Source organism: Carassius carassius, chromosome 9 (assembly GCF_963082965.1).
Source record: "Carassius carassius chromosome 9, fCarCar2.1, whole genome shotgun sequence".
Taxonomy (NCBI): domain Eukaryota; kingdom Metazoa; phylum Chordata; class Actinopteri; order Cypriniformes; family Cyprinidae; genus Carassius; species Carassius carassius.
Window position 1 is genome coordinate 7,904,171 of NC_081763.1, and position 144,179 is coordinate 8,048,349.

The 144,179-nt window shown below is 40.4% G+C and overlaps 2 protein-coding genes across 2 annotated transcripts in view; both read right to left on the bottom strand.

The window, feature by feature from the left end:
- Nucleotides 1-1,679, bottom strand: part of LOC132148844 (retinoic acid-induced protein 1-like) — a 48,774-nt gene extending 47,095 nt beyond the window's left edge. Inside the window, exon 1 of the mRNA XM_059557586.1 lies at nt 1,516-1,679. The gene's annotated coding sequence lies outside the window, so the exon portion shown is untranslated. The remainder of the gene's footprint in view (nt 1-1,515) is intronic.
- Nucleotides 1,680-11,336: 9,657 nt separating this feature from the next.
- On the bottom strand, nt 11,337-88,025 carry LOC132148845 (extracellular serine/threonine protein kinase FAM20C-like). Its single transcript, XM_059557588.1, has 11 exons — nt 87,384-88,025; nt 84,756-84,758; nt 84,529-84,700; nt 78,110-78,188; nt 27,813-27,905; nt 20,500-20,615; nt 18,555-18,735; nt 18,182-18,291; nt 16,129-16,210; nt 12,932-12,991; nt 11,337-12,088 (listed from the first exon to the last, which is right to left on the bottom strand). Exons 1-11 carry the CDS (start codon nt 87,939-87,941, stop codon nt 11,824-11,826), a joined length of 1,719 nt encoding a protein of 572 aa, XP_059413571.1. The 5' UTR covers nt 87,942-88,025; the 3' UTR covers nt 11,337-11,823.
- Nucleotides 88,026-144,179: the final 56,154 nt, after the last annotated feature.

Genomic DNA, 144,179 nt, shown 5'->3' on the forward strand with positions numbered 1-144,179 from the left:
TAAGTATACACTTGTGAAATTTTATGTAATTTCCTATATTATCAAAAAGTAGACAGTGATTATTCTATATTTATCTGTATTATCATGAATTATGACAAATACTAATAATATATTACGAAAAAATTAATTTATAATTACATGAAATGCAAAATGACTCATAGCGTGATTGTGATAAGATTGTGATCATACCGCCCACCCCCTTGCATGTGTGTGTGTGTGTGTGTGTTTGGCACATGATCTTGTCTGCTGATGTCTTGGGTTGTTTTACATGCAGAGTGATGCTCTTAACCTTGGGAATACAGTTGCCACCTTTTTTTTCCTCCATCTAGTATGCTATTACAGATGTTGGTATCAATTTTTCCGCCTTCTCTCTAATTCACTCACATATTCATGTCATCCCTCCATTTTTCTCCCCCTCCTTCATACACCTCTGCGTTCTCTCTCCACTCCGTATCTGTCCGTCTCACACATACCAACACACACACACACACACACACACACACACACGTCTCTAAATGGATTCTTGCGGAGGGGGGCTGTCCAGAGCATCAATATCAGTCAGCTGTGACACTGCAGTCTCAGTGCAGCGTTTAATAGGTTAGAGCTGTCTTACCCCTGAGCTTTCTTGATCAAGGGCATGGTGCATGCAAAATAACACACACAGTATGAATTCCCTTGAATGCATGTTAACAGACCTTTATGCTTTACCGAATGTCTCAAACACAAAACTGTCCTCATAGTATCCCATAAACACAGGCTATCATATGCATATGCATGAAGTGTCGTCAACATAAACACAGGAGCATGCCGAGTATGGCACAAACGCACAAGTTTTTTTGTTCCTCTTGATTTCGACTCAACATGCAGCCCCTGTTTAGCACATTCTAGAACGTCTCAATCGCAAAATCATCCTCATAGTATCACATAAACACAGGTCTTTATATAAGGCACATACTGAATATGCATAATGCGTCTAAATATAGCTCTGCTCTATTGCAGCTGCATATCCATACATAAATACAGAGCATGATTCACATCTAGACTGAATGCCTTTCTTATTGGTAAAACACTCATAAAGATTCTTTTTTGTTTCACGAAGAACCATTAACATCAATGGAACCTTTCCATTCCACAAAATGAAAAAAAAAGGTTCTTTAGAATATTAAAATGAGCTGTGTATGAGCTGTGTATAAGAGTGTATGAGCTTGTACTACATAGTAAGTACAGTGTTGACATGAACACAATGTGTAAAGAATATAACCCTCTCATATATTATCTGTTGCTAGCGCTGTAGTTTTTGGAATGGGTTTCGCACGGGAGCAAACTGATCTCAGATCAGGCTCGGAGGACAACGGCAAACACATGGGCATCCTGTTCTCCAACACGCCCCCCTGTCCCCATGCATGCAGCTGTGGAGACGCACAGCAGCGCTCCACTCCCCCAGCACTCATCCATCCATCCATCCGCTCGCACTGACATTAAGCCCCTCAAATGTGGAGTAACATGGGTCTCTACCTGCGGCGGTGCCTGTGCCTGGATCCCGGTCCTCTGGATCAGGGCTGCAGCCTCCTGCAACGAGGAAAATGGCAGATATTCCCTGTCAGTGGCAGACTCGTCTCTCTCTCTCGCTCGCTCTCTCTCCTGCGTGTGTAGTCGCACTCGGTCTATTTCACTTTCTACCTTCCCTTTGCTGCCATGTTCGGAGCGGAGCAGGGCGGGGGCTGGGGGTGGGCCGTACGGGGTTGGGGGTGCTGTTTGGAGGAGAGGAAAGGAGCGTAAAGGAGAGAAAGGGGGCTCAGGGGGATAAGAAAGCAATTAGAGGGCAGTCCTCTCTTACTTCCAGATGGAATGTATAATGGAATTAGCTCAGGGGGGCTCGCAGCCCATCCGCAAGCCAGTGAGAGATGGATGGAGAGAATGCATGTGTGAATGCTGATTTGTGAGGGGGGTCGATTGAAGACCACCTGCTCTAGCTGGAAGAGAGAGAGAGAGGACAGAGATGGAGGGGAAAGATGTCAGCTTCAAAGGGTGTCTCACAGGTTAGCGATCTCTCATCAGATCCGCTGCTGAAGCATGTGTGTGTGTGTGTGTGTGTGTGTGTGTGTGTGTGTGTGTCAACAGAAAGAGTGCGGTGTGGATGAGGCAGGAGTTGAAAGAGTTCACTCAGATGAGGAGACACCCACAGGAAAGAAAAATCACAAATGGACACCCGGTGAAATTGAAATGGGAGTTTTGTGGTCATTTATATGCTACATGGACCTAATTAACCTTTAGCATTTTTTTAAATCTACAACCAGGCTGGTGACTCATCCTGCACTCACAGGCATGTGCAAATTTTCGTCCAATCAGATGGTCTCTATCTCCCCCAAGTCACCTGCAACCGATTAGCAATAATAAGTAGCAAATAGATACATAAAAGATACATAAGTGAGATTTCCTGAGCTATTTTCCTCCGGGGAAAAACACAGAGGTTGTGGGGGGAGATTTTTATGATGCAGAGGCTCATGCCTGGGACTATGACTATGAAAGTGTGTGTGTCTGTGTCCTCACTGACAAGATAAGAAGTGTGTGCACGTGTGTGGTCACAGATTGTGCCATGAATAAAAATAAGCCGAGCATACTAAAACCTTTCTGCCTATAATAGCAAGTCCCCCTCTTTACGCTCTCCTTAGCGCCATCAAATCAGAATCCAGAATGCAGTCTTCAGTATCACTGCACAACAACCTTCATTTCTTATTCCTCTCTGTCGTGAGTGCATCATTCACATTAAACAACCGCTCTATATTAAACGACTATACTGCTTCATTTCTGGTCGTGCTCTGAGGCTTCCTGACAGTATTTCTCTCTTGAAGTTTACCGTCAGAGCCCAGCAGAGTATCCGATTGATTTGGGATTTAATTTCTCTCCAGACGTGCGCCACTGTGCGACCTTGAACGACGCAAGACCAGACTGATATTTTACAAGCGGATTTTGTATCTAGACTGAAATGTCATTGAAAGAATCTTATATTATAATTTTTCCCCAAGTGAAATTCAATGTATGTAAAACAACCTCCTAAAATACATAAAATAAACGAACTAATGAATAAGTAAATCATCATACACGTATAATAAATGCAATCCATATATTATATGCATACTAATTCTTCTTAATCGTTTTTTTTTTGGTGTTTGTTTTTTTACTTGAAGTCTTCCATACGTTGCTATATGATTTGTAAAGGTGCATCGCATCATACACAGACAGACAGACACAGATTCATTAATGGCTCACTGAGGGGGAGATTTTGTCACATGTTCGTCTCTTTGGGACATACTAATGAGGCCACTGCACAGCAATTAATGAATGTCTGTTTCTTTCTTCTTCTTCATTACTTGCTCTTTTAGCGATGAATGGATGCCTGACACAGAGGAATCATGTTAATGAGCGCTGGATTAGGAGAGAAAGGGATCTTTGGGTCAGACGCTCTCATGAGCACATGAGCCTCGTGATCAATGGAGAGGAAAGATGTGTGTGTGTGTGCGTGTGTGTAAGGGGAGAGGGTGTCTCACTGTTACCATAGAGACGAGAGGACAGTGGTCTTGAACATCACTGCTGGGCAGGAGGGATGCTCAAACAAGCTGTGGGAAAGGTTATAAACGCTGGTGTGCATGAAAATAAGGGATGGATGAAAATAAAGCTGAAGTATCACTAATGTTCTATGTAAACAATCTAGACGTGATTTAGAATGTCTGAGTTTTACTTGCCTTTGCACTGCAATGATGTGAAAAGGCTCAATGTCAGAACATCTGTGTCGCCGACTACTACACAGTCTATGACTGCCAGAGGAAGTAAACACAGCTCCATGACACACGCGCTGCCATTTAGCGGCGACACAGTGATACACGTCTTCCTCTTGAAACGCGTGTGTTGATGATCTGACCAGAGCTGTACACTAAACTCTCGAGCCGTCCGTGTAGTGGCCGACATGTAGAACAACACATCGAAAAGACTGACTTGGATTTGGGTTATTTACAAAAAATAAAGACACAAATAAAATTGTGTGTGTTGTTAACGAGTCTGTTGCCATTTATTGATTTATGTCTCCATCCAGTGGACATACATGGAAAGTGCTACAGCTCACAAGACTTACAAAAAAAAAAACGACAACAAAAAACTAAGAGATATTACACTTATATTACAGTAGGAATACTGTCTTTTTTTATCTAAGCAGTTTATCTAAAAAAAAAAAATTGGAGTAAGAGCGACAAGTTTGCACTTGCTGTATTTGTCATTTTATGTGGGTGTGGCTCATCTCTGTGGGCAGTGTTATTTTAATATGATTTATATGCACATAGTTTTTATTACATTTTTAATTAGCTTTCATTTTAAATTTTATTGCTCATTTTAATTGTAGTTTAGGTTTTAGTCATTTTATTATGTGCTTTTGACAATTTGTATTTGCTTTTTTTATATAAATAATATTTAGCTTGAATTTATTTCGGTTTAGTTATTTTATGCAATATTTGAATGCAGTTTATTTGTTTATATTCATTACCATACAGTATGTTTATAAAGCACATATGATATAAAATAAATACAATACCCAAACATCATCAGAATAGCCAGAAAGCGTTACACCGTTTATCCTGTTATTTGAATATAGTTTATTCTTGAATGTCACTGAGGATCTGGAAATCTCTGACCCAGTGAGTGTTGTATTCATCTTGTGTCACAGCATTATATCTCTCTAGGTGGTCAGATTAACACGTTTATTTACAAGATGAACGTCACTCATCTTCTGAAGCTCTCACATCAGACCAGACCTGCTGTCACTAGACAAGACTAGACTAGACAAAATGTTGTATCTGTAAAACCTCTTTGAACCAAACCAACTAACTCAACACTATGAACTGTGATTCAAAACATAAACATATTTAAAAATCAAGAAAAAAGACAAAGGTAAAAGACTGTGTACTTAATGTATCTATGAAGGTAAAGGAACTAATCCCACGAGGCATGGAGAATCAAATTGTTGGGTGATAAACAGCACAATATAAAAATGCTGCCGTGTATTCTTTGACTAGTATAAAACATGCTATTCAAATGGTTTACAGATATGTAAGTAGTTTTGAGAGTATAGGGAGACTGACTCGATTGCATCATAATATTTGGGAGATTCCATAGTAATGGCATTGTTTCACTTTAGGATTATGGGAGCTGTAGTTCTTCACAGAAAATTTTGCTATTAAACACCTTTTTGGTCATTACAAGTTTATACATATAGGGCCTATCCCTAAAAATGCTGCTCTGTGTGTCTGACAAGATAATCTCAAAATACAAGCTAACAATCATTAGATCTGAGCTGTACATTGAAATCCCAAAAAAAATTATATTATGTTCTTGTTAAAAAAAGTCTAATTAGTGTACAATAAATAGCATTTAAGCATTAACTAAATGACCAATTAGTCACGATTAAAGGTGAAGTATGCCGTTTCTGTGCTACTAGTGCCACCTAGTGGAAGTAACAAAAGTAAAGCATTATTTTCAAACAACCTTTGCAAACGGCTCTTACACTCTTCTTCACACCTATTAATCTTATCTTCACAATATCTTACTATGTTATCTGGGGCTTGACATTAAAGAGTTAACATACATTGCAAACACCTACATTTTTAGCTTACCTGATGAAAAGAAACGCTGCAAGTTTGGTGTCTCAACTGAAGCCAAACATTCACTCAGATTCCTAAATCTTGTAACAACTACATCAGTATGTACCATTGCTTTACCCCGTCGTCTTTCTCTGCGTATTATGGCAAGGTTTCGATTTTTGGCTTCCACTTCTGTAACAAAATCTGAATTTGTTTTGCTACCCCAGCTCAACACCCTTCGGCTCAGCCTGCTACAGTAGCCACGCCCCAAACTCTCGCTATTGGTTGATCTGGAAAGAGATTGACAGATCTGAGCGAACGCTATAAATATTTCTAAAAGTGCCTTGGAGGCTCAATGAATACACTTTTTGGGGAGAAAAACCCATGAATGGCACTCCTATAGAAGTCAGCGATCAGTAAACTGGGTTAAGAGAATGTATTTTGACATAAAAATAGAAATAAAAATAAAATAATAACAAAAAAAAAATATCTTAGAAATTTCACCGTTGACTTCCATTTGGATTTCAGGATTGACAGTCTTAAACATATCAGTTATCAGCCACAAATGATTTTGAATAATTTGAATGTGTTTCTATAGTATCTGCCATAATAAACTGGTAGTTTGGATAATTTTAATGACCTTAATAGTAAGTATAAACACTGGTTAATATCGGGCTAGCAAATGCACATGATAAATTTATGAATTTTAAATTCTTATATTTAAAGACCTGACTCAAAATGTGAAAAAAAAGAAAACCAATATTGCATCTCTTGAATTTGAATAAATACAGCTATAATTTGGCAATTAGTTGAAAACTTCACCTTGATTTGCACCCTCAGGGCTGATGATGACATGTAAATGTAGCTCGTGAGTAATCAAAGACTACACAATCAAGCCACCTGTCTGTCTGATGGTTATGCATGACCTGTTTAAATGATTTGTATATTAATTTACCACTGTCACAGTATGAGCGCTCCAAATCAGAACACTCAAACCTCTTTAATATTAAATGTGTTGTTTGTTTTTCAAGTGTAGGCCTGTGTAATATTTCACTTCACTTAACTTAAAAAAAAGACCCTCCCATGCAGGTTAATCTGTAGTAGACAGGAAAATTCACTGCCTTGCAAAAGTGATTTTGACATTGTGTTGGAATATGCAGTTAGGGGAGAGCAGGGCCACATATTGGTAATGAGCTTTATGCATGACATGTAGATAGAGACACTTACATTTCAATCCTAAATGGCTAAGTCAAAAGCACTAAAGCAAGAATCTTTCAGTGTGAAATATCATCTTTGAGAGTTTGGATATAGCAGGTGGTGCTTTTTAATTTCAGGAAAGGTGAAAAGGGCTTTTTCCCTTTTGAAATGCAACCTGCTGTTTAGCAATTGGGGATGAATACGACATCAGCATCTCAGTTTTGTTTACATGTGAGAAATTGCCTCACAGTGTGCCACAAGCTGTTGCCTGGAGACAGCAGTTGGCCCTTCCGTCATCTTGCCGTCTAATCCGTCCGGCAGGGCGCCGGTTTAGAGGGGTCCATATCAGGACATGAAACACCTCCTACTGTACTCCTCACATGAAAGCCTCAGGATGATTTGGCTTTGTGAAGGAATAGCTACGCCCAAACAACAGCATCTGCAGGTGCTTTGAGAATTTAAAGCAGTGAGAACAAGGCATCCTATAGCATTTTGCTGATCTGTGATGATACAGCGTATTTAAATAATAATAATAATAAAAATATTAAAACGTTGTACCGCCATCCAGTGGCAAAGTAATAAATTGCACGTCCTGCTGTCTCTGACACACACAAAATAATAAGGCCTAAATTTAAGATTTATGTATTTGGATATAAAAATTACATGCATTTGGATTACACAGTTTAAAAGATGACAAAACTGATAACCTTAATGTTTATGTGCATATTCGTTTTTTATACATGAATGAAAGATTTATGCAATGCTACAAATAAACGGAATGTTTGAATTTCTTTTATGTTGATTCTAAGCAATTTGAATGCAGTTTGAAAATGTGATAAATTATTTAAATAAAACTTGTTTTTATTTTTACTTTCAATACAGAAATCTTACCTGTTTCTTACCTTGTACCGGTTTCATTTATATGACTGACACATATGCAGAACAGTAAGTTTATTAGTTTTTGTTAAAACTATGTAATTCAAATGGGCCAAAAATGCATATGCAGTTCAAACACATAATTCTTAAAATACAGAACTAATAATTGTTATTTTTTAAAGTATATTTCAGATGTTTTTTTTTTTTTTTTAATTTGTAAAAACCTTATGAATAGAAAAATAAGTCTGTTTTTCTGTTTATCGATGGTGACAGACACCAACAGATGTAACAGACCTTTGTGTTCATGGTGCCAACAGGAAGGTTTTGACTTTAAGGTCATGGTGACTATAGCAGGATATGGGTGTGAGAGTTAGAGGGTTTACGGATTAGAGGGGTATTATGGATCGCCTCTAAATGTATGTTTGTATGTGACGTGGCAGCCTCACATATCTGGAGAAGCACAGAGCTGATAAATCTGTAAATAAAATAAATCTGTCTGCTTTTGAGGTACAATTCAAATGCAGCCACAGTATTTTCCTTGTAGACTTCATTTGAGATGTATCGTATGAAATGTTACAGGCTTAATACAGGTTGAGCTCTAGAAAATAACGTCAACGCTAGGTCCATCAGTTTGTAAAAACAGAAACATGCATTTACAACAGAAGTCTACTGAGCAATTAGCCCAGACCAGACAAAAATCACATTCTGGCATTATCTCTTTAAAGTTTTTATCTAATATTTAAAAACTGGTAAGTCTGGTAACTTTATATGCACACGGATATTAGAAAGCGACTGTTCAAACAGAGAAAAGTCCAAACGTAATATGTAGTAACTGTACGTCATAACCGTTTGCGAAATAAAAGTGCATTGAAGCATTTTTCTAAAAATAGTATTGTTATAATATATATTATAATAATATGCTAAACCGAGTGTAATGTTTTTGTACATATTTTTTTTATTTGCAATTAAATTAAAATGTATTATAGTTTAAATTTATATTAAATGCTGTTAGTTAAGCTTTAAAATGTGGTGCACAACCCACTTACATACATCTTTATTTGTGATTTCATAAATACTTCTATTGATTTTGAAATATGGTTAAAGTAAACTGCTAAACGTACTGAGAAGTATTTATATTAAAGTGATATGTGTTTAAAAATATATATACGTTTACACATTTATAATGCTGAAGTTGCAATTTAGTACTATATTAAGTAATTAATATTTAATAATATACTTTAGTTCCAATTACCACGACCATTGCAGCGTCTGAAGAAATGTTACATGCTTAATGTGACCATGGCTTAACTTGAAACTGGAACATTCAGTTTTAGATCCTTTTTTTCGCACATAACAGATTTCAGCAACATAGCTTCATTTATTGCACACCTTTATCATTTTGCAAACAGATCTTCACATTAACAATGCCTAGAGGAAAAGAAAACTGAAGAATTATTATAATTTTTTGCTCCAAAAAAAGCCTCTTGGATCAACGTATCATATTTACAGATATGTACAGAAACACTGAGAGCATTGGGAAAATGTTTGAGTCTGTTTGGCTAATTACTTACTGCCCCGAAAAAAGTCCAGGCCATGGGCTACTAAAAGGTCAGTTTGTGACTAATCCCAAAACATTCAAGTTTCTTGAGCATTGCACAGGCACTGGGGTTAAACAAAACACACACATGTGGCCCCACACTTTACACAGAGCAGTCAGACTATCAAATCACCGTGGAACCAGGATTTCATTTAAAATCAAAAATGCAAAACAAGACCTAATCCCCCAAGATTTAAAAAACAGCAATGTGAGCTTTTATCATACAACACATGACTGTCTACGTCAAAAGGTCCATTTAGCAACCAACTAAAGCTTCTTTAAAGAGTGATGGCATGAATATGAGTGAATGAATGAGACTGGAAAGTGGCAATCACCACTGCTAGAAAGATAAAAGGCACTCTATTACCTTTTTGGCCATGGTTTACAAAATACAAAAGAAGCTGAAAACATGTTTAATAGAGAGCAGTGAAATGAAGACTTTTGTTGAAAGGTTTGTAGAAGTGACTAATGCTGAAAAACTAAACAAAACAGTGAAAAGGAAAAGATGTCATATTATAAAACAATCAATCACCATTACACCATGTCCTAACCACTTTCCACCGACAAGTACTTTGCTAATCAGTGCTGGATTCACAAATTATTCTTAAGACTAATGTGTTTCTTAACTGTAACCTAAGCAAAAAGTAAAATCATATTATATTTAAAAACAGAAGGCTGTCGTTGTTTTCTTCAAGATTTTTTACAGACAAAACTTGAAGAAGATTTGATTTCCTGGGTTGTTTCAAATATTAAGCCTTCAACAAAACACTATAGCTACATGAAATAACTAATTAATATCCATAAAAGACAGCACTGATTGATAAACAATGTTCGGTCATGGTTATGTGTGCATGACTTTTTACTGAATTCAAAATACAGTAACAACACATTTTTTATTAGTGACTAATTATGACATTTCTTCTTAAGATTATTTTCATGAATCCGGCCCCAGAACACACATTCATTCTATTCAACTTGGAAAGTCTAAATTTCTAAATTTGAAACATGCAATGGGATGCCACTTCCAACTTAAAAGGATAGTTCACCCAATAAATAAAATCCTGTCATTGAATAATGTTGTTCCAACTCGTAAGACCTTCATTTATCTTTGGAACACAAATGAAAGCATTTTTGATGAAATCCGAGAGCTTTCTGACCCTCCAAAGACAGCAAGGGTACTACCAAGGTCTTACGAGTTTGGAACGACATGAGGGTGAGTAATTAACAACAGAATGCTTGCACTGGTTACCATCATGTAACCATGGAACACCTGTAAAGCTAACAAGAGCATTTGGTTTTCTATGTCATTTTCTGAACACCATCCTACCTCTGACTGAATGCATAATACACAATTATAGAAATCAGGATTTCAGACCAGTGAAAGTTCACTGTTGGCAAAGCTAAAATAATAAATTAATAAAATAGATTCCGAAGAAACAGAAAACAACAAAATGTCTTGTCTAGTGGTCAAATTCGGTTTCTGAAACAGTATTTGACTCCTCTGGTCTCGTTGGTTAGGACAAAAACTCTTTTTAACATGAAAGAACTTTGCTTGTTATTTCCTCTCAGTTCCCCTACACATCCTATTGGTTTGTTTCATTCCCTTGAGCCTTTGGCCTACTCTATAATCAAGCACTGAAATCACTCCACCAGATGAGACAAGAGAAACCTGCAGCGTGAAGTACGACTAACATCATTATGAACTTATGCTAGCATAGCATCGGCCCGTCCTTAAGGATCTCATTAAGAGTAAGCAGGTGCATTCAGCATGAGGCCTGAGATGGGAAACACTGACCGCGGACACAGGACGCATGAAGAACCAATCAGCGTGATTGTCTCGTTCTCCACGGAGATGTTTAAACACGTGCTTCACCACTGAATAACCTCAAATGAAGCGCACACTTCACCTCTGAATTTCCCTAAGTGAAATAACAAACGTGTCGAATCTGACAGGATGACTGAATTCTTGACGGCACGATATGCAATTTAAACTTAGTTCAGATGGTAGGAGATGATGTTGAATTGTGAACCACAGGGAAGGATGTGTTTAAGTGTCCTCGCACAGTAGTACTGCACTGCAGTACTATCATTAAAGCTTGTTTACGTGGCCTTATGTCAAAGACCTTCATGAGCACAGTTAATAACAGTTGTGTATTTGAATATTTAGATCTGAGTACCGAACCCACAAACATATCTGTTCCAACTTTCGGTTCCAACTCTTCTGTACACTTGCCAACTCGAAATATGCAAATGTAATAAATTATATCAGCAGACTTGTCAAACAAATCAGGTTGCAACAGAAAAGTATGTACTGCAGCTCCGAGCACAGCTCAAACACAAGCCATCCAGAAACAACTTCTTCATCCCAGAGTTCCTCTGATAGCTGTGTCTCTGTACATCCGCATCTACACATATGATAGGGTGGCTCCTCAGAGGCATTGATGGTGTGGAATTCATTGAATTCAGAGTGTGACTCGAGCACAAGCCTCAGTGGGGCTCATGGTGGGGAACTGACTGGAGGCCTCACTACCTCCCTCCATGCGCCTGGTGGTGGTGCGAGGAGTGCTGTCCCTCCAGGTCGTTCTCCACCACTGATAAGAAGCCTTCTTTCTCTACGCAGTCAGCCAGCACCTTGAGCACCAGGCGCAGGCGGCGGTCCATGGCCTCCAAGTGGGGCCAGATGAGTATGGGTGCCAACTGGTCCTGCAGTAGCGATTCCTCCATTAGAGAGCTCAGCTTGAACTCCTCTTTAGCCAACAGCTGTAGCCGCAGGTACGTCGACCTCTTCACTCTGAGAGAGAGAGAACGGTATAACTCAGCATCAGCTAATCTGTTTAGCATACAGAGTTCTATTTAAATACAGATGGGATTGTAAAATCCATTTATAAAAATGGAATTTAAAGAATAACATGGAATGTCACGAAAAAACGTGTCCAGAAAATTACAAATTATAAACACAGTTTTTGGGAAAATCATCCTTCAAATTGGATTTCTGTTAAACTTTATTGGTAAAATAAAGTTTTTGATTTACATTTATTAGACATACTTTATATTAACATTTATTCTCAACATGAATAATAAACATTTGGAATATTCTGTAAAAAAAAAACAATTCCACACAGAACTGTTCACACAGAACAAAATTTTGCATCAAACTACATGAGAGGCGAGCACTGGAATGAAAAACAAACTCTTCTGCGAAACACACAAGGCGCAAGTGCAACGGACAACTGTCTAGCGAATGTTTACATAGAAAAACAATGTGAAAGTAGTGAAGTGGAATGCAAAACATGTTTTGTGTGAATGGCCCCCTAGAATAGTAAAATTAACCACATTCAGAATGTTAGCAACAAGTGGTGTGTACTATGACCAGCTTGCAGAATTATGCAAAATGGGAGAAAGTCAGTGTTTTTTGCAACCATTCATATAGATTGTTCTAGCAAGAAAACATCAGCCACAGGAAATAAATGTAAATGTGCAATAAAGGACACAGCTAGAATAACGGAGCACAGCAGACAGCAGGATGTGGTTGTGTTGGTGCTATACTGAATTACTGCACTGCAGTCACTCTCTCAGTTGGGAGGCTATTTCCTCAATTTAAGAGATGTCTGAAAGTGGAGAAAAACAATCTTACCTGCAGCACTGAGTCAAAGGGACCAAGATGGACATTTCATCATGTGAATGCTTTCCAAATCTGAGGGGTTAGAGAGAAAAAGAAGTCAAATATCTGATATTTTTAAATGGTTCTCTTGAAAAAGTGTGCTTAATTGTATTGAATGTGCACTTTTAGTGTGTTTCAAATCTTAGAAGCATTTTTTTAAACTGTACTTGTAAAGAATATAGTATTAATGAAATAAAAGATCATTTAAGCACACTTAAAGAGAGACACTTTCAGGTCTCCGAGCGCTCCTCCCACAATGATAAAATATTGGGAAGTTACACAAGGTGGTGACTTGTTCAGTGGCCAGATTAAAGCTGGATTGGCTACAGGAGCAAGAGCATTTGGACCCCCAAATGGTCCAAACTAGATGACAGTTTTTTGTCAGGTTTAATTGGTGTTCTCCATGCTGAGATAACTAGGTCATGGAGTAAAGGCTGATTTATACTTCTGTGTCGAACCTACGCTGTGGCCTACGCATAGACGAACCTATGCCGTAGCCTGACATGCACCTCTCAAAGGCAAGGGGCTGCATGATGATGCCCAAGGAGGAAGAGATGCAAGGAGGCTATCTCCCCCCTGCAGTTGCGTCATCACTCAAAAAGCCAATGCTCCCTACCAAGTTGTGTAGAGCAACATCTATGGGGATGCGTTTCAGGCAGAGGGTAAGGCTGGTGCTGCCCTGCACACCATGGCGGTTCTGCAGGAATTCCAGCTGACCTGCTAAAGGATCTGAATGTGAGCAGTGATATTGAGGAGGAAGCACTTTTATAACTGCAATGAGCCACAAGGTTTATCTCCTGGGCGACTAACCAGACGGCTTGCTCCTATGGCCATTCTATGGCTGCTATGGTTGCCACAGAGTAGTACCTGTGGGTCAACCTCATGGGCATCAAGGACAGGGACAAGGTGTTCGTACTTGATGTACCTGTGTCGCCTTTCGGCCTATTTGGCAACTCTGTCAAAGCAGTGTCAGTAGGTTCCGTAATGCAAAGAGGCACGAGGAAGCTTTCAATAAGTTTCTTAATGAGTCAACTGCATGGTCTCCACTATTGTGAATCCAGAACAAGCACTCTTTGCATTCAGGAATTGCAAGCTGTGCTAGACAAAGGAGTCATAGAATATCTTCCCCTCCCAGGTAGAATGTAGGTAGTTACTGAGGTTCGCTTTCAGGGGCAAAGCTTACTAGTATCGGGTTCTTCCATTCGGCCTAGCCTTGTCACATACATAAAATGCATGGATGCAACAATGGCACTGACAACTGCCAGATTTGGCCCAGTTTTAAGAGATTGTGCTTTGACTTCAGGATGCTGCCATCACTCATCTTATGTCTCTAGGGTTGAGACTCAAAGCCAAGGAAAGCGTTTTTTTTGTCTTGCCCAGGGGATAATGTATTTAGGGGTTGTATGGGATTCGATTGCAATGCGGGCACAGCTGACAGTCCATGCTCTTCAGATTTAAGTCCACCGAACCAGCCAGTGGCATAAGTCGGGGCAACTTTTCAAATGCAATGGGAGCCACAATCAGGGGGCAGTTGTCACATTGCCCTACCCTATGAGGCACGTGGTCAAGCTTTGCCTCTAGGAGTTCATTCAACCAGGGGAAACTGCATCCTCTAAGGCACTAGCAAGAGTTGTCCCCCTGCAGCAAGTGTGTGTTTTGGCAGGCAAGTCCTCCCCACACACGGTCATCAGATTCTATAGTTTGGATGTCCATGCTACTCCGGGCCCGCATGTCTTTGAGCCACTTCCCAAAGTCATTTCTGAGACCTCTTCAATGTTTGTACGCACACCTTACACAAGGTGTGTCCATTTCATGTCTATTTATAACCTCACAGGTGCACGCATTCCAATGATGTCACCGACCAAGGTTATTTAAGCTCCACAACCGGTATGACAAAGAATGTTCTCATAAGCATTAATGAAACGCAGCATCTTGTTCTCACTTTTTCAGGGAACAGGGACAAAAGAAGTAATTATGAAATTACATATAAAGATGTGCATGTACTTCTGTCCTACTTAGCTCAAAAAAAAGCACTAAGTTAAGCTAATTTCATTTAATATATAAAGATACTAAAACTCTCAATAACCATTACCAGCATACTAGTAGTGTGATATGAAATCTCTATAAACTTTACCAGACATAAAAGTTAGAACATGAAGAACTCACCAAATTGTACATTCTGGTCTTTATTTAAGATGAAATAATACCCAGATTTGTTTTTGTTATACATTCATCTTGCACTATTACGTTCATATTGGTATGTCAGTTGTACAGCACATTACTGCTGTGGTTCAGTGGGTCTGAAATATGTTTTTGAAGGCCATATCTTGCAATTTACTGTTATGTTTTATTTATAAGTTATAATAAAATATATTATTTTGGTGACACTTTAAAATAGGGAACACATATTCACTATTGACTAAGCGTTTTCCCTGAACAAACTCCATATTTGCTGCTTATTAATAGTTAGTAACGTAGATGGGGTGGATTAAGGGGTTTAAAATATGATCAAGCAGAATAAGGCATTAATATGTGCTTTATAAGTACTAATAAATGGCCAATATGCTAGTATTATGCATGCTAATAAGCAACTTTTTTAATAGCGAGAATTGTTAGCGTTGTTTTATCCTGCAGAACTGCATATGTAACACAAGTCATGACAAAACAAAAACGTCAACAAGAGTACTGACAAATAAAGAGTAGTCCTTTATATAATAATTTCATGACAATATCTTGCAACATATTGGTAACAGTAAAACCCCATCAGAGATTCAGTTCAGTATAAACTTAACACAAATAGAAGAAAATAAATGTACATTTTAGTCTGGCCTTAGATTAATCTGGCATTGAGAGACCTATGATGTTACACAGTGGCCAATGTCGAAAAAGAAAAAGCAGCCACTTCAGTCGAACAGAATGTAGATTTAATCAAAATGCTTTATCTGTGTGAGCACCTGTGTGATTTTTACCCACTGTGGGCCCTTCAACAGAACACATATTACACCCTGACACAGGACGCCATATGAATCTGACCTTACACTCAACATCTACATATTCACATCTCTTAAGATAGAAACACTCTGTTTCCATGGTTTCAGTAGCTGTGGAGTCATGTGGAGGAGCTTTGAGGAGTGAGGTGTGAAGGACAGAGTATCCTTAAATTGGCTTACCCTCTGCCATTGTCCAAATGAATAATGAAAGTCTCATTTCCAAACTTCTCAAAAGTCTCGTAATGGTGGCGATCCATGTTGCCTGTTCGGTGTGAAAATGGAGAGAGGGAGAGTGAAATACAGGAGGATTGATGTTGGATGTTGAACTATTTTATTCTTTAGTAGGTAGTCTATCGCTCCTTTAAGTTAAGTTATATTCAACAGGTTCCAAATCTGCAGTTGATAATTTTAGTCGTCTTCATGACTAATCAGTTAACACTTGAATCAGAATCTATATTTATCCACACACAACCAGGGCTGGAGGAGTTGGGCGTTCATGGTGTTCTTACAGAAAAGCACCATGAACTGAACAGGGGGAATTCCTCCAGATCAGCCTGAGGTTAACAGCCTCGCTCAAGAGCACACGGCTCATGAACGGATCAACACACTCTCAACCTTGGAGACCAATCCAGAGACCACCCACAGTCTCACAACTGAGACTTTATCTATTGCCATTGTGACTTCATTGAAATTGAGACTTTAAACTTTAAATAATTGTGACTTTATATCTCTGTATTTCTCTGTCACATTTATCCCACAATGTGACTTTGTAACTCCCTATTGAGACTTTACATCTCAAAATTGTAACTTTATTTCTCAAAATTGAGACTTATACTTTAAGTTAGTGACTTTCTTTCTTGCAGAGACATTTTTATCTCACAATGTGACTTTATATAGTTTTTTATTCCACAATGTGGCATATATAACTTTACATTTACATTACATTTATGCATTTAGCAGACGCTTTTATCCAAAACGACTTACAGTGCATTCAGGCGACACCTTTTTATGTTATTTTTACCAGTATGTGTGTTCCCTGTTTATCTCACAACTAACAGGGAACACTTTATCTCACAATGTCATTGTGTAACTCTTGTAATTGTGATTTTATATAAAGTACTGTATTACTTGAAACATAGACTTTATATCTCCCCATTGTGACTACATCTCAGTGTGACTTTCTTACCTCACAATGTGACTTTATATCTCAGTTACTTTTTTCTAATCTTGCAGTATCTTTATTTCTTGTGATTTTACTGTATATCTCCCAACAGAAACCTCTGTGCAATTTGACCTTTTTTATTTCACAATGTGACTTTTGAATCTAACATTGTGACTGTTTCTTGTAATAGTGATTTTGTGTTCCCCATCTGTCTTTTACTTTGTAATGTGACTTTATATATAGCACAGTGATTTTTTTTATTTCTTGTAATGTGATTGTATATTTCTCAAATGACTTTCTCACAATACAACTTTTGTTTCTTTATTTTTTCCTCAGTGTGACTTTACATCTTCCTTTTGTGACTTATATCTCAAAATTGTGACTTTATTTCTCGAAATTAAAACTTTATATATGCCAGTGTGATACATCTTACAATGTGACTTTATATCTGCCAGATGTGTTTATCTATATTTCACATTGAAAAACAAAACAAAACCTTGAAATGCAACTTTATTTGCTTGCAATGCGACTGTAAATCTCCCAACTGTGACTTTTTTTACATGCACAAAATAAAAAAACACCTTGCAATGCAACTTTATCTCACATTGTGCCTGTACATCTCCTACATTTGACAGTTTTTAATCTCAAAATGTGATTTATTTTTTTACATTTTTTTTAACTTCACATTGTGAATTTATATCTAACGGTGTGTCTATTTCTTATTTTAACTTGTATATCACAATTAATTAACTATAAATTTTTTATACTAAGGCAAAAATGGGCTCATAGTTCATTGGCCATATTAAGAAATGTGACTGGCTGGCTAATGCACAGAATGCATAGGTTTTTATCAGTTGCCACTATTGGGGCATGTTTTCACAAAAGTTGTGTATAGTGAACTGTCTCTCTTTCCTGGGCAATAATGTAAGACTTCACGAGTCTACAGTACACAAATATTTAATTCAAAAATGTAAAAATACTTATTGGAGTAAAAAATCATTTTCTCCCCAGTTTTCCCCTACTTCTAAGCAAAATTATATAAACACGTTTTTAAACACGTTCAACACTTACCCATTAGAAAGTCAAAGATAGTCATGTCCATGATGTCCAGAAGTCGTGTGCCTCGGTCATATGGAGGAGTCTGTTTGACTTCATCACAATAATCCGGATCCACTTCCCACCTTACAACAAGAGAAAACAACTAAGAAATGCTCTTCACCTTTAAATTTGAGCTGCATTTTGCCCCTTCTCAAATATAACCCTACTAGCGTACAACAGCAATCTCAAACAAGATGCCCCATTGTCTTACTGCACAGATATGATTTCTCTGAAAGCAAGTGAGAAGCGCAGTAGTCTTATTTTGCTGATAAAGTCAGACTGCAGTTTAATGAAGATATGGGGTGGTGCATGGAGACCTGAGATAAAGTGGAGAAAAAGAGCTTACCCAGCTTTCTTGCGTTTGTGGTAGGAGCGGCGCCAGGGGTTCCTCCAGGTCTTGCGCTTCGCTAGTGCCATGTCAGGAAGAAATGCAGCCAGGGAGCCCTCGATCTGGTCGGGCTTCCCACATAGGGCATGCTCTGTGGAGCAGTAGTAGGAGCACTCACCGTAGAAACAGATGTTGTTGGCTGCAGGGCAAGAAGAAAGGGTCTCAGAGAAGAGAAAACTGATCTTGGGGGTTTTAAAATAGACCACCAGTGAGACAAAGAGAAAGGAAAAGTCCCTCCGGAGTAACATGGGGTTAAGTATCTTCAAGTACACAATGGTAATAGCCTATTGATTGCCTATTACAGGGTTTAACCTACAACCTTTCAGACTCCCCAGATGTTTAACCCAAGTTTTATTAAAGGTGAAGCAGCTGTTTTCCACTGATGCATCAATTTGTAATGAATAAATAATCATATTTTTTTGTATGCGTCCAAGTTTCAAATAAATACTAATAAATGCTTTCAGATAATTTAATACTAATGAAATAAAAGGGCACTTAAATGTACTTTTATTACTTACAATAACATACAGTTTTTAATATACTCACAATACTTTTAAATAGTACACTTTGTAAAATGTCAAATTGCAAGTTTTACTTTAAAGTACATTTTAAATCATTATGTTTCGCTACGCTTATTTTGATGTTGACTGACATACTAAAGCACATGTAAAGTACTTGGTTATAAATTATTTAAACACATGACATACAAGGTTTAATATAAATAAAATTAAAGTATATTTTAGTTTATGATAAGTGCTTGTCACTACATTCAGGAGTACACATTAACCATATTTCAATGCACGATTGGAGTGATTATGAAAATACAAACAAAGATGTACTTAAGTTCTACTTAAAAGCACTCTAAAATGCAGCTAATTGCATTTAACATAAATTTAATACATAATATAATAAATATTCAGTTAAGTGTAAATAGCATGCAGTTAAATGTCCGAAAGCAGTCTTTTTTTCAGTAATAGCTGCGCAAATGTATCTGTGTGGCAGGAAAAACAGTTGACACATATACCGTTATACCGGCAAGCCCTGGCCGTCCACCACCATGATGGTAAACACATTTCAAAGCAACAACATGCTAACTATGACAATCTTTTGTGCAGCAGTCTTGTTTATAGAGTAAATACAGATTGTAGAATATGTTTTTGAAATAGGTGACTTCTCCAGATGTGTCTTTATGTGATGAAGGATGTCAGTGATCTAAAATGCTCGGATTCACCAAGGGCTCATTAAACGCTGCTGTTTAGCCAATGATGAATCATTGTGTATAACGCCTTTTTCAAATGTTTCCTGACACTGCTCCCAGGGGGAAGCGGCGCCCTTTCACTCGTCTCCACAAAAACACATTTGTCATGAATAGTGGAGGCAGAATGCTAATGATAGTCCTGCAGGGAAAGAACATGGCCAATCTGTGTGCCTCATCTGAACACTTACATCATTTAAATGTTGGGAATTTAGTAGCCAAACTTGTGTGTTATTGCATGCTTGTTACTCCCCAATTACAAGCTGTAATTAGCCTAGCATCTTGGCTGGGTGTCGTAAGCCGGTCTATATTGCACAGTTTTTGTGCTAATATTTGTCGCAGGCATAAGTTGGTTAGTTTGACAGTACTTTATGGAATTTTAAAGCTGTTAGAAAAGGAATAAGCAGTCAAAAATGCATATAGCAAGATGCTAACATACTGTATGTAAACCACCCAATAAATGCTAACACTTTTCAGTAAGTTTGTAAGTTTGAAGTAAGTTTGTCATGAAACTAAATGATTGTCTTCATTCACAGAAATGTGGATTTCCCATTATTCGAACTCTATATGCGTGAGAAGCCAACAATCAGGAGGGGGAAACATGGCCTGATGGGATAGAAGAAAAGGCCGTGTGGAAGCCGCTCATACCTGGGGATACGAAGAATGTCCGCCAGAGCTTTTTGTCACGGGTCACGTCTCGTATCTCCCGTGTCATGTTCACCAGCCTGCCGGCCACCGGGGGAACTCTCCGGAAATCCAGGATTCTGTGTGCCACAAACAAGCCACATTGTCAAATGATTTATTTGAAATGCATTATCAGATACAACACCTGTGGTGTTTCTTCATGCAGACGATGCACAGTTCACAGACTGCTTTATGAGAACTGTGACACCGGACATTCAATCTCCTGCTGCATTCAATAATGAAGAAGCAAAGAAAAAGAATACAGAAAATCCAAAGAATAAAGCCATTTTTAAATTGGCCTGGTAATGATTTTTTCTTCAAGGTGCTACTGCTAAGCAATGGCTTTGTGACACCTCCGTGATTGCTCTTTATTAAACTTTTATTGGCATTCTAGCATCTGGCCACACACCACAGGATATAAATGGCCTTTCTTGTGTACTTGTGTTGGGCAAAATCTGAATTTGTCTCCTTTTCAATTATGAGTGATTTCTATGAGCGATTTTTTTATTGAACTGGCTACACACCTCACAAGAAGTTTAAATTCAAAACATGAATGCCAGTAAAACCCACAAACTTGCATTATAAATATATATATATATATGGTTTTTTATCCCTTAACATGTAAATTTTTTTTCTCAATTACTAGACCTACTTATAAATTATATAAATTAAATATAAATAAATTAAATATAAATGTAGAATATTTCTTATCCTCTCACTATGTTCAACATATGGGGCCCTATTTTAACAATCTAAGCACATGGTCTAAAGCGCACGGCACAGGTGCATTCAAGGCGTGTCTGAATCCACTTTTGCTAGTTTAACAACGGGAAAATGATCGGTGTGCCTGGGCGCATGGTCAAAATGGGTTGTCCCTATTCTCTTAGTGAGTAATGGGTGGTTTTTTTTGGTGTAACGTGCAATAAACCAATCAGAGTCTCATCTTCCATTTCCTTTAAGAGCCAGTTTCGCTCGTGCCATGACGGATTTGCTACTTATACGGCAGAATTTGGCAAGCGCAAAGATAGAACGCGTCTCTGAGATGAAACGGAGCTGCTCGTGTGCGAACAAATAGGTAGCCTTAATTTGATACATGCAATGGCTATCCACTACGACGTAGGCATTTTTATATTCATGTAGCCTTCACAATAATAATCTTTTACATTTTAATCTTTTATTGTGTCATATTTAAAGATTTTGTGTGCTGCTGCGTGTCCCTCTGTAGTAAGCAAAGTGAACGTGGCATTGTGGACCGGCCCAGAGGTGCATTTTCTATTAACGTCCTCTTTAACAAAAAAAAATATTACGCCATTGACTTTAGACTTTAGACCAGGTTTGAGTTGGTCTATGGCGCAGTCTATTTTTGGTTCCAAAAAATAGCAATGCCCCAACAATTCACCTGAACACACCTCATTTTTAGACCGACATGCCCATGAGCACACAAATGGGCACAAATGCATTTACTTTTTAAACAACCTAGCACAGGAAAGGGAAATGGGAACTGCGTCGGGCTGAAACTAGCAAAAACACTCGCGCCAGGTGAATGATAAGGACCATGGTATTTACACTGTATTTTATGAAATTAGATTTGAATTAAAAATATACATCCTGTTTTTCCTCAACTGATTATAGAGATATATGTTTGACACACATCCACACAGAATTTGTCATACAGCACCACAAGTGAGATGGCGCCGCACATGGCTGCTTCAGTGCTTGGCTCTCCAGTGTTTGTACTGTTTTTGTTCGTTTTTCCTGTTTTTTGTTTAACAAACACGATCAGTTTCACCAGGGATGAACTGCTGAACATTCGGCAGAACACACCACATGATATTTTTCCGGATTTCTATTATACAGACGTTTTACTGAACATTGTTATCGGAGGAGCAGCGGCGCTGATCAAGCGCTTCAGGACGCGCAGACGGGGAAAGCGAGCGGGAGCGCTCGTCAGACTCAGGAAGCGCGGATTTCGAACGCCGTTGCCTAGCATCCATCTCGCAAATCTCCGCTCTCTACCCAACAAAACGGACGAACTCCTTTTGCTCTCTCGGACAAATAAGGATTTCTCTCACTCTGCTGCTCTGTGTTTCACGGAAACCTGGCTGAATGACGCCATACCGGACAGCGCACTCCATCTGCCGGACTTTCAGCTGTTTAGAGCGGATCGCGACGCAGAATCAACGGGGAAATCGCGCGGCGGCGGGACATGCTTTTACATCAATGAACGGTGGTGTACAGATGTAACTGTGTTAAAGAAGATGTGCTGTCCTGATCTAGAAACGCAGTTTATCAACTGCAAGCCGTTCTATTCGCCGCGGGAGTTTCACTCGCTCATTCTGGTCAGTGTTTACATTCCACCTCAAGCACATGTGAGCTCAGCTTTACAGAAACTCGCTGATCAGATCACAGACACAGAACAACAACACCCGGACTCTGTTTTAATCATTCTTGGGGACTTTAATAAAGCCAATCTCTCCCGTGAACTGCCAAAATACAGACAGCATGTTACCTGTCCCACCAGAGACAGTAATATACTGGATCACTGTTACACCACAATAAAGGATGCATATCACTCTGTTCCACGAGCAGCTTTGGGACGTTCTGATCACTGTCTGGTTCATCTTATACCGACCTACAAGCAGAAACTTAAATCTGCTAAACCTGTAGTAAAGACTGTGAAGAGATGGACCAGCGAAACAGAGCAGGATTTACAATCTTGTTTTGACATCACAGACTGGAGCGTTTTTGAAGCTGCTACCACCGATCTGGACGAACTCACAGAGACTGTAACATCCTATATTAGTTTCTGTGAGGATATATGCATTCCTACCAGGACTTATTTAACATTCAACAATGATAAGCCATGGTTTACAGTAAAACTCAGACACCTTCGTCAGGCCAAAGAGGATGCCTACAGAAATGGGGACAGGGTCTTGTACAATCAGGCCAGGAACACACTGAACAAAGAGATTAGAGCGGCTAAAAAGACCTATGCTAAAAAGTTGGAAGACCAGTTTACTTCCAACGACTCTACTTCAGTTTGGAGAGGACTGAGAGCCATCACAAACTACAAGACACCATCCCCTTGCACTGAGGCTAATCAACGACTTGCTAACGACCTGAATGAGTTTTATTGTAGATTTGAAACCCCCAACACCCACTCTGACCATCTCCCTGCACAACCATTAACACCTCCTGCAATCCCCCTCTCCATACCTCCTGCTCTTCAAATCTGTGAAGATGATGTGCGCCAGGTCTTCAAGAAAAACAAAAGAAGAAAAGCACCAGGCCCAGATGGCGTTACACCAGCCTGTCTGAAAATCTGTGCTGACCAGCTGGCCCCCATCTTTTCACAGATCTTCAACAGATCTCTGGAGTTGTGTGAAGTGCCTTCCTGCTTCAAACGCTCCACCATAATCCCCATTCCAAAGAAACCCAAGATAACAGGACTTAACGACTACAGACCTGTGGCTCTAACGTCTGTCGTCATGAAGTCGTTTGAAAAGCTGGTTCTGGCTTATCTGAAGGACATCACTGGACCCTTACTGGACCCCCTGCAGTTTGCGTACCGAGCAAACAGGTCCGTGGATGATGCAATCAACATGGCATTGCACTTCATCCTGCAACATCTGGACAAAACAGGGACTTATGTGAGGATCCTGTTTGTGGACTTTAGTTCGGCTTTCAACACCATCATCCCAACAACCCTCCAGACCAAACTGACCCAGCTCTCTGTTCCTAGCTCTATCTGTCAGTGGATCACCAGCTTTCTGACAGATAGGCAACAGTTAGTGAGACTGGGGAAATTCATGTCAAACAGCTGCTCCACCAACACTGGTGCCCCTCAGGGATGTGTTCTCTCCCCTCTGCTCTTCTCCCTGTACACCAACGACTGCACCTCTAAAGACCCCTCTGTCAAGCTCCTGAAGTTTGCAGACGACACTACAGTCATCGGCCTCATCCAGGACGGTGACGAGTCTGCTTACAGACAGGAGGTTGAGCAGCTGGCTGTCTGGTGCAGTCTTAACAACCTGGAGCTGAACACGCTCAAAACAGTGGAGATGACTGTGGACTTTAGGAGAAACCCCCCTGCACTTTCCCCACTCACCATCATGAACAGCACTGTGGCTGCAGTGGAGTCATTCAGATTCCTGGGAACCACCATCTCTCAGGACCTGAAGTGGGACAATCACATTGGCTCCATTGTGAAAAAAGCCCAACAAAGGTTGTACTTCCTTCGCCAGCTGAGGAAGTTTAACCTGCCACAGGAGCTGCTGAAACAGTTCTACTCAGCCGTCATTGAGTCAGTCCTGTGTACTTCAATTACTGTCTGGTTTGGTTCAGCTACAAAATCAGATATCAGAAGACTACAGAGAACTGTTCGGACTGCTGAAAGGATTATTGGTGCTCCCCTGCCCACCCTCCAAGAACTGTACACATCCAGAGTGAGGAAAAGGACTCAGAAAATCACTCTGGATCCCTCACATCCAAGTCACCCCATCTTTGAACTTTTGCCATCTGGCCGGCGCCTCAGAGCCGCAAATACAAGAACAGCAAGGCACAAGAATAGTTTCTTCCCCCAGGCAATCTACCTCATGAACAGTTAAATGTTTTCCACTTAAACTTATGCTTATGCAAAAATGTGCAATATCCTTATATTTATTTGTTACCCCTCCATCCTAGAACATTCCTGCATCTCACTCGATCCTATTCCATTATCATTTATAGCACAATTGTTTATACACTTATTTATTTGACAATTTGTAATTCTCCCGTAATTGTGTTTTTTTTTTTTTTTTTTTTTTTTTTTTCTGTGTGTTGTTGTGTGTCTGTTTACTGGAAGCTTATGTCACTAAAACAAATTCCTTGTATGCGCAAGCATACTTGGCAATAAAGCTCTTTCTGATTCTGATTCTGATTCTGAAATGAAAAGTTTACTTATGAAATATAAACATATAATATTTATTATTATCTTATCATGTTCAATTTACTGAAATTAATTTAATTAATAATACACATAAATGTCTGCAGGCATGTCAACCAATGATTATTAATAAAGTACTCCATATGTTGTGTGTATAATAATATATTATTAGGTAACTGATACTGAAAAATGTAACATATTATTAAAAACTACACTGAGAACAGTTTGCATATTTCCCATATTTTCCATCATTCCATTTCAGTTTAACTTCCATAAATTGAATCCGGAATTAAAATGAAAATCTGCATCCTGTTTGTAATTTCAATTCAAACAGAGAAATTTAATTTGAACTTAAAGGGCTTTCTGAATTTAAATCAGATTGATGCACACAGCCATGCTGGAGGGTTCGTAAATCTCTCCGTCTCTGTCTGTGTTTGCAGTGGGCCGTCACGGAGAAAATCCCACATCGTGTGGTGCGAGCGCTTTCAACATTAAACCTCAATAGACTCATAGGTTCCTGGGCCCTGAGAGACAGAAACCCAAACCTTGGAGATGAAATCACTCGAGGGTCGCAAGTTGCCGAGTCACTCTGGATGCAGGTGACAAAGAGTCCAGTGTGGATACACCGCATTCCAGGAACATCCTGTCGGACGTTTGTGGAAATAAAGTACAACACATTCACGAGGAAGCTAGCAGTGGAAGAGGTTTCCATAAAGAGGAGCATACTGTAGCAACACAACGTTTCTTGTAAAATTCAGTATTTTTCACATGCTCTCACACTAATAGAATATCAATATACCATTTCACTAGCAAACATCCTCTCAGCGTTATCACTCAGCTAACAATAAATTGGCATATCATACCATGCTTTTTTCTCCCCTGAATAAAACACATCATGGATATGACAGGCACCTCAAATGAGAGCAACAACATTCAGGAGGAAATTGAGTGGATCTCACAAGCTCAATTAGCTCTCTGACTCCACAAAGCCTTTCTCTGTGGGGCTTCTTGTTAAAGTCAGCAGGGAGCTTCTTCTGACTGCACTCACATGCACCTTGTTACTTTCTGAGTAACTTTAAGGTTTATCGACTCTATCGCACTAAGTGCTTTTCAGGCCGTTGTCCAAAAGTCTTGAGTGACATGCGCAGAGCGGCGATAATATAATAAGAGTTGGTTTGGCTTTCTGACATCACAATGGCGTGAATGCTCTCGTGCGTAAATGTGAAATGTGGAGATGTGTGTATGTGTGGTTATGGTTTCTTTTTCCCAGCCAACGTCCATTCCAGAGCAGTATCAGAGCACCACAGGTGTTTTCAGTGAAAGAACTAGGAGGAATCCAAGCTGAAGGTCTCTGTAAGGGGAATTTCCTCTTAAAGACTACTGGGGTGGTTGAATGCGGTTTGGATGAGCTTCATGCAGGCTACCAGACTTGTTCAATTTACACCAAAAAACTGTATTTCATAATAATGGACCTTTCTTAGAAACTTTTCTATCTGTTGTTGGTGCATTAAAATAAAATAAAATAAAATATTAATATTAAATAAAATAGAAACAGACTAGAAATTAGAAAATAAATAATAGTAACAGTTTACAACAAGGTTCCATTTGTTCCAGCATCTCTTGCTTTAAAGTGTTACCATTGTTATTATTATTACATTTAACATAAGATCATTTCCTTTAATAGTAACTAAAAAACATAATTAATTTAAATTAAATTTATGCATTTAGCGGACGCTTTTATCCAAAGCGACTTACAGTGCATTCAAGCTAACATTTCTTTACCTAACGTGTTCCCTGGGAATCGAACCCACAACCTTGCGCTGTTAACGCAATGCTCTACCACAGGAACATTTATTAGGTTATTTTCAATCCATAACCAGGAGCCTGTCTTTGCTGACAAGTAACCACAATTCTTAGAGTAATGGGGAAATAAATAATAGAAAATACTATTTAAAGTTCATACAATAATGATGACATTCTCAAACACACTACCACTCTAATATTGTCTCTTCCAACCTTATCATTACTGTCAGACACCTTAAAACCAAATCCCATACCTGTCAAATCTAAACACCTCCAAACATTTCTGTCAAATGAAGATAAAGGCAGAGTAAACACAAAGTAATCACAGTGGGATGCTAAGCATAAACTCTTGGCAATGCTTAAGGTCACATGATCTCATTGCTATTCAGATGGTACCAGTCTATCTCTGAAATAGTCAAACATCAAGAAAATAAGGAATACAACCAACAAAAACTGGAAAAATCTTGCCCGAAACTCTCACACTGGCCACTGGGCTGCCCTACAAAGCCCTGAAGATAACTCTTTCGTTCTCTCTACGTTTCACTCTTACCTGTCCAGATGAAATGCAGAGATCTCTGCGTTGTGTCGCTCAAAGTCAGAGAAGTAGAAGAAGTCTGGCGGTGTCTCCTGTTCCCTGGTTTGTCTAGAGGACGCAGTAGAAAAAACAAAAACAAGATAGATGTTAGCTAGTGCTTGTTAGACAGTGAACTGCAGGCAGAAACAGAGGTACAGTTAGCACACAAAGTACAGCAGAAATGTTTGTTTGACACCTAATATTGTCAGAATGCAATAAAAGAGTATTGCTTATGCTTTAGTATAACTGTATGCTTCATAATAGATGGTATGTGAAACGCTATTCAACATTACAGATTTCAAAGAGTAGTATGCAACATTGCCATCATATAACTTTACTGTACATATTCAACAGGAATTAAATGCACACTGTTTGCTTTTATAATAATGTTTTGTTTTTTTAACTAATCCAACTTTAAGCAGTCTAGTCAAATCAGAAGTATGAAATATGTATGTATGTATAAAATATGTTTAAAATCATAGTTGGCATTGCTTCTACGTCATTAACCACCTTGCCTACATGTATATTTAGAATAACATAACACCATACAACGCTTGCTACAGTATTTATGCATTATACAGTAATGCTATATATATCTACATATATTCTGTATGAATAAAACAGCTGGGTGACCTAGTACTGTACATTTCCCATAATATGCAATATACTGCGGATACTGTATCCCACCGTGCAGCTTTTTCTTGACTAATTATTTGGTCAGAAAATATGAACATTTATACACAAAACCTGAGTTTATTGCATTCATATTTCATCTTTTGTCATTTCAATCATACTTTATTACATATTACAAATGCAAATGCTTTTTTTGTCTTGACAAGAAAGACAGCTTAGTCTGCAACAAAAGATAAAAGGCCTCCAGCAGTCTTTTATGTCAGGTAGTGCTATGCTAGCTTCAGTTAGCTGTATTTACAAGCAGTCATCCTGACACTAGCAGACAGACAAATAGACAACATGGACGTCTGCCGAGTGGGCCGTTTGGCTGGTTCAGCAACTAAAGGAATGTGTGTGTGTGTACAGAACAGATTTTGGCAGGAAACAAACTGCAGGTGCATGTTCTCTCCATGTACCTATGCTTTCAGCTGGAGAGATCACAAGACTCAGACAGACAGGCGCAGGACAAAAAGCCATAGAATCCAGACAGACATGCACTAAACCACTGACCTTAACTCTCAACCTGCTACAATGATATCAGTCTCAAACAGCTCATGGTATCTTTTACACGGTGCTTTCCTGAAACAACTGTAAGATCCGTCCTGGAAGTGTTACGGAATGAGGTCAAAAAAATGGCAAATGAGCTATGCTAGGCTAATCTTAGCTCAAAACAAACACAGAGGGAAATTTTATTGCTCAACGGTTGCTCATAACTGAATGGGGCTTCATTTAAGTATCAACTTTGTGTCTGCCAGCACTGATGTTTCTCCTCTGGAGAAGTTAAAATTAATCGACACAAATTAATTGTTGACAGAGAACAACACTATTAAATGAATGTGGATATCACAACTCAGAACATTTGGTCTTTAAAGAATCTGATGAAAAATGTTTGAGCCATCATTGAGATCTCTTGTATCTTGAATGCTTACTGGAGACACGAACCGTTTAAAACGATTCAGTTCGATTTGGTGAACTGGTTCAAAAAGATCCGGTTACATCGAATGATTCGTTCGCGAACCGGATATCACAAACTGCTTTGTTTTGAACTTAACAGACCCGGAAGAGAAGACAATGATGAATGAAAGTCGTAGTTTTTGCTATTTTTGGACCAAAATGTATTTTCGATGCTTCAAAAAATTCTAACTTACCCTCTGATGTCACATGGACTACATTGATGATGTTTTTCTTACCATTCTGGACATGGACACAGTATACCGTACACACAGCTTCAATGGAGGGACTGAGAGCTCTCGGACTAAATCTAAAATATCTTTAACTGTGTCCTGAAGATGAACGGAGGTCTCACGGGTTTGGAACGATATGAGGGTGAGTTAATAACAAGATAATTATGATTTTTCGATGAACTAACCCTTTAACTCTAAGTGCTGCTTATATCCTCTTCCCTTGCCACTGTCAACACACCAATGGAAAACACTTTTTATGACTTCACATATTTTCATTTGAGGGACAAAGCAAGCTTTTTGCATTGAAATCCTCTTCCACCATTACGATCCACTCAATTTCCTGGATCAAAAGGGAACAAATGGATTTTTATTTGCCAGATGAGGCCTAAAATGTACTGCTGATTCAGGCGACCTCTTTGGAGAGTGAATGGGGGGGTAAAGCTTTTGGCCCAGAATGAAATGAGTCACTCAGCAAGTGACTGAAGTGTCGTGTACAACCACCTGGACCAAAGAGTGGGGTTTTATTCAGCCAGCAGGTGTCCATAAGAATTATTGACTACTTAAAGTATGACTACTTAATGAGAGTAATCAAATGAGCAATTCTTCTGCAAAGCAATAAACTGTAGTTCTCTTACGAGAGTTCTCTCGTACTGCGTCTTAGCTAAGACGCTACGGGAAAAGTCTCTTTTCACGAAATACTGAAGCAAAAAATTATCCTTAATTTTGAATTTTTGTAAAGCGCATTTGCAGCAGTACACAGCAATAGGTGAGACGGCTCGCTTGCTCATTGGCTGCTCTGCAGCAAGTGCACAGCCTATCGAGCACAGGCTGATGCAATATCAGACCAATTAGGACGCTTCGCGCCCATCACGGCACTTCCCGCCGAAACGGGTGTGGCCCAACCCTATAAAAGGACCTCGAAAAGGCTGACTCACCTGATTTTTCATCTCTTCAGTGAAGCTCACGCATCGCTGGATCACGGAGGAAGCAAGCTCCGTCTGAGAGGTATATCAGCGGGACGAGCTATTCGGAAGTTGCTGGCCTCGCCGCCTTCTACTGCCGTTCCTGCTGCGCTGTCCGGCGCCTATATCCTTTATATCCTTATATCCTTGTGTGAGTTCGCTCTGTGACGTACACTCTAAAAGAGCTGCGTCTTTTTAAAGATGTCCTTGTGCGGCTCTTGCAGAGCCCCGCTCAGCGAAGGAGATCGTCACGTCATCTGCGTCTCCTGTCTGGGTGAGGACCATGCAGCGCTCGCGCTCGCTGACGGCGGATGCCCTCATTGCGATTTAATGCCTATGGTGACTCTGAGGACTCGCCGGGCGTTCTTCTCGATGCCTGCATCATCCGCTGCGCCGCAGCGTCGTAAAAAGTGCCGCTCCCAGCGAATACCGGAACCGCCTCCAGCTCTGCCGAGCTCGCCGGTTCCCTCCGCTTCACTAGCCTCCCCTGCATCGCTTCCCGATGGTCAGCGTCCGCTGTCAGCCGCCGCGTCATCGGAGGAAGTGGATCTCAGAGCCGCGTCAGAGGAAGAGGACACATGCTCTCTGCTTGCTTCGGGCAGTGAGGGTTGGGCGAGCTCCGTGGATCTCGCGCCTTCTGCTCAGAGGCCCAGCAGACGGGCGGATATCGATAAGGAGCTGATGCGAGTGCTCACGTTGGCCGCGGCGAGCCTCGGCCTCGAGTGGTCTGCTCCAGCGCCCCCTTCTCGTTCCCGGCTGGATGGTAGCTTTCTCCCGGACGAGCGTTTTTCTCCCAGCTCAAAGCACGCCCCCTTTCTTCCTGAGCTTCACGAAGAAGTGGCGAAAGCTTGGAACGCTCCTTTCTCGGCGAGAGTTTGTTCATCTGTTTCGCCAGCATTCTCCACACTGGACGAAGCTAAGAACAGAGGCTACCTGTCACTTCCGCCGGTGGAACAGCCTATTGCAGCGCACCTTTGCCCGCCCTCTGCTGGACGGCGGACTAAGGCGGCGTTGCCATCCAAAGCCTGCCGCATGACGTCATCGCTGCTCGCACGGATCTTCTCTGCTGCTGGGCAGGCTGCGTCTGCGCTGCACACCATGGCCACTCTGCAGATCTTCCAGGGCGATCTCCTCCGCAAGCTGGATGAGATGGGGCCTGAAGCGATCTGTCTCGCGGATCTGAGGAGTGCTTCGGATCTCTCCCTCCGCTCTACTAAGTCCGCTGCACAGGCCATGGGACGGGTTATGGCTTCCGCTACGGTGGCTGAGAGGCATTTGTGGCTGACGCTCTCTGACATCAAGGAGTCTGAGCGCGCTGCGTTCCTCGACGCGCCGCTGACTCCTGCTGGCCTCTTCAGATCATCTGTTAGCGAGTTTGTGGAGAGATTCGTCGAGGACCAGAAAGCATCGCAGGCGTTCAAGCACTTCTTGGTTACTTCTCACTACTACTTGGTTCTGCAGCTGGCCGCGATAGACCGGCCCCACAGAGCTCTCAGTCACGCCCACCGCCAACTGCGTCATCGCGACAGTGTCAGCAACGCAGCACGGGACCCCGTTCTTGCTCTTCCAGCCGTCGCCCCGCACCGCGGGAGCCGCGGCAGAGGATTGCGGTGAAGCCAGAAGCCCCGAAAGCATCCTAGCACTGCTAGGAAAGCGCCGGTGTATGGGTTCCGCTGCGGCCGAGCTCTCACCCAAGCGCGCCGCTGTTGCAGTTCCAAGAATTGTGACTGTCTCAGCGTCTTCTGCAATGCGCAAGCCTGCACGAGTGCCCGCTTGCCTGCACACAAAAGCCGTTATCACGGCTACCCAGATATTTCCCGAAAAGAGTGTTATTTCTGGTGTTCCGGCCACGGCCGATGGTGCTATAAATGTAGTGATGATGCCCACTCCTCAGTGCCCATCTCCGCATATAAGCACAGCCCTGCACACAGGGCTCGCGCCTATAAGATCGACTCAGATCGGTCACGCGCACCACATAGTAAACGTGCCCACTTCTCAGTGCCCACAAACACTATGACACACGGCGCGTGGTTTCTGTAAAAACGAAGTCCGTGCTCGTACGATCTGCCCAGGCAGACAGTGAGTCAAAAGCTGTAAATGTGCACATTTGCAGCCCACAGTTACTCGCAGACATCCTGAGTCCCATGGGACCCGCTCAGCCCTCCCTCGAACGGTTAAGCACCGAGACGGGGTCGAGGAGGAGCGATCTGCCCGCTGTGATCAGCGCGCTCCCCGCCTAAAATGCCACAGGCGCGACGCCCATGTTGCAGCACACCGAAGCGCCGCCGTTGCCCAGGCAACAGAGCGCGCTTCGCATCCAGCCCTTAGCAATTCATGCGGATTCATGGTCAGCGCTTACAGGGGTTTCGGATTGGGTGCTAGGCATTATAAAGAGAGGCTACTCGCTACAGTTTTCTCGACGCCCTCCGCGCTTTTTAGCGCGCGTCGAAACCACGGTAAAAACAGAAGTAGCACACCTACTTCGGGCCGAAATATCAAAACTGTTGAGCAAAGGGGCTATAGAGCCTGTGTCTCAAGCTCAAAGCGAAGGGGGGCTGTACAGCAGATATTTTCTGGTGCCCAAGAGAGACGGGGGTCTCAGGCCCATACTGGATCTAAGACAGCTGAACAGGGCATTGATGAAACGCAGTTTCAGGATGCTTACGACCAGGAAGCTCCTCGCGCATATTCGCAGAGGAGACTGGTTCATGTCAATAGATCTGAAGGACGCGTATTTTCAAATACAGATAGCGTCAAATCACAGGCGATATTTAAGATTCGCCTTCGAGGGCCAGGCATACCAGTTTACAGTCCTGCCGTTCGGCTTGTCCGTAGCTCCTCGTACGTTTACGAGGTGCATGGACGCAGCGCTCGCTCCTCTCAGACTCAGAGGCATGCGAGTGCTGAACTATTTGGACGACTGGCTAATTCTGGCTCGTGGAGCACAGGGCCGTTCTACTTGATCACCTCGAGAGACTCGGTCTCAGTGTCAACTGGGCGAAGAGTACGCTGAACCCCAGTCAGACGATACTGTTCTTGGGTTTAGCTCTGGACTCACGTTCCATGACGGCGCGGCTGACACCATAGCGCGCGTTGAGCATGCAGCGTGCGGCGAGTTCTCTCCGCTGTGGCGCGACTGTTTCGCTCAGAGAATGTCAGAGGATGCTGGGTCTCATGGCCTCAGCATCTCCGGTTCTGCAGCTGGGCCTGCTCCGCATGCGCCCCCTGCAGTTCTGGCTGAAAGCGCGGGTACCGCGCGGAGCGTGGATATCTGGTCGACTGCGTCTCAAGGTCAATCAAGGCTGCATTACAGCCCTGAAACCCTGGACAGAGATCGACTGGTACCAATCAGGTGTAAGCCTGGGGACTTCCTCGACAGTGAAGATGGTGTCGACGGATGCCTCCACGTCGGGATGGGGAGCGCTGCTCGAGGGCAGACCGTCCTTTGGCCTGTGGTCAGAACGGGAAAAGCTCCAACATATCAACTGTCTGGAAATGCTGGCAGTGGAGAAAGCGCTGACGCGTTTTTGTCCCCAAATCAAAGGCCACCACGTCTTAGTCCGTTCGGACAACATGTCTGTGGTGTCCTACATAAATCACCAGGGCGGTCTCGGGTCCCGAAACCTGTACAGGCTGACGGAACGCCTCCTGGTTTGGGCTCAGTGCAACTTGCGCTCGCTGAGGGCAGTGCACGTGCCTGGGCTACAGAATCTGGGTCCAGACACGCTGTCCAGAAACAACATTCCCACGGGCGAATGGTCTCTACACCCGCAAACAGTCCGGCTGTTGTGGGAGAGATTTGGCAGGGCGGAGGTGGACCTCTTCGCGTTCCACGAAAACGCTCACTGCCCCGCGTTCTTTTCCAAGAACGAAAGCGCGCTGTCACGGAGATGGCCGTGCTGCCCGCTTTATGCTTTCCCTCCCGTCTCCCTCCTTCCGCAGGTGATAGAAGCACCTTTTTGGAAGATCCAACCATGGTTCCCAGATTTGATGCGGTTAGCAGATATCGCCCCGTGGCCAGTACCTTGGAGGAGGGACCTCCTATCGCAGGCCAGGGGCTCGATTTGGCACCCTCAACTGGAGTTGTGGTCCCTCCATGTGTGGGCGCTCAACGGTTACCCGCTGATCTCTCAGTGGGAGTGCTAAATACCATCACTCAGGCTAGGGCTCTGCCCTGTCGGTGTCAGGTGAGGATGGAGACTCGAGTCTTCTTTGCCCTGTTAGGGTTTTAAGAGCTTATGTGTCTCGCTCCGCTGTTTTTCGACAGACTGAGCAGCTGTTTGTCTCGTTCAGTGGACGTTCCAAGGGGATGGCTGTTTCGAGACAGACTTTATCCAGATGGGTAGTCGACGCCATAGCGTTAGCTTACGCTTCCAAGGGCCTTTAGTGCCCACTGGGCGTCAGAGCATACTCCACAAGAGGCGTCGCCTCGTCGTGGGCGTGGTCTACTGGGATCTCCTTGCAGGATATTTGTATGGCGGCAGGTTGGGCCTTGTCGTCTACATTTATCAGGTTTTATAACCTGGAGGTTCCCGCCTGGCAAGCAAGGCTGCTGTCAGGTGTAGCCGAATCAGGGCCCTGATGGGAATTTTGAGTTCGTGAGCGTTATGCTCTAACGACTGTTATATGGGCTGTATTACGTAAGACCCGTATTGCCACATTGGTCAGGCCTTGCCTCGACTGTGTGATGATTGTATTGCCGCATCTACGGGTGCCGCTAGATATGGGACGGAAGGCTTTCCCCCCTCTCCTGTCCTGGGCTCTCTGTGAGTCCCTCGGGTGACTGTGCACTGTAAATCCTGGGCGTTGCTTCAGGTTTATTGGTGTGTGATCCCTGCGCGCACAGCGTTTTACATGGGGTTCCCGTAACGTCTTAGCTAAGACCCAGTACGAGAGAACTCTCGTAAGAGAACGTACTCGGTTACTTACGTAACCTTGGTTCTCTCTAGAAGAGGGAACGAGTACTGCGTTCTCTGCCGTGCGTACGATTCACTCTGGTTCGCTTCGGCGATGAAATAAATCACGTGAGTCAGCCTTTTCGAGCTCCTTTTATAGGGTTGGGCCACACCCGTTTCAGCGGGAAGTGGATTGATGGGCGCGAAGCGTCCTAATTGGTCTGATATTGCATCAGCCTGTGCTCGATAGGCTGTGCACTTGCTGCAGAGCAGTCAATGAGCGAGCGAGCCGTCTCGCCTATGGCCGTGTACTGCTGCAAATGTGCTTTACAAAAATTAAAAATTAAGGATAATTTTTTGCTTCAGTATTTCGTGAAAAGATACTTTTCCCGTAGCGTCTTAGCTAAGACGCAGTACTCGTTCCCTCTTCTAGAGAGAACCGAGGTTACGTAAGTAACCGAGTACGTTCATTATCCCAGTTTACTCAAAAATGAAAATTATGTACACATACTTTGATGTTGACTAACATACTTCAGTGCATGTAAATACTATAATTACATACTATAAAATGACAATGTAAAATATATACGTTACTATAATTTTAATACTATACTAAATATAATTAAATATTTTAATAATTAATATTGTATTATTACTGTGGTGTATCGTGTGGAAGACAATAACCAGACTGAGCAGAAACTACCGAACATGTCTTTACTCTGTTGTTTCAGTGAACAGACTCTCAACTACAGATGCCCCATTGGCTCAAATATCGTTTGCCAAACAATACTTAACACAATCACTGCCATTTCAATAATGACCCACAAGGTGGCAGCCTTAACCTGTAAATACACAAGTCTATAACATTCCTCCCCTTTTAGTTTTAAACAAAAACCCTTTTAAATTTTGAAATAATTAGCAACAACTAACTTTGCATTTAAATCTCACAACCAAAATAAATTTACTGCCTTAATTAAATCTGAATCTCCGGCAAAAAATGTACTTCCTATTTTCAACAAAAAAATGTCTCTTGGCAGCTTACATTCACTGTGCAGATTTACATTTACCTACAAAATACTGCTGGTTATAGGTTCAGTCTTTTAGGTGGTAACGGGCCCTCTCTGGGTACCGCCGTTTCTCAGGTGAGTTTTTGTTTGCTGTGTGAGATGACACCTCGACAACCTGTTCAGTTGGTTTAGTGAGAACAGTAGGTGGTATTTGCGTCACTGGTGCACTAGGCAACACAGCTGGAACAACACAGTCCATAGTTACTGGCGGCTCATTTTCAATCTCTGGTGAGGGCAAGCTTTTTTGAAGTGTCTCAACATTTCCTCGCCATGGCAACATGTGGTCGACATGCACTGTGCGCTGCCTCTGACCTTCTTGCACCATGTATGTAACAGCTCCCAGTCTTTTCAGTACCTCTGCCTGACTCCATTTCTCCACTCCTCCCCTGAAATTTCGGACGCGGACCGCTTCCCCTTCCTGAAAGAAATGAAGAGATGAGCCATCACGGTCATGATGACGTTTCTGCGTGGCTTGTTTCTCTTCAATCTGTCTGGCAAGCGTGGGCTTAAGCAAACAGAAACGAGTTCGGATCTGGCGTTTCAGAAATAACTCAGCCGGTGTCCGTCCAGTCACGGTGTGGGGTGTACTGCGGTACATGAGCAGGAAATTTGCAAGTCTATGACTGAGTGGCAAGGGAGCCTTTCCCTCCGCTTCCAACACATTCTTCGTCAGTGCACGTTTCAAGATCTGCACTGACCTCTCTGCAGCTCCATTTGATGCAGGATGGTATGCAGGTACAGCAGTGTGTTTGATACCGTTTCTCTCCAGAAACTGTGTAAATTCCTTCGACACCAGCTGTGGACCATTATCTGATACCAGCTCTTCTGGCAGTCCATAAGCAGAGAACAAGCTTTGCAGCACTACAATTGTGTTGTGAGAGGTGGTGGAAGACATGGGAAAAACTTCTAACCACTTTGAATGGCTATCAATGACCACCAGAAAATACTGCTTGTCCTTCTCAGCAAAATCAATGTGAATCCTCTGCCACACTCTTTCCGGCCATCTCCAGTGGTGCAGCGGTGCGACTGCTGGCATTTTCTGAACAGCTTGGCAGATTGAGCAACCTTTCACCAGTTCTTCTATTTCCCCATCACAGCCAGGCCACCACATGTAGCTGCGAGCGAGAGCTTTCATGCGGCAGATACCTGGGTGCACATGATGAAGGTCTTCCAGTAAACGCTGTCGATAACCTGGGGGTATGATGACTCGCTGGCCCCAAAGAACGCAGCCTTGTTCTGCTGACAACTCCTGCCTGCGTATGAAATAAGGCCGCAGTGCTTCCTCCTGAACATGACTTGGCCATCCATTCATTGTGTAACTCCACACTTTGTTCAGTATAGGATCTTTTAAAGTAGCTCTCTCAATGTCTTTCGCACCCACTGGTAGTTCCTCCACGTGTGAGAAGTAAAAAATACCTCCCTCTTCTCCTGTGTTGTCGAATGAGGCTCTGGGTAGACGGGACAAAGCATCAGCGTTTGCATGATCAGCTGATCTTCTGTACTCAATATCATAGCTGTATGCCATGAGGATGAGAGCCCAGCGTTGCATCCTTAATGCTGCTAAAGTTGGGACCGCTGACTTTGGTCCCAGGATAGTTAACAGTGGTTTGTGATCTGTTATGAGTGTGAATTTCCTCCCATAGAGATATTTATGGAATTTCTTAACTCCAAAGATGATGGCAAGTGCCTCCTTTTCGATTTGGGCATATTTTCTTTCAGCCTCAGTTAATGTCCTTGATGCAAAAGCCACAGGCCGTTCCTCTCCATTTTCCATGACATGAGAAATCACCGCCCCTACTCCATAGGGTGACGCATCACATGCAATCCGGAGTGGCAAACGGGTGTCGTAATGCACCAACACTTTATTTTTCTGTAATAGCTGCTTTGCATCTTCAAATGCCTTAGCACACTCAGAAGTCCAAACCCACTTAGCCTCTTTTCTCAGCAGGTTGTGTAGAGGGTGGAGGATGGTGGAGGAGTTTGGCAGGAAACGGCTGTAGTAGTTTAGAAGACCTAAGAAGGACTTCAGCTCAGTGACATTTTTTGGCTCCGGCGCTTTGTTTATGGCTACAATCTTTTCATCAGTGGGGTGGAGGCCATCCTGGTCAATGCGATGTCCCAGATACTCCACACTGCTCTGAAAAAACTGACATTTAGACAGTTTCACTCGGACTCCATGTTTTTCCAGACGTGTGAGCACTTCATCCAGTCTTTTTAAATGCTTCTCCTCAGATGAAGCAGTGATGAGAATATCATCCAAAAAACATGTCACATGATCCAGCCCTTGTAAGATCTGGTCCATAACAGACTGAAAAATTGCAGGCGCGCTGGAAACACCATAGCTGAGGCGATGAAATTTGTACAGGCCCTTATGAGTGTTGACTGTCAAATACTTCTCTGACTCTTCGTCTAACATCAGCTGCTGGTAGGCATGAGAGAGGTCAAGCTTACTGAATGATGTTCCTCCTGCTAAAGTAGCAAACAGATCTTCAGTGTTAGGTAGTGGGTATGTCTGCTCTTCCATACACCGATTAATACTGACCTTGTAGTCACCACAAATCCTAATTGTTTTATCTGCCTTTGGCACGGTGACTATCGGAGAGGCCCACTCACTTTTCTCAATCTTTGAAATCACTTCCATTTTCTCCAACCTGTCCAGCTCCTTTTCTACTGCTTCCTTTAATGCGTAAGGAACTGGGCGAGCTTTGCAAAAGATTGGTGTGGTGCCTGGTTTTACGCGGATTTTGGCTTTAAAACCCTCTATGCAGCCTTGGTTCTCAGAGAACACTGCCTGGTGGCGCTGTAACACCTCGTTGACTCCTGGGGTCCCCTCTACCTGTGTAAGCACCCTGTGTACAGTGAAAATCTGTTTCCAGTTCAGGTGTAGTTCCTTTAGCCAGTTCCTACCAATCAGAGCTGGTCTACTTCCCTTTACAATGACCAGAGGTAAGGTGACTTGCTGTGTTTCATACTTCACTGGTATCCTGATGTATCCTCGAACAGCGATACTTTGGCCTGAATATGATTTTAGCTTTAACGCGGGGGCTGGTTTTAAACTGAATTTGTTCAGATTCGTCTGGTAGAAATCCTCAGATACCACTGACACAGCTGACCCTGTATCCAGTAGCATTGTTGTACTCTTATCACCCAGTGCGACATCCACTGTGTACCCCTTTTCACAGCTTGAGGTGGAGTATACTGTATACACTCCAAAAAGTTCAGCCTCTTCATCCTCTCTGCATGCATTTCCTTCAGCTTCCACATACTGAGTTTGAGAAATGGCTTTTCCCTTTCTACATGCACGGGCTATATGTCCAATTTTGGAGCAGGTATGACACTTTTCATTTTTAAATCTGCAGTCACGTGCTGAGTGTTTTCCCCCACATCGGTAGCATGTCTGTTGTTGTGTCCCAAAGTAATTTTTTACTCCTTTTTGGCCTTTGCTTTGTGCTTTATTATCATTTTGTCGTCTAAACTGTCCTTTCCTCCCCTTCTCATAAAAGCTTGCACTTGACAGGGCATTTACCTGATGAGGCTCGCTGTGTCCAGAAAATTCCATTGATTTCTTTGACGCCAGTTCCATTGCGACTGCAATCTCACAAGCCTTTGGGAAAGTCAGATCCTTTTCAGAAAGCAATCTGCACTGCACGGCATCCGAGCGTAATCCACTCACAAAACGATCTCTCAGCGCATCATCCAGGTACTGTCCAAAAACACAGGTAGCTGATAGCTGCCTCAAAGCCACCACATAATCAGAGACAGTTTCACTCTCTTTCTGATTACGCTTCTGGAACCGAAACCGTTCCGCGATTACAATCGGCGCCGGCTTGTAATGTGTGCTCAGTGCTCTCACCAGATCAGCGTACTCCATAGCACTCGGTACTGTTGGCGACACCAGATTCTTCAGCAGCTTATAAGCATCAGCCCCAATCACCGAAAGAAACACACACACCTTCTTTTCATCCTTGATTTCATTCGCCAACATCCACTGTTCCAGACGTTCCAGATATGACTCAAAATCCTCCTTTGCGTCATTGTATTCATCCACACGACCGATTGGCACAGCCATGGCTGATTTTTTCCGATGCTAACTACTAATCCAACACGTGCCTGGTTCCTCCGAAAAAAAAATAAACTCACTTTTTTTTTTTTTTACTACGACCAGTGTACGTGACTCTTACAGTCCATTTATGCCGTGGTATTCATTTAATATCCTCGTCGCCATTTGTGGTGTATCGTGTGGAAGACAATAACCAGACTGAGCAGAAACTACCGAACATGTCTTTACTCTGTTGTTTCAGTGAACAGACTCTCAACTACAGATGCCCCATTGGCTCAAATATCGTTTGCCAAACAATACTTAACACAATCACTGCCATTTCAATAATGACCCACAAGGTGGCAGCCTTAACCTGTAAATACACAAGTCTATAACAATTACAAATATATTTAAGTACATAACATACAAGTTTAGCTAAAAACATGATTAAAGTATATTTAAGTTTTAGTATTGAAAATGCTTGTTAGTACATTCAGAAGTACACTTTAACCAATTATAAATGACATATAAAAATGTATTTAAATCCTTTCTAAGCCTGTTTATATAAGCACTCCTAAGTTCAGCTAATTACATTTAATATACATTTGAACTATAAACTAATTTTCATTAAATTGTAAAAAAACAAACAATTAAGTGTCTTAAAACATTATATTTATGTCACACTAAAGCATATATATTTTAAAATGTTTCCGCAATAAGTACTTTTATTTAATAGTGTATTTCTTTTTCAAAATGGTCAGTGGGCTCCAATGTTGCTATGCATCAAAACATTTTTCAGAGATCTTATTTGTCATTTTTAGTCTTAATAGTATAATTTTAACCATATTCATTAGCATTAACAATCAAGAGAGAACAAGAAATGACTGAATAGAAATGACTTTGAAATGTATATTAATGTATATTTATGCATATCATGCAAATGCCGCAGATGATAATATAATAGACAGTGACTTAATTTCCTAATTAAAGTGCAAAATAGTAGAAAAGCAATGTTTTTTGTTTTTCATTATTTCTTCGCATCCCCCATAACAAAACACAAGCGACATTTCTCCAAATGCTCTTGACACAGTACATCTCCGTCACCTTACGCTGTAGCTAAAAAACGCTCAGAGCACTTTAATGGATGCACCGTTGCCTTTCACTGGACTGTGATTGGCAGGATGGTTGCCACGGTCACCCTGACCCTGTGTGTTGCCTCCAGTCTGGGAAGAAGTTCTGGTAGTTTGACATGTGACAGCCCATGGCTCTAGGGGCTGGTGGGTGTATCGCTCAGCAGTTGAGCCATATTAATGTGCTTTTTCTGCTGAAGAACGGGCAGATCAATTATGTTGATATAAATCTCATTGCCAATGAAAGCAGAAGGCAGCCTGCGTATTTGTTGTTTGCCAAGCGGCAGCAATATACGTGTCACTCAAAACGAATACACGAGTCTCCATCCAGACAGGTAAATATCTAAAAGGCAGTAAATGTTTTAGGACACCCGACCAACAGGGACTTTAATGGGATAGCATTCTTTGCAGCTATAACAGCTTACACTCTTCTGAAAAGGCTCTTCATAGGATTTTGGAATGTTTCCAAAATGTTTCCCACAAAGTTGGAAGCATAGCATTGTCTTGATAAACTGAAGCATTACGATTTTCCCTCACTGAAAGTAAGGATCCTATCCCAACCCCTGAAAAACAGCTCCATGTCATTATCCCTCTTCCACCAAACTTTACAGTTGGCAAATACAGTTGGTTTATACACCTGTGGCAATGGGTCTGACTAAAACGTTTGAATTTAGTAATGAAGAGGTGTTTCCCAATACATCCACATAGTGTATATTTTCGTGCACAAAATCCAGTACTTTCAGTAGGAATCCATGCAATCGAGAATTTGTCAAAGAGCGAAAGATTCCTCCCTTCCAGATTTCTCAACGGGTTCAAGTTAGTCATGCAAATTGACTGACCAACAGAAAGCTGACTGGTTTACACTGACTTCTGTGTGAGTTCTGCTTTGTACATCACTACACAATTGACAATAGACAATGGAAATTTTGTGTCATCAAAATCTCACACCTTAACCCACCATCAAGTTGTTTTGTCTAATTTACTATAAGGGTGTACATTTTGGAGTTTGACAGCGTGGCTGTTAAGTGTCTATTTTTATTGTGTGGAAAAAATTGTACTGAGCATTCTTCAAAATATCTTATTTTATGGTCTACAGAAGACAGCAAGTCAGATACAACTTGTTTGTATAATGCATTAGTAAATTATTAATAAGATTAATTAACACAGACATATTTTTCATGGTTAGTTCTTGTTAACAAATGAAGCTAACTAATGCTAACAAATGGAAGATTATTGTAAAGTGGTATCGGATTTTTACTTTTGGGTGAACTAAACCTTTAAGAAGAAGGAAAAAAAACACATTGAGCAATTAATCCTCTTTAGAAGTCCTTTTAGTTTTGATGGGCCGATCTCTTGATGTGGGAGAGATGGACAGAATGGAGGGCAGGTCATTTGGACAAACAAAAACCATTCAAACAGAATATGCTGAACTGGTTATATGCATAATTGCTTTTGCGATGTAAACTAAATACTAATAAAATCTTTGGTCTGGAAACAAGCCTTCTAAGAAATCAATAAGGAATATGGCATGGAAGTCAAAAACAATATTGACTTAAACTAAATTATATTTTTACTGTGCCACTAAGGTGACTGAGACAGCCAAACTGTAATTTAAGAAAATGCAGTAAATGCATGCACCTTTTGAGTTTTTGGACAGTATTGCATGCGAGATCTGAATATCACAACATCAGCAAACAGAGATGCTAACTTATCAACATGCAGAGTGACATTTTCTCATCTCCTACTCAAAAACTTTTTTTCTTTTTTTAAAGCAAATACATTTCTTTTTTAAATTGGTTTCACCACTTTTTTAGAAGACATATTTTGCAAAAGAGTTGACACAAATTAGTTAGTAGATAATTTTTACATTTAGATGTCTCTTCATGATGAAAGAACATCATGTTATGTATGCATATACTTTATTTGAATTAAGATTTTTTGGCATTTGTGGTGGAATGACTGAATGAACGGCGCTTTTTAAAGTCAGTCTGATGTTAGATTAAACCTCAATATGAAAACATTCACAACCATGCTTCCAAAATGTGACATACCTCTGAGTGAAAATAAAGTAAAAATGTACACCAGGACTCAATGTTTTCCAGTGGAATTGATTGGATTGTGAAAGTGGTCTCTATGACAGGTGATTGGAGAAGAGATACCGATTTCATCTTAAAAGAAAAGCTATTATATTTTGATTAAATATTATAAAAACATTTTTCATGAATAGGGCTATGAATATGTATTAAAAAAAGTAAAAAAAAGATCACGTGTAAGCATTCTAGACATCAAAAAAGATGCGATTCATAAAATAATATGTCACTTATGTATAACAGTAATGTATATAAACCTCAGTAGGAAGTCCCACCGAAGTTAGCAGGTTTATATGTGCACATCTGAAAATAATAATGGCATATCATCAAGGAATAGCGACAGCTGTCAGTCCGCTAAATCAGCAACTCATGACAGCACATCCAGATGGTTTTATCCCACCACAGATGTCCCAAACCATGCACTGAGAGTGCCAGAGCTTAAACACACCAACTTTTTTCCACTCGTTCTCATTTTTCCTCTCCTGCAGTGTGCTCTCAGTGTTTCCCACAGGTATTAACAAGTCAGTGACATCTGCTCAAACGCAGTGACCCATGGTGGTGTCAGTGCTGGAGGGGCCGAGGGGAACACCTCAAAACTGTAACCAACACCTGAAACCTTTAAGCAGGTCATGAATTCTGCCTGAGCGCTCAAACACACAGAAATGAGCTCCTGAGCTCGGCCCACCTGTGCAGAACATCTCTGAATCCTGTTCATTCTCCTGCAGGCAGATACAGAGGAGGGATCTATCATTCGGACATAATCCCAGATATGGTTACTGCTCCAATGACAGGACTGATTGTTAGAGCCAACATGTAGACTGTGCTGTTTGACCTGAGCTCACCATCTTTCACGTTGAGAGAAATAATAAAAAGCATGAAGGAAACCTAAGTAAAGGTATTGATCAAAACACAAGAGAACTAACAGTAAAAATAAGGAATTAAAGATGAGATCAGCTCGAGGGTCTAGACAGGTAAGTAACACAAAGAACATTCTACATTCTACAATTATCCTGAGAGATCAAATATTTCAGAAACTAAAAGTTTCTGAAAATGAAACAAAAACAAAAACAGAAACTCTATAGAATAAGAACTTTATTTGTGCAAAAGGCCTAAAAATTTAACCAGGGCTTACATAAGCAAGCGCAAAGCATATTATACAGTTTTATCTGCTTATGAGGTTTTCAACCTAATTCAGACTAACAAATCTTTTAAAGTGTTTTTGTTTCTCCCTGTTTTATATTTTGTGTGCTCTTTGCTGTTACATAAAACCAATTTATTTTCTGAATGAATTATGCATAACTAATGTTTTGTGATTTTAACACAGATGCCATTAAAATATTAAATTAAATAATTAAATAAATTATATATACACTACCATTCAAAAAAAAAAAAATATATATATACATTTGCCATCACAGAATAAATTACATTTGGAAAAAATACATAAAATAGAGTTATTTTAAAATTGTATTATACTGCATTTCTAAACCAATAAATAAAGCCTTAGTGAGCATAAGAGACCCCAAAGTTTTATATAGTGTATATTTAAGATTTATAAATATATTATTGGATTATAAAATTAAATAATGCTTTTTAATTTATTCATAAATATGATTTAAGAGCTGTTTGAACTTAGTTATGTACACAGCTAAAGTTTTTTTGTTCTCCTTTGAAAGAAAATTTAAACGAAAAACGAATGTAAATGAGTTAGATATGCCATATGTTTGGATAACTGGATGGGATGCGTTAGAAAATCAATTAAACTTGACACATTTAATTAATGCAGGTGTAATTAATGCAGCATTGATTTTTAGGTTCTAATTCAAACTCTGAGATGCAATTAAGATTTTGGAAACATGTGCAAGGCTCCGACTTTAAAGTGTGATTAATAACTAGTGAAGAGGCTACTACTGATTGAAACCTGCCATAGCTGATGTCAGACATGCAAACAGAAGGAGCGGATGTTTCTACTGACAGTTTTGTCGCAATTGCTTTGCTTCACAACTTTAACATACGTTAAGAGACATACAATAATTAGAATCGGTGCAAATTACTCCAGTTATTATATTCCAGGGTTAAGAGAATTAAGGGTCATTGTAATTTTTAATTAGAATTGCCCTAGGGCGCCCTAGGAAGATTATAGTACATTGATTTAATTTCACTCATTCTTGCCGTGCTAAAGCTTTTTCTTACCAAATATAATTGACATGTTCCCCAGTCTGTAGCTTCCTGATGGGTGGAGATTCAAGCTTGTGTCAGTGTTTACTGCATGTTGCAATTCCCACCCAGCATGCCTTGAGGTGTACCTTCAACAGGTTGACCAATGTTCGCCTTTCGACGCTGACTTGAATCTTTTGTGTTCTCGCTAAGCCTGCCGTCACTTTAGGACTCAAACCGATGGGTCTACAAGGATCTTTGTAAACAAAGCAATCCAACTAGTTGCTGCCCTGCTGTAAATTGGAGCGTCCCCAGATGTCCCAGCATCCTCTCTGACCCCCTGTGTCTGTTTGAAAGGAGTGTGAAGCCTGGACATATGTCAGTAGGCTGTTTTTCTGCTAGTGTGCTACTGTGAGAGCACATATGGATGTCATGCTTCTCAATGTCTCTTTAATTAACAAAGGAGAGAGAGGATACTTGCTGAGAATCCAAAGGGAAAAAAACTAAATGAATGAGGCGACAGAGCCAGACTCCAGCTCAGCACTTGAAGACCCCTGAGGCTCAAAGTGCTAATTGCAATTCACAAACAGACTCAAAAATACCTCGAAGAACAGACTGGTCATATTGTATTCCACAAATAGCATTCTTTTATCTTTTTTTTTTGCTTCAATATTCTTAGAATGTTCTAGTCAGTGTTCCTTGCACTAAATTAAGGTGCAAATTTAGACAGAATTAAACAATCTGTGTTACTTTACCTTTAAGGATTCTATATGCAAATAACCTTTGTTATGATTGCATAACTTCCCCATACCAGTATAGCTAATCAGTGGTGTTTTACCAAAAGCTTTGTTAACCAACTAAGGCCACAAGTTTTGTTGTTATCTGTTGTGACCACAATCAGTGTCTCCTAAATGCGTAAAAGCATAAGGGAACCCCTGGAGTATTACAGTATGTAAGAGGAAACATGATGAATCAAACGTCAAACAAAGCTAAAAATGCCATTTTCGTTACAGCAGCATTTCGGAGAAAGAAGCTGACTGGATTACTGGATTAACCCCATATACAATATATAGTAATTTCAATATGATTAAATAGCAGAAGTTAGTACTCTACCATCTGCGCATGACGTCAGTAATGACCATGTTACTACAGTTTTGGGAAACTGCTGCAACTAGTTAATTTCTCCAGCAATGCATCATACCATGATAGCTAAGCAGCGAGTTATGCTATTGAATGGGGAAGCACCCCAAGGCAGGCCAAATTGTTGAATCCCAAATGTGATGAGACACACCTGAAGTTAATAATGCCGCGTTACCATTAAATGCAGTGTGCGACTCTTCTTGAGAGACCAATTTCTTCTCCCTGCATGCATAATGGGAGTGGGTAGGGAATCCTGTTAGATGGAAAAGCCACAAGCCTTCACAATTTGACATTTGAAAAACTTTGTAAGAGAAATAATTCAACTAGCTCTATCCTGTGAGACTTGATGAATGGTTGCGTCAACTTTTTCAACTTCGTCAAACTCGAGCACGTTCCTTTACTCTGTTTAGATGGTTTGCTGGAGAATATCAAACCCTTTGAAAGCTTTTTTGTAGCTCAGAGGTTCCCATTCGCTACCACAGACTCTCTCTCTCTGAGGAAATATTGTACACCATCTCTTCTGCAGGGACCATTCCATAATTCATAATTCTTCATCTTGAAGAATCACCTCAGAGAGGGATCAAATTAAAGTTGATTGTATTCTTTGTTTAGTGACATTTTATGAAAGCCAAGATTAGTGCCAGCCCTTAGTGTTGCTGTTGGACACAGCATGGTTTTCACAAACACTTGCAACACACTCTTGAGGAGCATTATTGGTCTGTGGGGCTGATATAGTCCAATTACCTGCTGTTTCATTTCTATTGTACCCCAGATCTGCATTTTTACAGTTTTCTCCAGTGAGATGTTAAATCGAGAAATGCTTTGACAGTGAGTCAGTGAGTTCTGTACTTCATACAGGTTTGAAATGATATGGAGCTTAATTAATAATGACAGATTTTAACTTTTGGGCAAACTAAGGATGTGTTTAATGCTTTAATTAGATTAATTAATTATGTAGAAAAATAACGCATTAAAATTATTAATGCTTTTAACGGACTTGCCCCGCCCCAGGGTTATGTGGATCATCTGCCATTTCATACAGTCGATTGATGACTAATATGAGGCAGGACAACAACTTACTGCGTGATAGAGCCTAGAGAATATTCCTAAAATTCAAGATATGGGGCAAAATACCCCTGTTTGAAATTGTGTCTCATATCTACATCACATAGTTAAGAAATATCACATGAGTTGTAGGCTAAGTGCAATATCACGAGTCAAACAAGCCTAATGATTCAATGAAGCATTCATAAAGAACCCTTTACTTCTTCACATTTACCACAACCCACTGGCAGTTATAGTTTGTTATTTAGAGTATAATTTAATTAAATAAATAATTTAATATTTTCATAACAATAATAAAATTAAGTTATAGTTCACCCAACCAAAAATCATTTACTCACATGGTCCATGCTTTGCACAAGAATGACTTTAAATGATCTTTTCAGAGTATTTTCTCCAAATATTATGTGCGATTAATTAGATTAATTAATCACCACATTATGTAATTAATTAGATAAAAAATTTGAATCGCTTACCAGCCCTATACTACGGAGCCCCGCATATGACATGCAAGAAAAAATAAATAAATTGTGTGCACAATTTACTTATTCGTTGCCTCAATATACTAAAACGGGCACACGATTACTTTTGCGCTCCCTCGATTTGCTATTGCGTTCCTTTGATTTGCTAAATTGTGTGCACGATTTAGCAAATCAAGGGAACGTCTTTGTAAATTGTGTGCACAATTTATAAATCGAGGGAACGCAATAGTAATTGTGTGCACGTTTTAGTACACTGAGGGAACGAATAAGTACATCGTGCACACGATTTAACCTAATATTTTTTCCTGCATGTCATGTGCGGGGCTCCGCACTATACATACGTACATTATATATATATATATATATATATATTAGTGTTGTCACGGTACCAAAATTTCAGTATTCGGTACCGATACCAGTGAAAATCCACGGTTCTCGGTACCAATTTCGGTACCAAAGCAAAACACAAAAATATGCTAATTAAAAAAAAAATAACTTTTTAGCACTAAAAATAAAACCAATGCCATTCTTTATACTTATTTACAATTGTGTTTAAAGTTTTTCTACAAGTTATATAATTATGAAAAACAGTAAACAAGTTTCACCCAAATTTAATTAATTTATGAAATTTAAACACATTTTATTTTTGGTAAATAAAGGGGATTTTCTATTAAAATTAAAACATGGAAGAACTATTGTGATTTATTTCTTTAAAAAATAAAGTTTTATAAATTTCTTCAACAGTAGTAGCAGTATCACATACATTTGACTAAATAATAGTAACATTTCTAGCACAATGCCTTTATGTAAAAATTAACTAATGAATGCATATTTGTCCTTTTAACTGAACTTAAGACTGGTGGTGATGCTTAAGATATTTTTGGTCATTGAGGGTTTCTGTAAAAAAAATAGTAATAGATCATATTAATTATTATTAAAAGATAATACTACTACTAGTTCTACTATCATACAAATGTATATACAATGCACTATGAATTGATGAGCTGCCGGGTTCATGAATATTAATCAAGTTGTCTGCGTTCGGTCAAACTGATTTGCTGAAATCAAAACAGGGATGGTACTAGATCAGCGGCAGCCAATGAAATTGCCATTAGCGCATTAGCTCCGCCCACTACCGGAGAAACCGGTATGCCTTCTGCTTGTTCGAAAATGAATATGAATAATTCTAAATTAACTCCATTATTTTGACAGGAGAAGACAACAAAGAATAGTTTACATATAGCGTGTCGATTCAGCGTGGTAAGACTCTCTCTCTCTTTGCATTTGTGAGAAACAGCGCTATCAGTAAAGCGACGGCGAGTCGTGCGCCTTCACACAGAGTTTACAGAGCATCAAATACAGGTGCGCTGTGCGTCCATTGAGATGAACTGAAAAGTTCAGATCGCTTGATGGAGAGAGAACTCTGAAGCTCAGATACTGAAATTAATGCAAGCGTCATGCGCTTCAGTCTATGTAGGAAACAAACCCGCTCGTCTCTGCCATTCATTAATTCACACAGAAACGCGCAGAACACGGATTCGTATTTCAAACAACTTTTGCGGCTTAACATTTACAGATACTGGTCCATATGGAGATTTGATTAGATTAATTTATGCTAACTTTGACAAATTCCATGACTGTCCATATAAAAATGTAAGTTTCATTTTCATGACTGGATTTTGAGATTCCGTCCTCGTTTTCTGCTTCGCGGAAATCATAGCGCTGAACCGGGTTTGAACGGGACCTCGGTACTACCGGTACTTAAAGAAACCTGGTACCGTCACATTTAAAATTTTTTAGTACCGAAGTACCGGGTCTTTTGACAACACTAATATATATATATATATATATATATATATATATATAAATAATGCGGATTAAACAACTTTCAATAAAAACAGAAACTAAGGGAAACTGCTTTACCTTTTCAGTTTTATTAACATTGCAGCCACCCAAAGTTTTATATTAAAAACACCCATGTGTTTACAGAACTTAAACTTTTTTTTTCATCTGTTATCGCCCCACACACCAACAACGGAGCCCTATCAACTGAGCGGCACAGCAAGTAAATAACAAACGGTGCTGAAAAGTTGATGGATGTGTATTGTCAGTCATGGAGGGAACGGCGGTCCACTGAAGATAACACACAAGCGAGCCATTACAGGAAGACCAGATAATGAAAGCACAATAACAGTTTAAGAGTGCCATGGGCTGGTCATTTTTCCTCATTCCTAAGCTCTCTGTGCGCAAAGCCCAGATTTACTGGAATAATAGGCAGCCGAGATCCAGAAGAATTCCTCTCCTGAGAGCCACAGTCAAAGGCCTCAATCCTTCATGGCTTCTGAGAGCACACAGAAGGATGGATGAGGTGTTAGAGGAGAGGGCAGGCGGGGAGACGCTTGGAGTTTTAGCTTTACTTCCCGGGCTAACAGCCAGCTTTGGTATTAAAATATGAGTGCGTGTCCCTGCCCAACTAAAGCCGAGAGAGGTGGCGAGCAATGAACAGGAGCATTAATGATGACAAGACCAACCACTTCCAGCTTCTTAACTCTGATAGCCATCTTAAGCACTTTTCCTATGTCTTTCCCAGCACACAAAATCAACTGTTTATCAAGCCCCTATCCCTGCGCCGTCTTGTATATCGGGTTGTGGTCTTTTAGCATGCAGCGTACACCGGTCCAGGGATAGATGGCAATCCTAGTTGCTGCGTCTGGCAAAAAATTGCAGGATCTACAAGAGGCTCATCTGAGCACTTGACAGCCGCTGAGAATGAGTATAAAAACACTCTGTTCTTCCAGCTGAGGGCTGACTTTACATTCTAATCTCACAAGTATTTTTGGTTAAATGAGAAAACACCACAGAAAAAATGGAGCCACGCTTCCATCACGCTTCCAATTTAAATGTGTCGCTATTGTTGTGAGCACGCAATTTTCAGGGGCTGACCGAACAGCTCTAAAAAGACATGTCTCAAACTGTCTCGCCGCTGTATGTATTGGGCTACCGTTCTAACTGCAAAGTACACAGATGTTAAAGATAGAAATCTGCCTGCCAGGTTCATAGTGACAGAATGGACATAAAAGGAACAGAGGACGAGAAAAGGAGAGGAAAAATAACCATAACAACTTCATAAATGTCACTGGCCTTATTGTGCACAATTAATCAGTGCATGTTGATCTTAAGAAAAAAATGTTTCTCATAATCTTTCATCAAAATGTAATCACGTTCTCTGCCTCAGAAACAACCGTTTGCTGATGTAACCAAGGTTGCGCTGGGAAAAACAATACCTAAGGGATAATGCACAATCAGCAATGAACATTAGTTTCTGATGAATTTTCTGCTTCTTTCAAAAATACACCACTTTATTGCATCACACATGCAGTTTCATGTTGTCTAATATTACAGTAGTGCAGGAAGGTTTAAAGCAATAAAAACAGCTGCAAAAAGCTGGACACTGCACTACCAAGCTAACTGGTTTGTAGCTGGTCAAACTAGTGACCAGCTTGGGCAAACTTATGGCAATTTTAGAGCAGCTAATAATAACTGGCTTTGAACAATTAATAACCATTCTAGACCAGTTACTGACCAACTAATGACCAGCTTGAACTAGCAAACTGACAAACTTAGAGCAACAAAAAACAGCTTGGAACAATTAATAACCATTTTAGACCAGCCAATGACCATCTTAGACCAGCTAGTGACTAGCTTGAACTAGCTAATGACAATTTAAACCACGCCAATGACCAACTTAATAACCATTTTTGACCAATTAATAACCATTTTTGAAAGCTATTGACCATCCAAGATCAACTAATGACCATCTCAGACCAGCCAGGGCCCAGCTTGAAATCGATGATAACAATCTTAGTGCTAGAGCAGCAAAAAATAAATAAAAATGACAATCTCAGAGAAGCAAAAAACAAACAAACAAACAAACAAAAAACCTTGGACAAATTAATAACCATTTTATATCAGCTAATCATCAGCTAGAACACAGAAACCATGTTCGAAATCACAGTAATCTAAACCCAAGTATCAGAATTTTGCATTAGTTGCTCCTTGACTTGTGAAGAGGCCAATATTAACTGTAAATAATCTGAATCTCATTTGGGCTTTTGAGTCACAAGGTGTGCTCTGGCTTTGCCATCTCTTCTCTAAAGTTATCCTCTCAGACAAACTCCTCTTAACATTTGACTCTTAACATTTGACTAATGAATCTCAGCAGACTTGTTCTTTTCCTATATACACAGCGCTGAAGGCTTTAGGAAATGCTTTATATTTTGAACCAAGTTTCAGGTGTTAAAAGACTTTCGGGAGTTTTTAACTACATGAAGTCGAAAACAGAGTCTGACAGCTGCTGAAGTCTGATCAGCAAATCCAGCGAGAATGAGACACAAAGAAAGAAACAGTGAGAGAGGGAGAGAAGGAAAGAGATATGGAGAAAACATCTTCTGCCAACTCTCCAACTGTGTTACACAAACTGGATGTGCCACAGAAACGACCACAATAACAGTGCTGCTTTTCACAGCTTTTAATTTTGGGCTCTTTCTACAGAGTTCAACAACAACAACAAAAACCTAAGATTACAATCCCCCATGGCAAATGTCACTCTCTCAATTAAAACAGCCTGCTGCTCATTAAAACGTCATTTACTGGTGGCACATGATTCATAATAGAATTACTGTTGATTTAGTATCCTTTATTTAGCTGTCAGATAAATGGTTACATTTAGTTTTTATTTTTGAATGCAGATGTTTCTTGTTTTGTATCATTTTGTCTTCCAAAATCCAAAAGTGATCAGTTTCAGACACTGAAAAACTAAAGTGCTTGTCACTTATGGCACAATGTATATATTTTATTGTGAAATAAATATCAGTCTAGTAAGCCCTATCACTACTGTATATTAATACTGCCAATGATATCGGAAAACATTCTGAGATTTGAACCTTTTGAGCAGAGGCGGCCTTACCTATGTTTCACCCGTTTCAATTGAAACGGGCCTCGCCCTCCAAGGGGGCCCCCAACAGAACAGGAAAATCCCATTCATTTTCTCCCAAGGATATTGATTTTCAGACATAATGTCTAAAGTGGTCTCCAACACGTCGCTCGCGAGAGTAGCTCGTGACCTGATTGGAGGTAGCTCGAGGGCCGTTCAATATCACGTCTTTTGCACGCTCAAGTTCATTATTTCAAATAATTGAAGCGACGCGCTCATTTTTTTCCAGGCGCAACAAGTCAACATGAAGGATGGGGGTGCACCCAAACTACGGGTGTTTTTTCTAAATAAATCTTCTAGCAGAGCTACAGCAAAGCGTTTTTCGGTGGTGGAAATCCATTAGCTATTAAAACTTCTCTGTCGTTGTGGAGAGCGCATGGTGCATAGCAACGACAGATGCCACGGGAACCGAATTTTACTATTAATAATAAAAGATAAGCTAATAATGTGCATTGTAAATGTCAATATTTTGTCTTTTTTTGAATCATTCTTTCTATAAAAATGATTTAAAGGCTGAAATATGCGAGGTTTATCTTTTTATAAAAACTTTTTTGTCAAAACTTTATTTGAACGTGTACATGTTAGATAACATGTTGCAAGACACTCCTTTCAAATTTGGCCATCATTTTTAATTTTACTATTTTAATGTTCATGTAAACAATAAGTGCATATTGATGGTAAGTTTATTTGTTATTTGGTTTTCTACATAAAACTTGGTGAATTGATTTTATTGTGTAGTATTAGTACTTTTTGAACAGAATTATGTGATAACCATGCTCATTTTGGTCACTATAATCATGAAATTACATTTTCATACCATTTTATCTCTAGTTATGATGCACTATAAAATCAACAATAATTATGTGTTTTTACAGTATAATATTTTGATATATATAGCCTATGTCAATTAAGGGGGACATATATAGGCCTACAATAACTCTTTTAGGTCTAAAACAGTTAGCATAGTTGTTAATATGAGAGTTATGAGACATTATTTAAGAGATTTAATTATTGCATGAGTAGCTCTCGGCCACTTTCATTTTTAAAAAGTAGCTCTCAAATGATCTTCTAAAATGAGTGAGCCACAAATCCGTGAGTACATTTTACAAACCCGTGGGAACGGATTGCGAAAGCGTGGGCACGGTTTATGAATTCGTGGGTACAGATTTCAGAAACTGCAGGCACTGTTTACAAATCTGAGAGCGCGGGTTAGAAACTCGTGGGTACGGTTTATTAATCCGTGGGCACGATTTGTTAAACCGAGGGAACAGTTTGAGAATTCGTGAGTACGGTTTAGGGCGCACGGATTGCCAAAACCGTTGTCACGGATTTTTTAAAAATTATTTTTACTTACACAGGTGACTTCCCGGGCTCCGTAATACGGCAAGTTGAGGGGATGTTTGAGCTGTTTTTTTTTTTTTTAAGTCAGCCCAGACAGCTGAAAATATAGCTACTGCGCAAATCAAATAAGCAGTGATGTTGCCCTGCGTGAAAGGGCGAGGCTTATTCCAACGTAAAACGCTGTATTGTATATAGTTTGTATAAAGCTGCCTTTTAATGAAGCTGAAAGTGCGAGTAATAAAATAATATGATGCAAACCAACAGGAATCCTTGCTTTTTCTGCTCTATTATGTTTACATTTTATGTGGGCAGGGCCCCATATTAGTTATTGAAACGGGCCCCCAGATGCTTAAGGCCGCCCCTGCTTTTGAGGAGGCCCTTTCTTTTTATTCCTCTAGTACAAGAAGTGAGCCCATCATCTTCTCTGTACAGTTTCTAAAACTGTATCTACTTCATAAATAGAACAAATGCACAAACATCATTTAGTGGATTGTGGTCTTAGTGGAATGCGAGCGGATGTTGGTGGCTTTTTCAGGATAAATGGTTTTTAGAAAAAGACGACTTGTTTTCCCCTTTCGTTTACTGAGAACTGTTCACTGCTGGAACTGATTTCGAAGATTCTTTCAGGCCCTTCAGGGTATCAGAGTTATACTTCTACATTGAGGTCCCTGGAAGGTATTTTCAGTCTAGGCTTCAAACACAAGTAACACACACAGGCCTCTCAATGGTGTTTGCTTGATTCCAGGAAAACTGCTATTAAGACGGAGCAATATATTAAATATTCACACTTATGAACGCTTTGGGTGTGAATTTGGCAATGATTTTATAAAGCTTTTTATTTGGCCATTAGCTTTTGTAAAGACTTGAAAGTATGAGAGCATTAAAGGGCTAGTCCACATGAGAATGAAAATTCCTCCATCTTCTACTCACCCTTGAAGCATCCTAGGTGTATGTAACTTTCCTCTTTCAGAATAATCCCATCGAAGTTATATTCAAAATTGTCCTTTCTTTTCCAAGCCTTTCAATGGGGGTAAGCAGGTGTTTGTTGTCAACAGTTCAAAAGATGTGAAATAAAGTGCACACATCTGTAATAAAACGTTCTTCACACGGCTCTGGCGAGTGAATAAAGGCCCCCTGTAGCGAATCCATATGTTTTTGTAAGATCAATATACAGATTTCAAATGTAATAAACACTTTTTTTTCTCACTTCTGCTGACTGTTGGGAACCGGAAGACGTGCAGGCGTCTATAAATTACTTTATAGTATTATTATGTTGGTGGATATTGTTCATCTAATGAAAAATGTTGAAAGATTGCCTTAGATACATTTAAATATGAGATATTTACTAGATATTTTTGTTCTAAAATAATATGAATCTGCTGGAAACAATGGCTTGTTTGGTTAAATCACCTACTTAAAGAAATACATGCTTTCTTTAAGAACAAAAACATACATATTGAATTAAATACTGAGGCTGTGAAATATAGAGAAATATTATTTAAGCTTATTTAACCAGCACTAATTGCTTCTCTGCAGATTCAGAAGCAGGGTTAAAAAGCCAAGCTGGAGAATTACATACCTTTAGCTTTGACCAAGTGATACATGACCTGATGATCCAAGATCTGACTATATCCTGGCTAGAGTAAGCTATAAGAAAGAGTTTGTGTGGAGATAACAATTGCTACACTCCTTCATGCTTGTGAAAAATGCATAATTAAGATGTATTTGGAGCATAGTGTAATAGTATAGTGCAACTCTGAGAAGTCTTGGCCTCTCTTTACCTCTTCTTCTTCATTGCTCTTAGCCCCACGCTTAACTGTGGGATGGTATTCCTTCATTAAGTAAAGCTTTGTCATTTTACTTGGAGGTTCAACAGTGGTTAGAGTTATTCAAATGCTTTTGCTTCTTGTAAATGGTGATAAGAAGTTAAATCTACTGCCATGGCACTGATTTAATGATCACAAAGTGCGAGAATCAATCCATTTTTTTCTAAAGCACTGAAATTTTCCTTGGTTGGTTAAAATGTATTCATCCATAACATTTAGCATAATTGAAAAAGCCACACATCTATACTAATCTACCATTAGCATGAGCAGAAACACAAGTTAAATTTTTTTAGCACCTATGCACAATTAATTACACAACTAATTAACAATTAATTACAACAGGTTGTTATAACAACAGACATTAAATCTCCCCGCACAATTAGGAGGCAATTACTGATGGAAATTTGAATAAAGCATGTACGTTACAATGTGAAGTGCCTTAACCTGAGTGGGTCTTAAAGATGTTCTGTCTCTTCTGTGAGATATTTCTGGCAACGCATTACTGTTCTTTGTCCCTAACCTTATTGTTTAGAGTCTCGCTCCTGAGGCTGAATGTGCAGGTTATCGCATATTTCTGCACATCCCAGATTATTTGGGTCTGGCGTGCTGTCAGGGAAGCTTTATCTTTTCTTTCCATTAACATGAGACAATTAATTAACTTGTCTGGAGATGATGTCAAACTTAAAGCTGGGCGATCACAGATTTGTCAATTTGTGTCGGCCATTATTATACACTCCATTCTTTTTTTCATTCAGTTTCTTCAACCTGCTAATAATCCAGAGTCACCCAAAAACATTTCAGAACAAGAAATTTGTAAATATATATATATATATATATATATATATATATATATATATATATATATATATATATATATATATATCAGGGAGTGTCAAGGTCCAACAAAAAAACTTTTCTACCATTTCCATTTTCAATGTTTTACAGAAGAAAGAAAAATGCATAATACAGATTTGAAACAACATGAAGAGTAAATATTAGAATTAGATTTTTGGGTGAACTGGTGCCATTGACTTTATCAAAATCTGTGATGTGTATTGTGATTAATGGGACAGGGCGGAGAGCTGTTTGAATGGAGCAAGGCTGATAATGAGCATCACCTGTGTGCCACACTGGTCTCGAGTCCCATGGAGGAGCTCCGGAAGGAAAAAGGAGGAGTGAGGACAGTGAAGGAAGAGAGAGGACCAGGCCTGGTCTTTATGTTGTGTTTTGTTTCTGTTTGTGTTTGTGTGCGGCAGTGGTCCGCGAGGGGCTGCCACATTTACTTTCGGTTTTGTGTTTGTTTATTGTATAAATAAGATGTTTGCATGTTCACTGGTTCTCGCCTCTTTCTCGCCTCATTCTTCTTTCCTTGACACTGAACTGTGTTACATTGGTGCCGAAACCCTGGATGAAGGAGGGGCATGCTTCAGACAGCCCTCACTGCTGAGGGGAATCCGCGGTGCCATTGAGCATGGCGTAGCAGAGGCTGCTGGACGCTCAAGACGGTGGGCTGGAGTGAGTTGCTGGAGGCAGACAAATTTTCTGTCTGGCCACCTGGGTTGTGAAGGGGCGGTTGCTATCTATGAGGGAGCAGAGGAGTTGCCACCGTTTGCCTGAGGATGGAGCCTGTTGGCATCAGCCGTGATGCAGAGGAGCAGGGAACGGGGGACTCCTGTCGGCTACCCGAACCTGAAAGAGCCGTTCACCAGGGAGCGGAGCAATGTTGAGGCTGTACAGCTCCGTCACCAGGCATCGCAAAGAAGTTCACCCATCTGTTAGATAACCGAGCGGAAATGTGTCTGAAAACTGAATCAAGTTTTTTTTTCCTATCTCCTCTCTCTCGTCTCTGTCTCTCCTCAACCTTTCATCTCATTTTCTCTTGCCTTGTCAGTCATTAACCCCAGGTGCTGTGCCCACCATGATCAGCTCCCCTCCGGAGATGGGGGCTGGTCAGTAGAGTACGGTCTCAAGGGTACCCCCCCGGCCCACGAGCAACAAAGATGGTATGTGACGAGTTGGGTGGGCTAAGAGCCATGAGAACAGAGCAAGGCTGGTGATGTGAATGATTATCAGCATCATCTGTGCGCCATACCACTTGCGAATCCCATGGAGGAGCTCTTGAAGGATAAAAGGAGGAGTGACGACAGTGAAGGACAAGAGAGGACCAGGCCAGGACTTTATTTTTTGTTTTGTTTTTGTTTTTGTGCGCCAGTCGTTCGTGAGGGGCTACCACATTTACTTTCACTACCACACTTTGTTTTTATTTTATAATTAAAATGTCTGAATGTCCATCAGTTCCCGCCACCTTCTTCCCTTGACACTGAATTGTGTTACATGTAGATGCCATCAAACAAAAGAATGCATTGAGCGGTCATGTACTTACAGCGAATTTATGCTGGTCAACACACATACTTGTACTTCTGTCGACATGTTTTTTCTTCGTACAAACTGGAGACAAGTCAAAATTGTTTTCTGTGGTAACTGGCAGCCTGCCACAGATGAAGTGAGCATTTCTTTAAGAAACCAGAAGCACACTGTGGCTTTACATTTGCCCACTAGTCAGGCATAGTCAAGTACCTAAGTTACAAGATATACAGGTGCTTCTCAATAAATTAGAATGATGAGGAAAAGTTCATTTATTTCAGTAATTCAACTCAAATTGTGAAACTCATGTATTAAATAAATTCAATGCACACAGACTGAAGTAGTTTAAGTCTTTGGTTCTTTTAATTGTGATGATTTTGTCTCACATTTAACAAAAACCCACCAATTCAAGATCTCAACAAATAAGAATATGATGACATGCCAATCAGCTAATCAACTCAAAACACCTGCAAAGGTTTCCTGAGCCTTCAAAATGGTCTCTGACAATCATTGACACCCTTCACAAGGAGTGCAAGCCACTAAAATTCCCAATAAGCTGGCTGTTCACAGAGTGCTGTATCCAAGCATGTTAACAGAACATTTAGTGCAACAAAAAAGTGCGGAAGAAAAAGATGCACAACCAACCGAGAGAACCGCAGCCTTATGATGATTGTCAAGCAAACTGGATTCAGGAATTTTAGAGAACTTAATTTTAGAGAATCTATGGGCTATTGTCAAGAGGAAGATGAGAAACAAGAGACAAAACAATGCAGATGAGCTGAAGGCCACTGTAAAAAGAAACCTGGGCTTCCAGACCACCTCAGCAGTGCCACAAACTGATCACCTCTATGCCACGCGAATTGAGGCAATAATTAAAGCAAAAGGAGCCCCTACCAAGTATTGAGTATATATACAGTAAATGAACATACTTTCCAGAAGGCCAACAATTCACTAAATGTTTTTTTTTTATTGTTTTTATGAACTATTCTAATTTGTCAAGATCAAGAAATGTGAGCTAAAATCATCACAATTAAAAAAACAGGACTTAAACTACTTCAGTCTGTGTGCACTGAATTTATTTAACACATGAGTTTCACAATTTGAGTTGAATTACTAAAATAAATGAACTTTTCCTCATCTCTCTAATTTATTGAGAAGCACCTGTTTTGTATGAACTGCCTTTCATAAATTAAACAACAGAAGGGAATGGCATATATTTGGAAATCATATAAAAAAGGTAGGCATTCTGGAAATAGTTTTGAATGATGTGGACAAGGTGATACCGCTTGTTAATATGAAAAAAAAACACAAGATGAAAACATTAGACAGAACATGTCCTGGCACTGAAAAAAGCAAGATGGAAAGAAATTTCAATTGAGGAATGTTTTGGATGCACAACATTATTAGAACAGTGAATTTGACTGCCGTCTGCTGTGATGAGGGAGGATGGACAGATCAATCTTAAAGCAGCTATACTACACAATGGACCATCTGCTTTCTCAGACATAATTTATGATGGGCAGATCACAAATGGATCAGAGTGGATGCTATAATGATATGACAAATATGCTCAAAACTTTTCAAAAATCTCTTTTTTATGTTTTGGAAACATTTTTCAAATGCAATTTGATGACTGGGATGAGATTAGAAAGTCTCATAAGTCCACACTGGTGTTTCAGTGCTTCAGTAGTTACTCTTACCTCATTGTATGCAGAGGTGAGATTGCTGAGGTTTTTATTGTTCAAGTTCAGTAATTAACTCTGACACACATTTCCCTTTGTCACATACAATTCAGGAGATCTGAGGGCAGAGAGTGGAGACAGATGTGAAGATATGAGACAGAAAAAGAGCTGAAGAGAGAGTTAAAGAGAGAAGGAGAAAGAGACAGGTAAAATGGGAGGAAGAGAGACAAGAAGGTAGATAGACTGGAGACTGAAAACAGAGGAAGATGACAAGCAGATAGGTAAAGAGAGAGACAGGTACAGAGAAAGGGATGGAGGGAATGAAAGAAAAGAGACACTGACAGGTAATGACAATAAGAACGGCAGAGAGACAGGTAGAGAGTGAGGAAGAGAGAGATGAGTAGACAAAGTAAAGAAAGACACAGTTAGAGGAAGAGAAAAGAGAAAAAAGAATGGATAGTGAGAGTAGAGTGGGAAGGTACGAGACAGGTATACAGTAAGAGAAGGAGAAAGAGAGACATAGATTGGAAGAAGTGAAAGAGACAGGTATAAAATAAAGAGAGCCAGAGAGGGAAGGTAAGAGACAGGTAGATAGGATGAAAGACAAGTAAAAAGACATGCAGGCAAAGAGGTATAGAGAGACAGGCAGACTATAAGGAGTAGAAGACACAGTAAAAAAGAGAGATATGGGTAGAGTAGGAAGGTAAGAGAGAAAGAAAGACAAGTAGGAGAGAGACAGGTAGAGAGAGAAGGGAGAGACATTTGAGAGGCAAGAACAGAGATAGACTGGAAGCAGAGAAAAGGACAGATAGTGGGAGAAAACAGACAAAAATAAATAGAAAGAGAGGAAGCAGGGTAAATAGAGATGGAGAGAAAGAGAGGTAAAGAGGACGAAAGACAGCTAGAGAGAGACCAGTTGTGAGAGGGACAAAGAAATAAGCAGATTGAGATGGTGGGAAAAAAAACTAGAGATGCAGGAAGAGAAAGAGATAGGTAGAGTTGTGGAGAAGAAGGATACAAGAGACAGACAGGCAAAAATAGGTAGAAAAAAGAGGCGGCAAGAGAAGCAGAAGAGTGGGAGGGGATGGTGAGTCCGGCAGGTAGAGAGGGAGACAAGTATAAAATGAGAGAGATATATTAAGGTGTGGGGACATATGAATAAAGATGGAGTGAAACAGATAGAAAGGGAGAAATTAAGGCAGGTGGAGAGATGAGACAGAAGATGGGTTAAAGGAAAAGTAGAGAGAGACAAGTGGATATGGAGAGAGACAGGAAAACAGGGTAACTGTGAGACAGACAGGGGGTTAGAGGGAAAGAGGAACCAAGACAGCATTCATACAAAGTCAGTGAGCGTATGCTCATGAGAGAGAGAGAGAAAGATAGAGGGCTGTTATCTGAGCGTGCTTTGACTGCCTGCCATCTTACAGATGGAATCACAAAGTGGGGAACGAGAGCTGAGGGGGTAGGCAGAGGGTCACGTTCTCTGAGCAGCCCAAACTGAAACTAAAAAACAATGCTGAGATTGTGAAACAGGAACTGCTGGACTCTACAGCAGATGTGGTTCCCAGCATTATATGCAGCATGAAGCATGACTGAAGGGAAAGGTGCAGATGAATCTGAACAAAATAAAACACAACATTTGACCAACAAGTTTCAAACATACGGATCAGATGGTTCCAAATCAGTCACAACATCTGAGGGTAGTTTCACAAACAGGCAGCAGACAGTCTTCCCTTGACAGTTTCCAAGTAAAACTATGAAATAACACCATCTCACAACAGCCAGGACAGAGAATTCATAAAATAACCCACCTCCCATTCCGGCGTGTTGTTAGCTCGAAGCGAGAAGATGAACCTTCATCAATCTCATCTGATTCCCTGAAAGATTTTGAACAAGTTTGTGTTGCATTACAAAAGTCGGAACTAATAAATTGATCCCTGATGTGCCCAGAAAAGCCTCAGTGAATTACTAATTCCTTGGCAGCAAGGCAAAAACTCTCTAACGGGACAGTCATCTGAGAAATCTGACTCTGTGTTGTTTGATAGCACAACTCCTGTTGGTTGGCTCCCTCGCATAACAAAATACTATCAGGTAGATAAATGTACTGTAGTTGTTCTCAAGGAAGATGATGTGGAACTGAAAGAACAAGGGCCAGTGCTCACAGAATTCAGAGCTAACATCAGATTTCTCCTTCGTCATTGCTAAGCTGAGTCACCAAACTATGGAGTGCAGCAGGACCGGCCCATGTTTACAATGGACTTCCAGAAGTATTTTTCTTGTTAAATGTAAAAATATAATAATAATAATAATAATAATAATAATAAGAAGAAGAAGATGAAAAATGCAACTTTAAAGAGGCAATGATAAACTCTTTAAGTATTGTGAATTATGTAGCCAAATCTGCAACAGTATACAACAATTTGCTTTAAATCAAAATACTCCAGTGACTATGTAACAGACCTCACTACCCTGCCCTTAAGAGGTGCATTAGTGACTGATTCTACCGGCTGAATATTTTTTTTTCTGTGCCATCATCCTTGTTAGCACACCTGCCTCACCGATTGATGCTGGTTAAAATTCCACCTGTTGCAGGGTGAGTAGGACGGGTTAATGTGATGAAGGCTAGCCAGAAAAGGCTGTGCATGTAAAACTCACTCCCAGAGGTGGGTAGTAACGAGTTACATTTACTTCGTTACATTTACTTGAGTAATTTTTTGGGGTAACTAATACTTTTCGGAGTATATTTAAAGATGGGTACTTTATACTCTTACTTGAGTAAATTTTTGGGGAAAAATCTGTACTTTTACTTCGTTACTGAGGGCGACGGTCCTCTCGTTACTTTATCTTAATGCAATAAATGTTATAAATGCTTCAGTTTATTCCAAACGCGCCGTCTACTTTTCTCTGGGCAATAAGCGATGCCCATTCGCGAATGATTCATTCTTTTGAGTCAATTCTGTTCAAAGGCTTGATCAAACCAATTGGCAAACGAGTGAATTGGTTCATGAATCAGTTTGAATGAGTCGTTCAGTTCCCTGCCGCACGCGCTGAGCGTCTGAAGTGGTTCACTCAGAGTTGTAACGTTTAAGAGCAGAAAGAGCGTTGAAAACGTGGCTGGAACTGCACTGAGTTGAAAGCAAATCTGCAAAGGCTATTATTTGCTAGCGATGGAGATCCTTATTAGATGAACACCGCGTGTGTTGTCTACTGTTTAACAGGTAATAACTTGGGCTACATTCGATTACAGTACACGATACCACTGTGACATTAGTTTGTTGTACGTGGCTTATAACAGAGGGGAGTCAAGTTGAATGCAGCTTCCAAAAGACTAAATATAGCCGATTAAGATTTTATTAATTTTAATACATATCATCAGCTGCTTAATTTAGATCTGTGATTGCTTGCTGGCGCTGAGCCAGAGATGTGTTTTTACAGCGCTGCGCATTATAACAAATCACACATGATTATTTTGAGCTTATTAAAGCAATGGCCAATCAGAGGTGTTCAGATTAGTCATCTAATCATTCTAAGTCATTCTTTCTATATATAATATATTATATATATTATTAATATTATTATTTTAAGGTCATATTATATTTTCATAATTTTGCTATTTCGAAGCATTATGATTACTTGATTATCTGAGTAAGTCTCATTGGTGGTGATAGTGGCCGCTGCCGTTAGAGACATGTTAAAGTCACCTTTCAACTTCGTCATCCGTGGTTAAAGTTACTTGAAGTAAATGTTTGAGTTTCATCATCATGAAAAGGTCAAAGCCATCAGGGGCTCAGTATCGCAAGAAGAAAAAAGAAGACGAGAAAAAGAAAGCAAAATATACAGGTATGTTACAAATTGTTCTACAAGCTCCATCACCACTACGAGCAAAACATGACACTGTTTCTCCTAGACATTGAGAAACACCTTGTGACTGCATTATTAGCACCACGGGACGGATTTACGTCATGCTCATTTCAGCAGCGGAATATTATAGCAGGATTTTTCCTGCATTTAAATTTATTTGGCGGCCGCAAAAAAGCTTATTTTTGTCCCGTCAAAAGCCTTATTTGATCGGTGAATGAATCTCAGGGTTGCAAACAGCGCCGCTTTTTTCACGTCAGTTTGGGTGACTTGGGTCTTGAGATCGGTCTGATTATAATTTCACAAAGTCATCTGAAGCCATTCCATAGCTTAATGTGATGGACAGAAGACTATTTACATCATTAAATTAAAGTATACAGAAACCTCGTTTTCCCTCCTCCGCGGCTGTCAATCATTCTCCATAAACAGGGATGTTTCCAGGCAGATGTCCTATGATTACATTATTGACACTTTTGCAGCTATTAAGTCTAGACGTGTCCACTTTTAAAGCTATCGAAAATAGTAAACATGCTCAAATATGCCATGGTCAATTGCCATGGTCAAAAGTCCTTGGTTACCAGTTACTTCCTTTGAACATGGATGTGGTTACTGTGTATTATTGTATAGCTAATATGTAGCTGATAACGTAACATTGTCATGTTTTAGTCATTTAGTTTTTTTGCATTTAATTTGCCTGTTTTTCTTGTATTGTTTAATATTAATAATATTTAATTCTGATGAATTGTACATACTTGTATTTGGACAAATTTTGCAATATTTATGCAATAATTATTAAATGGGGGGGGGGGGGGGGGGTTGGTAGAAATCTCGCCTAGGGTGCCAAAAACGCTAGAAACGGCCCTGATTGCATGACACCTATATCTGTTACTTAAGTAAACAGACAGGGTTTTATAATAAATTACATAAATTGGAGTAAAGGCTGATGAAATATATACATTTATACACGCACACATACATTACATACATTTTATCTATATATCTAAATAAAAATAGGCTCAGTATATATGACCCAAAGTAACTAGTAACTAACTACTTGAGTAGATTTTTTATCCGATACTCTTTTACTCTTACTCAAGTAACTATTCAAGACTAGTACTTTTACTTTTACTTGAGTAAATATTTCTAGAAGTACTTTTACTTTTACTTGAGTACAGTTTTTGGGTACTCTACCCACCTCTGCTCACTCCCCTGGTCTTGAAAGGTGCGCTAGCGACTGACACCCATGCTGGTTGACATTGGTTTGAATCCCAATCCTTACTGCGCAAATAGGACCAATTTAATTGGTGCCATGACCCAGATGGGAGTGATCTTTAGTGCAGTAAATGACGGAGGCCGCAGTAAAGGCCAACTAGTAAGAGGTGTACAAGTAAAATCTCTTTCCTCTGGTCTCAAAGGTGTGCTGGCAACTGATGCTAAAGGTTGTGTCCTTTAGCCAACCATGACGGTTGACTCTGGTTCAAATCGTACTTGAGTGGTACAAGTAGAATGCAACCAGATAAAACCAAATCTATTGAAACAAAACTATTGTTTATTTAGTAACTAAAGTTAACATGGTATTTTTTATATTTTATTTTTTTGCAATGGAAATTTTTCACACCCAATGGAACTTTTAGCCTTAAGATCTCAACACTTTTAATTCACCACACACACTCACACACTCCAAGTCCCCATTCAGCTGAGCAGAAGAAACAGACTTCCCTCTGTGCCCAGAACCTGGATCAGTGCAGAAAGCCATGCAGCTGTTGTGAGACAGCAGTCAGGAATATGGCCGACAATGCGCTTTGACATGTTGATTCACTGCTTGCTGGCTACGAGCAGCCTGCATCGCTTCAGAAATGCATGCATTAATGGAGGTTTCTTCCACTCTCCTCAGGAGTTCCAACATAAAATATTTCTGCTTGAAGGACTTGGAAAACATACAGACATGACATGGGTTTAACCATGGACTTTAGTTATCTAAAATAAACTGTAAAAATGGAGGTAGGAAGAATCTAACACAAACATTTGTCTTCCTTTTAAAGATATAAAAGTGGTGTGGAAAACCCTAACAGCAAAAAACGTTTCATGGGAAAAGCAGGGAGGTTTATAATTAGCCATTAGCAATTAGCACTCCTAATGGCCCAGTCCATTTCACAAATTTAAGAACCCTTAAAAACAAGCATAACCAGCGTGAACCATACTACTATAAAATGTTTTAGTTGTTTGCAAATAAATAAATAAATAAATAGCCAGAACACATATTTATTTTTGAAAGGCCATCAATGGAGAAAAAACAGGCAAATTTTTAGAACTTGGTCTTTAGATCAAACATTTTTTCCTTTTCTCACTATGGTTTACCAGCATTTTTATGTTGTCTAGATCTGACTGCATCATCAACAATCTGTTGCAGTCAGATTTGACATTCTCTAATCCCCAAACATTGTGTCTTTCAGCAGGTCCCATGTCTGCCACTCAAAATCCAACCCTTCTTTACACACAATGCATAAATGCATCACTTCAGCTCAACTTTCTGCCACGGCTGAGGGCTCAGACGGCAGGCTCTAAACATTACCCCAGTTGTCATATTTCACAGAGTTTGATATGTGAACTGCCGTAACAGGATTTGAACCTAAAATATTCTAAGCCTCTTTCACTATATCAAACCATTTAAACACAAGATCCAATGTAGTGTAGCAAATGTGCTGTTTTTATTTATTTATTTTAAATACACTTATACATTTTTTATAATTTTTTTTTTTTTATTATTCCTGCCCACACATTCAATCAGCAGATTCACTCCCTTTTTCCCTCCATTTTTCATGACAAAATGCATCTGAAGCTGGGAATAAACCTGAATCTTCCAGTTGGATTTTCTGTCTGCATTCCAAAACAACACAGATAAACCCTGCTTAGGCTGAAACCCCCTGGTGCAGGTTTTTACATGATTTTTGCTTTAGCAAATAATTTCCCATGTCATAAATCAAACTGATGCACATTAAATTTGTAATATATATCCAATCTAACCTCATACAGTACATACCATGGTATACCCATAGCCCACAACTAGAAGCTGATACCATAGCGATAACACACATTTACAGTGACAATCAGAGAGAGAGAGAGAGAGAGAGAGAGAGAAAGAGAGAGAGTGTGTATGGGGGTGATGGTATCTTCCTGGTTGAGCTGGATGTAATATTCAATTTGACATGAATATATTCTGCATTATAGTGTTGAAAGCACAAAAGCTGTAGCCGAAAATACTTTCTCTGTTACTGCTGTGAGAGTTCATATCAAAGCACTGCAGCAATTTCAGAACCAACATGGGGGGGGGGGGGTAATTAACATCAAAGTAGTGGAAAACTCAAACTTGGCTCTTAGCTTAAAGATCCACAAGCTATTTTGCGGTGTGAGAGTTTTTGTTCATGTTAAGGCTCATCTAGTCTGGCATTCACTTTAAAGAGCTACTCATAGACCAAACTTCTAGAATGTAAATAAACAAGAGCTGTTTTGAGGTTTCATAACAGTGTCTAACATACACATGCTAAACGGGACATGTTTATCAAGCAACATCCTCTATGTTCTTGAAACAATATTCCTATTTACCACTCATTGCCCTTTTAGGGGCTATGATAAGATCCTGGAGTCAGAGACTGAATTATGGATGGATCTGATAATAAACAGAAGAATTAAAAAAAGTTGCTGTAGATATGCATTTTATACACTTCAAAAATGCTGCTACTCAAAGCACCTTACATTTGCATTCAATGCATACATTTATCTGTTTACATGTTCCCTCAGAATCAAAATGACGCAAAGTAAATATTACAAGCCTGAACACTGCAGAAAAAAGAATAAATTGATAAACACCACTTGATGTAATATGGTTGTAATATGTAATATATATATATATATATATATATATATTGTGACGAGCGTCCCGAGTCCACATCAACGTCGCCCTGGTAACTCACGAGGAGCACCGGCTCGAGGCTCATCACGGGCTGATCACCCGCACCTGCCTCTCATCAGCCGGGCCTCATATAAACAGCACGTGCACAGGAAAAGGGTGAGAAGCCTCTCCACAAGTTAAACACACTGAATCTTCTCTCTCTCTGCCACCAGAAAGCAGCCTGTGACCGGAAGACCTGCCATTAGCACTCCACCAACTCACCTGCACCTGGACCCGAGTGAGAGCACCTTTTTGCACTCCGAAGCACCGTCATCACCCCGCAACCCTTCACTTTTCAATAAAATCCACCCTTCGGGGCTTTACACTTGAGTTTGCTCCTGCCTATTCCTTCCACCCCGCCACACTGGTGGAGAATGCGGGAAGGAATACAAATCTGCGGTTCCCCAGCGACTCACACTCCTTTTTGTTTTTCTTTGTGTTTTTCTCTGCCAGGCGGCCTCTGCTCCCCGAACCTCCAGGATGGAAGAAATACTCCAGCGCCTAACGGAGGTCAGCATCCGCCAGCAACAGATAACGGAACACCTAGCCGCTCCAATTGACCAGACCGAGCAGGAACTCGGCGAGCTCGACGCGTTCCACTTCCCGACCCACGAGCGAAAGTGTCCCAGCTACTCCCCAAGATGACCGCTGATGACGATATAGAGGCCTTTCTCCAAATGTGGAGAAAGGAGGGCTGGGAGACCGATGACGGGGCGCGGTTGGTCGCCCCTCTCCTCACCGGCGAAGCTCAACGGGCCTTCTTCGCCCTGCCGACGGAAGTGGCAAACGATTACGGCGAGCTCAAGAAGGAAATCCTGTCCCGGCTGGGGCTCTCCTCGGTCTGCGCTGCCCAGCACTTCCATGAGTGGGACTATAAACTCAGCCTCCCAGCCCGAGCCCAGGCGGCCGAACAATCCCACCTCGCACGGCATTGGTTGCTCGCCGGGGAGCCTATTGCTGCCCAAGTTGTAGAACGTGTCGTTGTGGACCAATTCCTCCGGACCCTTCCCCGGACTCACCGGCAAGCGCTTGGGATGCGGAACCCTACTTCAATCACCGAGCTCGTTGAGGTGGTGGAACTGGCGGATGCTGCCCAACAGCGGGACACCGGGGAGCAGTCGAGGCCGTTTCCCCGGAGGGTGGTCCAGGAGCGGCGCATGCCAGAGGGCACCTTGCGAGCAGTAGCTAGGTCGACGGCTCCCTCCCCGAAGGACGAACCGATGCCCACCACGGACCCTGCATCTCCCGCGCGGACGTGGTTGGCAGGCTGTATCATACACCGCGACCTGCCCAAGGGGGCGCCGGAAGCGGAGGTGAAAATTAACGGCCGTCCAGTTCAAGCCCTCCTTGACTCCGGCAGCGTGGTGCAATCTCGCATCCTCACGCCACGCGGAGAAACCAAGGCTAGCTGCCCCATCACCTGCATGCACAGAGATACCCGCCATGTCCTGACCCGGAGTGTGACGATCTCCACCTTCCCGGGCGCCTGGCCCCTTGAAGTGGGCGTGCTGAAGGATCTGCCCATCCCCCTCCTTCTTGGCCGAGACTGGCCGGGGTTCGACCGCCGAGATGGTGAGTCCCAGGTCCTTGAAGCTAACCTCTACCATGATCTGTTCCAACAGGTGAATGGGGGAGGTTCATTTGCCCAAGAACAACGCGAGGATGATCGTCTCAAGCATTGCTGGTCCCAAGTGCGCATGGTAGACGGGAAGGAATTAAAACCAGGGCCCCATCCTCTCCCGCACTTCATCGTCCAAAATGGCCTACTCTACTGTGTCGCACAGCGAAGGGGGAAGCAGAAGTCAAACGTTTCTGCCAGGCTTGCCCAATCTGCCAGAAGACGTCCCCACGGAAACCTCCCCCCAGCCCACTGATTCCACCACCCATCATTGGGGTGCCCTTCGAGTGCATCGGGATGGACCTCGTAGGGCCGTTGCCTAAGTCTGCCCGTGGCCACGAGCACATCTTGGTGATTGTGGACTACGCCACCTGGTACCCCGAAGCCGTACCCCTCCGTAAAGGCTACCGCCAAGACCATCGCCAGCGAGCTCTCCCTGCTCTTCAGCCGGGTGGGCATCCCTGCGGAGATATTGACCGACCAGGGGACCCCCTTCATGTCCCAGCTAATGGCTGACCTGTGCAAACTCCTCCAGGTAAAGCAACTAAAAACCTCTGTTTACCACCCCCAGACTGACGGCCTTGTGGAACGGTTAAATCAAACCCTTAAGCAAATGCTACGGTGGGTCGTGGCCAAAGACAGGCGCGACTGGGACCTCATGCTTCCCTACGTGTTGTTCGGCATTCGAGAGGTCCCTCAGGCGTCCACGGGTTTCACCCCCTTCGAGCTGCTGTTCGGGCGCCAGCCTCGGGGACTGCTAGATGTCGCCAGGGAAGCATGGGACCAACAGCCGGCCCCCCACCACTCCATCATTGAACATGTGAAGGTGATGAGGTAAAGAATCGACCGGGTCATGCCATTAGTCCGGGAACACCTCGTCAGGGCACAGCAAGCACAGCAGCGGCACTATGACCGGGCCGTCCAGCCCCGCGAGTTCCAGCCCGGGGACCGGGTAGTGGTCCTCATCCCCAACGCCGCCTGCAAGTTTTGGCCAGCTGGCAGGGCCCGTACACCGTTGCTGAAAAAATCGGGCCCGTCACCTACCGAGTCCGCCAGCCGGGGCGGCGGAAACCAGACCAAATCTACCACATCAACCTATTCAAAAGGTGGGTCGCGACCAGAGACCAGCTAGCGGCCCTCGCCACCAGGGGACCCGGTCATAGTGGATATCAACCGGAGCTGTCGGCGACCCAGAAGACAGAGCTGCAACACCTGGTCAGTCAGTTCCCAGATGTGTTCTCGTCGGCCCCCGGGCGGACCCACATGGTCCAACACGAGATCCACACCCCAGCCGGAGTCATCGTCTGGCAACGGCCCTACTGTGTCCCAGAGGCTCGTCGGCAGGCTATCGAAGAGGAAATTCATCAAAAGCTGGAGTTAGGGGTAATTGAGCTATCGAACAGCCCTTGGTCCAGCCCTATCGTCATGGTCCCCAAGCCCGACGGCACCCTCCGCTTCTGCAATGACTTCCGCCGCCTGAACGAGGTCTCGACATTCGACGGCTACCCCATGCCTCGAGTGGATGAGCTTCTCGATCGCCTGGGAAGGGCCCGGTATATCTCCACCCGGGACCTCACCAAGGGATACTGGCAGGTCCCCCTATCTGAAGCCGCCAAGTCCAAGACCGCCTTCAGTACCCCTGGTGGGCACTGGCAATAACGGACCCTCCCGTTCGGCCTACACGGGTCCCCGGCCACGTTCCAATGGATTATGGACATCTTACTGCGGCCTCACCAGGCCAACGCCGCGGCATACCTGGATGACGTGGTTATCCACACCGAGCGCTGGGAAGACCACCTGGACCGTATGCGGAGGGTGCTGATGGAGCTACGTAGGGCTGGGCTCACTGCCAACCCCCGGAAGTGCCACCTGGGCTTGACGGAGGCAAAGTACCTGGGGTTTCAAGTCGGACGGGGACTCATCCGACCACAGGAGAACAAGGTCGAGGCGATATGGTCTGCCGCCAGACCCAGCACAAAGACCCAGGTACCAGCGTTTTTGGGGTTGGCAGGATACTACCGCTGTTTTATCCCTAACTTCTCCTCATTAGCCGCCCCCCTGACAGACCTGACCAGGAAGGGGCAGCCAGAAAAAGTATACTGGACACCGGAAGCGGAGGAGGCGTTTAAGAAGGGGAAGCTGGCCCTCACCTCGGAGCCAGTCCTGCGTGCCCCGGACTTCAGCTGCCCCTTCCTGCTGCAAACGGATGCCTCTGACACAGTACTGGGGGCCGTCCTGTCACAGGTTCAAGAAGGGGAGGAACATCCCATCCTATACATCAGCAGGAAGCTGACCCCGGCCAAAAGGAACTACGCCGCCGTCGAAAAGGAAGCTCTGGCCATCAAGTGGGCAGTCCTGGAGCTGCGGTATTACCTCCTTGGGCGGAAGTTTACTCTCCTCACAGACCACGCGCCCCTCCAGTGGATGGCTCGCGCCAAGGACACCAACGCCAGGGTAACACGATGGTTCCTCGCGCTCCAGGACTTCCACTTCGAAGTGCTCCATCGGGCCGGAGCAGCCAACTCCAATGCCGATGGCCTTTCCCTGATCTGGTCCACTTATGCAGGTCTGTCAGGGGTCACTCCCCACCCACCCACTTATTCACCCCTGTTAACATCGTATTTTTCCACCAGACCAGGACAACGCTTAGCGGGGGGGAGTGTGACGAGCGTCCCGAGTCCACATCAGTGTCGCCCTGGTAACTCACGAGGAGCACCGGCTAGAGGCTCATCACGGGCTTACCACCCGCACCTGCCTCTCATCAGCCGGGCCTCATATAAACAGCACACGCACAGGAAAAGGGTGAGAAGCCTCTCCACAAGCTAAACACAATGAATCTTCTCTCTCTCTGCCACCAGAAAGCAGCCTGTGACCGGAAGACTTGCCACGAGCACTCCACCGACTCACCTGTACCTGGACCCGAGTGAAAGCACCTTTTTGCAAGCCAAAGGACCGTCATCCAAAACCAAATCCACCCTTCAGGGCTTTACACTTGAGTTTGCTCCTGCCTATTCCTTCCACCCGCCACAATATATATATATATATATTTATATTTATATCTAGTCATCAACCAGGTAAGACAAACGGCAGATCATGGGACTGATCTAAAATATCCAGATAGAAATCTGTTGCCCATTCTCAAAGCAACATTGCTCAAGAAAGTTGCCCCATGTATCATCAACTTTAAAGTCATTGAATTATTACCTGGTGGAACATTCCCATCAACCAATCATGTTGAAATGGCTGTGTTCGAAATGGCATACTTGCTTAGTGCCTACTTCCCGGTACACAGTGTATACTGCCTGTTTCAGAAAAGTATGCTAAAGTGTTGTCACATGACAAAACATTAATTGCAGCATACTGCAATATAGTCGGAGTTGTATGGTTGTATGCCATTCCGAACACAGATTCTGTACTGATTTCAGTGTACTTAAGTTATATTTAGCAGATTCTGGTAAATATAGTAGGTCATCTGGGTATTTGATGCTTACAGAAAATGTGCACACTATGCACAGCATACATACTGGATACTGGAGAAATAGTATGAGTAGTATGATAGTATGGCATTTCGCACCAAGCAAATGTCATTGTTAGATGTTGATTCAGGAACACATCTTGCGTAAATCATGTTGTGTACACACATGCAAACAATCTCAACATCTGAATCACAGTCTCTCATTGTTGTAACTTGACAGATCACTAGAAAGAATCTCGACTTTCAAGTTTGTAAATCCACACCAAACAACACTTGTCTCATTCCTTCCCTTGCGAAAAAGAATAGTGCTCATTTGTATTAAATTTCCACTTCAAAATCTTAAAAGCATGTTTTTAAAAACTCTACTTGCAGTCTTTATTTTTAACACAAGTAGATATTTAAAAAGCATTTTAATTGTAGTATGTTATTTGATATTAAATTAAAAGTTGATAGATTTTAAATGTACTAAACTGCAACTTCATTTAATATATTTAAATACATGAAATACAAGTAATTTCACATAAATTTAAGCTACAATCCTTTTTTCATTTATCTGTAAATAACATGCAGTTAGGTGCCTGATAACATTACATTCAGTTCACACTTAAGTTTATTCCTTCAAAGTTAATTATTTCTTTAATAAGCAGTCCTTTTAAAAGTATACTTCTTTGTTTTTTGTCTCAGTGTCTTTTTCTATTGGCACCTCTCTCTCCTTTCTCATTCCATGGCGATCACTAGCACTCAGTGCTGTGGAATAATTAAACCATTCAGTGAGCAGGGCTGTCGTGTAAAATACAGCTATACCTTCCTCATTTTGATAGGATGAGTGCTTTTCCATGGCACAAGTCCCACTGGCTGGTCTCTGAATGAACATGGAGAAGGTAGAGTTGTACAATGATTTATTGCTGCATTTGCACCTAGATCCCAGTCAGATAACTCAAGTTCAATAAACTCCTCTCAAATACACACAAGCATGATTTCTAAGACTTCAGGAACCGGAGCAGTTACCCCTCCATGCGCCTGCAGATAGATTGGCATCCAGCTCAAAGCAGCAGCACATTAAAATAAGCTTTGATGCTCAGTATGGCTGCACAGAGGGGCAGGTGAGGGAAAGGGTGGCCCCGTGCAGTCAACAAGGATTTTGGGAAATACTCTCAGCTTTTAAAGCTGGAGAAATCTATAGCCTTCTCGGAGTGGGAGATAGATGTAGATGCTGGGAAAAGGGGGAAACCTGCAGCTTTATTCGGGATGAAAAAGTGTCTACTTGCTGCGCAGAGGGTGGCTGTGTGCTTTGGAGGTTCAGTGGTTTGAGTGGGACCATATGGAAGGCTATTCATGTCAATGAAATGATGAACAGACGATCATTCAAGCTAAGTACCTGCTATTTGCTTTATAGCGGTGATCATTCAAAGCACAAACCGAGAAATTAATGCCAAATTGTACCTATTGCACAATATGATTATTATTTAATTAACACTTCCAAGGTGTAATTGCTCAAAAGTGTGAAACACAGCTCAAAAGAACTCCGTGTTCGTCAGTGTAGTCAGACTCTGTCAGTTGTTGACCTAGATTATTATGTTTAATTATTTATTTTATTGCAAACCAAGATTTCCTTGTAAATCATAAAGAAAAGATCAACCTAGTCATGAACTTAACATCAAAGAAATATCAAGCCATGCTGGTTGACAGAGTTCAATTTTACCATTAACTTTATCCAATGGATTTAATGGTCCACTAGTGTGACCAGCACCAAACTATGTGTAAAGCAACATTTTCAAAAACAACTAGTCAGTGGGTTGTCAAACAGTAAACTGTTCAATTAACAAATTGAAATCAATATTTGGTATGTACACCCTCTGGCTTTAAAATAGCTTTTGTCCTCGGTACATTTGCATACAATTTTTAAGGTAGTCTTGGAAATATTTCCACAGTTCTTAAAGGGATTGTTCATTCAAATATTTAAATTCTGTTATAAATTACTCACCCTCATGTCCTTCCAAAAGGCAAGACCTTCGACCTTTCATTGAAAATGTACACAAAAATGTAAATGGCTGAGTCTCAAGCTATCCAAGTTGTAGACGAGTTTGTTTCTTCATTTGCTCACCAAATGGATCCTTTGCAGTGTTCAAACAGTTCATATAAACATCACAACAATCCACAAGTGATCCACACGACTCCAGTCCAACAATTCACATATTTTGAAGAGAAAAGCAGCGTGTTTGTAATAAACAAATAAATCATTAAGACACTTTCAATTTAAACCATTGCTTCTGGCCAAAAGGTCAATCCGCTGTTGTCCCCTCACATCAAAATCCATGGACCGATCTGTTTAGAACTGTTGAACCATTTAGAATTTGAAAATGGTGCTTGATTTGTGCATATATCTCTTCTGATTCAGACAGGATGACTTTTACACTGTAGAAAGCGATGCTCTGAAGTTAAAAACATCCGAATGATGTATTTGTTTATTACAAACACCCAGCTTGTTGTTAACTGTAATGTTTTCATCAGCTGTTTGGACTCTCATTCTGATGGGAGCCATTCACTGCAGAGGATCCAATGGTGAGCAAGTGAAAAGTCATTTTCAACTAATTGTCATTTTTGGATGTACTATTACTTTAATGGCAAAAGGACTGTTTAGAAATGACAGATTTGGTACTGGTACACTAAAGCAAATGATTAGAATAACCATCTTAAAAAAACATCTAACTAGCATAAGACAATGCTGTATTGTACACCGCTACATGACCAAGAAGTAGTTCATTTTGGCCTAAGCCGGTCATTTATTTTCAGCAGGGAGTGCTATACCAAACATGCATAAGCCACCTTGTCTTGTGTGTGAATTGCTCATCTCCTGATTCTACTGTTGGGCAATAACTGTGTGTTTTTATCCACCAACTGTTTGTATGTACCCACCAAGAAAGACTGAGAAATCACAGTTGGCAATGACAAAGCTTTATCAAAGAAAACCAAAACAAACCATGACCAAAAAAAAAAAAAAAAGGTTTTCCTCTGGTTGGAAGCAATCAAGCATCCTCTGGCAATTATCTGATCCCAAAATAATTCAGGTAGCCATGGCAGTATTGTTTCAACACAGGGAATATCACAGATCCACCCTGTTTTATGTGTGGCTTTTACAGCTTCTGCTGTCAAATATCCCCGAGAGCATTTGATAGTTTCTTGCAGTTTTTAATTAATGCATAGGCCTAGTGATGTTAATTAAAACCAGAATGATCATTACCCACCAGGAAAGATCATACAGGTGCTTGTGCTGGCGGCCAACAAGTGCTGATCATAACTGAGGAGTTACTCTAATAACCATGATCAGGTGCAGTCTTTAGGGGCTTAAATAATTGGGGATTTTTAGGTAACTTATGCAATTTATCTTTGCTTTGTTCAGTATCATAATAAGGGAGCTTAAAGGGACAGAACACCCAAATATTTGACAAAATCTTTGAGAAAAATTTATTTAGTCACCCTCATGTCATTTCAAACTTGCCATTTCATTATAATTTTTTCTTTCTGTGGAACACAAATCAATTTTGGTAACCAAAAGCATACTTCAAAGAATGTTGGTAACCAAAAGTGTATTTTAAAGGATATTTGTAAGAAAAAAGAAAAAAAAGAACAATGTTGGCAGCCAAAAGTGTATTTCGATTACTGTTGGTAACCAAAAGTGTATTTTGACGAATGCTGGTAACCAAATATATATTCAGAAGAATGCTGGTAACCAAAAGTGTATATTTAAGAATGTTGGGAACCAAAAAGATATTTTGAAGAAATTTGGTAAACAAACAGTTTCGAGACCCAATGACTTCCATAGTATTTTTCTATGGAATACTGTGGACATCAATGGGACCCAAAACCGTTTGGTTACCAACATTCTTCAAAATATCTTATTTATTGTTCCACAGAAGACACAAAGTCATACAGGTTTGAGGATGAAATGAGGGCGAGTAAATTATGATACAATTTTAATTTTGGGGTAAACTATTCCTTTTAGGCCTAGAAGTTTTAAAATTGATGAGTTACAATTATTTGTGCATTCTTTCTTGACCCCATTCTATTTATAACATACTTTTAATATGTTTTACATGCAGAAAGACTGCATACATAAACTAATCTTGGTCAACATCCAACAGCAGAACAACATGTTTTTGTTGAAACACAAAAGGCTTTGTCCACACCACTTGAATCAACAATGTATGCTGAGGAAATTCTTAAATAAAAACAGGTTCTCCTTTGGGTTTGAAATGATGAAAAAGGAAAGACTGCAATATCACTTACTTCATTGGTTTGAACAGGGCTTGTCCGTAGTTCTGGAATGACATGATGAGCTTCAGCTGAGTGCCACCTGACTTCATTGCTGTGAAGGAAACATAAATACTTTAACAACAGCCAAGCAGTTTTCTAAAAACAAGACAATATGAACACCCACCCACACAAACTAACACAATCATCTCTTCCAGCATTCATGCTAAATAGCTTTTGCTCCAACTCACACAAGCATGTATAAGTCATGATGTTTGCAGTCTTGTAAACAGCAGTGGTGATTTCTTAGTGCATTTTGTCAGACTGTCAACAAATCTCATGAATACATGGCAAATCCCATGAGCAGCTATGCAACCATCTGCTGTTCATGAGAGTAAAACAGTTAAATAGTTGAAATATCAGTAACGAGCATTGGCGCACATTTGTAAAGTTACAGAATATAACCATCTCAGGGTACTTCAAATGAAGGGTCAATGACGTGACTATAATAATACTGAAGTAACACACTAATTCATACAGTACAATAGTTTAACATTTAATTAAAATGTTGGATTAAAATATTGTAATTCATCAAGATATATATTTTTTACATTACACAATGTTCATGTATATATATATTGTTTCTTGAGGATTGTCTGAGTACCACATCTTCATAAGTATGGACAAAGTCCTTGCAGTGACCTAAGAAGGCGGGTATTAAACAGCCTCTGATATCCCTTCAAAGGAAGGTAAACAGACTTTGTAAGAATGGAAATATGGGCGTTTCATCACAAATTAAGTCCTTCGCATGTGTGCAAAAGCAGTTTGTGTGCGCATAGGCCTTTGGCAGCTTAAGTTAGTCACAACAAATCATATTTTCTACAAAGCGAATAATCCCCCAAATTACACCATACTGTCTACAGTGAAGTGCTGTTTCTCATGGCTTTCCCAGCAAGGGCTGTGTCAGTGCATGCCTCGCAATTTCCTTTTAAGTGCCAGATCCAGAAAGTCTAGTTCTGGAAGTCTTAAAACTATGACAGAAGTCAGGAAACTGACCTTAGATCCGCAGAAAACAGTCGGGCTGATTAATGAGATTGGACAGCAAAGATGGCTGATACGGCTTTACGTTGAGTAATCAAAAAATTCTGTATCATATTTCCCCAGAGGGAACCTGTGCTATTCAGCAGCAGTTATGTCTTATTGAACTCATTAGTTGAGCAGAGACACGTTAGTTGGAACAAAGCCATAATGTTGTAGCTCTTAGTGTTATTATCTGGTGTCTCTGGGTCTACACATACACAAATAAGTATTGTTTAACTGCACATCTTATGATTTGCTTCAATCCCTGGAGAACTGCTCTATTTATTTGATTAAATCCGTCCTATTTTTGCTAAATGTTTCCAGCAAAACTATTTTAGAGTCATTTTTAAAGCACTGCAATCACAACAGAGTAATTTACCAAGTGCTAAATTTATAACCTTAATTAATGAATCCTAATATGTTTAAAATAATCTCCAGCAAAGTGCTATTTGTTTCAGAGGCTGTATTGAACTACACTGTAAAAAGTGAACAAAGGCAATTCTTACTGTACCATAGGGGGTGAAAAGTGATTTTTGTTAAATATCTCCTACTGCTTAACATGCAGAAAACTAAAATTAAGCCATTGGTAACTTTATGAAAAGTTACTATATTTCAATGTACTAAATTACAACTTTATCATTAAAAATGTGTAATTACAAATATATATTTTAATACGGCAGTACACTTTAACCATATTTCAAAGACAACAGATGTAATTATGAAATTATATAAAAGGTCCTACTTAAGTTGGTCAAAGAAGCACACAAGTTCAGCTAATTGGTTTAAACTATAATACATTTTTTTTAAGTTTTCAAAAACAAATATTTTGCACCTAAGTATGCTCTTTTAAACTTTATTATTTCTGTTACAAGTACTCTTTTTAAAAGCTAAAGTGTACTTCTTTTTCACAAAGTTGGTGACACTAGTGGCGCAGAAATTACTTTAACCCAAAAAAGCTAATTTTGTCATTAATTACTCACCCTCATGTCGTTCCAAACCCATAAGAATTGTTGAATGAGTTTGTTATTGTTGTATTCTTTGTGCACAAAAATTATTCTCATAGTTTCATAAAATTACAGTTAAACCACTGATGTCACATGGACTATTTTAATGATTTCTTTACTACCTTTCTGAGTCTTGACCGTGGTAGTTCCCTTGCTGTCTATGCAGGGTCAGAAAGCTCTCGGATTTCATCAAAAATATTATAATTTTATTTTATTATAGTCTTACGGGTATGAGGGTGAGTAATTATTGACAGAATATTTATTTTTAGGTGTACTATCCCTTTAATAATCTATTTTCAATAACCCTTCAAATGGCTTTACCGACAGACGGCGCGCCCGTAGGACCCGTCACTTATCTTCTTCGTGAAGCTTGTGTCTTGAAGCATGGCAGGGAGCTAGAGGACACAGTGTCTCGTTCCCTCTCAGGGAACCATGGTTACATTCGTAACCTGAGACGTTCCCTGTCAAGGGAACTTCAAACTTCCTCTTAGGGAACACTATGGGGAAAAGTATACCCACGCCGCCATGCTGAGGGGAGTGCAGGCCAGAATCATGGCCAACACTAAGTACCAACTCTACCATTTCACCGGGAGTCGCCCCTGGGATGGTTCGACGGCTGTCCATGACATTATCCCTTATGGCCAAAGGCCTAAGCTACATACCCAACATACCTGTAGGGCCTCGGCCCGGGGTAGAGCTGAAGTCTTGGAATCACGAAAGATTCCTTTAAAGGCATACGGCTAAGAACCTAGCATGTCTTCTACCTAGTCTTGTCCGCTACCCAGTGGAGCTGGATGAGTCAGAGGAAGCCAGAGGGGATAGTGCGATGCTCTCTCGAGCCGCAAAAACCGATCCACCCAAGTCTGGCCAACCTCTCTAACTCTACTTCATCACCTTGGTGCAAAGGCGCCATTCCCTGAGCCTCAGCCCCTGCCCCAGCAGGATGTCTGCTCTCACAGTGTGTCTCAAAAACAGTATGTAGTACTGGAGCGCTCTGTTGAAAAAAAATGAGAATTCAGTCTCCTAAGAGAGGAGGACTCCGAGCTCAGAGTAGCATGCTCATAGGCGACCCTTTTTCTTTGGAAAAGGGGAGCGCTGCTAAATTACCACGAGAATTGAGCCGAGCCAGGGCGCAGGCTCACCTTCAGTAGCTGCCTGATAAGGACTGCTAAACTGAATGTAAGCGCCACTAGCTTACCAAACCCAGCACCACTGTGAAAGTACTCTCAGGGAGACCTGGAGAGGCCTACTACCTGACAACCACAGTATGTGGGAGCTCACCTTCAGAGAGGCCTAGAGAGGCCTACTACCTTTTACCAGATAACCACCTTAAGTGGAAACTGAAAGTAATTTGGAAATCAACTCCAGGGAGGCCTGGTGAGGCCTACTACCTGACCACCACAGTATGTGGGAGCTCAACTTCAGGGAGGCCTAGTGAGGCCTACTACCTGATAAACACAGTGCATGGGCCAAACAGTCCCTCATGTTGAGGGAAGCGATGCTTGAGGTGTATAACAAATACACACTGGTTGAATGAAGCCCAAGGAACCCAGGGCTAATCATCTTAAGAAAGGAAACGAAGCGGAGCGCGTAACCCCTACCGTATAGGATTTCAGAAAGTGCGCAGAATCTTGCATGCACACTTACCACTTATGTAGATTTCGGAAAGTGTGCAGAGTCTTGCGTGCACACTTACCACTTACGTGGATTTCAGACAGTGCGCAAAGTGTTCACGTGCACACTGACCACCATGTGGTTTTGAGAAAGTACACAGGCTTAGCGTGTGTACTGAAAGATTCCTAAGCATCGCAGAGGCGCTGGATCGCACGGGAGAGGCCAGCTCCAATTTTCCAAACCTCAAGCGAGGGGAGCATCACCTGAGGCAGTACATACAGAAAGACTTCCGTAACTACCACCTCCACCTTCCCATTGGACGTCACTATGCGGCCAGGAGACCCCTCAGGGTGACCTGGGCGGACATCCTGCCGGATGCGCCAAGTGGACAGGCGGCCCCTCAGGGTGACCTGGCCGGACATCTATGAAATTCCCTGCAGTGCTGTGCCAGTTCTGACGACCAGCCAGGCTCCTCGGGAGGGGGGGGAACCCACGCGGTGGGTTTCCACCTAACCTCGATCAGGTGGAGAGCTGGTGGCTACAGGGGGAATTAGGCAGGGGAGAATAAAAACAGAAGTTAAAAACATCCAAAGGAAGTGAGTAACTCCTAGGTATCGCTCCGATCCGGACGAGGACGCTGCCTCGTCTGAATCACATCCCTCAGACCCTGCTTACCTCTTCGTGACCCGCGATTCCTCTTGCCCCTGCCCTTAGGCGGGGGAGGAGCACGAGCCGTGAAACTAGCCTTCTGCGCCCGTCTTCGATCCTCAGATCGAGATGGGCCAGGACCCCTTTGTTGTTCGGGCTCGGACCTGGACCTTCGTGGAATGAAGAATTTAAAGGCAGCTGAGCGCGCCCTTGCTTCCCTGAACTTTTTGACCACCATCTCGACGGAGGTACCGAAAAGCTCAGAAGGTGAGACCGGAGCATCGAGAAGAAACCCCCTTTCTTCCCTCCCGATGTCTGCCAGGTTCACCCACAGATGTCTCTCCGCTACCACCATGGCCTGCTTGGTAGCCCGGAGAAAGAGGTCTGTGGTGCGGCGCAGCTCGGCTACCTGGTCAGCTGAAAGGCACTCGCCTGTATCCAGGTCTTTCAGCAGGTCAGCCTGGTAAGCCTGAAGCACTGCCATTGTATGCAACGAAGCCACAGCCTAACCTGCTGCTGCGTATGATTTACCATTTAAGCGGGATGTATCCTGGAGGGGCTTAGATGGCAAAGGGGGAATTTTAAGAGAGGATGTTAGCCAGCGTCTCTTCTACAGGGGGCATCCTCTCATAGCCGTTTTCGTGCATGCCCTCGATATTAGCATAACTCGTATGCTGAAACCGATGGATGCGAGAGGAAAACGGCCTCTTCCATTCCTTTTCGACTTCTGCGTGTAAGTCAGGCAAGAATGGAAGGCTCACCTTGGCTGGAGGGCTATGGTCAGACAAATAACGCTAATCGAGGCGACCTCGCGACGTTACCTTTCTGGCACGCTTCCATGGCAAGTCTAATTTTGCCGTGGCGCGATCCATAACCTCTAACAGCTCCCCATACGCAGGGCAGGAGGATTGAGAAGGCCCAGCCTCAGCTTTTTCGCCACTCTCAGACATCACCTGCTCTTTCTGGGTAGAACCCAGCAGAGCACTAACTTCAGTATCAGAAAGGGTTAATGACAACGCATCTTCCTCCTGAAGTTCACTCTCATTTGCCGCCGGAGAGTGTGAAAGGAAAAATCCCTCTCTACACTCCTCAGCGAGATCCACCTGTGATCCCCACAAACTCATTCTCCTCCATGCCTTGGCAACAGTGGGACCTGAGCCACGGGGACCAGATGGCTGTCCCTCTTTCCTCGAAAAGAGAAACAAATGAGAGCGGAGCTTTTTCACAGAAAAACGCTCGCAGTGCACGCAGATTGCCCCCTCAAGGACATTGCGCTCGTGCTCTTAGCCCAAACAAGAGACGCAAAGTCTGTGTGTGTCATCAGGTGTCAAATAACGCTGACATGGATGCACACACTGTTTAAATGCCTTGCTAGTGGATGCCATGATAACAATAATATATCGATCTTACCGTTTTGGTCGTTTCTCAGATGCACGCTTCAAACAAAACAGTCAATGAAGATGAAGAAGATAAGTGACGGGTCCTACGGGCGTGTATTTATAGTCGCGCCGGTAGAGACGTCAGAGGCTGTCGCCGGCCAATACGTTGATGTTTTTCAAAGTATGCTTCAGACACGGGTCATGACGAGGTGTTCCCCATAGTGGCCCCTAAGAGGACGCAGTTAGAAGTTCCCTTGACAGGGAAATTCAATTCATTTGTTTAACCTCGCAAAATTTGTATACACTTTTAACTTTTGAAGTGTTTTTAAAATAACCTATTCTCAAGCCGTATTAATCTCATGTTAGATTATAATTTATGTAACATATAACATATAACTACTACTAAAAATGTGGGATTTGTGCATCTAATGCTTTTAAAAAGTAATGGGATAAATGGCAAATATTCTCAAATAATCCTGCTTTCCCCATTCCTCATTCACATGCACATACATCCAGTAAATGCCCATCTAGCCTCCAAAATTCATTGTACAGTAACTCCACCACTATTACATTTTGCACAACATTGACCTAGTTGGCTCATGGCATTTCTAGAATGGCTCTTAACCACTTGGCAATAATGGCTTTTGGGATGGCAGCACAGGGCCTAGAGTCTTCCCACTTCACCCGGGATGTTCCATTAAACAGGAGCAGGTCCTGGACCCGAACTCACCTACACTGGTGATCTTCTGGGAGACCAAGTCCTTCAGCAGGGCACCGATGATGTGGCTGTGTCTGGGGTAGAGCTCGTATCGGTTAATCCCGATGTGGAAGCGGAGCCAGTTGGGATATGTCTCAGCATTGGCCTCCCCTGCTGGACTGTACTCCTCTTCCTCCATGTTCCCCTCATTATGCCTGCCGGTCAGGAATGGTGGAGGACATTAGTCACTAACAACACACATGCTGCCTGAATACAGAAAACCACCAGGGTGAATGTATCATTATAATTTATTATTTTTTTTAATTAGAAAAAAGCGTCAAACTTTGAAGAAATCTTGATACATTTATATTTCATTTACTTTAATATAATACAATATTACAACTTATACAGTTGTAAGTTAGACAAACTATATCAAAAAACATTCAAGTTAAAATGATAATCATGTACTTTAAATGCGCTTTTTTATGTCAGCAATTTAAATAAATATACTTCATAAATCAAGACAAAAGATGATTAAAACAATGATTTACAATGCACTTTAAAGTAAAACTTTTAATTTGGCATTATTACAAAGTGCACTTTTTAAAACTCTCTTTTTAAGTACACTTAAGTAACCTTTTTTTCATAATATGCTTCAAAATTCAGCTCCATTTGAGTTAAAATTATTATATATCTATCTAAAGAGCAGAATTGTATTTCATTTATTTAAATTGTTTTACCTTTTATGGTTACACTTTATTTCGATAGTCCACTTTAAACATTCTATTGACTATAACTAACTTTGTAACTACAAGTCAACTACATATCAACTACAGTAAATCTCAGAAATTTGCAACTACATGTCTACTATCTCTCAGAGTAGACTGTTAGGATAGGTTTAGGGTTAGTGTTAGGGGTAGGTTTAGGCTTAGTATAAGTTGACAAAAAGTTGACAAAGAAAGTGTTAAGAAATATATTAAGCAGACAGTATACTAATACTCTACTAACTGCTAGTTGAATGTAGTTGCAAAGTTACTTACTGCTAGTAGAATGTCTAAAGTGGACTATCAAAATAAAGTGTTACCCATTTTATTTATTTAAATTGTATTAAAATAGACGCAATTAATCCATCACTGAATTAATTTATGTAGTACACTTTGATGACTGTTCAAAACATTTAAATGAAGGTGAGCATGTTTTAATGTTTCTAATGCCATGCACAGAAAATATTGTGGTGACAGTGGAATGACTGAATACATCAGCTGTACAGTACTTCATATTCCCGAGGCCCCTGACCGCGCAACAACACACATGCATGAGTTCAGTCTATTAAAACATTGTGTCCCATGAATAAATGAAAAAGAATATTAAACAGTAATCTGACAGCATCAGGATGACAAGCTTCTTACATGCATTTTCTGTAATTAACAAAGCACTGTTAAAAAGGCATTTTAACTCAACTATTCATGTTTAGTTCATCTGGATCCAAAACCATCAGGCATGGTTAAAAGCATGTTTAGTTAATCCAGGCATGGCTAAAGGCAGTGAGAATAAGCTATCCCTGGAGCAGTGAGTGTGTGAAGAACAAAAAGAGAGGACACAGGAGCGAACAAAGGACACAACACCGACAAAAACCCCTTCAGCTTAATGCATGTGACAGCTCTGAAGAAAATAACACATCACACATACTATTACTCCTAGCAACAAAGCTTTTAACACTCACAATGAGTCAGTATGAACTGGTAATTATAAAAAGCACCCAAGCCACAGTATCATGTCTTTCCATGACATATGCACCCTTTTTTATCTCCAGATTTAAAAATGAATTTACTTCTCTGTCAAATTATTGCTTTTAATCTCTATTTCCATTGAGAATCTGACTTTATTATGATTATTACTTACTCAGAATGAGAAAATAATGACCCCTGTGTATGACATGAAACATTTTTTTTTCTCTTAGATCTGTTTCTAGATTGTGCAGTGTTTAATTTCCTTGTTTCTTTGGGATAAACACATTTTTCATCACTCATCTCAGTTACTGTATAGCCACACACTGTAGGTTCTTGACTATAAAAACTATACCGGGGCATGTTGTCACAATAGGTGACACCACAAATATGGTTTACTACTAGCCTATCTAAAGTGAAAAAAAGTAATTCTTCACAGGAAACTTTTTTGCTAAATTTAAACAGGAAGCCCTAAAATGTAAAACAATTCATTAAACAGCACAAACTATCCATATTATCTTAATATGACATTTGGTAACTAGGTGTTTAAAACCAACATACAAAGCCACTGCAATATAAAACCCACATTTAGATTTTTGACTATAAATCTTATAGTAAGCGATAACAACTAGAAACAGTCTCTATTCATATTTTAATTATGCAAATAATTGGGATATTAAAATCATTTCACATGCATAACAATATTTATTTATGCCTTTAAAAGTAGTACTTTGTTCTTTTCCTGCTGCTTTGGGATAAAATATGAGCGATCACCTTCAATGCTCTTTTGAAGGAAGACACATTTTGTCACTTTTTTTTTAAAGCTGGGAATATTTCTCAGCACGGATTTATTTTTTCAAACTTATTTGCTTATACTCTAGACTTATGTCAACAAACAAAACCTTGTGAACCAGTTAGCAAGGCATACTTGTCACACAATATGGTTGTCACAATGGAACCTGCAGTTTATTGATAGGCTACTGATTTTAGAAAAAAACATATTTGTTTGAAATATGAAATCTTCTCCAAAGTAGCCTAATATAAGTCATGTTCAAAATCATATAGCACCCGGTCCATTTTAATTATGCACATAACTTCAATGCTCATTTTTAAACATACAAACAGTATGTGATTTAGCACACGCCAGGTTTAAAGAAGCACTTGCCATTCTTGTTGTCCGGCAGCTTTGGGGTAGAATCTGACATCACTGTTGAGGTTGAACAAGCTGTCATCTTCAGAGAGATGAGGCAGGTCGGTCTTATAGAGGGGGTGCTCATAGAGCGCCTTCAGTCTGGAGGAACCATGGACAGCTCTCTGCTTCTGTCCTCTCACTGGATCTCTCATCAGACCTCTCTTCTCCGAGCCCAGCTGCAGCTGCCTCACTCTCTTTCCAGACTCAGCTCTCTCCGTCACTTTTTCCCGTGAGTGCGAAGTGAGGTTGGAGTTGGGTTCATTGCTGAAATCCTGCAGTAGTCTCAAAGAGTGTTTATTAGGCCAGCCCGGTTCCGCGGCGGCGGCTCTTGGGCGCTGTTTGGCCCAGGACCGAGGCTCCTCGCCCGGTGTGTGAGCGCAGGAGCAGCCGCCTCCACCTCCAGCGCTGGAGCTCGAGCCCGCCGCGCGCTTCTCCAGCTTGGGTAACAGGTCTATCACGATGTGCATGGTGCAGGCAACGAGAAACACCATTAAAATCAACACGCGAAATTTACGGAAGAGGATCATTATTATACCTAAAGCACTTGCCACAATATGATACAGGCTATAATAAAGAGATTCAGGGGAGCATGTGGGGTCCTGTAATCCTCGCTATGACGGGAGATTCATGTTCAAATAGGTGCGAAAATCTTCTTCTGCATCCTGCTGTTTCCAGTTGAATCAAGAAAGATTTCTGTTCGGCACAGTTGCGAGTGGCATGTTTGATTTTTAGGTGAGGATCAGATGTCCTGTCGCAGCTTTACAGGTTCATGATAAAACGCATCTGTAAAATGTCCCGGTAAATAATGGCAAAACACGTTGTGACTTCTCAAGAACCGCACGGATGTCGGATCGGCAGTCCCATGTGTGGATATCTTCAGTATGTGGAGAGGGAGATAAACTGCATTAGTTCTTCACGAGGAGCAGCCAGTGACAGGTGTAGATGTATCAGTGCCCTGTGTGTTAAATATTGGGATCCTGCCTCTCCTCGTCACAGCATTCAGATTGGCTGAGTGCATGAGACTCAAGGAAGAGCGACTCAAAGATATTCGGCTTGGAGTGTCAGTACAGTTCCCTCATGTGAAGACAGAGGGCGCTGATGCGCATTAGACTGACCTCACTTGTGATAGGTGGCGGTAACACTATTCTCATTAATGCAAAACTATTATATAAGTCTTAATACATCAGTAGATATTGTATGAATTTCAAGGGAAATATATGAATCAAAGGTTTTTGGTATTTTTAATGTTTTTCTGTTAAAGAAATCAGTTCAAACTGAAATCATGTCATTCGCATATATATATAGGCTATATAAAAAAAAAATGTTTTGGAGAGACACAAGGGTGCGTGAATAATGTTTATGTTATTCATGAAAGGTTTCAGTGTCTGATGTTATGGGTTTGATCTGTCATTTACTAGCATGCAAGAGCTCTCCATAAACGCTGAGACTTCTGGTTGGGAAATTAGGATTCAAATCAGTTTGAAGTACTTTATAGACAATTTAAATATAATTTCCCAAACTGATAGTTGAACATTTTTTTAAATATTAGCCTCACAAGAAGAGGATGGAAAACCAAAGCAATTGTCAATATGGCGCAGAAATTTAATCATCAAATTTTCATCAAAACAATGACAGGATTATTACTGACTCAAATCAAGCAGATGAAAAATGATGTCTCAAAATTAATTAAAGTTTAACATAGAGACCTGGGGGTGATGTGAGAGAATGTTCTGTTTTTATTCGATCTGATTTAAATGTTCAATTTAGAATAATAATAATAATAATGGGGAGGAAAAATCTATATAATTATGCAGAAACAATAGGTGGTTGTTCTTGAACATCACTTTTTGAGTTCCAGGAAGTGTTTGCAAAAATGTTAAAATAAAGAAAGTAATTTTACGCAACCTCATTATGGAAATTTCTGTTTGAATTACATCCACGTCATACCCGCTAATATTACAACAAATCTGGTGCGCGCGCACATAGAACTCAGTCTTATATGTTTTATAAGTCCTGCTATAGGCTATGTGTTGGCATACAAAACCTTCTTCTTCTTCCAAAATATCCTTTTCTCCTTTATCTGTGGTGCAGGATCTAGCAGCTGTTGCTAAAATGATCCCTAATATTTCAGATCTGCTGTTGAAGTATTTGATGAAATAACAGCCAAAATAGTTTTGTAGAAAAACATGTGTTGGTGTTTATTCAGCTACTTTATAAAAAACAGTTAAACATAACTTTTTGTTATGAAGGTCACATAAAAAAAATAAAAAAATAAAAATAAAAAAAGCACATTTATATAATGTAGGGGAGAAATGATTATGGTTTCAGAAAATCTACCAAAATCTGTTGTAAACAGAACACCAACTCATAGTAATATCCTATACAATTCTGAGTGGGGAAATATGAAAAGACTCACATATTACATAAGGAGTGCTGTATGTATGTGTAATTGTTTTGCATGTATTCTTGGTTGACACTCTGTCATGCCAGTGCAGTCTGAGCTCATCTTGGAGGAGAAAACTCCTACATTTCCTATATATAGAACACATTTATGAATACAGCATAAGAGTAAAATAAATCAGGGTTATATGTAGGCCAGGAACCCTTTATTCAATTGCTAAATGACTTTAATGAACGTTTCCATATTTTGCACTGTCCTCCTTAATGTAAGCCAATTTCAGCTCCTTTTCAAGATATGACAAAGGATCCGGAGCAGTACAGATGTTATCCTTTCTGCTTCTATCCTTCGCCCTTACGCTCATCTGACGTGATCCGGGAAATCTGAGAGCTTGTAAGAACATGCCATTGTGTTTACTATGAATCAGACAATAGAGTGCTTCATTAATAGCTGGCCAAAGGGACTGTAACAAAAGGAGAGTACCTTTTGTCCTTTTCATATTTTGACATCATCTCCTCATCATAACCTGCATATTATTACATTTTCCATGTAAATGGACTTGTGATATTGTCCATGTTGTGAAGTTTTCAGTTGGTGATTCACAACCCAAAATTTGGCCAGAGGTCCATTCTGTTTTTTTTCTTCTGTAAAACAACAACAAAAACAATGCTTCATGTAAAAAATAAAATGCAACTAATCATATTAATATCATTAGGATAGAAAAGGAATAGTTCATCCAAAAATGAAAATAGACTGGAAATATACTCACCCTAAGGCCATCTGAGAATCAGTTTTTGAAGTTTAGCATTACGTCACTTGCTGACCAATGGATCCTCTGCAGTGAATGGGTGCCGTCAGAATAAGAGTCTTAACAGCTGATGTAAGCATCACAATAACTTTTATTGGTTTGAGGTTAAAACAGTTTCTAAACAAATGTGTCATTTGTATTTTGATGTGAGACAACATCAGGGACTTTTTCACTGAATGAGTCATTATTATGGATTATGAACTTATATTTTTGCCATGAAGCGATGGTTTGAAATTTAAATGCTAAATTAAATTACACTTAGATGTTAAAAGACAGCTTTTTATGGTACAAGATGTTAATCAATAGACTGGAGTTGTGTGGATTACTTGTGGATTATTGTGATGTTTTTATCTGCTAGTTGGATTCTCATGCTGACGGCACCCATTCACTGCAGAGGATCCACTGGTGAACAAGTGAAAACTCAGTACTTTCAGTATTAATATATTTCAGCGTTGCATTTAAAGAACATTTATTTATTTATGATAAACAATTTACTTTTCCACAGTAAAAACTGGGTCCTAAAGCACAATAATATGATGATAAACACTGCTTAAAAGCACAACGGTGATAGATTCTTTGTGACTGAGCCGGGGAAAAAAATGATGATATTAATTCCAGTGTCTCGCAACAGTTTGAAGGCAAACAAAGTGTCAGCATTTCACAAGTCAAACTGATTAACATTCCTTTTTGTCAAGATTATTCATGTCAGCACAAGATGGATTTTTTTAATGCAGGCTAAAATACAGTGAAAGGGGGTGGACCGGCCTAAATAAAGCATTGTAATCATCCTAGCTGTTGCAACAAGACTTCATTAACTCTCAAACACACGCATTTCCTTGAAGCCTCCGACAAGGAACATGAAACATTTTTTGTAAACCTAGAATGCTGTTGAACCAGTTGAGCTTGTTGGCAGAATTGACCATTTTTATTTTACATAAGCTCATGGATATCTATTATGTTCTGGGTATGGATAGAAGAATCTGGTCCCTGAGATGCCTAAAAGAGCAATGTAAAGTCTTCCGTAACTACATTATTGACACAAAGCAGTATTAAAAGAGGTTCAACGTCATTCACTTAGATTCATATACAAGTTTTATGGGAGCAAAAGTGGTTTCTACAACTTAAAATCCTGCGAGGAAAATAAATCAAGATTTCTAATGCATAACTAGAAAATGTGAGTAGTGCTTGCCTAAGCAAACAAGCCACTGCCTCTATACTGGAGCGCTGTGGGTGGTTGTCAGAACGCTGTAGTAATGTGGTTTCTAGCATGTCGCTAGGATTGCTAGAACGTTCCGGGTGGTTGCTATAGGACAGAGCTACAAGATCCATAAGAAGATCTGAGTGGATTTAGGCTATTGCTAGCATGATTTAGATGGTTGCTTGTGCAATGATTTGTGGATGCTAAGGTATTCTTGGTAGTAAACAAAAATAAAAAAGGCCTTTTCCATGTGTTTATGATATTCTCTTCTCTTCATATGGCTAGAATCCCCTCTTCAGTGTAAGGTACGGTCACAAAGTTTCATCAGTTATTTCAGTAGGAATCTACACGATCTGCGATACTTGCCTCAAGCCTGGAATACACTACAGGAGTTTTGCTTGGATTTTTGCCCCAGTTTACAGTTTGGAGGAGTGAATGCTATTTGCTAAAAATCAGCCCTTATGTTACAAAAAATATATGGGAATATACTTTATACAAAATATAATGCGATATATAACATTTTTGAGCTCATGCTATTTTAAACTAGCTATATTTTAAAATGTGAAACACGTATATTGTGAATGATTGTTAATCATAAGAAATATATATTTCCATGTGTGTACAGACTGCGTGAGTAAATATATGTTCAATATATTTCTACACATGCAATACCATATCTCATCACATCTACAGCTATATATTGTCTATTACTGAATATGACTGAAATGACATACACTGTGGCAATTTCTTATGTATTGTTCAATATATTGTAATATTTACAAAATATATGAGTCTGTATATTTTCTACCGTAATATACCATTACATCATTTAATATATTGATCATTCATATATTAGGAACTACATTTTCTTTGTGCAAGTGTAATGTATCATGGGCACAGACACTGATTTTCTAGCTTCAGACTATGATTCCATCCAGTCGGAGGGTATCAAACATTTAACATGTTTTTTAATTTGCCATGCATCTCCTAGCAATGAGGCGCATGTTTCCATGTGAGTTTTTTTGTGTTCAGAACGACTTGAAAGTAGTGTTTGATCTTCACTCATTTAGTGTATAATTCCCAGTTTTTCTCTGTAACCATTTACAAAGTCAACAAGTGTATAATAATGTCTAGTGTTTTTGTGTAGTGTATTCCAGCTTTTGGAAAGCAACTGAGCCTAATTCTTACTTTGATGCCCACATACTATGATTCAGCACTATAAAGACTTCCTGAGTCACTGAGTGGTGTGTGTTCACACTCATTCCAGTGGAAAGATGTGTTATAAATGATGGTTTACACAGCGGGTCTGTTCAACAATTAGTAATCTAGCTTTTAATATCATGGTAAAAACCCAATCCAGAATGCATAATTTCCACTTTTGTTTTGCATTGTGTCTTAAAGAATATTTTATGCATGCCAATATGTGTTTTATATAAATGAGGTCGACAAAGTGAAACCTTTCTGTGCTTTTCCCAGGATAATGTCAGAAGGTCGTATTTATAAGCTGTTTTTGCTGAAGGTTGATAACCTTTGGCCTTCTACAATGAGTGTGAGCTCAGAGCTCATGAGCTCTGATTCTTGGCATTGAGCCGAGGTGGTCTCTTTGTCAAGTCTGGGGGGTATTTCAAGAAAGGATGGTTCCTCCTCCAGGAGAAGAATCCTGGAATGTGGGAATAAAACTTTGAAGAGGACTGGTGTCATTGGATCAGTGTGTATTCATGATTCCACACCATTCAGGTCCAGCTGGGTCTACTTCAGAAAAGCTCTCAGTATCTCAGTTTTTATAGTCTCTCGCAGGGTTTCCGTGCATCGGTCTGACTGACATCCAGACTGTTTAGATGCATGTCCCTGAGTAAAATGCAGCATTGTGAGATGGATAATTGACTTTCTCTCATGTTTTTGTGGCCTTTTCTCTGTCACACAGAGCATTATGTTCCTTTTTCTGAGACTTTGACATGATGATCCGCAGTGTTCCCAGCAGTATTTGTCCTCAATGTGAGCTGTCTGACAACTTGATCAAGACCAGGGTTTATATTATAGCTAAGCCTTGGATGTTGTAAAAAAAAAAAAAAAGAACAGAGTGGTCCACCATTAAATTAATTAATTTCTGGATTGCATGACAAGTGAGCCTGAGGAAAGTTTTAGACAATAAAGTCTCTGCTGTCTGTCTATGGCAGTCATGGTCCGAAATGTAGAAATCTTTATATATATATATATATATATATATATATATATATATATATATATATATATATATATATATATATATATATATATATATATATATATATATATATATATATAATGAATAGTGTTTAATACAGCTTATTATACATACTACAAACATGCATAATAACATTTATTTTATTTTATTTTTGAATTTTATAATCTTCTGGTAAATCTCAATATGCTTGCTATGGGCAACTTTGTATATGTATGTAGACTACAGTTTTGTATAATAAGGTTCATTTTTATTTTATTTTGCTGGTAAATCATCTCATTATGCTTTCTGTTGTCAGCTTTGTACATGTAAATATACTATGGGTACTTCTGATGAATCTGCTCAAAATGCTTGCCATTGGCAGGTTTGGGAAAAAAATGTTTTGGACCCTGGTGACAATGACAAATCAGACAGGAAGGAGCAGGTACAGTGTACACGAAAAACCACAAATCGCTTACATCTGTAAAGCAGCCGCAAGATCACATTACATTCCAGGCAGAATCTGGCTGCTCGTTTCCAGTTATCTCACAAGAACAAAGAATGAAACAAAGAAAAGAAAGGAATGGAAGAGGTTCATAACTGGCATGATCTCAAGGGCTCCGCTTTCATTTTGGACTGACAAATGTCTCTTTGAGCTGGCATTTATTTGTCTCTCTGTAAACGATGACCTCGACTTTAGTTTCAGCCTGAGGCAGATGAATTCTTTACATTATTGATAACTGCAGTGGCTGACCTTTTACATGCACACAGACACCATCCGCAGAGCTTTATTCATTTATAACCGGCCGAATACATTCACCATAGGCTGAAATTGAAAAAGACAAAAAAACAAAAACAGAACCATCTATTCAGCATTAAAACTGTGATGAAAATGTGTTTGTATCATTGACCATATGATTTAAATCTAAGGGTCCTCATGCAGGCTTGATTATGAATTTCCATGCAAATAGTACTTAATATAGCATATAAATAACACAATCACCATACCATCAGTGATGACCTTGACTTCCGAACACATGCATACACTGAACGTGCAGCAATGAAGAGCCACAGGGTGTAATTTCTCATCTATAGAGCTAGTGTGACTCATGCCTTGCCAGTCTAATATCACTTCATCCAAGCATCAACTAAGAGGAGTCCAGCTTTCATCCACCATTCATCTTCCCTACACTCATCACAATAATGGAGCATTTGAAAAGGATGCCCTTGATAAGACCCATATCGAACATATGACAGCACTCCCATTTGATTAGTCTTCATCAGTCACCTGTCATTTTTTACGTTTTGTCATAATATTATATATAAATATTTTATTTATTGCAATGCATATATAATGCATTATTAAAAAAAAATAAAAAAATAAATAATGAAATTAAATTAAATGAATATTAAAATTAAAATTTAATTGAATTAGAATTTAATTATTAAATCATTACATCTTCTCCTCAAGGTCCTGTACGGGTCAAACACACAACAGCAGCTACAAGGTCTTCAACAGTCACTTTTTTGTTTCAGTGTTTATGATATAGTTGGTTTTGTTTGTGTATGATAGTATTTGGTTTGTTTGATGTGTTTTTTTATTCCTTTGTTAATGATTGCAAAGCAAAGACACTCATCTGTAGGTTTATCTCTACGCCAGCCCTACTAGTCACTGTTTCTTTTGATATCAGTGTCTGATCAGGACAAGTGTGTGACATGGTCTTGCTGATAGTGTTTCTGATACGGTTCAAAATGTTCCTTTTCAAATACCAGCAGGCTGTCACTGGAGATTTCAGGCTGTATAGATCTGACACATTGAGGAGGGTTAAACTAAAAGAGCTTTAAAGAACAAGTACTTACTGGTTGGTACTGGTCTTAATCCAATTGATTGGATCATGAGAGCAAAGAACTATTATAGTTATATAATATTATTATCACATACTACAGAAAAAAAAAGGTTTTGACTTTGATCACTCAAAATCAAACAAATGGCACAGTGACATGTCACTGCATTGTGTACAAATGCATGGTGTTCAAAAAATAAATATATGCAAGAGTGTTTTCTATTATCTCCCTACCTAAATAAAAAGAAAATCTCCAATGCAGTGTAATGCTATTTAGAAAAACAAGCTGCTCACGGTCATATTACTGCTGTCGGTCCGGTCTTAAACTGGTTTAAGTGTGCTGTTCAGTCGTGAAATGAGGCGATGTGTCCTCCCAGTGTACTTTAGCTAAAGCCTGGGATAAAGAAAAGCATAGAAATCCCCTCGTTTGAGGTTAAATCCTGTCATTTTAACCTTTCTCAGATTTCCAGCAGAACAACTGCGGGTGCAAAGGGGAAAGCAAAAGACTTTTCTCTACCAAAGGATTACATTATATTAAGCAGACAGGTGGCTGTAGAGAATGTAATACTGCAGTGTTCATACCAAACAACAACAACAACAACAACAACATAAATAAATAAATAATAATAAAATAATAGATTTTTTTGCATTTTCAGATTACATGTAATGCTTAAAAATCGCCACCATGAGGGTGCTATATGGACTTTGCTAATAGGGAAGCTGCTCTATAGGATATTATCACTGTAGAGCCAGACACATTAAATAAAAGTCATACAATAAATAAATAAATAAATAAATAAATAAATAAATAAATAAATAAATAAATAAATAAATAATAATAATGGAACAGTTTATTGAACATTTGAACATCTGTTGAGTATCATTTTATATACATTAGACTTTTATGACCCATTTAGTATCATATAAGCGAAATTGAAGCACATTTTTTTGGACCCAAACTGAACAAAAATATGCAATTTGGTGCAGATGCTGATATTTATATGGCCAAACTTCTTCCAATAATATCAGCGTAATGATATCTGTATGCTTAGCTTATATTCAAATCTCTGTCATTTTAATTGTTGAGGGCAAAAACATATAATGCAATGTGATGATGATTGAGAGATGAACAAATAAACATTCTGCAAAAGCCTGTTAAATACTCACATTTTTCAACAATGATTTTTCTAAACAAATATGTATGGATAATCAAGTAAACCTAAGATGCTTCAGTCACTTTACATATTGAAGTATTACTAACAATATAAAAGTTATTCTTATGTTTACTTAAAAAAAAAAAAAAGGTTTTAACAGTCTAACAACAGAAGGCATGTAGTAGGTTGTGTACAACAGGTTTTCAGGGTCTCCTCAAAGTTCAGACAGATTGTACAGTACAAGCTCGTAACACTATCTGGATGAATTGACATGTTTGATTGAAGGACAGGATGACCCTAACCATCTCAGTTTGACCTTCAGTCGGTCAACATTTGCTCTGATTAAAAGTATCATGACTATGCATCCAGGGATCCAGGCAGTGAGGACCATTTAACGTGGCAATCCTGTGGGCAGATATTATACAACCATTTAGCACCAACTTCCTGTCAGACAAATGTAAGAAGTGACCGTTGTGAAACTGGCCGGGCTCAGTCACATCTGTCGTGGGCTGCTTCCTGGCTTTTTTCTTGTGTTTATATATGGGTCGGTGTGGGACAGTCTCACCTCCAGACTTTCAGCATCATTGCTCAGATGGAGCATGACTGGAGCGGAAGGGAAGGAGTGATGGTCTGCTGAAAACAGCGGGCTGTGTCTCATGTCTTGCCAGTCAGTGGCATGTTGTGCTTGGCTAGGGTTCTCCCTCCTGCCCTGAATGCCCCATAATTAGACAAGAGCGGATCCTCTCTCAGCAGGAAGAGGTTAAGATGGTGTTTGCTTTATGGTTTGTGTGGAATTCGAGGGCTGAACGGTCACAGGAATTAATTAACAGGAAGTGACAATACCCATATTAGCTAAACTGAAAGGGAAGTCACTGCAAACTTGTCAAATGTTTGGAATTATGATTTATATATATTATATATATAAGTCTCTTATGCACACCAAGGCTGCATTATTTGATAAAAAATAGTGAAAACAGTAATATTGCTAAATATTATTACAATTTAAAATGTTTGCTGGTGTAAAATATTTAAAAATGTAACTTTTTCCTGTAACGCAAAGCTAAATTACTCCAGTCATCAGCATGACACGATGCTTCAGAAATCATTCTAAAATGCTGATTTATTATAAGTTATTATTTGGTGTTTTATTGTTAATAATGATTGTTATTATTGTATAGTAGCTTGGTTCGTATTGCCAGCAGTAAGTCAGACTTGTTCCCGGTGCGTGTTGGACTCCGGCAGGGCTGCCCTTTGTCGCCGGTTCTGTTCATGATTTTTATGGACAGAATTTCTAGGCGCAGCCAGGGGCCGGAGGGGGTCAGGTTTGGTGACAACACGATTTCGTCTCTGCTCTTTGCGGATGATGTTGTCATGTTGGCCTCATCAAGCCAGGACCTTAAGCATGCACTGGGACGGTTTGCAGCCGAGTGTGAAGCGGCTGGGATGAGTATCAGCACCTCCAAATCCGAGGCCATGGTCCTCAGCCGAAAATGGGTGGCTTGCCCACTTCAGGTTGGTGGAGAGTTCCTGCCTCAAGTGGAGGAGTTTAAGTATCTTGGGGTCTTGTTCACGAGTGAGGGAAGGATGGAACGGGAGATTGACAGACGGATCGGTGCAGCTTCTGCAGTAATGCGGTCGATGTACCGGTCTGTCGTGGTGAAGAAAGAGCTGAGCCGCAAGGCAAAGCTCTCGATTTACCGGTCAATCTACGTTCCTACTCTCACCTATGGTCATGAGCTTTGGGTCATGACCGAAAGGACAAGATCCCGGATACAGGCGGCCGAAATGAGCTTTCTCCGCAGGGTGGCTCGGCGATCCCTTAGAGATAGGGTGAGAAGCTCAGTCACCCGGGAGGAGCTCAGAGTAGAGCCGCTGCTCCTCCACATCGAGAGGGGTCAGCTGAGGTGGCTCGGGCATCTGTTCCGGATGCCTCCTGGACGCCTTCCCGGGAAGGTGTTCCGGGCGGGTCCCATTGGGAGGAGACCCTGGGGAAGACCTAGGACACGCTGGAGAGACTATGTCTCCCGGCTGGCCTGGGAACGCCTCGGTGTCCCCCCAGAAGAGCTGGAGGAAGTGTCTAGGGAGAGGGAAGTCTGGGGTTCTCTGCTTAGACTGCTGCCCCCGCGACCCGGCCCCGGATAAGCGGAAGAAGATGGATGGATTATTGTCAGTGTTGCAAATTTGCTGCTGAATATTTTTGAGGAAACTGTAACAGTTTTGTTTTCAACATTGATGACAATAAGAAACATTTTTGAGCATGTTTTCAGCATCTTAAAATTATTTCTGAATGATCATGTAACCCCGAAGACTGAAAATTTCAGCTTTATCATCACAGGAATAAATTTCATTTAATATATTCAAATTGTTGTTTTAAATGGCAATAATATTTCACAAAATTACTCTTTTTACAGTATTTTTGATCAAATAAATGCCATTTTGGTAAGCATAAAGAGCAAACAAGGAAAGAAAAAAGAAAAGAACAATTCTAAGATGTGTAAATTATGTTGTAAAGCATATATGGCAGCCTTTTAGCTTGTGGATTTTTAAATTCAAGGTTATTATATAAATAAGTTCAGAACAGATAACCAGAACATTCAGCTTTACATTGTGTCCTAATCAGGTGTGACAGGATGAAGATACAAGCAATAAAACCTTTCTTTTCCAGTTAAGTTTTTCTCCTAACCAGCGGTGACAAGCGGCGTGATGAGACGTGTAAGGGCCGTTCACAGTGACAGTGCTGATTTAATCAATGCAGGTCACTAGGTCTCTGTTTCTGGTAATTGCTCATGCTCTGTGACGTTTCAGGTGATGGATCTTGTGAAGTTCACTGTTGTCATTCTCCATCGTGTTGCCGCACTGATCACTGTCACTCATGTTGCCTCAAATGACCAACTGTCACTGAAAATAAATGACTTCCAGCCCTTTTGTTTTGACATTTCGCTGTCATTGTGGACACCCTTGTAGACGATCACTGGCTATCTTTTCCTGTCATGGTGTGACAAAGTGAAACCTCATTGGTCCAAAGATTCTTCCTTATGACTATGCAATATCAAGTAAAGTCAAGTCTGTTTTATTGTCAATTCTTCCACATGTACAGTACATACATACAGATAATTTAAAATGTGTTATTCTCAGACCCTTGGTGCACACAGATAACACTAGAGCATAAAAATACGGATAGATACAGATTAAATATAAAATACAACTATACAAATAAGGGCATGTATAAAAATACAAATAAATACAGTTAAATAAAGCTTCACAAGGCAGATGGCAGATAGAGTGCAAACCTTTGAAGTAAGCAAACAGTGCATATAAAATTATTATAAAATGATTGTAGTGCAAAAGAGCTTATTTAGACTGATTTAAAGTGACAAAAAGCTCAGAGAACAGTTCTTTATTTAAACTGACTGAAGAGGTTGTTGAATTAGGTAGTGAGCAGACCAATGCTGCACAAAGTATTCGGTGCAGGTCACAGTTTGTTAGTGGTTGTGGTGTGAGTCATTAGCAATCCCCAGACTGGGTTATTTTAAGCATACAATTATAGACATAACCTTATTTAACACATTTAAATGTGCTGAATGTGCACATGTCCAAATCTGAAATTTATATTTACTTACATTAACTGTACTTGCAAATAATATGAAAAATGCACTTTATAAAATAAAATAAAAAATGTTTTAATAACATCAACTTAAAGAAAGAAAGAATAATTACAATATTTTAATAATTATTTTATTTTTTGAAGCTTAATAGTCATGGTCACTATAATGGTTGTTAAAAAATAAAAAAAATAAAAAAGAGCACATATGAGTTTGGGACAGTATTACATATAAGTATAAATGATAGGAAAATTTTCAGTTTAGCTTGAAAGGACTGTGATGGGGACAACTAGGCACAATCAAAATCAAATTGCTGTGATTTTCAGTGCTGCTTTAAACATTAAATAGATAAAGAAATCCAGTTTGGACTTCAAATGCTTTAAAGATTGGTTGGTCACAGCCAACAGAAAGTGTTTAATGTGTTACAACATATGTTTGACAAATGTGTAATCAAAGACAAGCTGTAGACACCTGAGATTCTGTCTTTTTTATTTTTATTTTTGTAATTGTTTTAATTATACCATGTCTGTTACAAATCAGTGTTTATATATATATATATATATATATATATATATATATATATATATATATATATATATATATATATATATATATATATATATATATATAAATCCATTTAGTTTTGAGGCCTGCAAATTATTATTCTTTTTTTTTTCTTGTATCTCCTTTTTGAATTATTTAAATATGCATTTGCTTCAATAGGTCATTATTGTGTAATGTTTAAAAATTACCTGAAACCAAACCATTTAAAATTAACTTTACCACATTTGCTGACACTGAGGTCATCTCTTACTCTACCTAAGTCTTTCGGTCTTTATTGCTGGTATGTGAGCCTGATATTCCTCATGGGCCTGATGGGGTGTGAGCTAACCAACCAACCTAGACAGTAGTTTTGATTCATTCGATCTCTAGAGTCATTGTTCTTGCAACAGCTGACTGTAGGGACAGCCATCATGAAGTCTTTTTCCTAAAAAAATGTTCTAGTTTTGATTTCACTGAGGAGAATTACACCCTCCCTTATCGGTCATCCTGGCAGCATCTACTAGGTCAGGATGGCCTGGTGACCACATCCTGAACACAGATCAGTCAGTAAACAACAAGAAAGATTAGTTGGTTCCTGTGGCTATAACCTCACTTTTCAGTTATATAAAATAATCTGGATTAACTGTTTACTTTCCTTATGGAAATTGACTATCATACTGTCAAAACACAAATTAATAGACAAATTAATAGTACAAAACGAGGATTTGTAAAGAAAAATGTTGGAAGATTTCAATATAAGCCAAGAGGTCACTGGTTTTTCTTTGCTGTAAACAAAACTTGTTTCTCGCGAGACTAACATATTCTCACCGGAGTTTATGCTACGCCTACATCATCCGCTGGACGCCACTCTCTTGTGAATGCGCATACACCAGTTATCAGAAAGTAGAGATTAAGGTTGTAAACATGGATAGTTTTCTTACAAAAAAGGATTGCTTTGCTTCAGTAGGCCTTCTTTTATAATGGATGAGTGCAATTTTTGGGCTTCAAATTTTGGGCTACTCTCCACTCCTATTATAAAGCATGGATTAGCCTGTAAATTATTTAATATAACTTAGATTGTATTTGTCTGAAACAAGAATGTCATATAAACCTAGGATGGCTTGAGGGTGAGTAAATCATGGGGTCATTTTAATTTTTGGGTGAACTATCCCTTTAAGGACTTGCCGCCACCTACTGGCAGTTTTATTATCTATTATGTTATCTATGTTATCTAGCTATGGTCTCACACATGGTCTGACACATATCCATGGTGAGTCTGACTTGTGTCACTAAACTGGCAAAAAATCCACACATAAAAAGCAGTCAGAAAATGATTTCAATAAATACATTTACATTTTTTTTTCAAGGTATTTCATTTTTATTCATACAAAATGACTGTACAGCTGAGAGTCTAATTGGAGCCTTTTAGTCAGAAAGGACAATGAGATTCTTTTAGTGTTGTATTCTGCCCAATATGGCGCCCTGTGGGTGAACGTACCCTGGCAGTAAAGAGAAAATCATTAACCACAATGTCAAACTGGTTCAGAGGATCCTGATACAACCAAGGTCTGTATACAGTACATTGCCCCTTTACAATGCCATTTGAGTTTCTTTTAAAGCTGCTGGGGATAGCCTTCACTACTATTTATCACACGTGAAAGAAAAAAAATAAATAATAATAATACAAAAATAAACATCCTTGATATGGTTAAAATGGATAGGAAATGTTTTGATATTTAGAAGATAGACTTGTAAGAATAGTTAATTATGCATGTAAATAAGTAATAATGTGTTCCCAGTGATTGGTTTACTTTCTTTGTAAGTGTTTACACGCAGCATCAAATAACCAATCAAAGTGAATCAAGCAATGGTTGTTCTGACATGCAAAATGTGCCGGTTGATTTTCCCATCTTGTTTTCATGTTTACCTCTAGGGAGTGAGAAATAAGCATGTTCAAATGTAAAGGCTCATTCAGGTTAATATTTTCTTCATAATGCTTCAACTCTCTGCTGTGTTCAAATGCACATGCAGCTGTTGTTCCTGTTCAATCAGAGGGAATCTGTTGAGGAATTGGATAAACATGTGAGTGACAGCTCCAACAAGCCAAAAGTGAAGAGCCAAATCAGAAGTTAGAGGAAAGAATTGAAGCTTTGACATATTCATCAAAGTAGCAAAAGGAGGTTGAAAAGGTTGGTATTGAAATATGGTAATGTCGAGGCAAGCTATTTCGGTTTTCAATATTTATGAAAAATGTGGGAAAAAAATGAGGTTTGTTCTGTTTGATTCAGCATTTTGCACAATTACATGCACGTTCTTTCTCAAACGCTCATTTCAAAACGCTCATTTTTCAACTCCTATGTGCTTTCAGAGGCAAAATGCTTGATTTAAATGTTCGATTGCACATTATTCAGTTATCAGACACGTTCTGATTGATAAACACATTGTAAGTAGTTACTCATGATGCATGGCTTTAGATGACGTCTTATGTCCACATTCAGGGTCCTTTAATGTTTGCCCTAAACTGTTCCAATAAACTGCAAAAAGGTCAAGTATAATTTAAGATGGAAGGACGGCTTTGGGCTGGCTTATTAAAAGCTAATTGGTTCAGATAAGCATGCTGTGAATATGGTTAATGGCCTTTATTGTGTTACGAGCAAAGCCATTAATCCTGTTCCATATTCCCTAGCCTTCTCTACATACACAGTTTTCTTTCTAAGTGCCCTTGCAAAAAGCTTAATTTATTTTTATATAAAAAAAATAAAAAAAAAAATATATTTTTTTATGTACATTTTTAACATAGCAAAAACAATAACTTATCATTGAACAATAAATTATCATTATTACTGCTATGCCACATCCTGTATGCAAATTGAATACACTGTATGTATATGTGTTCATTTCCATATATTAAATATATTGTCATATGAAGTAAAAACATATGAAACCTATTCGAAATTGGAAAGATCTCATATCTTACAAACCTGATTGCAAAAAAAAAGTTGTGACACTGTACAAAGTTTGAATAAAAACAGAATGCAATGATGTGGAAGTTTCCAATTTCAATATTTTATTCAAAATACAACATAGTTGAAATATCAAATGTTTAAACTGAGAAAATGTATCATTTTAAGGGAAAATAAGTTAATTTTTTTTAACTAAATTAAGTTTTTAATTTTATGGCATCACCAACATCTCAAAAAAGTTGGGACAAGGCCATGTTTACCACTGTGTGGCATCCCCTCTTCTTTTTATAACAGTCTGCAAACATCTGGGGACTGAGTAGACAAGTTGCTTAAGTTTAGGAATAGGAATGTTGTCCCATTCTTGTGTAATACAGGCTTCTAGTTGCTCAACTGTCTTAGGTCTTCTTTGTCGCATCTTCCTTTTTATGACACGCCAAATGTTTTCTATGGGGAAAGATCTGGACTGTGTGCTGGCCATTTCAGTACCCGGATCCTTCTTCGCAGCCATGATGTTGTAATTGATGCTTTATGTGGTCTGGGATTGTCATGTTGGAAAATGCAAGGTCTTCCCTGAAAGAGACGACGGGCCCTATCTTACACTCAGCGCGATGCGACGCAAGGCGTAGCGCAAGTGTGTTTGCTAGTTTCAGTCTGGCACCATTCGCATTTTCCCGTCTAGCGGCTCATCGTTTAATTAGCAAATGCATTTGCACTCATTTGTGTGCCCATGGGCATGCTGGTATAAAAAAGAGGTGTGTTCAGGCGCATTGCTGGCACATTGCTATTTTAAAGGAGTCATGACCCACAATTTTCACTTTTCCACGAGAATCAATGTATGTTATGATTGCCTAACGATTATACACTGGCCGGGAAGCCGATATTTAAAAGTGAAGCGTTTGTTTTAGGGTTTGTAAAATAGCCCACGTGCACGCGCACTCAAATACGAGATTTTGATTTCTTCCCCGTCTTGACGTCAAGACGGGGCAGGATATACCATATATGGACACCGCAGCAGGAAGCTCGCCCTTCCCTTCTCCCCCTCATATTCAGTCGAGAAAGACGCTGGAACTAGTGCACACGTGAGTTGCTCTGTGGTTGACTGCCAGAATCAACATGTAAATGTGTTTTCTCTACCAAGAACGGACCTAGCTATCACAGACCAGTGGATTAAATTCATTTTTAATGACGCGGTTCCTTCAACCCTTCCACTGGTTTATCGTTACGTGTTTGTGCTAAACATTGTACGCCGAAATCCTTCACAAATTTGGGGCAATATCAGGCGAAGTTGGTATCGAAGCTCGGGAAAAGCGCCATTCCAACAAAATTGCCTGCAATTTAAACGGTAAGACTGTGTTTTTATTGCTCTACTGTGTGTAACAAACAGCATAACTGCTAATGCGGCTATTGTATGCTATTGCGTCTGTCACTAGACAAATAAACGAAAGACTGGAGGTGAAGTAATTATGTTCCCTGTAAACGGACTGCAAAAACGGACTTTTGACTGCATTATAATGATTTCTTAATTCAGAATATGATCAAGATTGCGTAGGTTGATGTGTTCGGGGAACTTGCCAGTTAATAGTAACATTTAAAGCCCCTTAAATGAACGAAATTACTCGAAAAAAGATTTGTTCATTTTGATGAACGCGTTTGAACAAGAGAGTCTGGCGTTGCCAGATTGGGTGTTTTTTCCGCTACATATTAAGGCCGGTTTACGGTGGGTTTTAGGTGGGTTTTCGCCTGGAAGGCTTTATAGAAATCTGGCATCCTACTGAACGAAGTTAAACTGAGAGAGCGTGGCGTTCACAGACACCAGAATGAACGACTTCACAGTAACGTTCATCAGGCAGTAATGCGGTACATTCAGTTCAGTCCAAAACATGAACGAGTTCATGAATTATCGTTCAATGAACGCGTCCAGGCACAACTCTGGCGGGAGTATTAGCTTCGAGGTATGGGGAATGGCTGCTAACGTACTTTGCAAAAAACAAATGACTGAGATCATCATGAATTCGGTTATTGTTTATTTATTGCCTAACGCTTACATGAGGCCCCGTCTAGTTTGTGTGTGTGTGTGTGCTCACGTCTTATATTTGTGTGTGTGTGCTGTGCTCACGTCTCATATGAGTAACTTTATGTGCGTAGATAGTTCATATACATGTATGTGTGACTAGTACTTAGTATATATGCAAGCGTGTTTCATATGTGTGCGTGAATGAAGTTTGATTTAAGCCCTAAACGGCGCCTCATACTTATACACTGGCCGGGAAGCCGGTCGCGTTCATTCACAACTTGCGCCATGATGTCAGTTTGTAATGATATGCTAAAGCATTACCTGAGGTGTCAACCCCCCTCCTTCCTGTAACCAATCAACGTGCCCCTCATTTGCATTATTATAATGACCGTCCACGACAGCCAAAATATCGCATCAGATCTCGCGAGACAATAATGCCTACAGAGATAAGGGTCTGAGGAGCTCTGTGTTTATTTTTTTTCCACTTTTCTTTTTTAGAAGGGCCTGAAAGACTATAATACAGCAGTAGGTATCCAAGGTAATACGAGGGTATGACTCCTTTAAGGAGCTGAAAATAGACTGCACCATAGACCAATTCAAACCTGGTCTAAAGTCTGGCGCAATGTTTTTTCTTTGTTATTTAAAGAGCGTGTTGGTATAGGCGGGTCCACAACACGCGTACACGCTGCTTATTAAACACAGGGAAGCACAGCAGCACACAAACATGCCAAATATAAAAAATTAAAGGTTGCAATGCATAAGAATTTTTTGTAGGCTAATTAAATATATATATATATATATATATATATATATATATATATATATATATATATATATACATATATATATATGCCAACATCATTTAGTCATCACATGTATCAGAATTAGGCTATCTATTTGTTCGCACATGAGCAGCTCCGTTTCATCTCAGAGACGTGTTCTATCTTTGCGCTTGCCAAATTCTGCCGTGTAAATAGCAAATCCGTCATGGCACGAGCACAACTGGCTCTTAAAGGGAATGGGAGATGAGACTCTAATTGGTTTATTGCACGTTACGGCCAAAAAACACCCATTCCTCATTAAGAGAATAGGAACAACCCGTTAAGACCATGCGAAAATAGCAAAAGTGGATTTGGACATGCCCTGAGTGCACCTGTGCCGTGTGCTTTACACTTTGCTTTTACATCATTAGAATAGGGCCCGACGTCTGGATGGGAGCATATGTTGTTGTAGAACTTGGATATACATTTCAGTATTGATGGTGCCTTTCCAGATGTGTAAGCTGCCCATGCCACATGCACTCATGCAACCCCATACCATCAGAGATGCAGGCTTCTGAACCTAGCGCTGATAACAACTTGGGTTGTCCTTGTCCTCTTTAGTCTGGATGACATTGTATCCCAGCTTTCCAAAAAGAACTTCGAATTTTGATTCGTCTGACCACAGAACAGTTTTCCACTTTGCCACAGTCCATTTTAAATGAGCCTTGGCCCAGAGAAAACGCCTGCGCTTCTGGATCATGTTTAGATATGGTTTCTTTTTTGACCTATAGAGTTTTAGCCATCAGCAGTGAATGGCACGGTGGATTGTGTTCACCGACAATGTTTTCTGGAAGTATTCCTGAGCCCATGTTGTGATTTCCATTACAGTAGCATTCCTGTATGTGATGCAGTGCCGTCTAAGGGCCCGAAGACCATGGGCATCCAGTATGGTTTTCCGGCTTTGACCCTTTCGCACAGAGATTGTTCCAGGTTCTCTGAATCTTTGGATGATATTATGCACTTTAGATGATAACTTCAAACTCTTTGCAATTTTTCTCTAAGAAACTCCTTTCTGATATTGCTCCACTATTTTTCGCCGCAGCATTGAAGGAATTGGTGATCCTCTGCCCATCTTGACTTCTGAGAGACACTGCCACTCTGAGAGGCTCTTTTTATACCCAATCATGTTGCCACTGACCTAATAAGTTGCAAATTGGTCCTCCAGCTGTTCCTCATATGTACATTTAACTTATTGCTACCTGTCCCAACTTTTTTAGAATGTGTGGCTCTCATGACATCCAAAATGAGCCAATATTTGTCATGACATTTCAAAATTTTATCTATATTCTATTGTGAATAAAATATAAGATGATAAGATTATGAGATTTCTAAATTATTCCATTCCTTTTTTACTCACAATTTGTATAGTGTTCCAACTTTTTTGGAATCGGGTTTGTACATTGCTTAACAGAAGTTTAATCACACGAGTTGTCTAAATTCTTCTTGATTTTGAAAAAAAAAAAAAAGGTGGTGACGTATAAAGTCCACCATGGGAATGATGGCATGAAATTTTCCCAAAGAGGTGTTTGTTTTGCACTTTACAACAGTGAGATATTTAGAATGAGTCACAGTGAGAGGTGCATGCTGGGATTCATTGAAGTGAGAGTTCATGGTGGTGAAGAATGTTAGAATCAAGCAGGAACTGCTACTGGAGGCAGAAGAATCAATGTATTCACTGAATGACTTGCTTATCAAAAGAAAGAGAGATAAAAACAAGATAAGTGAAGTGGAGATATTTCCCACCACTTCTGTCTTTGCTGTGCACGAGAGACTTCAGGTCCACCATCAACTGCATTTCCTGCCTGAACCTCTCAACAATTTACATTAGTTTTGCTGAAACCATTGCCTCAGTTCCCCTTGTTAAAAAACAACAAAAAAAAAAAAAAAAAAAAAAACTTTGCCGTGTTGGTTAGTGTATTAAGCAACATAATCATGAAAGTGTACTTTCTGTAAGCTGCCCTTTTCATTAATATAATATTGTCATTATTATCATTAATATTTATATAGTCTGCAAGTTCATTATCTGTACATATTTGTGATGAGTGGGGCGGGGCAGAGTCTCTCACCGGGAACCACTCACCGGTCTCGAGTCCCACAGAGGAGCTACGGAAAGATAAAAGGAGGAGTAACAGCGGACCAGGCCTGGGCTACTATTTGTGTTGTTCTTTAATTATTTTCTATGCAGCAGCCGTATGTGAGGGGAATTGGACCATAACATAAAGTGTGACCTTATTCCTTACTCAATAGCACAAGCGAAAATGACAATAAACCAACTTTGACTCGGTTTTGCTCCATCATACCCACTTGAGTGACAGATATACCCAAAGGCTCTGCAGTCACCGTTTAAATCACCAGGCTTGTTAGGGTGGTTTGGTTTGATGATTTTAGAGGGGTTTTGGAAACCTGTCAGTTAGTCAGGCTAGGGAAAGAATTACAACTGGAAAAAAGACTTTAGGCTGGTCTTGCACTGGTCCAGCAGAGCTTACTGTACAATACAGACACCTTTCCACCGATAACAAACAGCAGGTAGAAGGTAGCAAACAGCTGAGAAAACAAAGTATATTAATGTAGTTCTAATTATTCCCTTAATAATGATGCTCACATAAGCATTTATCTCATTAATTATTGCAAAAATTTCCACTATACGTTATTGCTCAAAAGTGACTTTGGCTTACCAAGGCTACATTTATTTGATATAAATATTGTGAGATATTATTGCAATTTAATTGAATCGTTGTCAATGTTAATGTATTTTAAAATTGTATTTATTTCTGTAACGCAAAGCTGAATTTTCAGTTTCATTACTCCGGTCTTCATTGTCACATGATCCTTCAGAAATCATTATGAATTGCTGCTCAAGAAACATATATTATTATTATTATTATTATTATTATTATTATTATTATTATTATTATTATTATTATTATTATTATTATAAATGATGAAAACAGTTGTGCTGCTTCATATTTTTGTGGGATCTGAATTGCATTTTATTTTTTAGGGTTTGTTTAAAAAAAAAAATCAAATAGACATTTTTTTTTGTAACAATGGAAAATTCTTTACTGTCACTTTTGATCAATTTAATTTGTGCCTGCCTAATAAAACTATTAGTTGATTTCATTATTATTTTTAATTTGTGTACATTTGTTATGGAATCTTATACCAGTTTCAATGTCGGTAAGAAGCTTTGAATGATTATTAAGCTGAATTGTGTTTACATTTACATTTACATTTACATTTTCATTTGTGATTTTTCCAACCATGTCTGTAGGTGTTGAATTCAGTTCAGAATTATCTCTAGAATGGTTGTCATAGAGCTGGACTCATTGAATTGATGCAGGTATTATGCTGCTGATATTGGTTGACTTGTTTCTTTAGTTTCTAACATGACATTTCATTTTAAATTATTCGAATAAGTCACAACATGGTTTGTGTGTAACATTCTGATGAAAACCTCAAACCTCAAATTAACCCCTTAACTTGACATCATATTTGATCATCATATCTACTTTTCTTTCAAAGAACAGTAAGCAGTATACAGTTTATAATATCCAGCAAGTATGAAGCTAGTATTAGATCCACATCACAGCTTGCTGATTTCCACTTGTTTGGAAGTGGATGGGAAATGTTGGACCAGCGGGTCATGTTTATACTCAATACTGTCAAAACGTAGTGTGTGTGAAATCCTTAAACGCTTTATGCCATACAGAATCCTCCACCATACACAAACACACAATGACGCTGATAACGGTGAAAAGTGATATTCAATATTGCTCAGCTTGCTGAAAATCTTATCGCTCATGAGAAGCTAAAGATAAGGACTGCAGGAGCTGCTGGCTAATGCACTACAGGTTGGAAAGTAGGAAAAAACCGAACAGGTGTTTCTGAATACACCCCGAAGTCGAAGGATCATGTTATTTTCCACAGCTGTAGAATATCTATATGATTAGAAAGCTGCAAGCTGGAGAGGATTTTATAACCGGTACGGTGGATTAGTACTGCGGTGACCTGTTATGTGCATTACCTCTTCTACACAATAATGAGATTAACTGTTTATCATCTTTCTCCATTGGTGTGTGTCAGATACTCGCTGAATCTCTTTGACAACATTGACGAAGGAGAAGTGAATCTTTCTCTGATGAAATAAAGATCTGATTGGCATAAAATTTGGACATTTCCATGTGAAATAGAAATACACTTAAGCAAATTTTTAAAAAGAGTACTTATTATGGAAATATTATACTTGAAAAGAATATACTTAAAGGGATAGTTCACTCAAAAATGCAAATTCTGTCATTATTTACTCACCCTCAGGTTGTTTCTAATCGGTATGACTACCAGCAACTGTTGGGTTACCAACATTCTTCAAAATATCTTATTTTGTGTTCAGCAGCAAAAGATAAAATAATAATAATTCAGATTGGGAGGAAATTGAAGGTGAGTAAATGATGACAAAAATGTCATTTCTGTGTGAACTATCCCTTTAAGTGTGAACTGTATTAAGCAAGATAAGTAGTTGTAGTGATATATTTATTTGAATTATGTAACCAAAGTGTAGTGTAAGGGTCCAAATCATTTTGAGGCCCTTTATTTTGTATTATTGTGAAAATGATTGCATGTTTTTATGAGGAATAGCATAAGTCCCTATTTTACTGTACTCATTACTAGAATCATGAAGCTACAAACAGGTGTTAGGACTGCTGTTGGTCCCAGGCAACCTAGTATAATTGTTGCCATGGGTGCTGTGACAATATATGAAGTTTAACTTTTTTGCTGAAGTTCTTGGTGTCTCTGTGACAAAGTACATCTCTATTTTTCTCCTATTCTTTCTTGTTGGAGGGCTCACTAGCTGGTAGAGCTGCTGTCACTGTTAATGTGTCACCCACTGAACATATAACATGATAACTTGACAATGAGTTTGGAAGTTTTTGGTTCTTCATACCTGATCTTGTGTCTGATTTACAGGAATAATTTGGTGAACAGAAACTATATATATATATATATATATATATATATATATATATATATATATATATATATATATATTCCCCCAAAGTTAGTTCTGGCTGGCTTTAAAATAAACTCTGTAAACACAAGGTTAATGAATTTCTCAGTTCTGTGTAGACATCTGCATTACATACACAAACGACTCCTACATCTCCTTTCTTTGCTATTTGCCTGCTATTGAGGCTGATTCCACGGCTTTGTCATTAAAGTTGTTTCTGTATCCCCAAGGCTTTTCTTGTTTGGTGTGCATGCTTCTGTCGAAGCCCTGGGGAGAAAACTCAAGCTCACAGTGATCCTACATGCTGGGGCTGAAATTGTTGAGAAGCCAAATATAGCCTCCCTTTGGGTTTGTGATAGGAAGTGGAACTGCACAGCGCTGATTGTTCTACCCATATATCTCACATTATAAGGAAGTACATTTAAATATTTTGCTTCTAATGTACCTAGAAACCAATAATGACAGGTCTTTTAAAGTGTAAATGACAAAAGCAAGGACCTTTCCTGCCTCGTTGCACGGATAGAGACCAAAGCAGGGAGTTTTAAAAGAGAATATTTGCATGGAGAATTAAGAGAGGAGAGCTAAGCCCAATTGCAATTAATTTACTTCAGATGTGCTATAGCATGGCTTTCTCTCTTTCTTAGCAAGGAGAAGAACATTTTAAGTTTTTCTTTTTTAACCAGTTTGATTTGTAAAGCCATTGCCTCCTCCATGGAGTTCGCTAGATTGGCTCATTTAAGATTTCACATCTTAACTTTTAAGAAACATAACAGAACATTTGTAAATAAAAAAGGCAATGAAGTTCAATTATAGAATTATCAGATCAGTATATTGGTTCTAGTTACAGAATACATTAAAATATCCATTAAAAATTGAAGTATAGGTTTTTTTTGACACACTGTTACAATGTTTTTAAAATAACCATCAACCCTAAAAGGGTAGTGTCAAAATAAGTGTCAAAATAACTTATGGCATCATAGGAAATTACAATTATTTACGAATGGACTCATGGGGACTTAAAAAGGATCTTTTGGATGTTTCAAATATTACTTGTGGTGTCATAAGAACTTAAAAGTCTTTTAAGTTCTCCAGTGACATCATTCAAACTTCTAAATCTTCCCCAATAACCAAGTTAATATGGTGTCACAGAAAAAAAAAAAAGTGATGGCATCACAGGACCTCTCAAATGACATCATATGAAGAGTTCTGAAGGCATTATGGGAATGTATTATTATGCCACTTTTTCCTGTGGTGTTACAGGAACTATGGTGTTATGGAAAATGGTTCTACAGTTCTTTCTTTTGTTAATAACAAATAATTTAGGAACTCTAAAAGATTCTCCACTAAAGGTTTTCAGTTTCATGGGAGGTTTTCCAATGGCATTAGGTAAATACATTTAGGTGCACTTTTACAATAAAAGAAGATACTCAAATGGAGTAAAAAAAGCATGATCTACATGCCTGTCAGGTTTGGAAGAGTGATGCTGTCCTATTCCACTTTAAGCCAAACTCATTCAGAGATAAAACACAACTGTATCGGTTTAACAGTGCCAAAGCAATAAATATTTGAGGTCAGGTGATAGAGATGAGAGACTCCATGTGGAATTATAACTGCATGATACTAATTAATTTGTAAGGATTTTGAGAATGTTCAGCACCTGTGAATGTTACAGAGTTGTACATTTAAACACTACTGTGGGGGTCAAAGCTAAAAGTGCTGAATTTGAATATCTGAACACTGACAGATGCCAAGGGGATCTGTTCACATACATTCATCCTTGGTGACCCCTTGGATCACAGTTTGAAAGAAGTGTGTTTGCTGTGTGAATGTTGACTTTTTGCCACTCCTGTCAACGATGGTAACTATTAAAAATGCAAAATACAAAAGCTTTCATGTCACATACATTATCAAATGTCATACTATACATTTTTACAATAAGATTTAAAGAATATTTTATGCAGCAGTTTCTAATAAAGCTACCAGCCAACTGTCAAAGTCAATTTTTTAAATGTGATTGGTGCTTGGCGAGTGTTCATTTTGGATTCTGTCTATATGTACATTTCACCTGGGGTGGTGAAGATGTTATTTTCTTTCTTTCTTTTTTTATGTAAGAGTGTCATGCATGTGTGTCTGTATGTTTTTATGTTTATGTTCCCGGTCACTTTGAGGTCTGAGGTTCAGGACAGGAATGCAGACGAGTGGGCGTGAGTGGTCAGCTGTGATAACTTGTGGATTTCCCCTCCTTTGGTTCATCTAAACCTCTGCCTTGAGAAAAACCACTTTCCTTGGCATCTGTCCACCACAGGCTGCCAGGGGGAAAAAGCTGCTTTCAGAAAGAGGCTATGGAATGGCATGATATTTACCCCAACCAGTGAAAGAGCGGATTCGGTTCTAACGTCAATGGGAGGTGCAAGGAATTGACAAAATGCCCTCTTAGATTTTCTGTTGGCTAGAAGGTTGACTTTTCTGTTGTCTTTGTAGATGAGGTGGAGAATATGGAGGCATGGGGAGTGACAGCAGTGGAGGCAGCAGCTTTTCTCTTAATTACACAGGGGACCGTTGATTGACGCGACTCGCCCCTGCATGTTGGCATTTCCGCCCCACGTCTAGTTCCGCCTCGTGACTTGGAAGGGGTCAGTTCCAGCACTGAGGAGCCCAGCTGGAGAGTACAGATTTATGGTTCCAACAAATGTCACTGTGAAGAGAGGTGATGTGCATGAGCAAATTTAAATGCTGAGGAAAGAGAAAGAAAGAAAAGAGAGTGTGCAGAGCTCATCTAAATGAGAACAACTCAGAGCTAAATGTTAATGCTTTGAGGTTGTTCCTTCATAGCTCTGAAGTCTTGATGGTTAGGTTTAATTTGAGTAGCAACTCTCTCTGATATTTCTGAATTGAAATATACATGAATTAGCCATGTTGACACAATAAGATTATAGAGTTCTAAAATGATTGTTCATATCATAGCTTAGGGTATTTTAGTATTAGTAGAATTTGATTTGAAATCTCTGGCCTTTGATTAAAGACTTTTAAGGAATTTTAGTACAGTTTGAGACATTGTTGAGATCTCAAGGACGCTCCAGGACTAGGACTGGACACCCATGTGGTGCATCCCAATTCCCCTACTTATACTGTGCCCTAATAGTATGTACTCTTTTGTGTAGAAAAGTACATACTTATGAGTGAGTAGCAGGAGAGTTGGACATACTGATTAAATAAATATTTACATTTGGGATACTTTGGGATATTAAGGATGAATATTAGGCAAATTATGACTCAACACCTGTCTAGGTCAGGGGTGTCCAATCCTGCCACAGGAAGGCCTTCCAGCTGAGTTTGACTCTATCTCTAATTAAACCAACCTGAACCAGCTAACCAAGGTCTTTAGAATCACCAGAAAAATCCAAGCTGGTGTGTTAGAGCTAAACTTTGAGCCCCTGCCCCTTTGAGGGTCTGCACTTGGTCCGGATTTCTTCCAAGGGAAGGGGTGTGCTATATGAAGATTTTTGATCGTGGACGATAAAAATGTCTCCACAATCTGCTTTTGAAGAAATATCATTGTATTGTGCTGCAGGGCACATTCTATCAGCTGCAGTTCCCTGTCAAGGGAACTTCGAACTGCGTCCTCTGAGGGGACACTATGGGGAACACCTCGTCGTGATCCGTGTCTGAAGCATATTTTGAAAAGCGCCAAAGTGTTGGCCGGCGACAGCCTCTGACGTCACTACCAACGCGACTATAAATACGCGCCTGTAGTTCCCATCACTTATCTTCTTCGTCTTCATTGACTGTTTCTTTGAAGCGTGCATCTGAGAAACGACCAAAACGGTAAGAGCGATCTATTATTGTTATCATCATGGCTTCCACTAGCAAGGCGTTTAGACAGTGTGTGCATCCGTGTCAGCGTTATCTGACACCCGATGACACACACACTCTTTGCGTCTCTTGTTTGGGCGAAGAGCACGCGCGCGATGTCCTTGAGGGGGCAATCTGTGTGCACCGCGAGCGTTTTTCTGTGAGAAAGCTCCGCTCTCGTTTGTCTCTCTTTTCGAGGAAAGAGGGACAGACATCTGGATCCCGCGACTCAGGACCCGCCGTTGCCGAGGCACGGAGGAGAATGAGCTCGTGGGGATCACAGGTGTATCTCGCTGAGGAGTTTAGAGAGGGACTTTCCCTTTCACACTCTCCGGCGGCGAACGAGAGTGAACTTCGGGAGGAAGATGCGTTATCATTAACCCATTCTGACACTGAAGTTAGTGCTCTGCTGGGTTCTACCCAGAAAGAGCAGGAGATGTCTGAGAGTGGCAAAGAAGCTGAGGCTGAGCCTTCTCAATCCTCCTGCCCTGCGTATGAGGAGCTGTTAGAGGTTATGGATCGCGCCACGGCAAAATTAGACTTGCCATGGAAGCGTGCCAGAAAGGTAACGTTACGAGGTTGCCTCGGTGAGCGTTATTTGTCTGACCATAGCCCTCCAGCCCAGGTGAGCCTTCCATTCTTGCCTGACTTGCATGCAGAAGTCGAAAAGGAATGGAAGAGGCCGTTTTCCTCTCGCATCCACCGGTTTCAGCATACGAGCTATGCTAATATCGAGGGCATGCACGAAAACGGCTATGAGAGGATGCCCCCTGTAGAAGAGACGCTGGCTAGCTATCTCTCTGTGGGGGAAACGTCCTCTCTTAAATCTCCCTCTTTGCCATCTAAGCCCCTCCAGGATACATCCCGCTTAAATGGCAGGTCATACCCAGGTCCTTTAGCAGGTCAGGCTGTGGCTTCGTTGCACACGATGGCGGTGCTTCAGGCCTACCAGGCTGACCTGCTAAAGGACCTGGATACTACCTGATCAGGTAGCCGAGCTGCGCCGCACCACAGACCTCTCTCTCCGGGCTACCAAGCAGGCCGCCTCCGCCATGGGCAGGTCTATGGCGGCCATGGTGGTAACGGAGAGACATCTGTGGGTGAACCTGGCAGACATCGGGAGGGAAGAAAGGGGGTTTCTTCTCGATGCTCCGGTCTCGCCTTCTGAGCTTTTCGGTACCTCCGTCGAGATGGTGGTCGAAAAGTTCAGGGAGGCAAGGGCGCGCTCAGCTGCCTTTAAATCCTTCATTCCACGAAGGTCCAGGTCCGAGCCCGAACAACAAAGGGGTCCTGGCCCATCTCGATCTGAGGATCGTAGACGGGTGCAGAAGGCTAGTGTCGCGGCTCGCGCTCCTCCCCCGCCTAAGGGCAGGGGCAAGAGGAACCGCGGGTCATGGAGAGGTAAGCAGGGTCTGAGGGACGTGATTCAGACGAGGCAGCATCCTCGCCCGGATCAGAGCGATAGAATGACCTAGTAGCTCCGGATGTTTTTAACCTCTGTTTTAACTTTTTTATCCTCCCCTGCCTAATTCCCCTGTAGCCACCAGCTCTCCACCTGATCGAGGTTAGGTGGACAGTCTCTCACATAACAGTCTCCTTTCCTGGACCTATGATGTTTTGGTTGGTTCTATGTTCATAGTAACCGCCTTACTGACGGTCCGGACCAGAAAGGGGCGCCCCACAAGCGGGACTCCAGTACAGGAGGGTGGGTGAGTACGTAACCCTTGCTTTACCTGTTTATGGATGTTATGTTGCTGGTGGTTATATGTCTACTAACAAACTCTGTGAGTTTCCTTTACAGTGCTCTGGAAATAGCTAGGTGGCCAAGATCACAGGCTTTCGGTAGGCGGCCGCACCGCGTGGGTTCCGTCCCCCCGGGGCGCGACACCCACCGCTGAGTGAGACCCGCGCTTGGGAGGCAAGCGCTCTGTGGTTATCCATCCCACACCCCCTCCCGAGGAGCCTGGCTGATCATCAGAATTGGCACAGCACTGCAGGGAATTCCATAGATGTCCGGCCAGGTCACCCTGAGGGGCCGCCTGGCCGCTTGGCGCATCCGGGGAGGTGGTGATTACGGAGTCCTCTGTATGTACTGCCTCAGGTGATGCTCCCCTCGCTTGAGGGTTGGAGCTCACCTCTCCCGTGAGAGGCTTCACCAGGTTTCTCTGAAGGTGAGCTCCCACATAATGTGGATGCCAGGTAGTAGGCCTCACCAGGCCTCCCTGGAGATTTAGCTCCCACATACTGTGCGTTTCCATTAAATAGCATATTGTGGTTTTCAGATAGTAGGCTTCACCAGGTCTCTCTGAAGGAGAGCTCCCACATATTGTGGTTGCCAGGTAGTAGGCCTCACCAGGCCTCCCTGGAGATTTAGCTCCCACATACTGCGTTTCCACTAAAAAGCGAGCTCCCACGGTTTGTGGTTGTCAGGTAGTAGGCCTCACCAGGCCTCCCTGGAGTCGAGTTCCATGTTACTTTCAGTTTCCACTTGAGGTGGTTATCTGGTAACAGGTAGTAGGCCTCTCTAGGCCTCTCTGTAGGTGAACTCCCACATATTGTGGTTATCAGGTAGCAGGCTTCACAGGTCTTTCTAAATGTGAGCTCCCACATACTGTGGTTGTCAGGTAACCTTTCAGTACACACGCTAAGCCTGTGTACTTTCTCAAAACCACATGGTGGTCAGTGTGCACGTTAACGCTTTGCGCACTGTCTGAAATCCACGTAAAGTGGTTAGTGTGCACACAAGATTCTGCGCACTTTCTAAAATCCTGTATGGTAAGGGTTACACGATCCGCTTCGTTCCCTTTCTTGAGATGATTAGCCCCCGGTGTTCCTTGGGCTTCATCCAACCGGTGTGTACTTATCGTACACCTCAAGCCCCCTCAACATTGGGGGCTGTGTGGGCAATTCTCATGGTAGTTTAGCGGCGCTCCCCTTTTCTGAAAGGGTCACCTATGAGCATGCTGCTCGGAGCTCGGAGTCCTCCTCTCTTGGGAGGCTGATTCTCGGTTCTTTCAGAGCGCTTCAGTACTACATACTGTTTTGAGACGCACTGTGAGAGCAGACATCCTGCTGAGGCAGGGACTGAGGCTCGGGGAATAGCGCCTTCGCACCAAGGTGTTGAAGCAGAGTTGGAGAGGTTGGCCAGACTTGGGTGGATCGGTTTTGCGGCTCGAGAGAGCATCGCACTATCCCCTCTGGCTTCCTCTGACTCATCCAGCTCCATTGGGGGCTGGACGCCATGGTACAGGCGTGGCCGAGCCTTCATCTGTACGTTCCGTCCTCCAATTGCTCTACTCCCGGGCCATTCCATCTACGAGCTGCTCTATCAGAGTTCCACGAGAGCCCCTCCTTAGAACAGTCTTTGTAAATCCATGTTATGGTAAGTGTGCACGTGAAGTCTTTGCACACTTTCTGAAATCCACACTGTGGTAAGTTCGCACGCTAGTACTCTGCGTTCTTTCTAAAATCCTATATGGTAAGGGCTTCGCGCTGCTTTGTGCCCTTTCTTGAGTCGGTTAAAGCCCCGTTCATCTTGGGCACCACTCCACCCAGGTATCCGCTGATACCTATCTAGAACTGGGCGCCGCTACTAGAGTACTGTTGGGACAGCTCTTTCGGCAAGTTTTTGCGAAAGCTAGGAGTAGCCCCTGTGTGACAGGCAAAGACTTGGTAGAAGAAAGTGCCAGGCTCTTAGCCGTATCCCTTTAAAGGAATCTTTTGTGATTCCAAGCCTTCAGCTCTACCCTGGGCCAGGGCCCTACAGGTAAGTTGGGTATGTAGCTTAGGCCTTTGGGCGTAAGGGATAATGTCATAGACAGCCGTCGAACCGTCCCAGGGGCGACTCCCAGTGAAGCGGTAGAGTTGGTACTTAGTGTTTGCCATGATTCTGGTCTGCACTCCCCTCAGCATGGCGGCGTGGGTATACTGTTCCCCATAGTTTCCCCTCAGAGGACGCAGTTCGAAGTTCCCTTGACAGGAAACATCTCAGGTTACGAATGTAACCATGTTTCCCTGAGAGGGAACGAGATACTGCGTGCTCTAGCTCCCTGCCATGCTTTGGACGCAAGCTTCACGAAGAAGATAAGTGACGGGTCCTACAGGCGCGTATTTATAGTATTTATAGCAGCCACATGTGTGCTCGATCTCACCTCATGTTGACACCATGGCGGATCACTATTTACATGGCGGAATTTGTTGGTGGAAAAGCTGAACGCTTCCCAAGCGAAGAAACCAATCTGCTCGTGCACAAAGTTAAAGCGCGCAAGCAAATCATCTATGGGACAAGCAGGAATCCACCAAATCTTCCCAAGGTGAAGAAGGCGTGGGATGAAGTAGAATTTCACTCATCATTATAAGTAGAAATAGGCTGAATAGGTAGCCTATTTCTAATACATTTTTATATTTATGTAGCCTACACTATAAAATTATTTTACACTGTAATCCTTTTGTTTTTAATATTTGGCATGTTTGTGTGATGCGCATCCCTGTGTGTAATAAGCAAAGTCAACGCGCACTGTGGACCCGTCCAGAGGCGCATTTTTTATCAACCCGCTCTTTAAATAACAAAAAAATATTGCACCATTGACTTTAGGTTTTAGACCAGGTTTGAGTTGGTCTATGGTCAGCTCCTTAAAATAGCAATGTGCCAGCAATGCGCCTGAACACACCTCTTTTTTAGACCAGCACGCCCATGGGTATGGAGGGATTATTGGGTCAGATTATAAGATAAAAGTCTAAAACTAAAAGTCTTATACCAAAACTAAAAATCTAAATCTGAAACTTAAAGTCCAAGTCGAAAATTAATTTGCTATTTAGGATTGGGCATTTGGTATTTAGGATAGGGTATTTTGTATTTAGGGTTGTGCAAGAAAGGTGATTTAAGCAATTTTGAGCGTGGCATGGTTGTTGGTGCCATATACGGGCCTCTGACCTCGAGCATCAATAAGGCAGTTTCGACCACAGGACTGCTGCATACTGGATGTTTTTCCCTTTTCATACCATTCTTTGTAAACCCTAGAAATGTTTGTGCGTAAAAATTCCAGTAACTGAGCAGATTGTGAAATACTCAGACCAGCCCGTCTGGCACCAACAACCATGCCATGCTCAAAATTGCTTAAATCACCTTTCTTTCCCATTCTGACATTCAGTTTGGAGTTCAGGGTAGGGTTGCACCAGCCGTTCGTAAGTTCTTACTTAAACTGGAACGTAAAGTCCAAACTAGAGGCTTAGTAACTACTAGCTAGTTTATAACTAACTCTGTACTTTATTCGGTTGCACCATTTATTCTTAAGGCAGAACGTAGCTAGTAGGTCGTAAGCTCTCTGTAAAGTAATGCGTTGTCGCATAGAATGACGTCTATTTTTCTTAACCCAATCACAAGCCTTCTAATAGGTAAATAGGAAATAGTCTGAACAGCGCGTAATTTGAAACTCATTCTTGACTGGCCTAAACTGAAAGTTAAAAAAGACATTAAAGCACACGTTATCGAACTCAAAACATTACACTTTTAATTGAAAATATCTATCCCACACATGGAGGAGAAAAGAAACAGGAAGAAAAATTTCAGTCATGAAGAAATTCTTATTTTAATTGATGGATACAAAGAAAACAAAACAGTCCTTGAAAGCAAATTAAACTCATCTGTCACAAACCGGAAAAAAGGTGAGATTTGGCAGGACATAACAAACGAAATAAATGCAAAAGGCTGTGAGCAGAGAGAGATAAAGGAAGTTAGGAAGAAGTGGAGTGACCTAAAGACACAAGCAATCGAGGATTTTCCTCGCACAAAACATGTGCCCACTGGAGGTGGTCCGAGACCTGAGCCAAGCCCATATTCAACCGTTATCCTGGAAATAATTGGCGACAACTCACCCACCGTCTGCGGAATCACTGGAGTTGAAAGTGGAAGTGAAGCCACAGACGACATTGCTCAAAGTATTTATTTCTTATTATTTTATTCTTCTAATGTTACCTAAAAGTAGGCTACATATTGTGCCAGTAATATGAGATGAGCAAATATGAAAGCCACAGAGTGGAAAAAAACCTGTATTTTCTGACTCGCAGTTGTGAGAGAAAAAAGTCAGAGTAACATTATTATTATTATTATTATTATTATTATTATTATTATTACTATTGTTATTATTATTATACACTTCATACTTTAATGCAAAGTGAATTAGGACACAATTCTATAAAGTTACAAAAGCAAGTTCTTGTTTATTCATCGGCAGGTGTTGCATCAAGTCAGCCAACTTGCGACAGCCAACTCGCAACAGAAACTTGCGCTGAAAACACTGTAGCGCCAGCATCAGCGGGAGATCTGCCTGTCCTTCGTACAGACAGCCCAGAGAGCACACAAGACAAAGAACCGCTAGTCGAAAATACAAGGAAAAGGAAACGTCCAAATGAGCAGGATGAAGACATAAACTATAGCCGCTGTAAGCTTATCAAACTTGATTGTGCGAAAGTAGAAGAGGAGATCTTGAAAATAAAAAGTGAACGGAAAAAGCTTGAACTCGAAAATGTGAAATTAAACGTAGAAATCATTAAATTGCAAGAGGAGTTAAAGCCTCTTGGCTACTCCTTCAACATCGTTGAAATGTAGTCATATTGATATTTAATTGCCAATTGTTTAAGGGTAATGGTTAAAGTGTGTAATTTGTTGAGACCTATAGCTGCTCATTATTAGTATATTTAATAACTTGATTGCACCACATTTATGTTTTAGTATTTATTATTCTTGTACTTTAATACACCTTGTATTGTTATTGAATATGTGTGTGCAGACACCATTAAATAAATTTGACAAGAAGAAAATTTTTACAATAAATGTTTTCGGATATGTCATTGAATTCACAACTGAGAGACTTTAGATTACAAATGGTGTTGATGAAAAATGAGGTGAGATGAGGAATATTTACAATGAATGGAGGTTACAGTTTAATTAATAATTAAAAAAAGTCTATGAAAACAATGAAAAATAGGTATTGTAAATAATTTGTGTATGGACTTATATATAAAAGGACTATTTTGTGTTATAGTGTAGTTTAATTGAAATGATTCTGTGTGATGAAACGCCTGACAGTTACACTGCCTCCTGCACTTCTGGGTCTTGAAATTGTCTGCAGTGCTCTTCCTGTGGGACCTCCTCAATCTCTTCACCTTCCAGATCATCAAGTGGCATTTTCCACAGCATGGCCAAATTATGCAATACAATGCATGCTCCTATCACCTTTGCTGCTCTCTCTGGCTCCATTGCAATTCCTAACGATCACATTTGGAGTGTATTAAAAACTTGTACTTTATTTGAAATATTAGCCAGTCTAAACTGATAAAATAATCAAACAAATTAAAATCTGCTATCATACCCCTATGAAGACATGACCACCTCCTTTTTAATACACCTATACTTCTTTCCACTGTTACCCGTGTTTTGGTATGTGCAGAATTGAATTTTTCCTCTGCCTGTGTGGAAGGGTTTAGGTATGGTGTCATCAGCCACTTTTTAAGGGGGTAGGCAGAATCACCCAGCAGAATGCCACGATACTGCCCAGAATCAAATTTTTCAAAGATGTTTGACCTTCTTAGGATGAAACTGTCGTGCTTTGAACCTGGCCATCTCGCAACACAGTTTAAAAAACATAAACTCGGGTCACAGATGACTTGGGTGTTTAGTGAATGGAAGCCTTTCCTATTCACAAACGCATTCTCGTCTACTGTGGGTGCTTTTATCCTGATCTGTGTCCCATCAATGCAGCCAAGTACATCAGGGAAACCGGCAATGGCATGGAATTTTTGCCTGTTCGTATTTTGTGCGTTTATGCTTGGCATACACACGTAGTTATTCATGTGGCGACACAAGGCACACCCTGCGGATCACTCTACATACTGTAGATTTATGAATCTGTATGCAATCGCCGATTACATTTTGCATTGATCCAGTTGCAAAAATACGTAAGGCGACACACACTTGAAGGCTTGGGGAGAGAGCGCCGTTTCTGTCTGTCTCGTGCTGAATATCAGACGCTATCATGTCCGTTATCCGCATTATGCCCTCTCTTTTAAAGCGCAAACGAGCATATATGTCGACATCATCATAAATATCCAACGGATGATGTCTGTCTCGTAAAACCCGTTGACGAACTTGCGGCTCTTCATGATCAAATACGAGCTCATCAATGTGATTTCATCTGGCTGACATCTTATTCCGACCGTTATTCATGGACAGAGGCTTCCGTAAATATTTAGTTACAACGTATAGTTACGTTTAAACTAAGTTTAATGGTGCAACGCAAAAATATTTAGTAGTCCGTAAGTCTTAACTTAGTGTCCATTTACGTCAAAACTAGGCTAGGTTGTAACTTACGCACAGCTGGTGCAACCGGCCCCAGGAGATTGTCTTGACCAGGACCACACACCTAAATGCATTGAAGCAACTGCCATGTGATTGGTTGATTAGATAATTGCATTATTGCGAAATTGAACAGGTGTTCCTAATAATCCTTTAGGTGAGTGTATATATACATACACACACGACATATGACATCAAAGAGATTAGATGCTCTTTATGCTTTTGAATCGCTCTCGCAGTACTTTGATGTCATAAACCGATCGGTCTTGCAGTGTGCAGTGCCGGTTTGTCGGTTTGTTGGGGAAGTCGTGGCCTAATGGTTAGAGAGTCGGACTCCCAATCGAAAGGTTGTGAGTTCGAGTCCCGGGCCGGCAGGAATTGTGGGTGGGGGGAGTGCATGTACAGTTCTCTCTCCACCTTCAATACCATGACTTAGGTGCCCTTGAGCAAGGCACCGAACCCCAAACTGCTCCCCGGGCGCCGCAGCATAAATGGCTGCCCACTGCTCTGGGTGTGTGCTCACAGTGTGTGTGTGTGTTCACTGCTCTGTGTGTGTGCATTTCGGATGGGTTAAATGCAGAGCACAAATTCTGAGTATGGGTCACCATACTTGGCTGAATGTCACTTCACTTTCACTTTCACTTTTTCACTTTAAGTTGAACAAGCCTAATTTCTTTTTCTCTCACAATCTTTATAAAATATATATAGGCTATATAGCAAAAAAAAAAAAAAAAAAGAAACAAGACAATGGCGATGTGGCAATGTGAAAGGAGTGTATCTGCTAATGTCAGAGGGGTTAACTGCAGTTTAAAAAACAACACAGCATGTCCCAATATAATAATACCCTACTAAAGCATGTTAGCAATATCAGCTTATATAACTAGTAGCTAATGTTAGCATCTTACCTGCTGCACTGTCTGCTGCTTTCTCGTCGTCAGACCGATATCACTCCTTTCACTGGTGACTTTGTGTTTGAGGCCACAAATGTTACAAAGCTTTCATTAAGTTAGAGTTATCACACAGTCCTCGCTCAAGCCGCTCACTCGCTCCGTTTGGTTTCATTACAGTGTGCTACCTAGCACTGGGAGCTCCCTCTGCTGTCCATAAGGTGCCTCTGCACACCAGCCATTTCAAACCCAGCCTCCAGTATTTGGGCCACGCCTCCTAATTTACATACACTCCTCAATCCTCAATCCTAAATCCCAATTCCCAATCCTAAATCCCCAAATGCCCAATCCTAAATCCTAAATGGCTAAATGACCAAATGCCCAACCCTAAATATAAAATGCCCAATCCTAAATACCAAATGCCCTATCCTAAATACCAAATTAATTTTCGACTTGGACTTTAAGTTTCAAATTTCGTTTTTCAGTTTTGGTTTAAGACTTTTATTTTTAGACTTTTAGTTTACAACCCGAATTCCGGAAAAGTTGGGACGTTTTTTAAATTTTAATAAAATGAAAACTAAAGGAATTTCAAATCACATGAGCCAATATTTTATTCACAATAGAACATAGATAACGTAGCAAATGTTTAAACTGAGAAATTTTACACTTTTATCCACTTAATTAGCTCATTTAAAATTTAATGCCTGCTACAGGTCTCAAAAAAGTTGGCACGGGGGCAACAAATGGCTAAAAAAGCAAGCAGTTTTGAAAAGATTCAGCTGGGAGAACATCTAGTGATTAATTAAGTTAATTGATATCAGGTCTGTAACATGATTAGCTATAAAAGCTTTGTCTTAGAAAAGCAGAGTCTCTCAGAAGTAAAGATGGGCAGAGGCTCTCCAATCTGTGAAAGACTGCGTAAAAAAATTGTGGAAAACTTTAAAAACAATGTTCCTCAACGTCAAATTGCAAAGGCTTTGCAAATCTCATCATCTACAGTGCATAACATCATCAAAAGATTCAGAGAAACTGGAGAAATCTCTGTGCGTAAGGGACAAGGCCGGAGACCTTTATTGGATGCCCGTGGTCTTCGGGCTCTCAGACGACACTGCATCACTCATCGGCATGATTGTGTCAATGACATTACTAAATGGGCCCAGGAATACTTTCAGAAACCACTGTCGGTAAACACAATCCGCCGTGCCATCAGCAGATGCCAACTAAAGCTCTATCATGCAAAAAGGAAGCCATATGTGAACATGGTCCAGAAGCGCCGTCGTGTCCTGTGGGCCAAGGCTCATTTAAAATGGACTATTTCAAAGTGGAATAGTGTTTTATGGTCAGACGAGTCCAAATTTGACATTCTTGTTGGAAATCACGGACGCTGTGTCCTCCGGGCTAAAGAGGAGGGAGACCTTCCAGCATGTTATCAGCGTTCAGTTCAAAAGCCAGCATCTCTGATGGTATGGGGGTGCATAAGTGCATACGGTATGGGCAGCTTGCATGTTTTGGAAGGCTCTGTGAATGCTGAAAGGTATATAAAGGTTTTAGAGCAACATATGCTTCCCTCCAAACAACGTCTATTTCAGGGAAGGCCTTGTTTATTTCAGCAGGACAATGCAAAACCACATACTGCAGCTATAACAACAGCATGGCTTCGTCGTAGAAGAGTCCGGGTGCTAACCTGGCCTGCCTGCAGTCCAGATCTTTCACCTATAGAGAACATTTGGCGCATCATTAAACGAAAAATACGTCAAAGACGACCACGAACTCTTCAGCAGCTGGAAATCTATATAAGGCAAGAATGGGACCAAATTCCAACAGCAAAACTCCAGCAACTCATAGCCTCAATGCCCAGATGTCTTCAAACTGTTTTGAAAAGAAAAGGAGATGCTACACCATGGTAAACATGCCCCGTCCCAACTATTTTGAGACCTGTAGCAGAAATCAAAATTGAAATGAGCTCATTTTGTGCATAAAACTGTAAACTTTCTCAGTTTAAACATTTGCTATGTTATCTATGTTCTATTGTGAATAAAATATTGGCTCATGTGATTTGAAAGTCTTTTAGTTTTCATTTTATTAAAATTTAAAAAACGTCCCAACTTTTCCGGAATTCGGGTTGTATAATCTGACCCAATAATCCCTCCATACATGGGTGCACAAATGGATGCAAAAGCATTTGCTAATTAAACGACGTGGCGCCAGACTGAAACTAGCAAACATACTTGCGCTACGCATTGCGTCGCATTGCGCCGGGTGTATTATAGGGCCTATTAAGTTAATAATGTGTTTTAATGTCGGTGATATATCACCATCGCATCTGCTTTAATATTATCTTATAGTTACAATATTCTGTTTAATTAATTTGATTCAAATATCCACTTAATCTTTAATTTTTGGCCACCATTTTTATATAGAAATATGTATTGTGTTAATACTTTCCAAAAACACAAGGTTTATGTATAGCCTCAGTCGGTTATGTCTAAAATGAAAGTAAACAACTGAAATTAATGGATGCATGTCTGTATATTAGATGCATTCAGGTCTTAAAGGGACAGTAGGCTACATGCTGTCTGTAATTAAAGGGATAGTTCACCCTAAAATTTAATTTCTGTCATTGTTTATTCACTCACATGTTGTCCCAAACCTTGCTGGTCTGCATTGACTGTTTAATGTTTATGTTTAGCAGAAGATGGAAACTCATTCAGGTTTAAAACTATTTTTGAGTGGGTACATAAAGATATACAAAACTAAACACTAACCTATTTTAATTTTTGTGTGGATTATTCCTTTAATGTTCATAAAACACCAAACACATAGAGAAAAATCACTCAATACTCTTGACTGAAAAACTTTAAAACAGATGCTTTAATAGGATCAATGTTTATTGTGTTTTATTTTTATTTGTTCATAATTTTTTTTTGAATGCTCCTGTTAAATAATATCATACATGCAAAACACTGTTTATTTTTATTTGTGTATTATGTATATTTGTAATATTTTTATAAAGTAATTTTGTTTTGTATTTGTAATGTAACTTTGTTCTATTTTATTTTTATTTTTATTTTTAATAACAAAGATAAAATAATGTCAAAGATTTTAATCTTCTCCCACTTTGGCCTAAATATCCGCCATACTTTTTCATATTTTGTTACCTAAATGTAACAAGCTTTGTCTTTTTTATAGGGATATTAATTTGGCTTGCAAAATAGAAAAACTGACATTACAAAAAATCATGATAAAATCAAGATATTTATAAAAAAGAAAAAAAAATGAATTTTTTGCCGTATCACCCACCTGAGCAAACCAATACACCCTACCCCACCACCCCCAAACATCACCCACCAAAGCCAACCCGGCACCCAACCCCCCTGTCCGCGATTGAGCCCTCGTAACGCCATTTTGCCCCTGCCTCTCCAGAGGTCTGTGCACGCCACTGCAGTCATACAATGATGCAACTCACCCTGCTTTAGCATTATCATTAGCTCAGCCTCTTCTCTCTTCCAAAAGACTCCTCAGCACTAATTATGAATAATTATGATTCTCTACTAACGAGCTGATGATTTCAGTCAGGCCTGTTTGATTAGCAAGAGTTTGAAAATATGTACCGTCGTTATGCTTGATATACAGCTTACTGTAATAATGCGTCATACAAATTATTTGCTGACAACATTAATGGGATATTCAACATTTTATATTAAAGGGGTCATATGATGCTTTTTAAATATCATTATTTTGTTACAGAATATGTTGAAATGCTTTAATGTTTAAAAAACACATAATTGAAAAAAACTCTCTCAAATGGGTCGTTGACCCTGTCTCTCTCTCTCTCTCTCACACACACAGACACACGCGTGCACACAGCCACACACACACACACGTGGCAGAGTCTTAACTTTGATAAAGAATATCTCTTTGGATTTGAGATTTTAGTCTTTGCAACTTTACAGATCTTCTTTATGCACCAAGAGCTTGTAACACTCCAAAGAGAAAGGAAACATTTTAACTGCATCATATGACCCTTTTAACTTTAAAATATCCATATAATAAAAAAAAAATACAAACAAATGCATGGATAAAAACTCATACAGCTCTAACATAACCCTCTTTTAGATCTCTTTGATGTCATACATATTACTTTGAAAGAATAAGGAATGAATTTAATGAACTGCCAACAGTTGTGTTTACAGACAACAGAATATTGTCAGAGGGAGATGGGTTGGGTAATTTGCAGGGATTTTTTCTGTTATTCATCGAGTTCACAACTCTTGACATCTTGGAACAATCTTTCCATGATGAGGGGCTAAATGGGTCTATAACTGATTTATTCAGCATGAGTGGTGTTCACGTGGGTTCAGGGTTCACGTATGTGCGCTTATAGTGTGTATCTTTGCAGCGTTCTGTGGCGTTCCCAATAGTGGTGGCTGTACACCAGCTGCAGTTCATCTACAAATGGGAAATCGTCGTCTGTGGCTGGGCCTTACATCTGGCAGTAGCGCGAACAGCCCGGTCGGCGCTGTTGTCTCGCCCGGATTTTAAGTGTTTCTTTTTTTTTCTTTTTCCAGTCAACCTGGTTGGGGTTTGTTTGCCTAAAAATGCAATGGTGAATTTAATTGTCTAGTTCCTTATTTTGGTTTTCTGTTCTGTTAGTTGTGTTTTTTTTTCATTTATCCGTTTTATTGAATAGTTTGATTTATTTTGAATATTATATTTATTATATTATTATATGCTGGGTTTGGGGTGTGGAAGTCCAGCTGATTATTCCAGCTTGATTGAATTAATTCTTGTTTTGTATTATGTTGATCGTGACGTTGGTTATTGTATTGTTCGCTTGCTTTTGTATTTCTATGCAGGAGCTGAGGGTCACTGAGGCGGGTGCTCTAGGGCTGTGGTAGTTGGGTCTCCCATTCACTTAAGAGTGGTGTATTCCACCGGTGTGGTGTGAGTATTGAGTGGAGTTTATTTTTGTTTTCTTTGGAGGTCACTTCAAGCCAGAGGTGCCCGAAGTAGATCGCCTTCAGCCCTGTATGGTTGTGTTGATGACGGTGTTTGGAGTGTATGTGTTATTTAGATTTTGTTTTTTTTTGTTGTGATTTACCATTGCTGTCTCTTGACCTTTTTTTTTTTTTTTTGTGCTTTCTTTTTTCCAATTCTTGTTGGTTCAGTTACAATTGAGTATTCCGTATACTGCTCCTCTGAGGGGTGACTTTTATAATGTACTTGCAATAGGTTGAGTAAAGTGTTGAGTAAAAGGCTGCATTCCACAGAGGTAGCCATTCCTAGAGTTAACATCAAAACTTTGGAATGAACTGTGGCATATATATATATATATATATATATATATATATATATATATATATATATATATAGTACAGACCAAAAGTTTGGACACACCTTCTCATTCAAAGAGTTTTCTTTATTTTCATGAATATGAAAATTGTAGAGTCAAACTGAAGGCATCAAGGGCTATTTGACCAAGAAGGAGAGTGATGGGGTGCTGCGCCAGATGACCTGGCCTCCACAGTCACCGGACCTGAACCCAATAGAGATGGTTTAGGGGTGAGCTGGACCGCAGACAGAAGGCAAAAGGGCCAACAAGTGCTAAGCATCTCTCGGGGAACTCCTTCAAGACTGTTGGAAGACCATTTCAGTAGAGCCCGACCGATATGGATTTTTGGGGGCCGATGCCGATATTAACTCGAAAAAAGAGCCGATTTATAAGCCGATATTTTGATTTTAAAAATAATCTGGATATTAGACCCATTTCCTATAAACTGCACTTACACAACATTCAATAGCAAAATATCTGCCTGTTCTATGTATGTGGGCTGTATAAACCATTTTCCAGAAGGGATTATGTTTTAAAAAGCCTTAGATTACAGTCTCAATGACTAAACAATTGAACATCAAAAGTATATATTTTTTAATGATCAAAAAACAGTCTGGTTTTAAACATTTAACACTTTTACTTTCTTTCAGTTGAAGCTGGTTTTAACAGTCTGTGTGTTTACTGTAAATAAATTATAATACTAAAGTTAAAGTATTTGCAGAAGTAGTCCCACACTTTGCTGCTACAGCATTCACCTTTTTCAGCCATCTGTAGGCAGAAAGAGAGACGGAGAAAGAATAAGCATGTGTATTAATAATATCACCATGTATCATTACTCATGTCATCATTAGAATTATAATAATAATAAACTGGGATCTCCTACATAGGCAAAAATGAGAAATATATATATTTTTTTATTTGTCAAGCAATAGGTATTACCTACTTATATTTAACAATATTATTTCAACATTTTCCTGTTATGTCTGTAAAGCTGCTTTGAAACAATATGTAAAAAAAAAAAAAAAAAGCGCTTGTTCAGCTCACATTTATTTACATGTCCCCTCTGGTTTAATCATTTCTGACGCACCTACTGTAGTTACTGTAACTACACTATATTTGCTCTCACAGACACATTCACAACAGACCCGTATATCTTCTCCTCTTCTCTTTGTGCAGTCTGAATCAAAACATCGTCTTGCCTACTATTACCGGAAGATTACGGAATCAATTCGAAGTTGAATGGTTAACGTTAGTGTCATGAACACACCGCTGTCAATTTTGAGAAGAACCACCTTCAAACAAGTTAATAGCAAGCATTTAAGGGGCCTGCTAAAAAGGAAGCTATTAGCGTTAGAGTAACGTAACCAGCCTGAATTCACCAAATTGTTCTCTGGACCTGAGGGTAGCCTCTTCTTCCTTGCTTCTCTCTTAATTCTCATCAGCAGGACTAGCGCTATCGCTCGCTTCTTACAACGGGACAGATACATGTTTGCTGCTGACCGAAAGGAGGAGGAACAGACTATGAAAGAGCTCCCGCTAAACGTTTTTAAAACTCCGCCTATGCCATAGCGCAGCGCAAATCGCGTTGTATCTGAAGGGCAACGCTGAGCCCAGCGGCAAGCGCCGTGCATACCGCGTCCTGTGTGAAAGGCCCAATTACGCGGTCATTATGTGGGAAACACACCGCAATAGAATAAGAATAAGTTAAACGCTAACGTTATAGTTTGACCTCCTATTAACGTTCGCGCTCTTCCACTGATAAACATGGTATTGGCTTTATGGCTAATCTAATATAGCAATGCATTAGCGGCTGTAAGTGATGTTACAGAATATTTAGAAGTAATAATGATAGGACCGTTAGCTAGAACTACCACACAGTTTTTATACACAGGGTATGAACTAAATCTACAATCATTTCACATGACGAACGACAGACTCACCGTCAAAACAGTTGATCGCTTTCTTCTGTAGGGGACTTCTGGCGCTGTTGTTAACTCTGGAGCTGCAGAGCTCCCTCTGGTGGGCACACTATGCAACACTCATAAAATGAGTGAAGCATGAGACTCTGTTTCTCATGTTTCATCGGCCGTTATAAATGCCGATGCCGATTTAAATGCAATTAGCTTATATCGCCGATAATATTGGCCGGCCGATATATCGGTCGGGCTCTACATTTCAGGTGACTATCTCTTGAAGCTCATCAAGACAATGCCAAGAGTGTGCAAAGCAGTAATCAAAGCAAAAGGTGGCTACTTTGAAGAACCTATAATATGACATATTTTCAGTTGTTTCACACTTTTTTGTTATGTATATAATTCCACATGTGTTAATTCATAGTTTTGATGCATTCAGTGTGAATCTACAATTTTCATAGTCATGAAAATAAAGAAAACTCTTTGAATGAGAAGGTGTGTCCAAACATTTGTTCCGTACTGTATATATATATATATATATATAATTTTTTTTATCAGTGATTAGAATTTATCCAACCTGGCTTGGTAAAAATGTATTTTTGACAAATGTTTTCTCTTTACATAATGGCTTTGTTCTCTAATGCATAGCAATTGAGTTCTCGGCTCTGAATATCTCAGTGTCCATGTGTCCCTGAGACTGACAGTGGGGAGAATTAAATATATGTTCTGGAGGCCGCTGTCAAGTTCCATTGTGTTCCCCAGCTGCTAGTCCATTCATACCATTCTACTGGGGACGTAATAGGATGTTAAAAATGTGACTTGTGATCCATGGCTGGATGCGTGAGTATTGAACACTGTTGGTGTTACTCTCATGACTAAATGTCAGCCGCTATCATTGTCTGATGCCTGAGCCCCAGGGTCTCGTGATCTTAAGTGGCTTTCACAGAGCTGAAAGCCTCATCTCATGTTTTTACCTATCACATCAAGGTCAAACCTTTAATTTTTTCCTGACGTGGGGAAATGCATTTTTTATTTTATTGAGACTTTAGTCAAATCCATCATTTGAAGCCAAATATCCAAATGGACTGTTCTATTGAAGCGTTCCACCAGATTTAGGGATTCTGGAAAGAAAACTGGATGGATTTTAAAGGAATTTGTCCAGGGTGCAACACAAAACAGTCTTGATAAAAAGGCCTGTAATGTTCTTTAATGTGTCCAAACTGGATTATTAAAGGATTAGTGCAAGAAATTAAAATTATGTCATTGTTTGCTCGCCCTTGTGTTGTTTTAAAACCAAAAAGGAGAACATTTGAAGGCTGTTTTCCATGGTCTTTTCAATGAAGTTGCAAGGTTCAAAAGCATACAAAAGGAATATAAAAGTTTCATATGATTTATGCACTACATTCTAAAACATCTGATTTATATTGTGTCTTTGTTTAACAGACTGAAATGTTAACTGTTATTCATTTATAATCTTGGCCTCCAGTTAACAGCTGTAACTGGATGAGGGTTATAACATAACATCTCAGGTTACACATGTAACCATGGTTCCCCCGAAAAGGAAACGATACAGTTCGGGGACACTTTGGAGAATGCCATCAGCATGACCAGGGTCTGAAGCACTTGTGAAATCACTCCAATCCATTGGACCCCACAGCCCGTGACATCAGTTGCGGAGTGCTCGGAAGTATAAGTATTAACTTATTTGTCTAAAGGATACATGGCAAGGGGATGTGTCTTGTTCCCTCTTGGGGAAGTATGGACGAGACGCTTCCTATCAAGGGAACTCCACACTGGATGTGGGGCACTCCAATGATGTTTTGAACAGTTTTTATGAGAACAGCTTTTTTTATCTTTTTTAAGAGCTCAATCCATGGAACCTGTACATGCGGACTGAACAGAGGAGCAAGGAACCCTGCTTCAATTTCCACATACTCTGGTGAGGGACAACTTGCTCCATCCGGGCAACTAGTCAAAGGGAACTGTCCTCAGACAGTTATCAACTTTGATGATGTTACAGGTGGGCCACCGTAAATACACTGAAATACACATGCCTCACCATGCCTGTAGCCAGCTATGAGGTTACAGGTATACAAAAATGTAATTTTTTTTCAAAATTTCTCATGTTTAAAAATATTATTTGTTCTCTAAATGACTAAGCCCCTCATGTGTGTCTGAATATACAATTAAGTTTAAACAGCGTTCTCTGTGTGTGTCTTATTTAATGTTGTTTGTCCATTTGTCCACTGATAAACTCCATTCAGTCAAAGCTTCAATCAAGAGAAGTTTTGGACGAGAGCAGGAAGCGTTCAGGCTGTGTGTTTTTTCCTGCCCAGGAAAGAAAAATATATTGGGGTAGGGACACACGCAGATTGTGTGTTGTCTGCTTGAGAACAAAGCACGCAAAATCAGCTCTCAAGGGAGTTGACGGCCTGCGATTAGAGCATTTGTTACTGCTATGCTTCACTCTCAGAAGGCTTTTTTTGAGGAGGGAGCCTTCACTGGCGTTTTTTGCAGTGCTGGCCCCTCTTTTGCTGAGGCAGAGCGGTGGCTGTGCTCACAGGATTCGCTTTCGGCACTGGTAGAGTCCCTATCTTTTTCCTCAACCACCAGATCCGGCGAGAGGGCACGATGCTTTGCCTGTCTTTCTTCGAGGAGATTGATATGGAGGGTGTCGATGAGCTCGCCAATTGCACAAGCATCAGTTACACAAGCATATTATACCTGATATAATAATGAGCAACATTAATGGGGAGTGGAGCTCGCGCAGTCAGCTCTCGGGGGGCTGGCTGTGATTTTCCCGCTTTTAAGCTTTACACTTTCGCCTGCATGAGATCTTGCGGGGATCGGACATGATCTGGCAGACGGTTGGAGACGGATTTTCCTATCTCCACTCGTGATCCCTAGATCCAGATCTCGTTCTCGAAGCTTGGAATTAGATTCAGAGTGGCACTCCCAGGCCGAAGGCTTCTAGCAGAAGGTGGTTATGCGGACCTTCATTCTCCCTGGATAGTCTTCATTGTGAATGTCCTGACGCCTAAGGCCTAGGAGTTTTTGAAGGACAGCTTCCGCATTACACGGTGCCCGTCTCTCCTCAGTACCCTCAGGAGATCGATCTAAATTTAAAAATTAAATTTATGCATTTAGCAGACGCTTTTATCCAAAGCGACTTACAGTGCATTCAGGCTATCAATTTTTACCTATCATGTGTTCCCGGGGAATCGAACCCCCAACCATGCGCTTGATAAGGCAATGCTCTACCAACTGAGCTACAGGAACGCTGTATCCCTGCCAGTGTTCCAGGGTGCAGTGGTCTCTGGTGAGCGTTTCTTTCCATTACTGCCCGGAAACATAGCAGTACTAAGATGCCTGCTAACTCTCTAGAGATCTCTAAAGCAGTTGTTCCCAAACCGTGGGCTGAGGTAGTGGTATTGCAGGGGGGCCGTGGTTAGGCTAAATCAAAATTTTAAAATGATAAAAAATGTTGAATTGTTATAAAATATCCCCCCCCCCCCCCCCCGCCTACTTAATCTGAAAAACAAGCTCAAATGGAGTTAAAGTTTTGGTCGGCGAATGAGGAGATCTGTGTTTTGTCTGTCAATAGAACAGCCGCATCGCGGCAAGTGCATCGCATTATAAACTTTCATCAACTTTTACAGGTTATATAACTTTTATTGTTGCTATATGGGTGCTTAGTTTTTCTTGTTGTTTAACACACTTAACTAAAATCTCATGATATAAATGATTAGGTGCTTATGAAAGTGAAAAGGGAAAGTGAAAGTCTTGACATTTGCCAAGTATGGTAACCCATACTCGGAACTGGCGCTCTGCATTTAACCCAGCCAAGTGCACACACACAGCAGTTAGTAGTGAACACATCGTGAACGCACACCCGGAGCAGTGGGCAGCTATATCCAGCACCCGGGGAGCAACTGGGGGTTCAGTGCCTTGCTCAAGGGCACTTAAGCCATGGGTATTTAGGGTGGAAGAGAGAGCTGTTCATTCACTCTACCCCACCTACAACTCCTGCCAGCACCGAGACTCAAACCTGTGACCTTTAGGTTACAAGTCCAACTCAACTCAACTCAGTTCAAACACACAAAAAATTAGCCATTACAGACAAAGTGTTTGAGTAAAGAAAACGCTGTACTATTAAAACATCAGTTATTTATTTACCCTTTACATTGCGAAAAAGCGGAGATCTGTCTACTTCAGGCTGTGTGCGGCATGTCAATCTGAATGGAGACGGGGTGAAGTGACGAGGTTTTGCTGAGAGCTTGAGGATCCAACTGCGTTACAAAGTTTTACTGACAAGCTCTTTGTAATTCTTATAATTGGTTACATTTTTGTAAAATAATGTTTAAAATAATAATAACGAATTATAATAGAGATATGAAGTTTGGATAATCTTTCAAGGCACACCTGACTGGGCTAGGCAGAGGCGTCATGCCCATTTAAAGTAAGGGGGCACGTGCCCCCTCAGATTTTTGAACCAAGTGGATTTTGAATGCAGCTTCCAAAAGACTTAAATTTGCTGATTAATATTTTCTGTATTAAATACAATTTGAATACAATCATGGTGCAATGCATTGTCATGGTGTCTGGTCTCTGTTTCCCTGGGTCTCCACTAGTGGTCTCACTTCCCCATAGGCACCTCACCGCAGGCACTACAATTCCCACTAAGCCTTGTCCCTTCATCATAGTAATTGCACTCCTGTTAATTGCACTCAGGTGTCTTCACTTGATAGTCATTACCCTGCCTATATTAACCGGTCTGTTTCTGTTTGTTTTCATGGAGTCCTTATTTTCCGTCACCCAGTTTCCTCCCCTTCCGAGTTTCAAGTTCTATATTCCTGTTCCTGTTCCTATCCCTGTTTGTTTGTTTGGATTGATTTTTGGTTTTGACCCCCTGCTTGTTGGATTCTGATTTGGATTACCCATTAAACTGACACTGCATTTGGATCTCTCATCTCCTGTGTTACCCTGGGTTCCCGAACGTAACATTAGATCGTTCAATGCACCATCTCATCAGCTGCTAAATTCAAATCTGCATTCGCTGGCTGGTGCTGAGCCAGAGAAAGAAGCATTTGTAAAGCTCTGCATCCTAACCAATCACACGATGCTGTTGAGCTTATGAATGCAATGACCAATCAGAGGTGTTCAGATATGTCATCGCTAAAATGCCGGTGCTTTCTTCACTCGCTCGCTGACTGAATAACCCTTTCTGGCGAATTCTCTCATCAGAAACAACAAAGTGCAAATATGTGTATGAATCTGTAAGATATTAACTTTAAATATAAACAAAATATTTATTATTTTTAACAAATAACCTAATATATCCATTCAGAATAAAACACAAGAACAACAACAACAGACATATAATCTATTTACATATTCCAATGAGAAAAAAAAGCTTCAGTGATTTTAATGAGAGTTTTTGAGAGTACTCAAACTAGACTGTCAGTGAAAATGTTCATTGACAACGTAACTTGCAATGTTTTTATTTGCATTAACTTGCAATGTTAAATTCACATTAAATATATAAAGTCATATCAAAAATTTATTATGGCATTTTTATTTTATTTTATGCATATTACATTATTAGGTTACTTTGACCATCACTCCCACTATAGATCATAATCTACAAAGGTGAGAATTAAGATATTTCATGATAATTCAGTTTGCGAAAAAAAAAAAAAAAAAAATAACTTGTGCTCCCTCAAAAATAATGAGTGCATGATGCCCCAGAAAGAGACAATCTGTTTATTAAATATATCAAATATACAAATATATCAAAATGTGTCTATGTACTATTAATCTATATTTTTTGAAACAAAGAGGTGGTGGTGGGGGGGGTGGTCGTGGAGCTTTTGCTATGTTTTTGGGGGGCCTTACCCCTCTGAAGTTTGGGAAGCTCTGGTCTAGAGCAGCTAGAATGGTCGTTTCGGGGCACTGAGCTAGCTGCACTGATGACACCAGAGATCAGTCTCTCGAGGGACTGATTCCCTTAGTAGACTATTTGGCAGCGTGAAAACTACTGCCAAATGTGTCTCAATGGGTCCTGCACACTGTAGTGAGAGGCGACAGAATCCAGTTCGGTTGTCCTTCACCTCAATTCAATGGGGCCTTTCCCACCCTGGTGGGCCCCGAGCAAGCTCTGGTAATGGAACAGAAGTAGACATTCTCTGAGAATGGAAACCATCAAGGTAGTCCCTCCTTGTGTTGCAGAGTCCGGGTCCTAGCAGTCACGAGAGTCAGAGAAGGCCAGTCACTCACTGTCAAACAGTTCCAGACTGCTGGGTCTGATGGTGGCTGCGTCCAACGTGAAAACTCTTGGTCTGCTGTACATGAGACCCCTACAGTGGTGGCTCAAGACCAAGGGGTTCTCCCTGAGAGGACACCTGCTTCACATGCTAAAGGTTATACGGAGGTCCTACATGCCTTAGACATGTTGAGGAGACCTTGGTTCTTTTCTCAGGGCCCGGTGCTGGGAGCTCCTTGTCACTGCGTAATGCTAGTGACGGACGCGTCCCTCACTGTTTGGGATACGGTCATGCGTGGCCACCCTGCCCGCGGTCTGTGCAGTGGTCACCATCTGACAAGGCATATAAACTGCCTGGAGATCCTGGCCATGCTTTGAACACTACAAAACTTTCTCCCAGACCTAAAAGGTCACCATGTGTTGGTGCGCACCGACAACACAGCAGTGGTCTCTTATATCAACCACCAAGGGGGTCTGTGCTCACGCCATTTGTACAAACTGGTGTACCAGATCCTTGTGTGGTCCCAGGGAAACCTAATCTCACTGAGAGCAGTTCACATTCCTGGGTATCTGAATATGGGAGCAGGCATCCTGTTGAGGCAGGGACCGAGGCCCGGGGAATGGATGCTTCACCCTGAGGTGGTGAAGCAGATTGGAGAAAGATTGGCCAGGCTCAGGTGGACCTGTTTGCGACTCGAGAGACATTGCACTGTACCCTCTGGTTCTCTCTCTGACTCATCCAGTTCCATTGGGCCTGGATGCCATGGTATAGACGTGGCCAAGGATTCGTCGGTATGCCTTTACCCTGATTGCTCTGCTCCCGGGAGTTCTAGAGAGAGTGCACTGGGACAGGGCCCCTCTGCTGTTAGTAGCTCTGTTCTGGCTGGGCCGAGTATGGTTCTTGGACCTGATTTCCCTCCTATAAGGCTCTCCAGGGGAGATTCCCGTAGGAGGGACGTCCTCTCACAGGCGGAGTGCACTCCCCTGCTCAGAGTTGTTAGTTATGGGTGTGGCCCCTGAGGGGGCACAGCTCATAGCTTCCGGTCTCTCAACCAAGGTTGCTGAGACCATCCTCCAATCCAGAGCTCCCTCTATGAGGAAACTGTACACCTTGAGGTGGAAACCTTTTACCTACTTGTGCAGAGACTGGCATTTTGACCCAGTTCTGGAGTTCCTGCAGGCCCTTCTCTTCGCAGGGTTGACCCACTATGATGTCTCGACCATCCACTGGACTTATTACAAACGTGGTTCAGAGCCAGTCATGCTAAAGGGCGTTCCTTAAGCATCCTCCGATGCAGCATCTTATTCCCTCTAGGAACCATGGTTACATGGCGTTTTCTGTGTCTCCGTTACCCTGCCTAGTTAGTTTCCATGGTTTTTGATTAATTCCCAGACAGCAGACGTCTCCGATCTGGATCCTTTTTCAAACCGGCAAATCCGTGTTACAGACACATCTGTTTCAGGGCTGTAACACGGATCGAGCCCAGGTGCAGTTTCAGTGGGCGGGAACTACAGTCGCAGAGGGGATCCAGGCCGCGTCCGTGGAAATGAGCGCGCATTTTTTTTTTCTTTCTTTTTTTCTGGAGTTCAGAACAGGAGAAGACGTCAAGACGGTCAAGGAAAATCCAGACTGCTCACTGTTATCCTCAAAAACCCCACCAAGGTATGACACACCGTGTGAACAATCTGTTCCACTAATAAATTAATGTCGTATTATGCAGTGTAACTTACTCAATAACCTAAAGATTTGGTGTTTTTATTGATCCTTAGATCTGTGTCAGACTGTATTGTTGGCGAACACTAAGGCCTATGTTATCAGAGGACTTGCTAACATGAAGAAGGTCTGCAATTGTACATAAAGAACAAATGTTTAACTTAATTACTTAATTGAAACTTTAGTTATTTTAACTCTTTCTATTTTTTTTAAGATCGCTGCGTGGTAATTATAGTGAGCTAGCAACGTTTAAGTGCTAACTGTAAAAATAGGATTAACGTTAGTTCACTTCTGAATTAAAATTTCCTTATTTTTGAGGAAAACATTCCAGAGTTTTTCTCTATAGTGGACTTAATTGCAGCTCCAGTGCAGTTTCAAAGTGAAAGTGATATTCAGCCAAGTATGGTGACCCATACTCAGAATTCGTGCTCTGCTTTTAACCCATCCAAAGTGTACACACACAGAGCAGTGATAACACACACACACACACACTGTGAACACCCAGAGCAGTGGGCAGCCATTTATGCTGCAGCACCCGGGGAGCAGTTGGGGGTTCAGTGCCTTGCTCAAGGGCACCTAAGTCGTGGTATTGCAGGTGGAGAGAGAACTGTACATGCACTCCCCCCACCCACAATTCCTGCCGGCCCGAGACTCGAACTCACAACCTTTTGATTGGGAGTCCAACTCTCTAACCATTAGGCCACGACTTCCCACGAAAGGGCTGTACACGATCAGCCGATGAAATGCTTGAATTTTTGATATGTTTTCAACGGAACTGAACTGCACAGAGTACGCGTGCACATTGCAGAGCTATGCAAGACAAGCGTTTGAGGACAAACCCAAATAATTTTCATTTCTATTTTTTTTTTTAGGAAATGACAGATTGTTTCGCTAGATAAGACCCTTCTTACTCGTCTGGGATTATGTTTTGAAGCTGCAATTTGGACCCCACTGAAGTCCACTATAAAGAGAGAAACCCTGGAATGTTTTCCTCAAGCCTTAATTTCTTTTTAAATAATTAAAGGGAGTAACTTATGAGTAAATTAATTTAGAATAAAGCTAATACTTTAAGACTGCTTGCATTTATCTGATCAAATATAAAGTTAAAAGTAATATTGTGAAACATTATTACTATTTTAAATAATTATTTTCTGTTTGAATGTATTTTAAGACATAGTTATTCCTGTAAATTTTCAGCATCATTACTGCAGTCTTCAGAGCATGATCCTTCAGAAATTATTCCAAAATGCAGGTTGAGTGCTGGATTTATTTTGGTACTCAGTTATCAATAATGGTTCTTATAAAAAAAAAAAAAAACGTTTTTGCTGCTTAAAATTTACTGGAAACATTTTTATGATTCTTTGGTGAACAGAAAGTTCAAAAGAACATACGTAATTTATTTTCTTTGTTATCAGTGAGTCAGCCTATTAGAATGATTTCTGAAGATCATGTGACACTGAAGACTGGAGTAATTATGCTAAAAAAATCAGCTTTGATCACAGAAATAAATAACATTTCACAATATATTCACAAAGAAAATACATATTTTAACTGATGATAAGTCTGATAAGAGCAGGGACTGTCAAATAGTAAAGTGAGTCCCCCTTTTTTCTATTTCAGTGGAGGTTGAGTTATTAAATCTATTTATATGCTACAATGTATAATTGAGTATTGATAATATTGAGTGCCTGATAATGTTACAACTAGTGCTGTTCAAAGCATAATGTCTGTTAGGACCGATTTTGGTTTGCAGCTTTCTGGAGAAATGCTCCTTTAAATAACTTCACACTCAGCATCCTGAACCATATACAGGTGCATCAATTTTCAAATTTGAGTTGAATTACTGAAATAAATGAACTTTTCCATGACATTCTAATTTATTGAGATGTACCTGTACCTGTTATGAGTCATAGTCCTATATCAATGCTATAATAAGTCTGTGTGTCATTTTGGCATCTATTTTTCATCTCAAGTCGGTGGATAAAGGAAGTGTATGTGTGACACTGACACATGCACAATTTCCACAATGGAGCTTGTTAATAAACTGAGACTCTTATACATAAGTCTTAAACCTTGCCTTCCTTGCTTTCTAATACTAAATTAAACTAATACATTAATAAAATATGTATAATATGCAATTAGTTGTGTATTTTTTTTATTATATAAAACAGGTGGCAGCTTTCCCTTGCTTTTCTTCTTTGTTGTCAGTTATTATAAATAAGTTCAATTTACACTGAACTTCAAATTCTAAAAGTTTTCACCCCCTTAATGCATTGTGTTTCCTTCTGGAGCATCAGTGAATGTTTCAACCTTCTGTAATAGTAATGTTTGAGTCCCTCAGTTGTCCTCAGTGTGAAAACATGGATCTCAATATCATACAGTCACTGCTGGAAAGAGTTCAAATACACAAATGCTGAAAAACCACAGAATTTGTGGGAGCTGAAGGGTTTTTCTGAAGAACAGCAGGCAGTTTAACGGTTCAAGACCAATAAGGGACTCATGAACAACTATCACTAACATTTTTGTTCACATGTCATGTTTTTTTTGCTTTGTTTTTTTAGAGACAAATGAAAAGGAGGGAACTGTCTTTAAGCTGTGGAGTCAGACGGAGGGCTCACATTTACCTCAAAAACAGCATTGCAGAGGACTCTATTACTACTAGAACCAACTCAAGCACACAATGGTGACACATTTATAAGAACATTTCACTGTTATATAAACATTTCCCTGTGGTAATTATTCAGATTATTCTCTTTCTCATTGTGTAGCACTGGTTTAAAGGGTTTGTTCACCCAAAAATGAAAATTCTGTCATTAATTACTCACCCTCATGTCATTCTAAACCTGCAAGGTCTACTTTCATCTTTGGAACACAAATTAAGATATTTTTGAAGAAAATCCGAGACCTCTCTGACCCTTCAGCTGACACATAACAGCATGCGCTGCTCACATTCAGTGCATGGATCCTCTCCAAAATAGCACCATGGTGAAATCAAGCAGACAATTTGTTGAATAAAGTCGTTATATATATTTTTTTTTTTCACTTTGGATGGATTATTTTACCGATCTTTTTGCCACGTTTCTGGACCTAGATCGTGATAATTACATTGCTGTCTATGGGAGGGTCAGAGAGGTCTCAGAATTCATCAAAAATATCTTAATTTGTGTTCCAAAGATGAACAAGTTGTCTTACAAGTTTGGAACAACACGAGGGTGAGTAATTAATGACAGAACTTTTATTTTTGGGTGAACTTACCCTTTAAGCTTAGTGAATATCAGAGATGTATAAAGTACTAGAGACCCAGACTTGAGTAAAAGTACAAGTGCTCTATCAAAAAAATTACTTGAGTAGAAGTTGAAGTGCTCTTTAAGCACCACACTTAAGTAGAAGTACTAAAGTATTCAACATTTTTTGTACTTAAGTATTGCAAGTAGTCTATTTGAAAATTTACTACTCAAGTACTGAAAGTAAAAGTACACGTATTGTGTTATGTAGTTATTAAAGAAAGTAGTCAAAAGTTTGAACATATTGTTTTTAGTATTTCAAATGATTAACCTAAAGGACAATCACAATTCCTTTCACTGTAACTTTTTGTAAACAAAAAAACAGATTAAAGGGTTAGTTCGCCCAATTTGCAAAATTATGTCATTAATAACTTACCCTCATGTTGTTTCAAACCCGTAAGACCTCCGTTTATCTTCTGAACACAGTTTAAGATATTTTAGATTTAGTCCGAGAGCTCTCAGTCCCTCCATTGAAGCTGTGTGTACGGTCTACTGTCCATGTCCAGAAAGGTAATAAAAACATCATCAAAGTAGTCCATGTGACATCAGAGGGTCAGTTAGAATATTTTGAAGCATCGAAAATACATTTTGGTCCAAAAATAGCAAAAACTACGACTT

Bases quoted from the DNA above. Each gene is read 5' to 3' on its own strand.
- LOC132148845 (XM_059557588.1), bottom strand. From the start codon at position 87,941: ATGATCCTCTTCCGTAAATTTCGCGTGTTGATTTTAATGGTGTTTCTC. The intron at 78,189-84,528 runs GTGAGTTCGGGT...TTTCCTTCACAG, and splicing joins CCAGAAGATCACCAGTGTAG to CAATGAAGTCAGGTGGCACT. The intron at 27,906-78,109 runs GTAAGTGATATT...TGCGTCCTCTAG, and splicing joins GCCCTGTTCAAACCAATGAA to ACAAACCAGGGAACAGGAGA.